The following is a 142336-nucleotide window of genomic DNA, read 5'->3' as shown; positions in this document are numbered from 1 at the left end:
TCTCTCTCTCCTCATAATCTCTCTTTCTCTCCTCATCATCATCTCTCTCTCTCCTCATAATCTCTCTCTCTCCTCATAATCTCTCTCTCTCTCCTCATCATCTCTCTCTCTCTCCTCATAATCTCTCTCTCCTCATAATCTCTCTCTTTCTCCCCTCATAATCTCTCTCTCTCCTCATAATCTCTCTCTCTTCATAATCTCTCTCTCCTCATAATCTCTCTCTCTCCTCATAATCTCTCTCTTTCTCTCCTCATAATCTCTCTCTCTCCTCATAATCTCTTTCTCTCCTCATAATCTCTCTCTCCTCATAATCTCTCTCTCCTCATAATCTCTCTCTGTCTCCTCATAATCTCTCTCCTCATAATCTCACTCTCTCCTCATAATCTCTCTCTCTCTCCTCATAATCTCTCACACTCTCCTCACAATCTCTCTGTCTCTCCTCATAATCTCTCTGTCTCTCCTCATAATCTCTCTGTCTCTCCTCATAATCTCTCTCTCTCTCCTCATAATCTCTCTCTCTCCTATAATCTCTCTCTCTCTCCTCATAATCTCTCTCTCTCCTCATAATCTCTCTTTCTCTCCTCATCATCTCTCTCTCTCTCCTCATAATCTCTCTCTCTCCTCATAATCTCTCTTTCTCTCCTCATCATCTCTCTCTCTCTCCTCATAATCTCTCTCTCTCCTCATAATCTCTCTTTCTCTCCTCATAATCTCTCTCTCTCCTCATAATCTCTCTCTCTCCTCATAATCTCTCTCTCTCTCCTCATAATCTCTCACACTCTGCTCACAATCTCTCTGTCTCTCCTCACAATCTCTCTGTCTCTCCTCATAATCTCTCTGTCTCTCCTCATAATCTCTCTCTCTCCTCATAATCTCTCTCTCTCATCATAATCTCTCTCTCTCCTCATAATCTCTCTCTCTCTCTCCTCATAATCTCTCTCTCTCCTCATAATCTCTCTCTCCTCCTAATCTCTCTCTCGCCTCATAATCTCTCTCTCTTCTCATAAACTCTATCTCTCCTCATAATCTCTCTCCTCATAATCTCTCTTACTCTCCTCACAATCTCTCTCTCCTCATAATCTCTCTCTCTCCTCATAATCTCTCTTTATCTCCTCATAATCTCTCTCTCTCTCCTCATAATCTCTCTCTCCTAATCTCTCTCTCCTCATAATCTCTCTCTCTCCTCATAATCTCTCTCACTCTCCTCACAATCTCTCTCTCTCCTCATAATCTGTCTCTCTCCTCATAATCTCTCTCTCTTCATAATCTCTCTCTCCTCATAATCTCTCTCTCTCCTCATAATCTCTCTCTCTCCTCATAATCTCTCTCTCTCCTCATAATCTGTCTCTCCTCATAATCTCTCTCTCTCCTCATAATCTCTCTCTCTCCTCATAATCTCTCTCTCTCCTCATAATCTCTCTCCCTCCTCACAATCTCTCTCTCTCCTCATAATCTCTCTCTCTCTCCTCATAATCTCTCTCTCTCCTCATAATCTCTCTCTTTCTCTCCTCATAATCTCTCTCTCTCCTCATAATCTCTCTTTCTCTCCTCATAATCTCTCTCTCCTCATAATCTCTCTCTCCTCATAATCTCTCTCTCTCCTCATAATCTCTCTCCCTCCTCATAATCTGTCTCTCCTCATAATCTCTCTCTCTCCTCATAATCTCTCTCTCTCCTCATAATCTCTCTCTCTCCTCATAATCTCTCTCTCTCTCCTCATAATCTCTCTCTCTCCTTATAATCTCTCTCTCCTCATAATCTCTATCTCTCTTCATAATCTCTCTCTCCTCATTATCTCTCTCTCTCTCCTCATAATCTCTCTCTCCTAATCTCTCTCTCCTCATAATCTCTCTCCCTCCTCACAATCTCTCTCTCTCCTCATAATCTCTCTCTCTCTCCTCATAATCTCTCTCTCTCCTCATAATCTCTCTCTTTCTCTCCTCATAATCTCTCTCTCTCCTCATAATCTCTCTTTCTCTCCTCATAATCTCTCTCTCCTCATAATCTCTCTCTCCTCATAATCTCTCTCTGTCTCCTCATAATCTCTCTCCTCATAATCTCACTCTCTCCTCATAATCTCTCTCTCTCTCCTCATAATCTCTCACACTCTCCTCACAATCTCTCTGTCTCTCCTCATAATCTCTCTGTCTCTCCTCATAATCTCTCTTTCTCTCCTCATAATCTCTCTCTCTCTCCTCATAATCTCTCTCTCCTAATCTCTCTCTCCTCATAATCTCTCTCTCTCCTCATAATCTCTCTCACTCTCCTCACAATCTCTCTCTCTCCTCATAATCTCTCTCTCTCTCCTCATAATCTCTCTCTCTCTCCTCATAATCTCTCTCTCTCCTCATAATCTCTCTCTTTCTCCCCTCATAATCTCTCTCTCTCCTCATAATCTCTCTCTCTTCATAATCTCTCTCTCCTCATAATCTCTCTCTCTCCTCATAATCTCTCTCTTTCTCTCCTCATAATCTCTCTCTCTCCTCATAATCTCTCTTTCTCTCCTCATAATCTCTCTCTCCTCATAATCTCTCTCTCCTCATAATCTCTCTCTGTCTCCTCATAATCTCTCTCCTCATAATCTCACTCTCTCCTCATAATCTCTCTCTCTCTCCTCATAATCTCTCACACTCTCCTCACAATCTCTCTGTCTCTCCTCATAATCTCTCTGTCTCTCCTCATAATCTCTCTGTCTCTCCTCATAATCTCTCTCTCTCTCCTCATAATCTCTCTCTCTCCTATAATCTCTCTCTCTCTCCTCATAATCTCTCTCTCTCTCTCTCCTCATAATCTCTCTCTCTCCTCATAATCTCTATCTCTCCTCATAATCTCTCTCTCTCCTCATAATCTCTCTCACTCTCCTCACAATCTCTCTCTCTCCTCATAATCTCTCTCTCTCTCCTCATAATCTCTCTCTCTCCTCATAATCTCTCTCTTTCTCCCCTCATAATCTCTCTCTCTCCTCATAATCTCTCTCTCTTCATAATCTCTCTCTCCTCATAATCTCTCTCTCTCCTCATAATCTCTCTCTTTCTCTCCTCATAATCTCTCTCTCTCCTCATAATCTCTTTCTCTCCTCATAATCTCTCTCTCCTCATAATCTCTCTCTCCTCATAATCTCTCTCTGTCTCCTCATAATCTCTCTCCTCATAATCTCACTCTCTCCTCATAATCTCTCTCTCTCTCCTCATAATCTCTCACACTCTCCTCACAATCTCTCTGTCTCTCCTCACAATCTCTCTGTCTCTCCTCATAATCTCTCTGTCTCTCCTCATAATCTCTCTCTCTCTCCTCATAATCTCTCTCTCTCCTATAATCTCTCTCTCTCTCCTCATAATCTCTCTCTCTCCTCATAATCTCTCTTTCTCTCCTCATCATCTCTCTCTCTCTCCTCATAATCTCTCTCTCTCCTCATAATCTCTCTTTCTCTCCTCATCATCTCTCTCTCTCTCCTCATAATCTCTCTCTCTCCTCATAATCTCTCTTTCTCTCCTCATAATCTCTCTCTCTCCTCATAATCTCTCTCTCTCCTCATAATCTCTCTCTCTCTCCTCATAATCTCTCACACTCTGCTCACAATCTCTCTGTCTCTCCTCACAATCTCTCTGTCTCTCCTCATAATCTCTCTGTCTCTCCTCATAATCTCTCTCTCTCCTCATAATCTCTCTCTCTCATCATAATCTCTCTCTCTCCTCATAATCTCTCTCTCTCTCTCCTCATAATCTCTCTCTCTCCTCATAATCTCTCTCTCCTCATAATCTCTCTCTCGCCTCATAATCTCTCTCTCTTCTCATAAACTCTATCTCTCCTCATAATCTCTCTCCTCATAATCTCTCTTACTCTCCTCACAATCTCTCTCTCCTCATAATCTCTCTCTCTCCTCATAATCTCTCTTTCTCTCCTCATAATCTCTCTCTCTCTCCTCATAATCTCTCTCTCCTAATCTCTCTCTCCTCATAATCTCTCTCTCTCCTCATAATCTCTCTCACTCTCCTCACAATCTCTCTCTCTCCTCATAATCTGTCTCTCTCCTCATAACCTCTCTCTCTTCATAATCTCTCTCTCCTCATAATCTCTCTCTCTCCTCATAATCTCTCTCTCTCCTCATAATCTCTCTCTCTCCTCATAATCTGTCTCTCCTCATAATCTCTCTCTCCTCATAATCTCTCTCTCTCCTCATAATCTCTCTCTCTCCTCATAATCTCTCTCTCTCCTCATAATCTCTCTCTGTCTCCTCATAATCTCTCTCTCTCCTCATAATCTCTCTCTCTCCTCATAATCTCTCTCTGTCTCCTCATAATCTCTCTCTCTCCTCATAATCTCTCTCTCTCCTCATAATCTCTCTTTCTCTCCTCATAATCTCTCTCTCCTCATAATCTCTCTCTGTCTCCTCATAATCTCTCTCCTCATAATCTCTCTCTCCTCATAATCTCTCTCTGTCTCCTCATAATCTCTCTCCTCATAATCTCACTCTCTCCTCATAATCTCTCTCTCTCTCCTCATAATCTCTCACACTCTCCTCACAATCTCTCTGTCTCTCCTCATAATCTCTCTGTCTCTCCTCATAATCTCTCTGTCTCTCCTCATAATCTCTCTCTCCTAATCTCTCTCTCCTCATAATCTCTCTCTCTCCTCATAATCTCTCTCACTCTCCTCACAATCTCTCTCTCTCCTCATAATCTCTTTCTCTCTCCTCATAATCTCTCTCTCTCTCCTCATAATCTCTCTCACTCTCCTCACAATCTCTCTCTCTCTCCTCATAATCTCTCTCTCTCCTCATAATCTCTATCTCTCTTCATAATCTCTCTCTCCTCATTATCTCTCTCTCTCTCCTCATAATCTCTCTCTCCTAATCTCTCCTCATAACCTCTCTCCCTCCTCACAATCTCTCTCTCCTCATAATCTCTCTCTCTCTCCTCATAATCTCTCTCTCTCCTCATAATCTCTCTCTCTCCTCATAATCTCTCTCTCTCCTCATAATCTCTCTCTCTCCTCATAATCTCTCTTTCTCTCCTCATAATCTCTCTCTCCTCATAATCTCTCTCTGTCTCCTCATAATCTCTCTCCTCATAATCTCTCTTTCTCTCCTCATCATCTCTCTCTCTCTCCTCATAATCTCTCTCTCTCCTCATAATCTCTCTTTCTCTCCTCATCATCATCTCTCTCTCTCCTCATAATCTCTCTCTCTCCTCATAATCTCTCTCTCTCTCCTCATCATCTCTCTCTCTCTCCTCATAATCTCTCTCTCTCCTCATAATCTCTCTCACTCTCCTCACAATCTCTCTCTCTCCTCATAATCTCTCTCTCTCTCCTCATAATCTCTCTCTCTCCTCATAATCTCTCTCTTTCTCCCCTCATAATCTCTCTCTCTCCTCATAATCTCTCTCTCTTCATAATCTCTCTCTCCTCATAATCTCTCTCTCTCCTCATAATCTCTCTCTTTCTCTCCTCATAATCTCTCTCTCTCCTCATAATCTCTTTCTCTCCTCATAATCTCTCTCTCCTCATAATCTCTCTCTCCTCATAATCTCTCTCTGTCTCCTCATAATCTCTCTCCTCATAATCTCACTCTCTCCTCATAATCTCTCTCTCTCTCCTCATAATCTCTCACACTCTCCTCACAATCTCTCTGTCTCTCCTCATAATCTCTCTGTCTCTCCTCATAATCTCTCTGTCTCTCCTCATAATCTCTCTCTCTCTCCTCATAATCTCTCTCTCTCCTATAATCTCTCTCTCTCTCCTCATAATCTCTCTCTCTCCTCATAATCTCTCTTTCTCTCCTCATCATCTCTCTCTCTCTCCTCATAATCTCTCTCTCTCCTCATAATCTCTCTTTCTCTCCTCATCATCTCTCTCTCTCTCCTCATAATCTCTCTCTCTCCTCATAATCTCTCTTTCTCTCCTCATAATCTCTCTCTCTCCTCATAATCTCTCTCTCTCCTCATAATCTCTCTCTCTCTCCTCATAATCTCTCACACTCTGCTCACAATCTCTCTGTCTCTCCTCACAATCTCTCTGTCTCTCCTCATAATCTCTCTGTCTCTCCTCATAATCTCTCTCTCTCCTCATAATCTCTCTCTCTCATCATAATCTCTCTCTCTCCTCATAATCTCTCTCTCTCTCTCCTCATAATCTCTCTCTCTCCTCATAATCTCTCTCTCCTCCTAATCTCTCTCTCGCCTCATAATCTCTCTCTCTTCTCATAAACTCTATCTCTCCTCATAATCTCTCTCCTCATAATCTCTCTTACTCTCCTCACAATCTCTCTCTCCTCATAATCTCTCTCTCTCCTCATAATCTCTCTTTCTCTCCTCATAATCTCTCTCTCTCTCCTCATAATCTCTCTCTCCTAATCTCTCTCTCCTCATAATCTCTCTCTCTCCTCATAATCTCTCTCACTCTCCTCACAATCTCTCTCTCTCCTCATAATCTGTCTCTCTCCTCATAATCTCTCTCTCTTCATAATCTCTCTCTCCTCATAATCTCTCTCTCTCCTCATAATCTCTCTCTCTCCTCATAATCTCTCTCTCTCCTCATAATCTGTCTCTCCTCATAATCTCTCTCTCTCCTCATAATCTCTCTCTCTCCTCATAATCTCTCTCTCTCCTCATAATCTCTCTCCCTCCTCACAATCTCTCTCTCTCCTCATAATCTCTCTCTCTCTCCTCATAATCTCTCTCTCTCCTCATAATCTCTCTCTTTCTCTCCTCATAATCTCTCTCTCTCCTCATAATCTCTCTTTCTCTCCTCATAATCTCTCTCTCCTCATAATCTCTCTCTCCTCATAATCTCTCTCTCTCCTCATAATCTCTCTCCCTCCTCATAATCTGTCTCTCCTCATAATCTCTCTCTCTCCTCATAATCTCTCTCTCTCCTCATAATCTCTCTCTCTCCTCATAATCTCTCTCTCTCTCCTCATAATCTCTCTCTCTCCTTATAATCTCTCTCTCCTCATAATCTCTATCTCTCTTCATAATCTCTCTCTCCTCATTATCTCTCTCTCTCTCCTCATAATCTCTCTCTCCTAATCTCTCTCTCCTCATAATCTCTCTCCCTCCTCACAATCTCTCTCTCTCCTCATAATCTCTCTCTCTCTCCTCATAATCTCTCTCTCTCCTCATAATCTCTCTCTTTCTCTCCTCATAATCTCTCTCTCTCCTCATAATCTCTCTTTCTCTCCTCATAATCTCTCTCTCCTCATAATCTCTCTCTCCTCATAATCTCTCTCTGTCTCCTCATAATCTCTCTCCTCATAATCTCACTCTCTCCTCATAATCTCTCTCTCTCTCCTCATAATCTCTCACACTCTCCTCACAATCTCTCTGTCTCTCCTCATAATCTCTCTGTCTCTCCTCATAATCTCTCTTTCTCTCCTCATAATCTCTCTCTCTCTCCTCATAATCTCTCTCTCCTAATCTCTCTCTCCTCATAATCTCTCTCTCTCCTCATAATCTCTCTCACTCTCCTCACAATCTCTCTCTCTCCTCATAATCTCTCTCTCTCTCCTCATAATCTCTCTCTCTCTCCTCATAATCTCTCTCTCTCCTCATAATCTCTCTCTTTCTCCCCTCATAATCTCTCTCTCTCCTCATAATCTCTCTCTCTTCATAATCTCTCTCTCCTCATAATCTCTCTCTCTCCTCATAATCTCTCTCTTTCTCTCCTCATAATCTCTCTCTCTCCTCATAATCTCTCTTTCTCTCCTCATAATCTCTCTCTCCTCATAATCTCTCTCTCCTCATAATCTCTCTCTGTCTCCTCATAATCTCTCTCCTCATAATCTCACTCTCTCCTCATAATCTCTCTCTCTCTCCTCATAATCTCTCACACTCTCCTCACAATCTCTCTGTCTCTCCTCATAATCTCTCTGTCTCTCCTCATAATCTCTCTGTCTCTCCTCATAATCTCTCTCTCTCTCCTCATAATCTCTCTCTCTCCTATAATCTCTCTCTCTCTCCTCATAATCTCTCTCTCTCCTCATAATCTCTATCTCTCCTCATAATCTCTCTCTCTCCTCATAATCTCTCTCACTCTCCTCACAATCTCTCTCTCTCCTCATAATCTCTCTCTCCTCATAATCTCTCTCTCCTCATAATCTCTCTCTCTAAAAAAAAAAAAAAAAAAAAAGATTCTCCATCCTGGGTTCTTACCATTCCACTGTGTGGTCCGGATACTCTGGTCCACCCTGACCTTTCACCCCACGCTCAGCACAGGGGACCTCCCCTGAAAAGTCCTCCACACCCGGTTACCACAGCGATTAGTACTTCATTCCTCTGTCTTATGCTTGGTCACACCCCTGTCCCCTTCAGGAATAACATAGCAAGTACATTTTTTGACTTTCCCCTGAGGCAGCATAAATAATATTATTGAGTATTTGGAATGTAGTTTAAAAATAACTTTTTGGGGCTTCCCCGGTGGCGCAGTGGTTGAGAGTCCGCCTGCCCATGCAGGGGACGCGGGTTCGTGCCCCGGTCCGGGAAGATCCCACATGCCGCAGAGTGACTAGGCCCGTGAGCCATGGCCGCTGAGCCTGCGCGTCCGGAGCCTGTGCTCCGCAACGGGAGAGGCCACGACAGTGAGAGGCCCGCGTACCGCAAAAAAAAAAAAAAATAAAATAACTTTTTATTATTACAGAAGCAGTGGTTATGTATTGGAGCAAATTAGAAAATACAGACAAGCAACAAGACAAAACAAATCAAAACGTATTAGTATTCTCACCACCCAGACATTACCGCCATTAATGCTTTTGGTGTAATCCTTCTGGATATCTTTTTTCTTAAAAATTTTTTTTTAAAAATTGAGATATAACTCAATTGTATAAAGTGCACAGATGTTAAATGTACAATTCCGTAATTTGGGGGCACATATATCTATATATGGATATCTGTGTAATCACATCCAAATCAAGGTCTATGACACCCTCACTCAGAAGTTTTCCTTATGCCCCTTCAAGGTCAGTATCCAGCCTCTTGTGGTGATGGTTGTTTAGGCTCTTATCACCATAGATTACATTTGCCTGTTCTTGAACCTCATATAAAAAGGATCGTACAGTGTGTACTCTCTTGTATCTGGCAGCTTTCCCACAATATTATATTTTTAAGATTCATCTTTGTGTCATTTATCAGCATATTGCTCTTTTTTTAAAAAAATTGCTGGGCTTCCCTGGTGGCGCAGTGGTTGAGAATCCGCCTGCCGATGCAGGGGATACGGGTTCGTGCCCCGGTCTGGGAAGATCCCACATGCCGCGGAGTGGCTGGGCCCGTGAGCCATGGTCACTGGGCCTGTGCGTCCGGAGCCTGTGCTCCGCAACAGGAGAGGCCGCAACAGTGAGAGGCCCGTGTTCCACAAAAAAAAAAAAAAAAAAATTGCTGTATGGTATTCCATTGTTAGAATACACCATAATTTATTTATCCATTCTCCTGTTGATGAACACTTAGGATGTTTCCAATTTTGGCTATAATGAATAAAATTACTATGAACATTCTTGAACATGTGTCTTTTGGTAGACATATGAACACATTTCTCTTGGATATATATACCAAGAGATGGAATTGCTGAGTTATAGGGTAGTCTGTATCTTTTTTTAATGCACACCCACACATACACACAAATGAATGCTCTTTTAAAAACAAATTAATTAATTAATTAATTTTTGGCTGCATTGGGTCCTCGTTGCTACACGCGGACTTTCTCTAGTTGCGGTGAGCGGGGTCTACTCTTCGTAGTGGTGCGCGGGCTTCTCACTGCGGTGGCTTCTCTTGTTGTGGAGCATGGGCTCTAGGTGCACGGGTTTCAGTAGTTGTGGCTCGTGGGCTCTAGAGCACAGGCTCAGTAGTTGTGGCGCATGGGCTTAGTTGCTCTGTGACATGTGGGATCTTCCCGGACCAGGGCTCAAAACCATGTCCCCTGCATTGGCAGGAAGATTCTTAACCACTGCTCCACCAGCGAAGCCCCCTCATTAATTTTCTTTTTTTCTCATCCCAGTCAATGTTCAAATCTCCCCAGCTGGACCCAAAATGTCTTCTATAGCTGATGTGCTCTAATCAGTATCCAATCAAGGATCACATATTGCATCTGCTATTTCATCCTGTAAGACCTCGCCTTAGGTCCTTGCTGGCTGGTGGCTGGATACATCAGTTCCTTGTCACGTGGACCTCTACATAGGGCTACACACAACATGGCAGATTTTGAGAGAGAGAGAGAATAGAAGCTGCATTTTCTTTTGTAACCTAATTTTGGGAGTGACTTTTCATCATTCTTGCTGCATTTTATTCCTTAAAAGCAAGTCACTAGATCCAGCCCACACTCAGAGGGTGGGGATTTCACAAGGACTTGAATACCAGAAAGTAGGGATCATTGGGAGACGTTTCAGAGCTGCCTACCAATATGTTATAGATGGGAAGATATATAGTAATTTAAAGGGCACTTTCATACATATATATATATATATATATATATATATATATATATATATATATATATATATGAAGGCAAATACTTCTACCTCCATTTTATGGATGAGAAAACAGCCTCAGACAGAGCTTCCTTTTCCATCCTATCTAAAGTAGGTCCCTCCAGTTACCTTTTATTACATGTTAATTTCCTACAACACACTTAAAAAACAGACTATTTTTAGAGCAGTTTTAAGTTCACAGCAAAACTGAATGGAAGGTAGATTTCCCATACACATGCTGGCTCTACACATGCACAGCCTCCCCCAGTAACATCCCCCACCAGAGTAGTACATTTGTTACAATCAATAGAGTCTGATTTTGACGTATCATTGTCCCCCCGAAGTCCATAGCTTACATTAGGGTTCACTCTGAGTGTTGTACATTCTATGTACAACAATCGAACTCATTCTATGTACAACAATTCTATGGGTTTTGACAAATGTATAATGGCATATACCCACCACTACAGCATCCTACTAGAATAGTTTCACTGCCCTTAAAACCCTCTGCGTATACATTCCTCTCTCCCCTGCAACCCTTGGCAACAACTGATCTTTCTACTGTCTCCATAGTTTTTTTCCCAGAATATCTTATGGTATATTCATACCATACTTCACAGCTGGATCTGTTCATTACACCGCACTGGGAAGGAAAAAAGATGATGGGACAGGGAAGGGGAAGTGCAGGAGGAGTGAAGGCAAGAAAGGAAGAGGGTAGGGGGCAAATAGCTTTTCTTCAAACACAGTTAAGGGGGCAGCTCTGGAAGGCTATCCTTTCCCCTGAGAGCCCTGCGCCAGCAAGAATCCTTGTTCCGGGTCTTCTCGACATGGTTGACAGAGGCTCACGTTTGTTTTTTGTTTGGATGTTTGTATTTTACTTTTGTTTACATTTCTAGAACTGTTTAAAATACAGAAAAACACAAAGGATCAAACAATAAATACCTATATCCCTATCATCCAGAATTAAAACTTTTTCTGAATTTTATTTCATTTTTTATACAGCAGGTTCTTATTAGTTATCTATTTTATATATATTAGTGTATACATGTCGATCCCAATCGCCCAATTCATCCCACCACCATGCCTCCCCCCCAGCCGCCACTTTCCCACCTTGGTGTCCATACGTTTGTTCTCCCCATCTGTGTCTCTATTTCTGCCCAGCAAACCTGTTCATCTGTACCATTTTTCTAGGTTCCACATATATGCATTAATATACTATATTTGTTTTTCTCTTTCTGACTTACTGCACTCTGTATGACAGTCTCTAGGTCCATCCACATCTCTACAAATGACCCAATTTCATTTCTTTTTATGGCTGAGTAATATTCCATTGTATATATGTACTACATCTTCTTTATCCATTCCTCTGTCGATGGGCATTTAAGTTGCTTCCATGACCTGGCTATTGTAAATAGTGCTGCAATGAACATTGGGGTGCATGTGTCTTTTTGAATTATGGTTTTCTCTGGGTATATGCCCAGTATTGGGATTGCTGGGTCATATGATAATTCTATTTTTAGTTTTTTAAGGAACCTCCATACTGTTCTGCATAGTGACTGTATCAATTTACATTCCCACCAACAGTGCAAGAGGGTTCCCTTTTCTCCACACCCTCTCCAGCATTTGTTGTTTGTAGATTTTCTGATGATGCCCATTCTAACTGGTGTAAGGTGATACCTCATTGTGGTTTTGATTTGCATTTCTCTAATAATTAGTGATGCTGAGCAGCTTTTCATGTGTCACGTTTGTTTTTTTGTTTGTTTGTTTGTTTTGGTACGCGGGCCTCTCACTGTTGTGGCCTCTCCCTCTGTGGAGCACAGGCTCCGGACGCGCAGGCTCAGCGGCCATGGCTCAAGGGCCCAGCCGCTCCGCGGCATGTGGGATCTTCCCGGACCAGGGCACGAACCCGTGTCCCCTGCATCGGCAGGCAGACTCTCAACCACCGCACCACCAGGGAAGCCCCGTCACGTTTGTTTTAAGGAAACAAAAAACTTTACCTAATATTAGGGAAGAACAAAAAGAAAACAAACATTGAAAATGCATGAACTGTAAAACAATCCAGGAGAGATTGAAGTAGAAAGTTTCCATTCTCACTACATCTGGCTTTTTCTTTGGACTCTCAGGCTTGGGCCCTTTGTGGATCTTGCTCCCCAGATAACTGCTACCCAATTTCAGAGGGTTTTGTTTTCTTTTTTAAATGATTTTGCCATCCCCTTGGATGCCTTCCGGGTTTCCCTGCCTCCCAGCTCCCAGCCTGCTTGCACTGGTGGGAGTGAGGACACAGTAGGATGCCCTAAGCATTAAAAAGATTATTATGATCCCTGTGCAGTGAAAAACAATTCAATCCAAAAACAATTCAACTGCAAAAAAATTTAAGAACTTTAACAAAATTCTGAACATTTCCATGACAAATTTGATGTTTAGGGGAAAAATGTCAAATATCAAATAAATAAATATTTTTCAGTGCCCTGTTTTGCTGGCACCTAGCACTCAGCATGCCTATTGAGTAAACAGTCACTGTTAACCCCCTGAGACCCCCACCTCAGGGGGGAAATGTGAAACTTAGGGGAAATCACAGTATATTGCCAACTTTCCTCATTTGGAGTATTTTCCTGAATCAGCATTTCCCCAAATGTTTATTTTGAAAAATTTTAAACCTTTCTGTAGGTTTCAAATTGCAAGAATAATACGACTGTATATACCTTTCACCTAGATTCAGTGGTTGTTACAGTTTCCCCACATTTGTTATGTAGACGTCTGTTTTTGCTGAACCATTTGAGTTAGTTTAAGACAGCAACTTCATTCTTAAATAATCCATCATGTATTTACCAAGAACAGAGACATTTCTACATAACCGCAAAACGCTGTCACACTCGGGAAATTTAACATTGTTACAATATTATCTAATATATAGTCTGTTGAAAATTTCCCTAATTGTCCCAACAATGTCCTCATGACTAAAACTAACAAATAAACAAACAGACTTCCCTGGTGGCGCAGTGGTTAAGAATCCGCCTGCCACTGCAGGGAACACAGGTTTGAGCCCTGATCCAGGAAGATCCCACATGCTGCGGAGCAACTAAGCCCGTGTGCCACAACTATTGAGCCCGTGCTCTAGAGCCAGCGAGCCACAACTACTGAGCCCGCGTGCCACAACTACTGAAGCCAGCGCGCCTAGAGCCTCTGCCTCGCAGCAAGAGAAGCCACCGCAATGGGAAGGCTGTGCACCGCAACGAAGAGTGGCTCCCTCTCGATGCAACTAGAGAAAGCCCGCATGCAGCGACAAAGACCCAACGCAGTCAAAAATAAAATAAATGAAGAAAATTTAAAAAGCAAACAAACAAGCAAACAAAACCCCCCCAAAACCCCTGGGATCCAATCAAGCATCACGCATTACATTTCGTTATGTCTCTCTAGTTTTCTTAAACCTGTAACATTTTCTCAGCTGCACTTTTTTCTTTTCTGGCATAACATTGATATTTTTGAACAGTGCAGGCCAATTGTTTTAGAAATATACCTCAATTTGTCTCCTTGGGATCAGATTCAGTTTAAAAACTTTGGTAGGAATACGACAGGTGACATAGTGTCCTTCTTAGTGCATCCCGTGAGGGACAAATGATGTCAGTTTGTCCCATTTTTGGTGGTCACCTGGTTAACGTGGCATTCATGGCATTTTTCTTAATCAGGGAGGATGTTACCTTAGAGAGGAGGAGAGGAATGAGGAGAGCTGGAGGGAATAGTGAGGAGACCAAAGAGAAGAGGCCCAGAAAGGAAGGGCCATGACTGGTCATCATTTTTCCTGGGGCCAAGACTGCACAAAGTGACTAGATGCTTCCGGCTCTCTGCTGCGGAGCCTTGGAGCCAGCCTGAGCCAAGCCAGCAGTGACTGAAGTGACTTTCTCCCCTCCCTTCTCTTCCCTTAAGCCCAAGTCCGGAACTAAGGGCTGAGATTCACCTGGGTCAAAACCAAGTTAAAAGAGAATCCTTGTCTTGAGTATCTGCTCCCCACATGTGTATGACGGTGCTGGCAATGAGCAGAGCAATAACTGATTCCTGGGAGTTAGTTCTTCGTCCTGGGCTTTCTCTAGGATCGTTTCTCTTGATCTTGATCTGATCTGAAGGATCAAGCACAATACAGAAGGGGAAATGCCATATGCTAAACACCACTTTTTTTAAAAAAATTGATGACAATATCTATAAGTCAATGACAACCACGTCTATCCCACATCCTTCTGTTCAGGGTTGATGGAAGAATTTGAATGAATTTGTATATATCTATGTACATATATTTACAGCCCTAAAATGAGAGCCCTCTGAGGCTTATGAGATGAGGAAGTTTGATATTTATTAAGCATCGTTCCTTTTAGTCCGTCTTACCTCTTATACACATATATTGGGTTGCCCAAAGAGTTCATTCGGGCTTTTCCATACGATGTTATGGAAAAACCCGAATGAGATTTTTGACCAACCTAATATAAAGCTGACTTCCTGGACCATTTTTGGCACGAGCAAAAGCAACTTTTTCCATAGTAACTACTTAGCCAGGGATTTGGGGAAAAAATGGGAAAATGGCCTATGACTCTCTCCTTACTACTCTAGATTATTTTAAAGAAAAGTTTGGGCATAATGATATTCTACCACTAAACATTTCAGTAGTATTTGTCAAAAAGAACATTTTCTTATTTTATAACACTGAAATAACATTATCCTCCCAACACAACTAAAACTATTCCATGTAATACGCAGTACATCAAGCTTCCTCATTTGTAAGGAAGGTTGATTTTGAAGAGTTTGGGTTGAGGAGGGACTTGAAAAGCCCTCAAGAAGGAAATGGGATTCTGGGACTTCCCTGGTGGTCCAGTGATTAGGACTCTGCGCTTTCACTGCCGTGGGCCTGGGTTCAATACCTGGTCGGGGAACTAAGATCCCACAAGCCGTGTGGTGTGACCCACGGCCCCCCACCCCCCAAAATAAGGAAGTGGGATTCTGAACAAGGACTGGAATTATACCTAACAGCTATCTCATTATGGCAGGCCAACTCCAAGCTGACTCCAAATGATCCCCGTCTTCTGTATTCATGCCTTTGGGTAATCCACTCCTCTGGCATATGGGCTGAACTAGTGACTTGCTTCTAGTTCATAGAACACAGCAAAAGTAATGAGATGGCACTTCTGTGATTAGGATACTGGAGCCTGTGACTTCCATCTTGCCAGCAGACTCTCTCCCTCAGGTTTTGATGAAGTAAGCTGCCATGTTGGAGAGATCCATGTGGTAAGGAGCTGAGACCTTCAGTCCAAAAGCCTGCAGGAACTGAGTTCTGTCAATAACCACCTGAACTTGGAATTAGAGTCTTCTCCATTCAAGCCTCAGATGAGACTGCAGCCCTGGCTGACACCTTGACTGCAGCTCAGAAGCACACAGCTAAGCCCACGCCCAGAGTTCTGATCTACAGAAACTATGAAATAATAAACATGTGCTGTTTAAGATGTTGAATGTATGGTAGTTTGTTTTGCAGCAATAGATAACTAATACACTTATTTAGTAAAACAGCCTTGCACATGAAATTCATTATCATCCGTTTTTACCAAGGAGGAAGCTAAGTCTGAGAGAGGCTCTATCAATTGTCCAGTGTACTTGTCATTTTCTTGGTTGCAAAAGCAGAAACAGACTCCAACTACTGTGAACAGAAGAGACATTTATTGGAAGGGTAGGGAATTACTTGCTCATAGAATTGATGGAAAAGCCAGAGTACCAGGCTTAAAAAACAGGCAGGAACAAAGGGAAATTAGGCAGCAGGAACCATGGAAGAGTCTGGTTTGGGGGGGTCCTGCCGCTGTCACTGGCTGCACTGCTGCTGACAGCAGAATGAATTCTTTTTTTTTTTTTTTTTTTAGGTACGCGGGCCTCTCACTGTTGTGGCCTCTCCCGTTACGGAGCACAGGCTCCGGACGCGCAGGCTCAGCGGCCATGGCTCACGGGCCCAGCCGCTGCGCGGAACGTGGGGTCTTCTCGGACCGGGGCACGAACCCATGTCCCCTGCATCGGCAGGCGGACTCTCAACCACTGCGCCACCAGGGAAGCCCCAGAATGAATTCTTTTTTTTTTTTTTTTTTTTTTTTTAACATCTTTATTGGAGTATAATTGTTTTACAATAGTGTGTTAGTTTTCCCTCTACAACAAACTAAATCAGTTATACATACACACATGCTCCCACATCTCCTCCCTCTTGCATCACCCTCTCTCCCACCCTCCCTATCCCACCCCCCCAGGCGGTCACACAGCACAGAGGTGATCTCCCTGTGCTATGCAGCAGCTTCCCACCAGCTATCTAATTTACATTTGATAGTGTATATATGTCCCTGCCACTCCCCCACTTCGTAACAGCCCACCCCTCCCCCTCCCCATATCCTCAAGTCCATGCTCGAGTAAGTCTGTGTTTTATTCCCATCCTACCACTAACCTCTTCATGACATTTTTTTCCTTTAGAGTCCATATATATGTGTTAGCATACGGTATTTGTTTTTCTCCTTCTGACTTACTTCACTCTGTATGACAGACTCCAGGTCCATCCACCTCATTATAAATAACTCAGTTTCATTTCTTTTTATGGCTGAGTAATATTCCATTGTATATATGTGCCACATCTTCTTTATCCATTCATCTGTTGATGGACACTTAGGTTGCTTCCATGTCCTGGCTATTGTAAATAGAGCTGCAATGAACATTTTGGTACATGAGTCTTTCTGAATTATAGTTTTCTCAGGGTATATTCCCAGTAGTGGGATTGCTGGGTCGTATGGTAGTCCCAGAATGAATTCTTGAGTGCTCTCGCTTCTTTACATCACCAGCTCCAGACTCAAAGCCCTTGGTGGGAGTGCCTGATCATCTGAGCTTGGGTCAGCTTTGCACATGTTGGTGGCTGGATAAGCTCATAGTAGATGTTCAAAAATAGTGCATTCAACTCATAAACAAAAGATGAATCTGGCAATAGATGGAAGGCTCCTCATGTCTCTGAGTCTCGGAAACTGACGTGGCCCTTTGCCTTAATGCAATGGCATTCCCAGCCCTTCCCAGAATTTTTAAATTTCCCATACTGGCCCCTGCCCCGTCCCCAGCTTGGGTTGTAGATTGTAAAGTGACAGACAAGCTGGGGAGATTAACAATGGGCTGCAGTATCAGGAACATGACACCAGAGGGCACAAGAGACTCAGAAATCTAAGGGAGACTGAGGGTATTGGGGCAGCAGAACCAGGTGGTAGAGAAGACTGAGAAGTCTGGCTTGATGGGGGGCTCTGGTAGGTTGGGCTCTGGGAATTCTGAGACTGACGAGCAGTGGTGTGTGGGCACCAACAGGTTTCTCTTGTCTTCGTGGCCCTGGCTGCACCCTCTCCCCACTGTTGGAGCTTTGGGCTCTCCTAGTCTTTGCTCTGAGATCTTGGGAGGACTTTGGACTCTTTTTTTATGGCATCAATTGTCCAACTATAAACACTTCCCCCCACCACTCCATCAACTCCAGCTCAGCATTGGAGTAGAGTGCAGGGGTGGGGTGAGGGGTGTGCCTATGGCCCTGAAAATGGGGCAGGGTTAGGGATGGGCAGTAGCTTCCCCAACCTAGAGCTGGCTATGGCAGTAGGGCAGGAGAAGGTGGGTTTGTGTTCTCCTCTGGATGATAACTTCCAGGCACAGTGCCTGGCATGCGGTAGCTGCTCAATACATGTTTGTCAGTTTGGGACTATTATTTGTTACAGATAAACCATGGAGAAGGAACCAAGGCAGGTCATTAGGGTATTCCAACTCCAAAACATCTTCTGAGTCCTTCCACTTCTCAGTAGCCCACTATGACCATCCTTGTCTAAGGCACGGACCTTTTCCACCTGAACCACTATAATAGCTTCCTAAGTGGTTTCCCTTGCATCTCTTGATCCCTTGATTTATTCTCCATCCAGCAGCCGACATGATCTTTTAAAACCATAAATCAGATCATGACGCTTCCGGGCATAACATCTTCCAAGGGTGCTCATTACACTTTGAATGAAATCCAAACTCCTCACCCTGGCTTACGAGCTTCTACAACAGCTAGGGCATACCTCCCTCTCTGACCTCATCTTTATGCTCTTCCTCCAACACACTGGGCTTCAGCCTCCCTGACTTGCTTTCTGTTTCTTGAACACAGTGAGCTTGCTTTTGCCTTAGGACTTTTGCATTAGTTGTCCCCTCTGCCTGGATGCTCTTTACTCATATATTTTGCATGGCTGATTCCTTGTCATTCAGGTCTCTATGTAAACATCACTTCCTCAGAGAGGAAGTTACTTCCTATCTGTCCCCTTTTCTAATTGTCATCATTGCACCTATCACCATCAACTATCTTCTCATCTATTCATTTGTTTTTTGTCTTCTCCCACTAGGAGGAAAGCTCCATGAGAATAGGGATCCAGTCTGCTGAGACTGTATCCCCAGCACCCACGAATAGAACAGTACCTGGCCTTAGTAGGCACTTGCTAAATATTTGTGGAAAGAAAGAAAGAATGAATGAATGATGGGGAGCTAAGGGGCTTCCCTGGTGGTGCAGTAGTTAAGAATCCACCTCCCAATGCAGGGGACACGGGTTCGAGCCCTGGTCCGGGAAGATTCCACATACCGCGGAGCAGCTAAACCCCTGTGCCACAACTACTGAGCCCGCTCTCTAGAGCCCTCGAGCCACAACTACTGAGCCCACACGCCACAACTACTGAATCCTGCTCGCCTAGAGCCCGTGCGCTGCAACAAAGAGTAGCCCCCGCTCGCTGAAACTAGAGAAAGCCTGTGCGCAGCAATGAAGACCCAATGCAGCCAAAAATAAAATAAAATAAATTAAACAGAAAATAAAATGGTTAATTAAAAAAAAAAAAGATGGGGAGCTAAGGAATGAGGAAGTTTGTATCCATCTGGAGTTTAGAGTCAATCATTTCATTCCCATGGGTGGTAGTGTTTCTGGGACCCGTGGTGGCCAAGGCCTCCTCCAGCCTGGGACCTAGAGGAAGCCAAGAGTCTCTGGGGTAGTGGTGGTGTCAGCAGCCATGTTAGGGGTGATGAAGCGGACAGGGGATATACAAATGTGGGTTGTCTTTACACATTTTTCTTACTTTCCAAAAATGAAATGCACAGAAATCTGATCTTTAAGACATAAAAGTCAGGGAATGATTATTTGCACTGTAAAAGGAATCTTTGCCTTGTAAAAGGGAGTAGGCAGAGGCTTGCTTAGCTGTTTCCCAAACTACCCAGGGAAGGCTCAGGGGACTCAAGCCCATCCATTAGTTATGTTCCAGGATGTTTCAAGCATTTTCCAGATACACTTATGGGTATATAGAACTTGCATTTACATATAATGCATTCTTCTCCTAGGACTTTCCTCTTTCTGAAAAATGAGAAGTTGATAATACCTGTGACTGTAACTGGGATCTGTATTAGAGAAACCACAGTCATTGAGATCAAGCTAGACTTGGAGCAATAGAAACAGTTTGTGCCAGCTGCCTCCCTCTCTCTCTTTTTTTCTTCTCTTTGTCAGGGTTAAAACCTTCCAGCTGGGCTTCCCTGGTGGCGCAGTGGTTGAGAATCCGCCTGCCGATGCAGGAGACACGGGTTCGTGCCCTGGTCCGGGAAGATCCCACATGCCGCGAAGCAACTAAGCCCGTGAGCCATGGCCGCTGAGCCTGTGCGTCCGGAGCCTGTGCTCCGCAACGGGAGAGGCCACAACAGTGAGAGGCCCGCATACCGCAAAAAAAAAAAAAAAAAAAAAAAAAAAAAAACCCTTCCAGCTGATCCCTGACTTGCTGTTTATTGTCCACCCCGGGACAGGAGGTCCTTTCTGAATACTTCACTTATTGTAGTGGTTCTCAAGCCAGGTTCAGCAGGGCTGGTGTTCCCCCAGCTGGCTCAAGGTGTTCTGCCATGAAAACTGAGTACTAGCTGTCTTGTTGTGGTTCAAAGAAAAATAAAAATAATACAATTTTCTCAATTTTCAAGTTTTCCCAATATTTTTTTCTAAAACGTTGGTGCCTGTGATTCTAGAGTCTGTTAGATCTGGCATAGTACAACACTATGTATTTTAATATATTAATATTTCACCATGTTCTGCTAAGAGTACCATTTCTTCTAGGGGCTCAGGGTAAGTGTGAGAACCACCGTCTCCGAGATTCCATGTTTCCTACCAAGCTGCTCACCCACAAGCTCTCTTCAACAGCCTTGGTGCATTTCAGAGGGACGTGATCTGACTGAAAAATGTACCGCACATGCAATCTTCTCTCACAAAGGTGCTGGTGGAAGGCTCAGACTCTAACCCATGGTCTAACCTGGAGTCCCTAGCCCTCTACAGTTGGTCACTAGAGGCAGGTCTCACTCTTTCTGGGTCAGAAGCTACAGATCAAGGGCCCACCGTCCCCACCCTTCAATGCACTCCCCACAGCCAAAGGGGAGAAGAATGTTGCCACGTGTCAGCAGAAGAATGTCTGCTTCTGAGGGAACATCGGGGAAGGACAGGCACAGCTCATGTCTGTGATACATACAGACAGAACCATAGTGAAGCTGAGTGGAAAGAGAAACAAATTGGGTTTCTGATCCACCTTCCATCAGCAAGCTGCTGCGTGATTGTGGGCAAGTCAATTGCCATCTCAGGGGCTTGCTTTTCCATAGTCAGTAGAGCACAGTGGTGACACACACACAGACTCTGAAGCCAGACAGCATGTGTTCAGAATCTGGACCTACCACTTTCTGACCTTGGAATTATTGACCCTCTCTGTGTCTCATTTTTCGTGGGAAAAGTGAGGTACATCCTCACTCCAAGGTGAGGACGATAATAATAGCATCATGAAGTTATGAGGATTAGATGAATTATTTTATGTCAAGGGCTTAGATGACTACTCAGCACACAGTAAATGATATACAAGTGCTTGCTTTTTAAAAATTAATTGATTAATTAATTATTTTGGGGTTGCGTTGTCTTTTTTTTTTTTTTTTTTTTTTTTTTTTTGTGGTACGCGGGCCTCTCACTGTTGTGGCCTCTCCCGTTGCGGAGCATAGGCTCCGGACGCGCAGGCGCGGCGGCCATGGCTCACGGGCCCAGCTGCTCCGTGGCATGTGGGATCTTCCCGGACCGGGGCACGAACCCGTGTCCCCTGCATCGGCAGGTGGATTCTCAACCACTGCTCCGCCAGGGAAGCCCGGTTGCGTTGTCTTTGTTGCCGTGCGCGGGCTTTTTCTAGCTGCGGCGAGTGGGGGCTACTCTTTGGTGCGGTGCATGGGTTTCTCATTGCGGTGGCTTCTCGTTGCGGAGCACGGGCTCTAGGCACGTGGGCTTCAGTAATTGTGGCCCTGGGGCTCAGTAGTTGTGGAATGCGGGCTCTAGAGCGCAGGCTCAGTGGTTGTGGCGCACGGGCTTAGTTGCTCTGCGGCATGTGGGATCTTCCTTGACCAGGGCTCGAACCCGTGTCCCCTGCATTGGCAGGCGGATTCTTAACCACTGCGCCACCAGGGAAGTCCCATTGCTTGCTATTTTAATTACTAAAAGTATAGTAGCTGAATTAGATAATCTTTATGACTTCTTCCTACTCTAATATCCTATAGATTAAAATGTTTAATAATTGAATATTTCCCATGTGCCTAGCAGTAGCTCATGTTTCCTATCTGTAAAATAAAGGGCTGGAATCCTTTTCAAGGCCCCAATAGTGCTAGAAACAGACCCTCTGTGTAAGATGCTGATGGTGGGGATCAAAGAGAGGTGCTGATGGCAGCCCTGCCCTCCAGGAACTGGAAATGGAATTCAGGAGGCCAGATGAACACACCAGCCGTACACTAGGGTAGAGGAGGCCAGTGTGACTTAAAGCACCCAGAGGTGGATCCCTAGCATATTTCTTCGGCTTACTTGGTTGGTGTCCAATTTTTTTTTTTCATTCCAAAATAAAATGAAGGACAAAGCCTTCCATTCCAAAATATAAAATTTCATAACACACCCATTTCTTTTCTTCAGTTGTATTTTCCCCTTACAGCCCATAAACATATTATTCTAAGAGATAAATGGTACATACTGGTTTCAGACTGGAAAGGAAATTTTGCCTGGCTACTTGAAGGGTGAAGTCAGGCAAAAAGGCCCCAAAGTTCAAATTACAGGCCAGGCCTGCACAACTGAGACTCATACATAGCAGAATAAACTATCCAGTTTTCATTTTCATTTCCCATTTTCAAACATTTTAACCAACATTTTTCTAGCTCATCCTGCAAATCCTGTAAGAAAGGCAAGACAGATAGTTTTATCCCTATTTTATAGATGAGGCTCCAAGAGAGTGAGTGATGATTTAGCCAAGGTGGATAGTTTGCAATCATATGTGCCTGATAAGGGATTGAAATGGATTTTCTTAATTCCTCCCTGCCTCAAGCTCTGGCCTGGGTTTAGGAATCCCAGTAGGGGCTTGGTGTGGACCAGAGTTGGGCCTTGAAGGACTAGAATACCGGGAAGGCTGGGTTTGAGGGAGCAGCTTCAGCTATCTAGGCTGTGGGACCTTGGGTGGGGAAGGGGCTGCCAAAGGAAGGAGGAGCTACAGGTCTGGATGAGGCAACAGGGAGGCAGCCTCCAAGGGAAGCCAGATAAGCTGCCCTCTTCCCACCTCTGGAGGACTGGCATCCCCTCTAAAGTCAGAATCACTTGCATCCTGGGTGAGTTTATTAACCTTCTTCTCCTTTCTGGCTACACCATCTTTCTAACCTCAAAGGGTTAAAGCAGTTTCCACGATATTTTCCCATCACCCAGGTAACTGGGGCCGCAGCTCCGTGCTTGAAAACGTAGGAAGTAAAAGCCCTAAACAATTTCTCAGTACCCTAGTAATGCACCCTCTCTCCACCCTCCACACTCCGCAGGGAAACACAACCCTTTGGGCAAAAGGTGAGGGGTGGGGGCGTGGGGGAGACAGGGAGGGACTCTACACGTGGGCAGGTGCTGGAGAAGCTCCCCAGAGAGAGAGGGGCCGGTGGGCAGCGTGGAGAGTGCCCCTTCCCTCAGGCCCCCTTCTGGGCTGAGGGTGCAGGAGGTTTGCTTGGGGCCAGGGCCCCGGAGGGTTGGGGGAGGAGGGAAAAAGCGGAGTGTGGGTAAGCGGGCTGCACACACCTGGCGCCTTGTGGAATGAAATCTTAATTAATTATTAAACTGAGTTCCCTGGGGGGCGGGGAGCTGGGCCGTGGCAGGCGGGGCAGGAATGGCAGGGTGGGGGCTGGGGGAGGGAGGAGGGGAGGGGTGGGGATGAGGAGTGGGTGCTGGGCACCGGTTCAGCTTAGGGGACCCCGCCAGGAAGGAAGCCGACCCTCGGTGTGCTGGGCGGGAGGGGGGTGGTATTCGCTGCTACAGGGTGGGTTTGCCCGGCTCCTTTGGGGACCCCTGGGGTGAGGGTGGGAAGAGAATGCTGGAGGACGCGGCCCGGGGGTGGAGGGAAGGGGAAGCGGGCTGCACGGCCCGCTCCTTCCCGGGGTCTTGATCCCAGAACAGTAGCCTCTTGTTTTCCCAAGACTGGGGGAGGGAGCGGCCGGAGGAGAGGAGGGGGCGCGAGGAGGGAGGGGTTCCATTCTTCGGTCTCCCCCACCCCTACCCCGTTCCTTCGAAGGGGAGCCGGCCACCCTGCCCGGCGTCCGGGGAGGGGGAGGGGGTGTCCAGACAAAAGGAGCTTGTGCCTTTAAGGCGGGGAGTCCGGGAGCCGGCGGGGAGGGGACTTCTGGATCCGGGGTAGAGGGCGGCTGCGCTGGACAACAAGGGAGGGGGCGAGGGCCGGGCGGACTGCGGACGGCGGGAGGGACTGCCGGGACGCGCGGGCACAGAGCAGAACCGTGGGACGGCCGGCCGGCCGGCCGGAGCCCGCGGCGGCGGCGGGGCGGAGGCCCCGGGGAGGCGCCAACCCCGGCCGGCAGGTGAGACGGCGCGGAGGAGCGTCTGGGGAGGCGGTGGCGCCCGGCGCTCGGCGCTCGTGTCTCCGTGCGGCTGGCAGACTCCCGCGCGGCTCCCGGGAGTTTTGTGGTCCGGGTGGGGAAGCCGGCGCGGGGGGAGCCCGAGGCCGTCGAGGCTGGCGGAGGGAAGTCCGGGAGGAGATGGGGGATCGAGGAGTCCTGGGTCCGGGGCTCAAGGCTCCCACCCTCACTCCCTGCCCTGTGCTTCCCTTCCTCCACCCGGGGCGAGTTCCCGGCTTGCTGGGAAGAGGGGGAGAGGCATGTACTGGGGGAGGGGCTGTTCTGAGGTTTTTGCAGCGGGGCTGTGGGTGAGACTCCGAGTTTGAGGTAGAGTGTGATTGTGCTTCGGGGAAGGGGAGGCAGCCTGGGCGGAGGGAGGGATGCCCTCTGTCTGCAGGAGTTCTCCTCCCCTCACCCCAGACCTTCCTTGGGAATGAAAGGGCTGGTGTCCAGGCCAGCTGCAGGGTGGGCAGAATTTATCCGGAACAGGCTCTGGGGCCTGACTGAAAAGCTAGAGGTGGAATCAGGCGGTGGACTCTTTTCCTATACGCTCTGCTTACCGGAGCACCCCTGTGACTGGAGGACCCTGGTGGGGTTTGTATGGTTGCGGTGGAGGTGGGACCTCAGCGCAGTCTTTAGGGAGACCAAGGGCTGGGGAAGGGAGGAGAAGGGTTGCTGGACCTCCAGATACAGGCCCTGGGGAGGTTTCTCTACATCTGGACAGGCCTGGAATTGAGGCCCACGTCCCAGCCTGGTGGGCGGTGCTGGCACTGAAGTGCCCTGCCTGCGCAGTGCCTTCTTCCATGAACTTTCTGAAGTCCTTTTAAATCTCCTGGAGCCTCCTTTTGCCACCTCCTGGGGACAGGAGGTGACCAGGAAGAGGGTTTGGGCGAAGCAGCGTGCAGAGCCATCCTTGGGGCTGGGCCCTGGCCTGCTTCAGACTCTGTTCTCAGGCTGGAGGATCCAGGTTCGGGAGGGACCTGGGGTCTGGGAGACACTGACCCTCGGTCTGCCAGGCTGAATGGACATGGCTCCATCCTTGGGAGCCGGTGGTGCCTGGAGTAGCAGATCTGTGAGAGAGAGTAAAGAAACCAGGACCCAGGGAAGGAGGGGGTCGGAGGCACAAGCTCAGGAGCCTGTCTCTGGGGAGGAAGGAGGTGGTCTGTGGTTCATGGTGATGGGTTCCTGGACAAGGAGGGTTGGGGCCCCATATAGGGAAGTCTTGTGGCTTTGAACAGTGCCCTGCCCTGTTCCCTTCCGTACCAGCCTGGCGTGGGGTGCCAGGACTAAGTTCTCCAAGATGGGCAGTGCCTGGAATGGAGCCCAGGGTGGGATGGTTGCAGTTGGTTGGACAATTACAGATCTCTGAAGCTATCCACTTGTGGGGTCAGAGTGTTCTTGGGAGGGTCATGCATTCCCTTGGACAGTGTACGCGCCTTCCTCTGTGGGTATGAGCCATATGCTAGGCTGTGCTTCCAGGGGGCTGGGAGCATGGCCAGAAATAGGTCCTTTGGGAACAGAGGTCTGGCCAGTGGGGTGGGGGTACGGTGAGGACAGGTCAGGGGACTGGCGAGGGGGAGGAGGCTGAAGCAAAATGTCATGGGGGGCGGTGGGAAACCTGCTTACTCTGGGCTCTGTCTCATGCAGCTCTCGGGACTGACAGCCGAGGACACAGGGACTGATAGAGCCAGGCGACTGACTGGCTGGGGAGGTGTGGGTTTTTGCTCACAATTTTTCTGTCTTTCCATCTCTTGGACGCTGGCAGGGTTTTGGGTTCAAAGTGTTGTAGGGTGAGGAGAAGAGCTAATGTTTATTGAGTGTGTACTATATGCCTGACGGGTGCTGTTACATTCTTTCCTCGCAACTCTTATTGTTCCCATTTTACAGATGAAGAAAGTGACATAGAGAGGTGAAGTAACTTGTCCAAGGCTGCGAGACTAGCAAAGAATCACAGTAAGATTTGAAACGTGGTCTCACTCCAAAGATCTTGTTTCTAATGAAGTGTTTTGAAGAGCCAGACTTTCTTTGGTGACCTTTGCCAAATGTCAGCCTGACCAAAAGTCTTGGATTTTTGATCTGTCCCTCCAGATGGTGCTGTTGGTGATGTTAAGGGGTTGAAGGGCCTGCTGCTCTGTGGGATATAGGAGAAGGGATGCCAAGAGAACTTGGTGGAGGGTGTACCAGAGATGGGGGTTTCGCATGTGCAGAGAGGTCCCCAGTCCACTTTCTGCTTTGTGGGCCCCTGGGTGTCTGCTTGGAGCACTGCTTCTGTGGCTTGAGCGTCTGGTCCTGTGGCCACCTGGGGCAAGCTCTGGGTATTCTCCCCCCCTGTGCCCTAGTGAGTACAAATGTCAGTGCTGCTGGCTCTGCAGGTTTAAGTACGAGGAGCCCCTCAGGGTGCCCCGTGGGCATGGAGGAGGGTGGCCCTGGTGGGGCGCAGGCATCCATGGGTGGCAGTGCTCTCACCCTCACCTTCTCCTGAGCTGGGCTCACCTGGGAGACACATTGATGGTGTTGTCATGGAGTCCTCCCCCTCCCCCAGGTCAAGACACTTCCCTCCTGGAGATGTGAGATTTGGGGCTGACTTGATTACTAGTGAGTTCTAGAACTTGGGCCAGCTGTATAAAACTACCGTGGACCTCAGTTCTTCTTCTTTTTTTTTTTTTTTGCTGTCAAATCTGTCCTGTGCCCCAGATGGCCACAGGACCAGCCTCACAGGGTTTTGGTGAAGACCAGATGGACTTAGGTATGTGAAAGGCCCTCGAAAAGTTTCAAGCAGAGGGAAAGCGCATGGGAGTGTTATCCAGCCAGCCAGCCACCTACCCGCCTATCTACTCAACGAACATTTATTTAGACCCTACCAGGTGTTGAGCAGATGTAGCAGTGAGCAAAGCAGGCCAAAATCCTTGCCCTCGTGAAGCTGACATTCCAGTTAGGAGAGACAGACAATGAACAAATAAGAAAAATATATAGAATGGCAGCTGCTGATAAGAGCTGTGGAGAAAAATAAAGCATAAAGCTCGGAAGAGAGATAGGGAGCTCCAGGAAAGGGGGTTGCTATTTTAATAGAGTGGTCAGGGAAAGCTCACTGATAAGGGGACATTTGAGCTGTGACCTGGAGGAGCTCTTATTCCAAGCAGAGGGAACAGCAGGCACCAAGGTCCCAGGCTGTCCCGTGCACGGTGTGTTGGGGAACAGCAAATAGGTTAAGAGGACTGGAGTGCAGTGAGAAAGATGAAGAATCATATCGTTATTATTATCTCACGTTAACTTCTCTGTACCAATGCTCTTGAGCTGGGTTTCTTTCTCTCTTTTCAACTTATAAATTGGTTGAGTTCCTACTATGAGCCAGGCTCAGTATTTGGGGTACCTGGGGTGGGGATAAAGCGCTGAGCAAAATAGATACCAACCCTTCCCTCCTAACATTTATAGTCAGAGGGGCAGAGTCACATATTAAACAAGGGATGGTTTAATGATAACGGTGATCAGTACCATGGAGGAAATGTATAGAGAGTGAACAGGGGACCAAACTTAGTCTGGGTCGGGGAGCTGGGACATCTTCCTGAGGAAGTTGTGTTGAAGCTGTAACCGGAGGGGGGAGTTGAGTTTAACTCGGTGAAGTGTGCACAGTGTGTGAGTGTGATGGGGACGGATGTGGAAAGAGATTCCCTGTGGTACAGAGGTCACCGATTGGCAGCTCACAGGCTGAATTCATTCCGTAGATGTGATTTATTTGGCTTGCAGTGTTGAAGAATGTGAATTACTTGCCAACGTTTAAAAGTCAGGAGATGTCATGTTAGAGCCTCCATTTAAAAAAATTCAGCTTCTGTTGAAAAATCAGAGGATCAGGTTCGACTGGGACACCAGTGGCAACAGTCTTCCGATGCGGGGTGGTGCTTGCCCCTGCTTGGGCTGTGCCCTCTCTCTCCTCAACTGGGAGGCTTTTCCCATTGACAGGCACTTGAGTGGGTCTGTAACCACCAAGAAATCAGTGCCTTTTAGGGAAGAGGTGAATGTTTAAATGAATTGCTTTGGAGTCAGACAGATCTGGGTTAGAATTTTGGTTCTCACACTTGTGTGGCTGCTTGATCTCGGCAAGTGACTTCACCTCCCTCTGCCTCAGTTTCCTCACCTGGTGGATGGGGATACCCTGGTCTTCCTCAGAGTCATTTCAGGAGGAGGATGTGTCTGAGGTGCTCAGCTTGGTAACGAGAAGCGCTCGGTTAATGAAAGCTGCTAGTAACGGTGGTATTAACACCACCTCATTCCTTTCCTTCCAGCAGGATGTCATGGTTTAGTGGCCTCCTGGTCCCCAAAGTGGATGAACGGAAAACAGCCTGGGGCGAGCGCAATGGGCAGAAGCGTCCACACCGCGGGACTCGCCCCAGCGGCTTCTGCACACCCCATTATATGAGCTGCTTTCGGGGTGCACAGCCACCCAGCCCGACCCCCGCAGCCGCGCCTCGGTGCCCCTGGCAGGAGGAGGCCTTCATCCGGAGGGGTATCCCAGGCAAGGGCCCGGAGCTGGGGCTGCGGGCCGTGGCCCTGGGCTTCGAGGACCCTGAGGCGACCGTGGCAGTCGGGGACACTGAGGGGGCCCCCGACGCGGCCGCCAGGAGCAGGAGAGCTTGCTGGCGCCGGCTGGCGCGGGTGTTCCAGTCGAAGCAGTTCCGCTCGGCCAAGCTGGAGCGCCTGTACCAGAGGTACTTTTTCCAGATGAACCAGAGCAGCCTGACACTGCTGATGGCGGTGCTCGTGCTGCTCACGGCCGTGCTGCTGGCCTTCCACGCGGCGCCTGCCCACCCTCAGCCTGCCTACGTGGCCCTGCTGGCCTGCGCCGCCATCCTCTTCGTGGCGCTCATGGTGGTGTGCAACCGACACAGCTTCCGCCAGGACTCCATGTGGCTGGTGAGCTACGTGGTGCTGGGCATCCTGGCAGCCGTGCAGGTCGGCGGCGCCCTGGCAGCCAGCCCCCGCAGCCCTTCTGTAGGCCTCTGGTGCCCCGTGTTCTTCGTGTACATCACCTACACACTCCTCCCCATCCGCATGCGAGCCGCCGTCTTCAGTGGCCTGGGCCTCTCCACCCTGCACTTGATCTTGGCCTGGCAACTCAACCGTGGTGATGCCTTCCTCTGGAAGCAGGTGGGTGGTTGGGGAGGTAGGCTTGGGGGCACCAGTCCGGGAATGAGAAGGGGTCTGCTAATCGAGGGTGGGAGAGTCATGGGTGGACATGGGAGAGGGACGTCTGGCTGTATCTGGGAGGAGGAGTGGGTCTCCATTTGGGATCTGAGGCAGAAGGCACTGCTAAGGGAAGGGAAGGCTCCAGAACCTAAAGCCTGTGCTCTGTCCCCGTGGGCCACCGTCTACAGCTCTTTAGCCTGAGGCCCTTGAAATAGCATAATCTGTAGAGACCCAATGTGAGGCTGGAGGTGGGCAGGCGACGTTCAGCCCCAGGGTTGGGGCAGGGCTGAGAGGGCTGGGTAGGCTACATCCAGACTTCGGCATCTCCGGCCCCAAGTTGACACTTGAGACTCAGGGCCTGGTGCCTTCCCTGCAGGGCAGCTCTAAGTGGCGATCTGGAGGGATCGAGTAGGTTTTGGATGGAGTTAGCAAGGGAGGAGTTGCCTCTCTCCTGGACTGAGGCCAGCTCCGGGAGGACAGGGAAGGTGATGAGTGGGTCAGTTCTGTCCTAGGCCGGGAGTAGTTTGGGGCTGGACTGTTGACAAGAGGGGCTTTAGGCTCCAGCTGCATCCCGCTGTCTTCCCACTGGGCACCAGGGCTCTGGCAGCCTGCCTTGAGGCTCTCTGCCCCTGTGGGCTTCCGCCTCTGGCTTCAGAGTGGTGTGTGAGGTGAGGCTGCCATAGAGGCTTGGCTGCAGGCAGCCCCGTTGTCCAGTGGGCTGCATTCTTCTCGGTGAGATCGTAGACAGCTAACCTTGCCTCTCCCAGCCTTCGTTTCCCAGTCTGTAAAACTGGGATGAAAATAGTATCTACCTCATGATGTTCTCAGGGCCCCACCCTCTCTGAGTGGAGGAAAACCCGACAGCATAGCATTCTCACCTGGAGACAGGGAGCTGCGGGGATGGTTCCCAGCGAAGGGACTTCCGGATGTCCCTTGCAGAGAGATGTGAGCTGGTGGATTTGGCTGTCTCGTGTCATCATCCCCCTGATCAGGGACAGGGGCTCTTGCCCAGCTGATCCTTTAGGGGCGGCTGTAGGCACAGCCCCCCAGCCAGCACACCTCGAGATCCCTCCATTGGCACCCTGATTTAGATGGTGCTGTCCTCTGTCTCGCTCAAGGTTTGAGGGAGCCAGCCTCTGCCTTGCCCAGGGCTTGTGGCCTGTAGCCCACCCTAGCCCCACCTACAAAGAGGAAGTTGCCTGGGGCTCCCAGGGTGCGAAGCTGGGTGCTCTGGCATGATGCCCTTCCCTGCCCAGCCTGTGGAACAGAATGTACCTTTTTAAGAGTAACCTTATAGGCAGTTTGTTTGTGGAGCACATACCCGCAGGGCACTGTCAGATCTCTTAAAGGGCCAGGGTCCTTCTGCCACTGCTAGCCCCCAGCTTCTCTCCAGGGTAGCTGTCACACTGGGCTTTGGCGCTGGAGTGCCCTCTTGGGGAAGGAGGAGCTTGGAGGTGGTGCCTCCCTTCCCCCATCCTCTCTGGCTGGCTGGGGTAGGTGGGTGTCTCTTCCCTGCTCTCAGCTGGCATGGTGCCCAGAGCCAAGCCCAGGGCCTGACTGGGGAGGCGCAGTCCCATGGAGGCCAGGACTATACCAGTCTCCTGCCTCTCCAGGGCACCCAGCTGCAGCCTTACCCAGTGGGCGAGTGAAGAAAGCTGCCCCTGCCCTGTGCCAGTCCTTGGGGCCAGGGTGGCCCATACCACTTCTCTGAGCTGAGAACAAGCCTAGATTCTACATCCAGTTGGCGTGGTGTACAGGTTCTCTGCACACAGCTGGCTTACAGGTTTCTGGGTAGGGTGGGGCTGTGGCCTCCTTTCTAGGCTCCTTGGTCAGCCCCTTCCCGGATCCAGCCCCTTCATCCTCCTATGACCTGCTCACTCAGACACACTGAGCAGTTTCACCCAGTGCCCCAGCCCAGCAGTTTCACCCAGTGCCCCAGCCCAGTGCCCCTGACATCCATTTTTTCTCACAGTCGGATCGGGGTCTGTGTACAGATCTATTTCGGTCTCTTGTCCCCCTTCCCCTTCCCTCCACCATGACTCACATTTTCCTCTTGGGCTCCTGGGGCCAGGAAGGGAAGTTGCCTGGTTTGCCCCCCTTTCCTTCTCCCCCACTGGGGGCTATTCTTAGAAACCCCCGGGGGAGGTAGTGTGCCCCCCTCTTCACCCCTGCTGCTGGGAGGGGGGAGCCTTGTGAGCTGGACTGAGAAGGGAAGCTGGGAGGCCAATCCTAGAGGACGGGAGCTGGAGATGGCTGGAGGTTAGCCGGACCCCTCAGTCTTATCCAAGGAAAATGAAACCAAGGTCCCAGAGATTGAGTGACATGCCCAAGTTTGCAGGACTAGTTCTGGTTCCGGGCAGAGCCCAGAACTCCTGGCTTCCAGTTGGTGCTCTTGCCCTCCCTTCTCCCCAAACCAGAGCCCTGCCCCAGCCAACTCTGGGGTGGAGCCACAAGTTCCAGGTTAACCCCTGAATTTCCAGAAACACTGAGGTCGGCTTCCCTTAGACTTGCTCTCCAGTCAGTGCTGCTGCTGATGCCTGAGGGTGGAACATCCTAGGATCAGGGTCCTAGGGCATGGGGCCTGGCTGGGCCGAGTGTTGGGGGTGGCCAGGCATGGTGGCACCCCATCCCAGTTCCGAAGGGTTCTTTGTGTCAGTAGAATCGATGATTCCCAAGCCTGGGTTCTGAGGCTGGGCCTCAAGAGCTTAGGTGAGTGGAGTGAGTAGGAATCCTGGGAACCTGGAATGTAGTTTACAGTAGGGTTAGGACACAGCTTTGGAGTCTGACTCTCCTGGACTCAAGTCCCACACTGGCCACTACCAGCTGTGTGATCTTGGGCAAGTTACATAGCTTCTCTGTGCCTGAGTCCCTCACCTTTCAAATGAGATAGTGCTACTGACTTCATAGAGTTGTAAAAAGTACTTTCGTTAACATACAGAGGACACCTATAGAATCTAGGCACATTTGTAGGCAGCCAACAAATTACCTCCAGTAATGATAATAATAGAATTATTATTATATTAACTTATGTCAGGGCAAGGAGGGACCTTGGAGATCTTCTTCTCCCTCTCCAGGTTCTAGATGAGTGAACAGGCCCCTAGAGATGAGGTGACTTGTCCTGGGCACTCACAGGAAGATGTAGAGCTCAGGTCTCTTGGGTGTCATCCTGCAAGGAGAACCACTTGCACAAGGAGCATCATTTGTCTTTTTTTTTTTTTTCCATCATTTGTCTTTTGTTTGGGGTGTTTGTGGGGCAGGGAATCATAGTGTGCTGGGCCCAGGCCCTGGGACCTACCTGGCGCTGGTCGGCGCTTCTGCTCCCAGGAGCTGTGAGAAGATCACATTTCTAGCCATGGAGTGATCCAGGCAGGGAGCTGGAGTCCTGTGGGGATGGGGAGGTATTGCAGGGGTGGGGACAGCTTGGGAAAGACAGGGCACAGGGTCCTGGCTTCCTCCCCAAAGCAGTGCATCTACAGAGAGCCTAGCTAGTTGCACCTGTGTGTGTTGGGGAGTGGTCACCATTTGCCTCTGCCACCCCTCTGCAGCTCGGTGCCAACATGCTGCTGTTCCTCTGCACCAATATCATTGGCATCTGCACACACTACCCGGCTGAGGTGTCTCAGCGCCAGGCCTTTCAGGAGACCCGTGGTTACATCCAGGCCCGGCTGCACCTGCAGCATGAGAATCGGCAGCAGGTGGGGCTGCCCCCCCACCCCGATCACGGCCTTCCCCCATCTCACCTCTAAATAGCTTGCCGATAGGATCCACCACCTCATGCAACTCCATGGAATAGTGTGAATGGTTCCCCCTGATTGTGCATCACAGAGGCCCTTTGACACTGGGGTTCCTGTCCTGTCTGAGGGTGGGAGGGAATGGATGGAGTGCATCTCAGGGGTTGAGTGGGGTGTAGTCAGAGAAGGCCGGGATGTATGTCTGCTGAGGACTCTAATGGGGGAGGGTCAGGCCACGGTCCAGAAGGGAAGCTCAGGTCTCCAGAGAGGTCTGGGAGGGTTTTGGGGATGTGGAGGGACCAGGAAGAATTAAAATTTGAGGCCAAGATGATAGTGGTCCTCTGTTGAAACCACTGGTCTAGGAGCGGCTGCTGCTGTCTGTGTTGCCCCAGCATGTTGCCATGGAAATGAAAGAAGACATCAACACAAAGAAAGAAGACATGATGTTTCACAAGATCTACATCCAGAAGCATGACAATGTTAGGTAGGGTCGGGGTGGGGAGGATGCCGGGAGCGGGATCTGGGAGTCTTTGAGGGCCACGTGGCCCTTCCATCTTCTGCCGTCCTCCTCAGCATCCTGTTTGCGGACATTGAAGGCTTCACCAGCCTGGCATCCCAGTGCACGGCGCAGGAGCTGGTCATGACCCTGAACGAGCTCTTTGCCCGGTTTGACAAGCTGGCTGCGGTGAGGGTGCTAGGGCTTGGGGGTGGGGCCGACGGGGTGAGGGCAAGCTTCATTGGCAGTGGCTTTGGGGGACGGGGGCCGATGGAATCTGCAGTGAGGGTAGTGGGCCAGGCAGGCTGGGCTGGAGTAAAGGTGACTCTCCCCCCACTCTTTCTCCTTTAGGAAAATCACTGCCTGAGGATCAAGATCTTAGGGGACTGTTACTATTGTGTGTCAGGGCTGCCGGAGGCCCGGGCAGACCATGCCCACTGCTGTGTGGAGATGGGGGTGGACATGATCGAGGCCATCTCGTGAGCACCGTCCCCTCCCACGCTTCCTGGAACTGAGGGTGCCCCAGCCTGCTCCTACCCTTTGAGGTGTCCTCGGGACTTTTTCTCCGTCTTGGCTGTCTGCCTGTCTTGGAGATCCATCACTGGGGAGGGGAAAGGATCTTTCTTCAGCCTGTGTGAAGACCCATGTGCACCTTAGACTCCAGCCAGCTGGGATGGGGTAGGGGGAGCCAGGGTGAGGGGGATTTGGGCTGGAGAAGATGCCAGCTGAGTAGGCCCAAAGGGAGGGTAGTGATTCCTCCTCTCCCAGCTCAGTCCCATAAGATGCTGCTGGGCTCCTGCTGGTGAACAGGGCTCCCAAACATTTGTCCTTGGGCCCCATGCAGCCTCTTGCCCGTGTCCTGCTGAGGGTGTGCCTTGTGCCCTGCGACTGGGTCTGTCCTTGCCCACTTGGCTCCAAGGCGAGCACAGGGCCTGGGCTCTGGGCTGGGAGTGGGGAGGACTGTGCGGGGGCTAAGCCGGGCCGCCTCCTCCCAGGCTGGTGCGCGAGGTGACAGGTGTGAACGTGAACATGCGCGTGGGCATCCACAGCGGACGCGTGCACTGCGGCGTCCTTGGCCTGCGGAAATGGCAGTTCGATGTGTGGTCCAATGACGTGACTCTGGCCAATCACATGGAGGCCGGGGGCCGGGCCGGGTGAGCGTGCGTCTAGGGCGCGAGGGACGGGAGCCCCTGGCAGAGCAGGGGTCTCACCCTCCTGTCCCGCGCAGCCGCATCCACATCACTCGGGCCACGCTGCAGTACCTGAACGGGGACTACGAGGTGGAGCCGGGCCGTGGTGGGGAGCGCAACGCCTACCTCAAGGAGCAGCACATCGAGACCTTCCTCGTCCTGGGGGCCAGCCAGAAACGGGTCAGGGCCGGGGCGGGGCACGGCCCGGCAGACGGGGAGAGGGGCAGAGGGGGGGAGCTGGCAGAGACCTTCCCTGGGCCACTCTTCCCAGCCTGTGCCCACGCTGCCCACACAGAAGGAGGAGAAGGCCATGCTGGCCAAGCTGCAGCGGGCGCGGGCCAACTCCGTGGAGGGGCTGATGCCACGCTGGGTGCCCGACCGCACCTTCTCCCGGACCAAGGACTCCAAGGCTTTCCGGCAGATGGTGAGGGGCCCACGGCGCTGGGACCTGGGGCCTCGCTTCCCTGTCTCCCTCGGCACTCTGTGTCCTCCTTGCCTCTTCTGCCTTCCTTGTCATGGCTGCCTCTCCGTAGTCTTCTGGAATTGGGGATAGGGGGGATGATTTCACCCCAGGGGTCCCAATCCCCCCAGAGTCTATGGAGAGAGCCGTCAGCACAGTGCTGAGGGTGGGGAAGGGATTGTAGAGGTGAAGGTCGCCTGCCCTGCACCTCACTCGCACACTCTGTCCCTTTCTCCAGGGCATTGATGATTCCAGCAAAGACAAGTAAGTCAGGTTGTTGAGTAGGGAAGAAGGGCTGGGCGAAGGCACTTGCACCCTGGGGCGGGGCTGCGGGGAGCCGAGATCCCCCTCTTCCCCGGACCTTAGATGTGTCTCACGGGGGCAGGTGCCACCCACCCCACTCACACTCCTTCTTTGAGTGCTTCCTGTGCCCCTCCCTTCTCACCGCCTGTCACATGGCAGTGCTCAGGCACCTGGTGAAGCCATGTCCCCTGCCCTCAGCCGGGGTGCCCAGGACGCCCTGAACCCTGAGGATGAGGTAGACGAGTTCCTGGGCCGCGCCATCGATGCCCGCAGCATCGATCAGCTGCGCAAGGACCACGTGCGCCGGTTCCTGCTCACCTTCCAGAGAGAGGATCTTGAAAAGAAGGTTTGGGGGATGCAAGGGCAGATGGAGGAGGGCTGGGGGAGGAGGGGAGGTCCCGGCAGGGAAGTCTGAGCACAGGTCAGGTTTCTGGGGAGCGGGGAGGTGACCGCAGGGCGCAGTGGGGATCCATATCAACTGGGCCAACTGGTAGTGCCCTGCCTTCCCCAGGGCGGAGCCAGCGCCCAGCTCAGTCTCCTCTCCCTCAGTACTCGCGAAAGGTGGACCCCCGCTTCGGAGCCTACGTGGCCTGTGCCCTGTTGGTCTTCTGCTTCATCTGCTTCATCCAGCTCCTCGTCTTCCCACCGTGAGAGCCCTGTCCCTCCTCGCTTGGCTTTTCTTCCCGCTACCACTTCCCACAACCTTCCTAAACATTCTCGCAAGCACGCAGTCCCTGGGGCCCACGTCCTGCCTGCCCAGGGAGTGGGACGAGGATGTCCAGATCCCCCAGAGTAACATTTTCCCTGGCCCTCTTCCGCCCCAGCTCAGCCCTGATGCTTGGGATCTATGCCAGTATCTTCCTGCTGTTGCTGGCCACCGTGCTGACCTGCGCCGTGTACTCCTGTGGCTCTGTACGTGGGGGGCCTTCCAGGGCTGGTGGGGGAGGCCAGGCCAAGGGCGGGGAGGGAGGAGAAGGCCGAGCCTCTGCCATTGGGCCCCATCCCTGGGGCACCTTACCCGTTGGCTGACGTGGCCTCCGTCTCTCTGTCTCCCGCCTCCCGGCAGCTGTTCCCTCAGGCCCTGCGACGTCTGTCTCGCAGCATCGTCTGCTCGCGGGCACATAGCACTGCGGTTGGCATCTTTTCCGTCCTGCTTGTGTTCACCTCTGCCATCGCCAACATGGTAAAGTTCCAGTGGGAATTTTTCTGCCCCTTCCTCTGTTCCAAGCACTGTTCTGGGTGCTGGGGGTACAGAGAGGAATGAGACACGTTTCCTGCCCAACGCACGGGTGAGGTTAACCCCTGTCCTCTCTCCTTGCTCCCCCTACCTTGTCATCCCTCAGTGAGAAGTTGGACCCCTGGGGTGTAGGGCCCCTGGTTTATAAGGCTATGGCCCTTGTAACCCCTCCCCTCCCCGGTTACCCTGATATACCTCCCCCGACTTTTGCAGTTCACCTGTAACCACACGCCCATACGGACTTGTGCAGCCCGGATGCTGAATTTAACACCTACTGACATCACCGCCTGTCACCTGCAGCAGCTCAATTACTCACTGGGCCTGGATGCTCCCCTGTGTGAGGGCACCGCACCCACTTGCAGCTTCCCTGAGGTGTCCAAGTGGTGCTCGGAAGGGGTGGTGGTGGGGTCCTGATCAGTTCCGGTTATCGACTCTTCTGTGCCAGGCCTGGTGCTGGGCACTGGGGACTCCAGGAGCAGCCCTGGGCCCTGGTGTGCTTTAGGGGTGTGTGGAGGGTGAAGGAGGTTTGGGCTTGAGGTTGTGGAGGGGAGCTTGGGTCAGGTGGGGGCGTGCGGTGTTCTCCCTGCACGGGAGCGCCGTGGCCTCTGCCTTCACCCAACACTGCCTGTGCCATCGCTCCCCAGTACTTCGTCGGGAACGTGTTGCTGAGTCTCTTGGCCAGCTCTGTCTTCCTGCACATCAGTAGCATCGGCAAGTTGGCCATGATCTTTGTCCTGGGGCTCATCTATTTGGTGCTGCTTCTGCTGGGTCCCCCGGCCACCATCTTTGACAACTATGACCTACTGCTTGGCGTCCATGGCTTGTGAGTTTATCCGCAGCCCCTTTAATCCCCCAGGAGCCTCTTGACCCTGCTGGGTCACCATGAGCCCCCTGTGCCCTTGGAATGCTACCACTCACCCCTCACATGTGGGGGGAAAGGAGGCAGCACGTGACCCCCAACAGTCACCTCGGGGAAACCCCAGTCCTGGGAAATCCCTTGGTCTTTAGGCTAGACATTAAAAAATTTTTTTCTCTTGCATTTGCATGTTGCTTTCATATCCACTCTTAACTACCTGTAGGTCACACAGCTGCTTGGTGGTAGAGCCCTGGCTAGGAAAGGAACCAAAACTCTGACTCCCGCTTGAGGGCTTTGCCTGGGACAACACACTGGCTTTTCCTCTGAAAAACCTCACCCCTCGGGGTATGTGGTAGAAATATATGGTGCGGTAGAAAAAGCCTCTGGAGTCTGCTGTTTGAATCCCTACTCTGCCGCTTATTAGCTGTGTGTCTTTGCATCGTTGAATTAACTTCTCTGAGCCTCAATTTCCTCATCTGTAAAACGGCAATGCCATCTACATCACAAGTAGTTGTAAAGATTATTATAAGTAACATTTATCGAAGGCTTGCTGATGCCAGGCGCTCTGCTAAGCTTTTTGCATGCATTATTTAGATCTGGTCACTCTTTGATGGGTGAGGAAGCCGAGGCTTAGAGAGTTAAGCAACTTGTTCCAGGTCACATAGCTGGTGAGTAGAGGAGCCAGGAGTGGAACCTCTGCTCTTAATGAGTTAATAGAAGCAAAAGCCTTGGCCTAGTGCCTGATTTATGGTGCTCAGTAAATGCAGTTTCTGTCTCCCCTTCCATGCCCTGACCTGGCAACCCAGGAAGAACGGATGACTTTGTCTCTTGTGTCTTCCTGCCACAGGGCTTCTTCCAATGAGACCTTCAGTGAGCTGGACTGGTGAGTGAGGGCTCTAGGGCAGCAAATGGTGGGGCTGCCAGATGCCTCCTTCAGACGCTGAGCTTGCCTCTGCTTCCCTCAGCTCAGCCGCAGGGAGGGTGGCACTCAAATATATGACCCCCGTGATTCTGCTGGTGTTTGCACTGGCGCTATATCTGCATGCCCAGCAGGTGGAATCAACTGCCCGCCTGGACTTCCTCTGGAAACTGCAGGTGACTGGGTGGGCCTCTGGGGTGGGGGAAGATCCTAGGGGCAGAGCCTGGGCCACGCCAGGCATCTCTTAGGCTGGCCAGGGCTCAGGCTGCCCCGAGCCCACCCTGGCTCCGTGCCTTCTCTGTGCCCGTCCCCTATCCCCTGCCTCATCCTGTCCCTGCCCCCTCTACTTCTTTGCCTGTTCTTCGGGCCTGTCCATGCCTTTCTTCTTCCACGTGGTTCCCTCTGATGCCCACCTCCAGGTGTTGGCCGCTGCACCCACGCCTTATGAATGTTGGGCAGTGGGTGATGGGTGTGGTGTCCACAGGCAACAGGGGAGAAGGAGGAGATGGAGGAGCTCCAGGCATATAACCGGCGGCTGCTACATAACATTCTGCCCAAGGATGTGGCCGCCCACTTCCTTGCCCGGGAGCGCCGGAACGATGAGCTCTACTATCAGTCATGTGAGTGTGTGGCCGTCATGTTTGCCTCCATTGCCAACTTCTCTGAGTTCTATGTGGAGCTCGAGGCAAACAATGAGGGTGTCGAGTGCCTGCGGCTGCTCAACGAGATCATCGCTGACTTCGATGAGGTACTTGTCCAGTCGGCTGGTGCTGGCAGAGGGTGGGGGGACTTGGGGACCCGAGGAGTGGGGAGAACTTTGGATAAGAAGGCCAGGATTGGAGGGGATGGTTGGTACTGGGAGGAGGAAGGGAGATCTGGTGGGCCCTAGAGATGTCCGGGGTAGGAGTAAAGGTAGGTGCAGTGGAGTCAGGGACAGGTGCTCACGAAGGTGTCACAGGCAGCAAGCTCAGCCTCAGTGGGGCAGGGTCATCCTTGTTGGGGAGCAGAGGAGGACGTGAGGCTCTGTGGAGGGGCCGGGACAGGTAGCAGGTGGGGGTCATGGAAGAAGAAGCCGGTAGTCTGTAGACTATGGCCCCGTGAGGCCAAGTAAGCAAGATGATCCCCTGAACAGAGAAAATGGAAGCAAAATATGAGGAAGCGACCTGAACATCCAGGTCAGGAATGGGTTGTTCCCTATTCTGGAGGAAAGGCACTTCCTCAGCCTGGGACTCAGTTTCCCCAAAGGTGAGGGTTGGAATCATTGATGCCTGATATCCCTCCTGTGGCTCTGGGTTCCGTAGCAGGCTCTCGAAGTTGACCTGGAGCTGTGTGCTCAAGTCCTGGCTTGGGTTTGGACGGCTGCCCGGTGACGGGAGGCTGTTTTCCGGGCTCCTTAGTCCTGCACTGAGAGCAGCAGCTGGAAGCGGGGCTCACTTACCGAAAGGAGGGGAGTGTTGAGCCAGGGAAGTGGAGAAGGGGGCCAGGGCAGGGCAAGGATTGGGGCTTGAGGCAGGGCTGGGTTTGGCCTGTCTGCCTTGACAGCCGGGTCCCCCTGTGCTGTCCAGATCATCAGCGAGGAGCGGTTCCGGCAGCTGGAGAAGATCAAGACGATTGGTAGCACCTACATGGCTGCCTCTGGGCTGAATGCCAGCACCTATGATCAGGTGGGCCGCTCCCACATCACTGCCCTTGCCGACTACGCCATGCAGCTCATGGAGCAGATGAAGCACATCAACGAGCACTCCTTCAACAATTTCCAGATGAAGATCGGTGAGAGGGCCCGGTAGACGGCGGGGTTTCCCAGGGCCATTTCTGGGTGAAGCTGAGGCGGCAGGCTGGGGATGGCGTCTCATATTCCCCACCAGGAGTCCTGTGGGGCGTTCCTTTTCTCCCACCTCCTATATTGTCTGATAGTAAGAACAGAGGTCATTTACTGAAGGCCTGCTCTGTGCTAAGCACTGTCCCAGGCTTTTTCTTTTTTAAAAAACACACGTCAATCCTCACATTATTATCCCCTTTTACAGATAAAAAGATGGACTCTCAGAGAGAGTAAATAACTCAGCCGAGGTCATACAACTAGTAAATGGCTGAACTGGGATTCAAGACCAGGTTCAGCTACATTCCAGTACCCGTGTCCTTTTCTGTGGCCACTCTGATAAGAGGCACTTCCTCTCAGATGAACTGGTGGATGGGAATGGTTAATAGCATGGGTTCTGGAGTCAGACTGTCTGCTTTGAATTCTGGCTGTTCCACTTAAGTTGCTTATTTAGCAAGTTGTCTAACTTCTCTAAACTTCAGTTATCTTTTCTGTGAAGTGGGAATGATGATACCTACCTTTTGGGGCTGTTGAGAGGATGAGATAGCGTAAAACGCTTACAGAGTGGTTGGCACAGAGCGCGCATGGGTAGATTAGCTGCTGTTCTAGCACAGCCGTCTTGACTCAGGGGAGCTCCTCAGCTGATATGCCCGCATCTTCCATTCTTTACGACTAGGAGGCTTGTCCCTTTTCCAGTTTCTTCTCTGGGTCCTTCTAAAGGTGCCAGGAGGTGGGTGCTGCCCTGGGCTGACTGTGGAACAGCCACTGCTCTCGATTTCTTAACTGCTGTCCCCACCTACCCCAGGGCTGAACATGGGCCCAGTTGTGGCAGGCGTCATTGGGGCTCGGAAGCCGCAGTATGACATCTGGGGGAACACAGTGAATGTCTCTAGCCGCATGGACAGCACGGGGGTCCCCGACCGAATCCAGGTGAGGGGGATGTGAGCAGAGGCTGGGAGGGGTATGGGTCCAGAGGGCTTCCGCAGGGCCCTCTCTGCAGTCAGCTAGGACAGGGGAAGGGTGGCGCTGTTCTCTGGTTGGTGGAGTCGGGGTTGGGGGAGGGGAGCTAGCATGAGCAGAGAACCCCTGGACTCCTGCAAATGCAGCAGGAAGGATCCTGGGCTAAGCAGGTTCCCCTCCCACTCCACCCCCCAGGTGACCACGGACCTGTACCAGGTTCTGGCGGCCAAGGGCTACCAGCTGGAGTGTCGAGGGGTGGTCAAGGTGAAGGGCAAGGGGGAGATGACCACCTACTTCCTCAATGGGGGCCCCAGCAGTTAGCAGGGCCCAGCTACAAATTCGGCTGAAAGGACCAAGGTGGGCATTTGAGTGGACTCTGTGCTCGCTGGGGGAGGCTGTGACAGGGGGCGCTGAGCCTCCAGACCCTGCTGACCACAAAAGGGAACACCCCAGCAGACTGTACTTGGACCATGCTCGTCTGCCCTCAGGCTGGTGAATGAGGGGATACCAAGAGGATTACCCAAGAGGCTTTCTTTCTTAACTGGGGTAGGGCTGTTATCTCTCCTTTTTTTCCAGCTTTTGGGAGCAGGGGAGGGGACAGCAGCAGAGGCAGGGGGACGTCTCCTGCCTGAGAGATTAAAATGGCAGCTTGCCACGCCCGCCCTTTCCCTGTCTGTCTGGGCACTAGGCTCAGGGCTGGGCCCTTCCTTTCCCTCTTTTTCCTGGGAATATTTTGTATAAAGACTGGGGCAGGCTTGAAGAGTGCCTATTCCATCCTTGCCTTCCTTTGCTATGCCTGCATCCCCAGCATGGGTCCTGGGCACTCCCTACCCCAGCCAGGTCTCCCTCACAGACACAGGGCACGGGAGGGAGATGTTCTGGGGACCCAGCTCTGTCCATATTTCAGGGGAATGTTTCCATTTGCCAAATCCTAGTCCCATGATCTATCCCCAAAGGGGAACAAAGGGACTTCTGCCAGCTCAGATTAGCCCCGTTTCCTGCACAGCTCCGGGGAAAGGGGCATCTGGTCTCATTGGTACTGTGAAAAATGCCCAGCCGGAGAGCAAGCGTGTGCGTGGGGATGTCAGAAGATCAGGAGCTGGATGTTCGCCTGCAGGTGCCAAAGAGAGCAGGCCGGCCAGGGGCGGGGGTGGTGCCAGACTCTCATCCGAAGGTCAGCATCGGGCCACTCTGCCCCAGCGCTCTCTTGCTGTCTGCTGTGAGGGGGCACGGAGCACCTCTACCCCTTCTGTTGCCAAATAGAAAAGGGCCAGGGCATGGAGGAAGATGACCCTGATCCCAAACCAGCCGCGCCAAGCCTCTGGCACTGGGGAGGGCCTGTGTGTCTGTGTAACCGTGCGCGCACAGTGGTGTGTGTGTGTGTGTGTGTGTGTGTGTGTGTGTGTGCGCGCACACGTGCCTGTCTGTCTGTCTTCTCGGTCTGTGTGTCTTTGCACTCCTGCTCTTGGCTCTCCACCCTGGGTTGCTTCATTCCTGTGGGCCTCTGTCTTCTGGGAATCAGGCAGGATTTCTGGTTTCAAGGGGTGGAGGCAGATGGGCCTGTTGCACAGGCGTGGGGTGGGGTGGGGTGTGGTAGCAAGAGGGTGGCCCTGGGGAGAGGAGTCCTTTTTTGTGCCAAATCCCTAAGTGCCGTTTGGGGCCACGTGTGCAGCATGACTGTCTCCCTGCCTGGGGCCGGGAGCCAGGCGCCTGCATGAGGCCCGCAGTGCTCCTTGCACTTGAACCGTCTGGGGTTTGGTGGGCGGAGGCTCGGGAGTTTCCTGGGCTCCCCAGCTGGTGTCCTGGGATGTGGTATGCTTTGGGGCTGGGGTAGCATGGGATCCCTCTGAGGACCCAGATTCTGGTACTAAGGGCTAGGGGAGGGGAACCTGGACCTCAGCCTTCCCCAGCCTTCAGCTTGAGCCTAGCGTGCTCCGGGCTCCCCAGTCCTCACGAAGCCTGCAAGAGCTGGCAGGAGGGTTAGGAGGGCTGGACCCTAGATTCCCTTCCTATCCCTGCCTGCCTTTTACCCTCTTCCCTGCAACCTCCTTGCCTCTGGACTGAATTAGTTGGTGCCTTGGTTTCTCTGTCTGTACCTATTTAAGCCAGAGGCATTAGCCAGGATTCTGCTTGAAGATCGCTTTGTCTTTGAGGCGTTAGAGAGGCAGAGGAGAGAGGGTCCCGGAGTTGCTGGGTTTGGGGATTGGAAGGGGCAGGTGGTAGTCTTGCCCTTTCTCATGTCCTTTCTGACTCTAGCTCCTCGCAGAAGCCTGGTTTCTGGCTCGTACTGCCTGCTTTGGGGGATCTTCAATGCATCAACCAAATGGGCCATCAGTCACTTCATTAGCCAGGGCAGGAGAAGGGGAAAAGACTAGCTGGTCCAGACAGAAAGTCAGCTCCCCTCCCCTCAGCCACATCCCTAGACAGGAAGGTTCTGCGTGGGGTCCTGGGGTGGGGATGAGGCTGTAAGGAGACCAGAGTGGGAAGACTGCAGTCTTGGGTGACTTGTCTCTGCTTCTTGCCAGGTGGGAGGGGCCTGTCCACACCCTGGCTCCCTGTACCGCAGTGCCAGCCGTGTGCTTCCCCCGGGCTGACGTTGCCCCCTTCCTCGCCAGTTGGGGGTGGGGGATGTCAGTGGATGGGAGGCCCGTGGACTTTGGTTTTATAATGTAACCAGTGTGTGTGTGTAGCGGGGGGGGGGGGAGGGTGTCTATACCATGTATTTCAGTGAAATATTTAATATATTTAAATATCAATAAAAATCAAACTCTTTGTAAAATTCCCTGTTCTCTGCAGCTGTTCTGGGCCCTGGGTTGGGTCAGAAGTGGCAGAGCCGGGGGTAGGAGGCAGGCCCCAGTCTGGGGGCTCTGTGGACCTCTCTCGTCTGTGGTCAGAGGGCTTCCTCTGGTTTTCTCCTTGCCAAGGTGAAACTGCAGCATCTTCACAGAGCATGACTCCTCCAAGGCCTGTCAGCATCATGAGGAGCAAGGTGTCTTCCGAGATTTGTTACTCTGACCCCTGCCATGCATGAGCTCAGGAACCCCTGTGGTGGTCTTCCCAGTGCCCTAGCCCCTCCCAAACCAAACACCAAGTTCTGGCTCCTTCAGAAATCTCTCACAATCCTGATCTCACAGGCATTTGGGTATTGGAATAATTTCCCTCCCCCTCACTTCCAGTGCACACAAGTGACTTCTAGTCCAATCTGTTTATTCCATGTTCTCAATCCCCTCCTCCCATTAGTCAGCCACTGGAACCAGGACACCTCCCTCTTTCCCTCTTTGCCCTCCATCCGGAGATTATCTTGTCCTTCTGCAAACACATCCTGCTCAATACAGACTGAAGTTTCTGTCATTGAGAATAGAGTGATCCATAAACCTGGAAAAGAGAGATAGGGTCTCAGATTCAGCCAGGTTAGGCTGGATGGGGGTGGGGGGTGCTTAAACCTAGAATGGGCAGTGGTAGTGATGAAGAAGTGGGGCTACTGCCAATGGATGGTGGTTAGAGGGGTGCGAGGTGGCAACGAAGGGAGCTGAAACACCCCAGGCCTCCCACAGGAGTGCTGTAGATACTTGTGTCCATTCAGAAGTCATATCCATAAGGCAAAACGCAAAGACACAGGCCAATCTTTAGTTCCCTTTGAATGCCACCACTGCCCAGATTCTGGGGCCAGTTGTCCCTGGTAAGACCAAAACTTCCTATTCCATTTCCCAACTCTGACCAGAAATGAAAAAGTCTCCCAGTGATTTCAGTGAGGGGAAGGAGTAATGCTTTCCTTGATCTCCCCACCCTCACCCTTCCAGCCTAACCTGGTCATTGGGCTTTTGATGAGGCAGTGGCAGGGGCTCCGGATCCATGGCATGGTTTCCTCTGGGCGCACTCCTGGATTGTGGGACCGCCAGAAGCTGAAGTTCTGAGCTTCAGTCAGGGGGACTCTGAAGACCTGATTGGGGACTGAATGGTTGGGGGAAGGGCAGGTTATCCAGTTTCTGAGAGTTGTCTGCTCCCTTTTGTGCCTCAGGGCATCACAAGCCCAGCCTAGCAACTGGGCCTGACCAGGTGCTGCTGAGAAGTCCTGGAAATGTGGTCACCACACTGAGTTCCACTTCTGGATTCCAGCATCTCGCACCCTTCATGGTCAGTGGGATCAGTCTTGGTTCTTCCTGCTTCACTATAAGCCCATCTCCAAGAGAGCTTTCGCCAAGTGCTAAGGTGGTGGAAAAACAAGTGGTCAACCCACTTGGTTTGTTTTCTTTCTTTCTTTGGCCGTTCTACATGGCTTGTGGGATCTTAGTTCCCCGACCAGGGATTGAACCCGGGCCCTCGGCAGTGAGCACAGAGTTCTAACCACCCAACCCACTTGGAAGATGTGCAAGGTGAGTCTACTGGTTCTTTTTTTTCCCTCTTTGCTCATTTCAGGTAATTCTCTGAAATTTAGCAGTGATACTACCTCATGTTTGGATATTACTAGTAAATATCATTTATCAAGGACCTGTTATGTTCGAAATGTTGTATTAGGTATTAAGTGTTTTTAAAATTTTGAAATAATACCAGACTTACCTAGATTTTCTTTTTTGGGGGATTTTCACTCTTTACCAGCATATAAAATTTGTATATATATATATATATATATTTTATTTTATTTTTTTGTGGTATGCGGGCCTCTCCAGTTGCTGGTCTCTCCCGTTGCGGAGCACAGGCTCCGGACGCACAGGCCCAGAGGCCATGGCTCACGGGCCCAGCCGCTCCGCGGCACGTGGGATCCTCCCGGACCGGGGCACGAACCCGTGTCCCCTGCATCAGCAGGCGGACTCTCAACCACTGCGCCACCAGGGAAGCCCTTCATGCGTATCTTTTTTAATTTCTGAAAGTGTTTTTTTAAATTAAACTTTAATTTTGAGATAATGATAGATTCACATACAGTTGTAAGAAGTGAAAGAGATCTTGTGTACCCTTTAGCCATGTCCTCCCAGCCCCCACCGTGGTAACATCTTGTAAAATTATAGCACTTTATTACAACCAGGGTATTAACATATTGATACAGAACGGTTCTACCACCACAGAATCCTGGAGTTGCCCTTTTATAGCCACATCAATAATGTGCTCTTCAGTTCTAGAATTTTGTCATTTTAAGAATGTTATATAAATGGCATCATACAGTATGGGATCTTTTTTGGGATTGGCTTTCTTTACATAGCAGAATTCCCTGGAGATTCCTCAGTATTTGCATGTATCAGTAGGTTGTCCTACGTACTTTTTTTGCGGTACACGGGCCTCTCACTGTTCCTCTCCCGTTGTGGAGCATAGGCTCCGGACATGCAGGCTCAGTGGCCATGGCTCACGGGCCCAGCCGCTCCACGGCATGTGGGATCCTCCTGGACTGGGGCACGAACCTGTGTCCCCTGCATCGGCAGGCGGACTCTCAACCAGTGCGCCACCAGGGAAGCCCTAGGTGCTTTTTAAAATGTACATTTTCTCTAACTTTCACAAAAAATGCTACAGTATTATTCCGATTTTCAGATGATCCAGAGAGATTAAGTGGTTGAAGGAATTTGCCCAAGGTCACACGGCTTGTTTGGAGTTTAAACTCAGTTCAAATTCCAAAGCTTTGATCCCCACAACAATTCTGTAAGATTGGTAGAGTAGGCATTTTCTGGTTTTGTTTTGTTTTGTTTTTTTAAATAAACGGGGAAGCAGGTTAAAAAAAGGATAAGTGATTGCCCAAGGTGAGACACTTAAAAGAGACAGAAATAGTACTCACACCTGGATCTTCTGCTTGCAAGTCTGATTCAGTTTTTATTTTATCTTGCTTACCCCACCATTCAAGTCTACTTTCTCCTTCTTCTCAGTCTCTTCTTGGCTCTTTTTGCCCCCATCCCCTGCTCTATAACAATGCCCCACCACATCCCAGCCATTCTTTAGGAACTCAGACACATCTTTTCTGCCCCTAGCATGTGACAAATCCAAGACACTTTACATGTCTTTAAACAACACCTTCCGTACAGCTTTCTGGTACCTTGTGTGGCTATTCTGGTGCACGGAATGATCCCGTCTTCTGAGATGGTAGGGGGAAGCCTAGTGGGCTCTGGTTCTTTCCGGTCTGAAACGAGAGCAGACTTGCTCTGAGTACTTAGCAAATGGGGTTATTTGACTTTCTGAGTCTCTGTTCTCCATGCCAACCAGGCACAGGGCAGGGATCTCTCCAAGCCACTCACATCCGATTCTCAGGATCTCAGGAGTCAAATCAAAATGCCTGTGACAGAGGGGAGGGAGGGGGAACAGTGATCAGACCTTCCTCACTACTCTCTTGCTCCTCCCTGACTCCTGGGTTTTGAGTGGCCTCCTGCTAGAATCAGGATATTGACAAATACTTAGGGTTAGTGTAGGTGAAAAAGGCCCCTCGTCTGGATGGATATTCCTTTCCTGAGACTGGCATATTTGCAGAGCTTCAGTTGGTCTAAGAGGGGAAATTATGTTTAAGCTAAGTGTTGGAGGATAAGAAGGGATTCATGGGACATAGTAGTATCAGGAAGAGCATTTCGGGCAGCAAGATATCGAGTGCGTTAGAAGCACTAGAGAGGTCTCAGCTTGCTGTTGATTTAGAGCTGGACTAATGCTGGGTAAAGTGGAGAGGGACAGGGCCGGGCTGGAAAGGCAATGTAGAGTAGGGTAGTGTAGACTTAGCATTCTTATGGGCGTTTAGGCATCTCCTCTGAGGCAAAATCTGTATCTTACAATGACTGAAAAAACCAGACCTTCCTTACCCAGTGCTATGGTCTGAATGTCCCCATCTCCCCCAAATTCACAAGATGAAAACTGAATGCCCAAGGTAATGGTATTTGGAGGGGTGGGGCCTTTGGGATGTGATTCATGAGGGCAGAGCCCTCATGAATGGAATTAGTGCCCTTGTAAAAGAGACCTGAGAGAGCTTCCTTGCCCCTTCTGCCATGTGAGGAAACAATAAGAAGTCTGCAACCTGGAATAGGGCCCTCACGTGGCATCCTGATCCTGGACTTCCAGCCTCCAGAAATGTGAGAAATAGATTTCTGTTGTTTATAAGCCACCCAGTCTATGGTATTTTGTTATAGCAGCCTGAATGGACTAAGATACCTGGCGTCTTGTGTAGCGAGGCCATGCGCAAAGAGTTTTGGTAGGCCAGTCAACACATCTTCTTCAGATTTTGAATCAAAGATTGGGGTTGCAAAGAAGCTGGGACCATGTGACGTCTTTTTCTATTGACGGAAGTTGGGGCAGTGAAGCTGCATCTTGTTTCGAGCAGCAGTACCCGGGGCCCAATGTCCTTGGTGCCAGCAGTGCCACCACAGCATTGAACGCCGTGGTGTCTGTGCCCAGCCAGGTCTGCAGCATGATTCTGAACATTGTTTCTGGTTACCCTCTGCCAAGCTTTGTTCTCTGTTCCTTCTACAATTTTTATGTGTTTCCCAATATTCCTTTTTTTATAAACGACTTCATTGTATAACAGACATAGAAAAAGTTGTATATATTTAATATATACAACTTAATGAGTTTGGAGATAAGTATACACCTGTGAAACCATCATCACAATCTATGCCACAAACATATACATCACCTCCAAAAAATCTCCCCCCACCCTCTTTGTTTATTGTTGTTGTTATTTTTTTTTTGACAAGAACATCTAACATAAGCTCTAACCTCTTAGCGAAGGTTTTAGTATATAACACAGTATTAACTGTAGGCTCTGTGCTGTACAGTAGACCTCTAGGACTTATTCATCTTGCATAACTGAAATTTTGTACCCTTTGATTACTACCTCCCTGTTTATTCCTCCCCCCAGCCTCTGGCAACCACCATTTTATTTTCTGCTTCTATGAGTTTGATTATTTTAGATTCCTCATACAAGTGGTATCATGTAGTATTTGTCCTGTGTCTGGCTTATTTATTTCACTTAGCATAATGTCTTCCAGATTCATCCATGTTGTTGCAAATGGCAGGATTTCCTTTTTTTTTTAAGGCTGAATAATATTTACTTGTATGCATATACCACATTTAAAAAATTCAGGGACTTCCCTGATGGTCCAGTGGTTAAGACTCCACCCTCCCAATGCAGGGAGCCAGGGTTCAATTACCTGGTCAGGGAACTAGATCCCTCATGCCGCAACTAAGAGCCTGCATGCCGCAACGAAGATCTCGCATACAGCAACGAAGACCCCGTGTGCCGCAACTAAGACCTGGTGCAGCCAAATAAATATTTTAAAAAATAATAAAATTTTAAAAAATAAAATAAATAAAAAACCCATTCATGAGTTGATGGACATTTATGTTGCTTCCATATCTTGGCTGTTGTGAATAATGCTGCAACGAATATGAGAGTGCAGATATCTCTTTGAGATCGTGATTTCAATTCCTTTCAGGATATATATATCAGCAGTGGGATTTCTGGATCATATGGTAGTTCTATTAATTTCTTGAGAAATCACCTTACTGTTTTCTATAGTGGCTGCACCCATTTGTATTCCCACCACAGTGCACATGGGTACCCTTTTTTCCTCACCAATGCTGGTTATCTTTTGTGGGTTTTTTTGATTATAGCCACTTTAACAGGTGTGAGGTGACATTGCGGTTTTAATTTGCATTTCCCTCATGATTAGATGTTGAGCATCTTTTCATATACCTGTTGGCCATTTGTGTGTCTTCTTTGGAGAAATGTCTGTTCAGATCCTCTGCCCATTTTTTAGTTGGATTTTCTTTTTTTTTGCTATTGAGTTATAGGAATTCCTTATATATTTTGGATATTAACCCTTTATCAAATATATGGTTTGCAAGTATTTTCCCCCATACTATAGGTTGCCTTTTCATTTTGCTGATTGTTTTCTTTGCTGTGCAGAAGCTTTTTAGTTTGATGTAATCCCACCAATATTCTTTTAATAAATTCATGTTCTGCTTGAATAGGCTAGATTTGGCTTGCATCTCAGAATCCTGGGCTTGTCAGGAACTGGGTCAAAATTTGCCATCCTCTCTTGAAATTGTTGAGATAGCTGACTCACCTCTGGTGGATGGTGGGGATGCCCTCTCTGTTTTAATTAATTAATTTTTGGCTGTGTTGGGTCTTCGTTGTGGTGCGCCGGCTTCTCATTGCGGTGGCTTCTCTTGTTGCGGAGCAGAGGCTCTAGGCGCGCAGGCTTCAGTAGTTGTGGCGCACGGGCTTAGTAGCCCTGCGGCATGTGGGATCTTCCCGGACCAGGGCTCGAACCCGTGTCCCCTGCATTGGCAGGCAGATTCTTAACTGCTGTGCCACCTCTGTCTTATAGTCCTTCCCCAGTTCCTGCTTTTCCTCTTCATCCTGCTTGGCCCCACACATACGTCATAATCTGTCCCTCCACACTCTCCTTTGCACTCCAGTGGAAATCTCCTTTCACATTCTCTGAGACAATGACATTACCAGAGTGGGACACTGTTTGAGTCCCCTCCCTTGACAGTTGAGGGCTTGGGCAGGTGGAAGCCTGGACTGAACCAGGGGCTGAATTTACTTCATCACAGGTTATAGCAATGAGGGGCCATTTCCTAGAAGCAGTGTCATTTGAGTTTGGTCGTTTGACTTTGGGCTAAGTGAGGGTGTCAGAATGTCTATGGCCAAGTAAGTGTAGACTGGGAAGAACGAGCAAGAGCACATCCCGAGTGGGCATTACTGGTCTGGGTGCCGGTGACACTGGGAGCGCTTTAGCGGGTCCCGAGGCCTCAGCCTGCCCTTTAGGGTACGGCCAGATGATGCTCTCTATTATCTCAGTTTCCAAGTAGTAGTCTTCCAGCTTCCTGTATGGGTTACTGTGTGCTTGGAGGTGTATTGGACAGTATCACCCACTTGGATGCCTTCCTCTTGACTCAAGCACCAGTTGGCATATTCCTCGGATCAGTATTTGGTGAGCTGGAAGATATTTTTGGTAACCCGTAGCTTCTGCAAGCTGCCAAGTTTTGGAAGCCACCTGAGGTGAAGGGTGGTGAGGAGTAGGTGGGAATCATGCCACAGCTACTTGTGAAAGGGCATGTCTGGGTACAGGGTTGCAACGGACTCTTTGTAACTCCACCATGGCAAGGGAGATGAATCCATCATTTTGTTGGTAGATGGTATAACAGAGGTTCTTCACCCACCCAGTTAATACTATACTCCATGTGTTTTTTTTTTTGTGATACATAGATATGAAGGGCCCTGACACTTTCTTCTAGAGCCAGGCCATAAATTAGGAGTTGCCATAAGACCAGATTTAATGCTTTGAATGGACCATGAAGGACATATGGGGTAGTGCAAAAGTACTTGGGTGGATCTTCTACTTTTCCAAATTTATGTTGCAGATTTCTCAGCTTCCCGGGGCCACTGGGATGGTCACAAAATCTTAGTTTTCCACTGCTTTGCCCATTGACTCTGTTATCTGGAACTGGGGCTGATTGGCCACAATGTTTTCAGGCTGAAGAATTTTTCGAATGGGTCTACCTCAGTGGCTCCCAGAATTCTGACTTTCAGGTTAGGGTATTTGCCTGTCTGTTCCAGATTCTGAGTACATAGTGGTGATAATATCTAACAGACATTACTTGCAGTTGTCTGAAGTTGGTGTCACTGAAAGCAGAGTAATACCACCCTGACTAGAAGTTTATACGAGATCAGTTTGAGAGAAAATGTTGTGGTACTGTACATAAAATATGACTCCTGTCTAAGAGGTCGTATCAGCTGTGGGACATTAATCCCTTAAAGTTGAGTGGTGCATTAACATGGATTGAAATTGGCTAAAGTATGTTTTGAAGGCTATCCTGCACTTATTGTCTTTCCTGAGATAAGGAAATAGTGCTTTGGGAGGAAGTGGACAAGAGCATAAACCCAGGGAACCAGACCACTTCCCAGGGCACATTTTACATATGGGGACAGTTCCTTTGCCTCCAAAAACATCTTCCTCAAAGTGGTGCACTTGTTCAGGATTCTGAACACAGGGGAGGTGGAGGGGGCACGAGATAACAAGAGAGGCTTAATGCTGGTTGCAGACTGCTGATGTAAAATGGACTTCATGGATATTCTAGAGATAACAACAATAAAAAGGGCTAATAACTAGTGAATGTGCTCAGCACAACTATAAAAGGTAGGTACTGTTACTATCTTATTTTGTAAATGGAGAAACAGAGGCCCAGAGAAGTTCAGTGATTTGCCCAAGGTCACATAACTAGCATATGGCAGAGACATGAGTTTAACCCAAGCAGTTTGGCTCCAGAGCCCATGCTCTTAACCACCGCATTAAACTGGCTCTTGAAATCATCTCATCAGGCCTTCCAGGAAAGACCAAGGACTAAGGAAAAACATGAACTGATAGAACTAGCCTCTTAATGGGCTCCCTTGTGTACAGCTCAATGGGGGCCCTGTCAAGGGTGTCTGCTCAACTTGGAGAAGCCTTGAGTTGGGAGAGAGACATGATGATATTACCTTGTTCTAGAGGCAGATCCCTGCCTCCCTGAGATTCACTGAATCGTGGAATATCATTTCCTATGGCCAGCATCAAGGGAGCAGAGAGGACTGGAACCTGGTGGGCCAGTCTTCAGTGGATTAGATCAGTCCCAGTGAGGAAAACCAGTGGGGAAATGCCAAGCCCCTGTGGAAAAAGTGGTCTATCTGCTGCAATACAGACACAGTCATCCACCTTGGAGGTGCCCACTCGCTAGGCTTTGGCAGATTGTAGCTGTGAGTAGCTTGAGTACCTTCTCCCGTCTGGTTTCAGGTGGATGGGGATGATGGTCTATAGCGGCTATGAGACATATGAGTGTTTCCAAAATACATTTGTGTAACTTCAGTATGTTTATCCATTTAGAAAGGCAGAGGGGCTCAGAGATTTTGGCCAGTTCCCTCTTGGCTGAATTGTGCCATTCATGCTCCTGTTTGAAAAGCCAGAACGACAGTGCCCTCTGCTGGAGTCTAAATGGCATCTCCAGCTGTCTCCTAATAGCGGGTCACCAAACAGGCAGCTAGGAGAGGTCAGGAGAACTAGGAGACTGAGCAGAGGACATTCCAATCAGGGTGGGGAAAACCACCTATGGGATCCCTTTGACACGATCCAGAAAATGAGAATACAAGTGATATATGCTCAGCTTTTACCAAAGATTTGAGATTTACTTTTTCTTTGAAGAGATGCATTTGGAAGTAAGAGCAACTTGGAGGACTCATCAGTGAATTCCTCTGGGAGAAGGAGTGATAAAGGCAGCAGTCGAGGAAGATGGAGTGAGGCCCTTTGGATGTGCGGAGCTTGGAGGTCATCGTGTCTGTGGCTGGAGGACAGTCACTAGAGAGTCTGGCAGGGAGAGGTCATTTGTTTCAAGCCAAGAATAAGCATAAGCACTCTTAACCACCCACCCCCATCGATTTGCCTCTGAGACACCTGTCAGTGGGCAATGCCCTGAGTGTAGATTTGTGTTAGGATGATGTCTAGCTTGACCACGGGTTTTCATATAACAAGGCAAGGGAGTTGTCTCAGCAAAGGGCCAAAAAAAGGGGATTTTTTCTGAAATTCTGACACTCCTGGACCAAGAGGAGTGTCCAGGTATGATGCTAAGAGTAGGTGGGAGAACAGGGTTCAAAGCAGGTGGTGAGATAGATTCAGCAAAGAAAAGGACAGATAGATGGCCATGCTCCCCTGGGCTGGACAGAGAAGGGAAAGCGTAGACACTCAGGGTGAATGAACACAGGAAGCTGGGCTGAACCTGCAGGGGCAACTAGTAGTATTATCAGGAAGGGTGAGTCTGGGAGGGGCAGGAATCTACTGATTAGTAGACAAGAGAGTTCTGGTCGCTGGTCAGGGATGCTCTTCTGTGGGTGGCTGCAATAGACCGGGCTCTTTCAGGGCCTGGATGAGCTATCCTTTGAAGCCAGCTAGCATGTTTTGCTTCTCAAGGAAACTTATGGTTAAAAATATTGCTTTCCATGGGAATTCCCTAGCGATCCAGTGGTTAGGATCGGCACTTTCACTGCCAAGGGCCCAGGTTCAATTCCAGGTTGGGGAACTAAGATCCCACAAGCTGTGCGGTCAAAAAAAAAAAAAAAAGTACGTATATATATGTGTGTGTATGTGTATTGCTTTTCAGGTACCCTATCCTGGCAAGTATGGGTTTTTTTTTTTGCGGTACATGGGCCTCTCACTGCTGTGGCCTCTTCCATTGCTGAGCACAGGCTCTGGACGCGCAGACTCAGCGGCCATGGCTCACGGGCCCAGCCGCTCCGCGGCATGTGGGATCTTCCCGGACCGGGGCACGAACCCGTGTCGCCTGCATCGGCGGGAGGACTCTCAACCACTGCGCCACCAGGGAAGCCCCCTGGCAAGTATTTTTTGAGTAGCAGAACAAAGATATTCCAGTCAGAGGAAAGGTATATATTCCATATGTAAATAATAACTTACTTATTATGGTTTATTACTTTTCTTCCAATCATCTGTTGTACAGTTTTATATGCTAGGTCTTAGCTGTATTACATACATTATATAATTTAATCTCCACAACAAATCTATAAGGAAGGCATTATTATCTCCATTTACAAGTGAGGAAACAGGCACTCTGAATTTGCTTAGCGAGTTAGCTCCATGAATCTGAACAACTTTGAGTACCTGATAAAAATGAGTTTCTGAAGTCAAGGATAGACCAAAGTATGTTCTCCACACCCAGTTTTCCTCTTTGGTTTTTCTATTTTGGTTCTTTATCAGGAGGAAGAGAAAGAAAGGAGGCAGAGACTGGCAGAATATTTAGTTACCTGTGTTGACTCATGACTATGAGTTTTCGTTATGACTATAATAAGGAAAGCTTGAGTGGGCCCTCACATCTACTAGAAGGGAAAAAAAACTTTCTTCAAAGAAAAATTGTGAATGACTTAAAAATATCATCATAGTATGTGTGAAGAATGAGAAGTGTTAATAAGTTCATTTTAATGGTTGCTGTTAAAGTTCTCACTGAAGGGCCAAGTAAGAGTGTGGTTGATTTGAGCATGGAGAACAGGTTGAAGTGCTAGCACAGGGGGACAGAATAAGGTCAAGCCACTTGAGTGAATGTATTAACAAGGTGAAATCAGCCAGAAAGAGAGCAGGGCCAGAGAATCATTCTGAAGACAAGTGTGAGTGACAAATTAGAGTCCTGCAAGGTCACATGGAACGAAGGGTGAGCACAGTCAGGAACTGTGTGTTCCTTGAATTAATGAATGTAGAAATTGGGATTAGAAAGACTTGGGTAAGCAAGGTGGATGGATGTTGTTTTCTAAGAGCCAAACAGAATGCTGTATTTTCTCCATACTTACTTTCCCAAACCAGTTCTGAAGTAATAGAAAGGTATGAGCCAAGTTCCCTGTTATGGTGGTCCACATTCCCAAATCTCTGCCAGCTGACGTACTGCAAGCAACCTCAGCAGCACCAGGATTCAGAAGCAGGTGAGATCTGTTGCACTTGCCTGTTGATATGTTAAATAAGATGAAAGCTAAGAGCTTACCGTTTAATTTAGCAACGTCACCATGGATATGAGCATTGGTGACTAGACACATAAGAAGTTTCAGTGGAGTGGTAGGGGCAAGAGCCTGACTGGCATGGGTTCAAGAGAGACTGGCAGGATATTTAGAGACAAAAAGACCAGACAACTCTTTTGAAGAATTTTTCTGTATGGGGGGTGGGCAGGGAAATAGGATGTAGGGCTTTAAGATGGAAGAAATTATAGCATGAATGTATGTAGATAGGAAAGGCCAGAGATAGAAAAACTGATGCAATAGAGTGTGAAGAATATTGGAGTAGTGTCCTTGAATAATCAACAATATGAGATCTGATGCACAAGTGGAGGGGTTGGTCTTAACAAGTGTGTAGACCATTCACTCATTATAATAAGACATATACAGGCACAGATGCAGGTAGATGGATAGACATGATTTTGTGAGAGGTTATAGAAATTATCTTCCAGTTGCTTCTGTTTTCACTGTGAAATAGAAGGAAAGTCATTTTGTGAGAGTGAGGATAGGAGATGAGGTGTTAGAGGTTTGAGGAAAGAGAAGGTATGAAGTGGCCTTCAGGAGAGTGAGAGAATGCATAGAACAAGGAAACATAGTCTGACTTCTGGGCAGCCATAGAGGCCCACTTGAGTTTAGTGATCAGGAATTTAAAGTGAGGCCAATCAGCATGGTTGTTTTTCTCTTGTCGATGAGTATAAACTACTTTTCCCAGGAGTTTTGGTATAATCAGGAGTGGGAAAGGGGAGAAGGTGGTGGAGAAAGAAATGGGGACAGTAGCTTGAGGGGACAATTTGGTCCCAAGAGAGGATTCTTTTTTTTTCCCAGGTGGAATGATTATAGCACATTTGTATACTAATGGAAATGATCTGGGAAGAGGGAAAAAGCTGAGGCAGAGGGGGATAATTACAGGAGCAAAATCCTTGAGGAAAGTGTAGATGAGATCCAGTACACAAATGGAGTCAGTTCATTCATTGTACCAGAGGGAAGGTATAAATGCAGTGGAATGTTAGATGTGATGATGGAAAGTCTCTTGATTGCTTCTATTTTTAGTAAAATAAGGGGCAAGGAAGTTATTAGCTCAGAGTGAGGATCGAGAGGGGATTTTAGAGATTTGAGGAGAGAGGGGGAGTTGCCTTGAGGAGTGGGAGAGTGGCTAGGGAAATATAATACGATTTTCAGGAAGTCCCAAGTGCTCATTTGAGATTTGTGGTTATGGTACTAATCATTCTAGGAAGACTAGATGTCCTAGGAGGAGGGCCAAATACACATACCTTTGTCTTCATAGGTTTCCCTGGAACTCCACACTCCAACTCCCTGGAGTTTCATAGCCTTATCCTGAGCTTCTAGAGTCAGCCTATGTGCCCCGGAGCTTGGCCATGTGGTCCCAGACTTCAGCTCCTGGGCAGCTCAAGTGGCTTCAAGGGAATACTACGAATAGAACATAATTACTATTGAGTGGAATTTTCAGGTGGAAGTCTGAATAACATGGTTGAAGCCAAACTTGGCAGAGGGTAGCCAAGTTCCCTGAATGTCTTTGTGCATAGATATTTCAGGATGTGCACAATTAAAATGACTTGTTAAGAACCTACATGTGCTGCCACTTGAGGGCAAAAGACACACATAGATTGAAAGTAATGGGATGGAAAAAGATATTTCATGAAAGTGGAAATGACAAGAAAGCAGATGTAGCAATACTCACACCAGACAAAATAGACTTTAAAACAAAGTCCATAAAGAAAGACAAAGAAGAATACTATATAATGATAAAGGAATCATTATATTATGAGAAGAGGATATTACACTTGTTAACATATATGCACCTAATATAGGAGCACCTAAATACATAAAACAAATACTAACAGACAATAAAGGGAGAAATTGACAGGAATACAACAATAGTAGGAGACTTTAATACCTCACTGACATCAATGGACAGATCTTCCAGACAGAAAATCAATAATGCAACAGAGATCCTAAATGACACAATAAAACAGTTGGACTTAATTTATATCTACAAGAAACTACATCCAAAACAAAACAAAAACAAACAAACAAACAAAACCCAGATACACATTCTTTTCAAGTCACATGGAACATTCTCTAGGATAGACCATATAAAGGACACAAAACAAGACTCAACAAATTTAAGAGGATAGAAATTATTTCAAGCATCTTTTCTGACCATAACGGTATGAAACTAGAAATCAACCACAGAAGGACAAACGAGAAAAAATGCTTGTCAGAAATGTGAGATGAATTACAGGGTTCTGGCTGGGATGCAGTGAAAGCAGTCTGTGATCAAAGTAGGAGTTGGAAGTGCTTTGTTATGGTTTTAGCCTTGAATTCCTTCTAGATTTTGAAATTTGCTCTTATGAGGATGAAGCTCTTGCCTTAGCTCTACACATGGCTGGCTCATTCTCATTCTTCACGGTGTGGCTCAAACATTACCTCCTTGGTTACTGTCTAAAGTGGGCCTCTCAGGCTTCCCTGGTGGCACAGTGGTTAAGGATCTGCCTGCCAATGCAGGGGACACGGGTTCGAGCCCTGGTCCGGGAAGATCCCACATGCCCCGGAGCAACTAACCCATGCACAACAACTGCTGAGCCTGCACTCTAGAGCCTGCGAGCCACAACTACTGAGCCTGCATGCCACAGCTACTGAAGCCTGCGTGCCTAGAGCCCATGCTCTGCAACAACAGAAGCCACCACAGTGAGAAGCCTGTGCACTGCAATGAAGAGTAGCCCCCGCTTGCCTCAACTAGAGAAAGCCCGTGCACAGCAGTGAAGACCCAATGCAGCCAAAAAATAATAATGATAATAATAAATAAGTAAATAAAGTGGGCCTCTCCAAGTTACTCTCCATCATGGGATCTGCAAACTCAGTTGCCTATAAGAGTCAGGCAGATAATGTTTACGAGTAAAGCAACTAAGAAACATGTCCCATCTAAAGGGGCAGCTGCTACTTTGCTCTGGCCATTTGTGGTCATGTGGGAATTTAGGGCCAGTGTGGCCAGTTCTAATTTTTAAGAGAAGTCAGAAATGTGGATTTTACATAAAATCTCCTGATTTTTAGATGTGGGTCCAAATGTTTTTAAGAAATCACTCTGCAGGCTGAGTCTGGCCCTCTGGACAGCAGTTTATAACTTCTGATCCATTGCATCAACTCTCCCACCCTTATATCCTTCCCAGTACTCGTTATATTCTGTGAATATCTTGTTTGTTTATTTACCTGTTTATTGTCTGTGTTAGTCACTGTTGTATTCCTAGTGCTTAACACAGTACCTGGCACAATCAGTTCCCAATAAATAATTATCTGATGTTGGATGAGAAGGGGAGTCTGGATTGGTGCCTTACTTGGGAGGTTTCTATGTATTCTGAAATTATATATATAAATTATAAATATGAATATATGTATGTATGTGTGTGTTTATATAGAGGTGTGTGTATATATGTATATACATAAATATATGTGTATATATATACACATGCACACACACACACACACACACACACAAACAAACACCTGTATATGGCAAATATTTTCTCTTAGTCTCTCTTTTATTTATTTATTTATTTTGGCCGTGATGCACAGCTTGTGGGATGTTAGTTCCCAGACCAGGGATCAAACCTGGGTCCTTGGCAATGAAAGCACAGAGTCCTAACCCCTGGACTGCCAGGGAATTCCCCTCTTAAGTTTATTTCTTGCCTTTAACTTTATGATGTCTTTCGATACAGAATTATAACTTTTATTTAGGAAAAATTGTCAATCTTTTCCCTTAGGCTTCTGGGGCTATGTCCTATGAGGAAAGTTTTCCAAATTAATTTACAAAGTGTTTTCTTTTTTTAATGTTTAATTTTATTTTTGGTTGCATTGGTCTTCATTGCTGTGTGTGGGCTTTCTCTAGTTGTGGCGAGTGGGGGGCTACTGTTTGTTGAGGTGCGTGGGCTTCTCATTGCGTTGGCTTCTCTTGTTGCGGAGCATGGGCTCTAAGGTGCACGGGCTTCAGCAGTTGTGGCATATGGGCTTAGTTGCTTCGCAGCATGTGGGATCTTCCCGGACCAGGGATTGAACCAATGTCCCCTGCATTGGCAGGCGAATTCTTAACCCCTGTGCCACTAGGGAAGTCCCTATACTTATTTATTTTAAATCTGCCTTGTAATCCAAACATTTATGAAAAAAACCTCTTTTCACTTACTTGATAGTGAACTTTGAAGCACAAAAGTTTCAAATTTTGATGAAATCCAATTTATCTGTCTTTCATTCTGTCACTTATGCTTTTGTTGTCTTTTCTTAGAAACCACTGCCTAATCCCAAGGTCATGAAGATTTTTCTTCTAGGAGTTTAAAGTTTTAGCTCTTACATTTATGTCTATGGTCCATTTTGAGTAAATTTTTGTATATGGTGTGAGGTGGGGTCCAATTTCATTCTTTTGCATGTGATTATCCAGTTTTTGCCGCATAATTTGTTGAAATGACTATTCTCTCCCATTGAATTGTCTTGGCATTCTTGTTGAAAATCAACTGACCATAAATTAAGGGTTTATTTCTGGACTCTCAATTCTATTTCACTGATCTATATGGCAATTCTTATGCCAATATAACATGGTCTTGATTATAGCAGCTTTGTAGAAGATATGAAATTGGGAAGTATGTCCTCCAATGTTGTTATTCTTCAAGATTGCTTTGGTTATTCTGGGTCCCATATATTTCCATATGAATTGTAGGATATCTTGTCAATTTCTACCAGATATCATTATCTTTGGGAGGTATTTCTTTTTTAAAAAATTGAAATATAGTTTACATAAAATATTATGTTAGCTTCATTTGGGTGATATTTCACTACAAGGAATTCTAAGCATCTAAAATGTGTCTGGAAAGGGATCTCACATTTATTCCTCCCCTGCATCCTAACTCACATACTGAATTTGGCAAATATTCAGGAATCTCCAACTTGGTCCAAGACACTTATCTGTTTTTATCAGTAATCCTTTAAGGTACCCTAGTTTCTTTTTGTTTTTTGTCTTTTTTGGCCGTACTGTGCAGCATGCGGGATCTTAGTTCTCCCACCAGGGATCGAACCCGTGCCCCCTGCATTGGGAATGTGGAGTCTTAACCACTGGACCACCAGGGAAGTCCAAGGTGCCCTAGTTTCTTGATGTATTTTAGACTATTAAGTGTGAATAGCTCAATATTATATATATAGTAGAAGCTCTTCTAAAGAAGCTCCATTGAGGGTACTTCCCTGGTGGTCCAGTGGGTAAGACTCCGGGCTTCCAATGCAGGGGGCCCAGGTTCAATCCTTGGTTGGGGAACTAGATCCCACATGCATACTGCAACTAAGAGCTCGCCTGCTGCAATGAAGATCCCTCATACCATAATGAAGATCCTGCATGTTGCAACTAAAGATCCTGCATGCCACAAATAACATCCAGTGCAGCCTAAATAAGTAAATAAATAAATAAATAATAAATATTAAAAAGGAAACTCCATTGAATAGACTTGCTAGATTAATTAATGTTCTCCATTTCCTCTGAAAAACATATTAAAAGATTCCTGCAACACTCCAGTTGCAGCCAAGAGCTACTCTCGAGTATACCTGCACACTTATGCTCCCACCAGTTGAATTGTGTGGGTACCAAGAGTCAGCTGTGGTTCTTCTCCCCAAACAATTTATGCCAGGTTTATTCTGTAATTGCAGTATTGCAATTTAATGATATATTATTTCAACTAATGGAATATCTGTTTTTTAAAAAACAGCAGTGAGTGCCTCCATGAGATTTACCAGGGGCACCCAAAGCAAACAGTCCCAACCTTTCTACATAAAATGTATCAAGCAAGCATTAAATAAATTTATGAGATATTAAAAAAAAGAGCAGTGCTTTGTATAAAAATGAAATTGAATGCTTTGGAAAAACTCAAACTTTAAAAAATTACACTTTGAATTAAAATGGATGTGATTTAGAAAATTACCATTTTGCAACTATCATAGAAATAATTGAACCATCACTATATACTAAAACTAGTAAGCGAAAGTTTGATGAAGAATAGGGTATTTACATTTTTTCAAAGTATCTTCCTGGAAATTATTACTAATTACAAAACAAAAATAGTAACTTGACAGTGGAGAAAACTGGAAAACACCACATTAATCAAATGATCAAAGTTAACATCACCAATAATGGGACAAAATGACATCACAAGCCTCCTGATGTGATGTATTGAAGACATAATATTGCTTAGTCCTGCCAAAAATATTTAAACCTAATCTAATCTTGAGAAACATCAGACAAACCCAAATTAAGAAAAATTCTATAAAATATCTTGCCTGTACTGTTAAAATTGTCAATGTCATGAAACAAAGCATCAGAGGAATTGTTCCAGATTAAAGGAGACTAAAGAGACATGCCAACTAAATGCAATCCTTATTGGATTGATTGATTAATCAATAATTAATTAACCAATTTAATTGGTTAATTAACCAATCAAATAATTGATTAACCAATTATTTCTATTTCTTTTCTTTTTTTTTTTTTTTGCAGTACGCGGGCCTCCTACTGTTGTGGTCTCTCCCGTTGCGGAGCACAGGCTCCGGACGCGCAGGCTCAGCGCGGCCATGGCTCACGGGCCCAGCCGCTCCGCGGCATGTGGGATCTTCCCAGATCAGGGCATGAACCCGTGTCCCCTGCATCGGTAGGAGGACTCTCAACCACTGCGCCACCAGGGAAGCCCCAATTATTTCTATTTTTATGATCAATCTTATCCTTAATTGTATCCTAGAAGGAAAAATTTTGTTCTAAAGGACATTAAGGGGACGATTGGCAAAATTGGAATATAGGTTATAGATAATTAAATAGAATTGTATCAGTGTTAAAATTGCTGAGTTTGATACCTATACTGTGGGTTGTTATCTAAGAAAATGTTCTTATTCTTAGGAAATACAAACTGAAATATTTGAGAGTAAAGGAGCTTATTATATGAGCAGCTTATTCTCAACTAGCTGAGAAAAAAATAGATGTTTATATATAGATATGTACATATATAAATTATATATATATGGAGAGAGAGAGAGCAAGCAAATGTGGCCAAATATTAACAATTGACTAATTTGGGTAAAGGGTATAGGGAATTTCTTTTGTACCAGTCTTACAACTGTTCTATAATTTTTAAAAAATTAATTAATTTATTTTTGGCTGCGTTGGGTCTTTCTCTAGTTGTGGTGGCTTCTCTTGTTGTAAAGCATGGGCGCTAGGAGCGTGGGCTTCAATAGTTGTGGCGGGCAGGCTCTAGAGCACAAGCTCAGTAGTTGTGGTGCACAGGCTTAGTTGCTCCATGGCGTGTGGGATCTTCCTGGACCAGGGCTCGAACCTGTGTCCCCTGCATTGGCAGGCGGATTCTCAACCACTGTACCACCAGGGAAGCCCTCTATAATTTTGAAATTATATCATGAAAATACATTATTTTTAAAAAAATTATTTATTTATTTTTGGCTGCGTTGGGTCTTCGTTGCTGCACGTGGGTTTTGTCTAGTTGCGTTGAGCGGCGGCTACTCTTCATTGGGGTGTGCAGGCTTCTCACTGCGGTGGCTTCTCTTGTTGCGGATCACGGGCTTCAGGCGTGCGGGCTTCAGTAGTTGTGGCTCGCGGACTCTAGAGGCAGGCTCAGCAGTTGTGGCGCACGGGCTTAGTTGCTCCGCAGCATGTGGGATCTTCCTGGACCAGGGCCCAAACCCGTGTTCCCCACATTGAAAGGCGGATTCTCAACCACTGCGCCATCAGGGAAGCCCTCTATAATTTTGAAATTATATCATGAAAATACACTTTAAAGATGGTTAATTAACCATAAGGTTTATTTCCTTTCCCTCCTACATTTGCTAAAATCACATCAAAATAACAACAACAACAATAATGGCATTAACCTTCAAGGTCAAAGAGAGAGCAAGGATACAATAGCAAGATGATATATTTCAGTGGAAATATCTTTTGAAAAATGGAACGTAGAGAGGGGGTCGTAACGAATTTATCAGAATAGGAAAAGTTTTAACTTAAGTTTCTGCAGTGGAGGATACACCTAGAATTGAGCTAATTCATTTGGGAGGCTCAAACCTCAGAACGTAGCAGGTGCCACATAAGGTAGGAGTAAAGACTAGGTCCGAGAACAGGAAGGTGGTCACTGAAACTGTCTATAGAGCATGTGGCACAACCAGGCAGACCACCATGCCCCAACAAGGAGATAAAAGATTTCTCTGTCCAGCAATCCCACTTCTGGCTATATATCCAAAGGAAGTGAAAACAGGATCTTGTAGAGGTATCTTCACTCTCATGTTCATTGCAGCATTGTTCACAATAGCTAAGATATGGAACCTAAATGTCTGTCAATGCATGAATGGATAAAGAAGATGTGATGTGTGTGTGTGTGTGTGTGTATATATATATATATATATATATATATATATATATATATATACACATACATATATATATATACACATACATATATATATATGCCACGGAATATTATTCAGTCATGAGAAAGAAGGAAATCCTGTCATTTGCAACAACATGGATGAAGCTTGAGGGCATGATGCTAAGTAAGATAAGTCAGACAGAAGAAGACAAACACTGTATGATCTCACTTAGACGTGCAATCTAAAAAAGCAGAACTCAGAAACAGAGTAGAATGGTGGTTGGGGGGTGAGGGGATGAGATGTTGGCCAAGGGGTATAAACTTCCAGTTTTAAGATGAATAAGTTCTGAGGATCTAATTACAGCATGGTGATTATAGGTAATTTTATTGCATTATATACTTGAAAGGTACTGAGAGAGTAGATTTTGAATGTTCTTACCACAAAAAGGAAATGGCAATTACGTGACGTGATGGAGGTATTAGAGCTAATCTTGCAATATATTTTAAGCATATCAAATCAATATATTGTACACCTTAAACTTACACAATGTTATACATCACGTATATCTCAATAAAACTGGGGAAAAAGAGAAAGATTTCTCTGGAAGAACTGAATCTTGGAGGCACTGCACTCCTGCCCAAGATTTACTGTGAGGGACGCCATATGGTGCAAGACTAAAAATACGATGATTAAGTGAAAATCGAGATCCTCAAAGGTGAGACTCAGTGCCCCCTTCTCTTGTCTTGATCCCAGTATGCTAGCAGACAAACATGTAACCAGTCCCCAGAGAAGCAATTATAGTATTCTTCCCTGGAGAAAATGTAGAGATCCAGAGGAAAGCTCCCAGTGAAGCCCACAATGGATAACTACCCCTGCCCTCCAGGCTTCTAGTCAGCTTTTTAGTTCCTCCCTCTTAACTTATAATGGAGAGCCAAGGATCACCAGTTATTTGACAATAGTTATCAACGAGGAAAATAGAGATCAAAATAAACTCATAGGAAAAAGGGCGCAGAGGAAACAGAGCTAATGCAGAGAACAGAAGAGAATTTCAAGTAAAGTCTAATAATCCTAAAGAAAAAAGAAGATATGGAAAAGGAAAACCAGAGGACCAAAAACAGCCCTTGGAAATTAAAAATATAGTAACCAAAATGAAATGTTCTGATACAAAGGTATGGTGATTTTCCTGTAGGTCCACAGCTTCTTTATTACCCCTCCCCTTGAGTGTGGGCTAGATTTAGTAATTCTCTTCTAACAAACAGAATAAGGTGGAAGTCACAGTCACTTCTGAGACTGTCATAAAAAGGCATTGCGGCTTCCTTCCTCCTTCTACACTCTCTCTCTCTCTCTCTCTCTCTCTCTCTCTGATCACCTGCTCTGAGAAAAGTTAGCTGCCAAGTGAGGACACTCAGGCAGCTTATTGGAAGGCCCACGTGGTGAGAAACTGAGGTGTCTTGTCAATAGCCAGAGAGGAAGTGAGGCCTCCAGCTATGAGATGACTGCAGCTCCTGCAGACATCCTGTCTGTAACCACAAGAGAAACCCTGAGCCAGAACCAACTAGCTAAACTGCTTCTGGATGCCTGATTCACAGAAACTATAAGGTAATAAATGTTCGTTGTTTTAAGCCTCTATGTTTTAGGGTAATTTGTTACACAGCAATAGATAATTAACACAGAAGGTTGGAAGATAAAATTGAGGAACCTCCCAAAGAGTAAATGTTTTAAAACCCAAAGGAAGCATAGAGAAAGATTAATTAAGTTACAGGATCAGTTCAGGAGGTTTTAGAGCTGACAAATGGAAGTTCCAAAAAGAGAAAAGAGAGAAAATAGAGAAATAAATTAATAAAGAAATAATAAAGGAAGATGTGTCAGAAATGAAGTGCACAAATTTCCAGATTGAAATAGCTCAGGGAATGTCTATCACAGTGAATGAAAAAAGATCTATAGCAAATTCCAACATTATGAAATTTCAGAACACTAGGGAGCAAAAAGAAAATCAAAAGCTTCTGGAGAGAAATACATCATACACAAAAAATCCAACTGGAAGTTAGAGGACAATAAAGGTGTAACTTCAAAATTCTCAGAAAATTATTTTTGACCTAGAATTCCATATCTGGAAAAACTGACAATCAAGTGTGAGGGTAGGGCTTCCCTGGTGGCACGGTGGTTAAGAATCTGCCTGGCAATGCAGGGGACACGGGTTTGAGCCCTGGTCCAGGAAGATGCCACATGCTGCGGAGCAACTAAGCCCGTGTGCCACAACTACTGATCCTGCGCTCTAGAGCCCGCGGGCCACAACTACTGAAGCCTGTGCGCCTGAAGCCCGTGATCCGCAACAAGAGAAGCCACTGCAATGAGAAGCCCGCACACCGCAACTAGGGAAAGCCCACGCACAGCAACGGAGACCCAATGCAGCCAAAAATAAATAAATAAATAAATTCATTTAAAAAATGTGTGAGGGTAGAATAAAATCATTCTTCACTCAAAAATATACCTCCAACACATTCTTAGAAAACTATTCAAGGATATATTCCAGGAAAGGGAGAGAGTAAACCAAGAAAGAAAACATGGGATCCAGGAAATAGGGAATAAAACTTTGGAGAGAGGCAAAAGCAAGTTTCAGGACAAGAGCTATGTGCCAGGAGTAGGAGAAGGCAGAGTATAGGACTAGGAGAGAGGAAGTTTGGGAAAAAAGGAATTGGTAGATTATTTGTTGTGTTTTGGTAGATTATTTGTTGTGTTTTGAGTGATTGGAAAAAATATCATTGGGCATTTAATAGAGCTGTTGAAGTAATTTGTGGAAAAAAGTAACAGTACCTGGAGAACTAAGCAAGTGAAAATAATGGTGGCAATTCTTAACTCTAGGGATAAACAAAAAATTGAACAAAAAAGGAAAAGTTATTATAGTGACATTATTTGGCTTAGCAGTGAACAATTTTTACATATTTGTAAGACTACAAGACTATAGATTTAAACTTGTATGTTCTATTGCTACATCCCAAATGATCACAAATTTAGTGGCTTAAAACAACATCCACGGGCTTCCCTGGTGGCGCAGTGGTTAAGAATCTGCCTGCCAATGCAGGGGACTTGGGTTCGAGTCCTGGTCCAGGAAGATCCCATATGCCATGGAGCAGCTAAGCCTGTGCGCCATAACTACTGAGCCACAACTACTGAGTCTGCGAGCCACAACTACTGAAGCCCGCGTGCCTAGAGCCCATGCTCTGCAACAAGAGAAGCCACTGCAATGAGAAGCCTGCACACCACAACAAAGAGTAGCCCCGGCTAGCCACAACTAGGGGAAAGCCCGCACACAGCAACGAAGTCCCAACGTAGCCAAAAATAGTAAAAAAAAAAAAAAAAAAAAAAAAACACCCCAAAACAAAAAAACGACATCCACTCACTATCTCACAGTTCTGTAAGTCTGGTAGTCTCTGCTTAGTCTCACAAGGCTGAAATCAAGGTGTTGGCTGGGCTGGGGTCTTATGTGGAGGCTCTAGGGAAGAATCCATTTTCAGGTTCATTCAGGTTATTGGCAGAATTCAGGGTTTTGTGGTTATAAGACTGATGCCTTGCTGACTGTCAGCTGGGACACTCTCAGCTCCTAACTGCCACGCACATTGGCATGGAGGCAACCTGCATCTTCAAAACTGCTCATGCTTCCAATCTCTGAATTCCTCTTTTGCTGTTAACTGGAAAAAACCACTCTGCTTTTAAAGGGCTTGTGTGATTAGATTAGTCCCACTCACATAATCTCCTTTTTTTCCATGTAAAGTAACAATCACCAGAGTGTTATCCATCATATTCTGAGGTTCTGCCCACATTCAAAGAGGAGGAGATTATATAAGGGCAAGGTTCATTAGGGTCATTCTTAGAATTTTGCTTACCACAAGCCTAAAACTGTGACATAACTATACTGGAAAGACTAGGATGAGAGAGGGGAAGCGCACGGTATAGTATAAGAAAGCTAAATTTTCAACTCTTGTACCGGGAGGGCAATATATAATAACCCAAAATGGAACAAGGGAAATTTGTGGGTTAGGCCAAGTGTGTTTCTCTGAGAGAGGGTGAAGAACTCCTAATTTGGAGACAATAGCATCCCCGTGGCATAATGCCAGGACCCCGCTGGGTGGGGGCAAGCAGGGGAGGGCTGGTGTAGGGCTATTAAGGGATTCCTAGTGTCCATTAGTGGGAATGTGTGAAACAGAGCTGAATACGTGAAACAGAGCTTCTTTGATGGAATTAGAAAGAGAACAGAGAGTGCCCAATGGAGGCCTGTACAATATCAGTCCTTCTCAATCTTAACGTTGTGCTTTATTTTTTCCCAGTTATCCCCTCCCTTTACCCCAATGCAACTTTTGCTTCAGTACCTGCCCACGCTTAGTTTCCTTCACATGGGTTCTCCATTCTGCCTGGAATACCCTTTCTCCTTCATTTCTGTGCTTTCAAGCAATTCATCTTTTAAGATCTTAATCTTGTCACATTTCCTGTAAACCCTCCCTTTAGTTTAGTTTAGTCATTCAGTATTACTTATTCATTCACTCACCCTACAAATATATTTGTTAAACCTCTATTATGTGAGGTACTGCTAGGTATTGTGGATATAATACAGGTCTGATATATACTCACTGCCTACTAAAACTCCTTCAATGGTTCCCTATAAAGTTAAGAGGTTTAGCATGGCTAACAGTATCCTCAGTTTTCTGGCCCCTGCCTAGCTTTCAAGGCCTGCTTCTCACCTCCTGTCTATGCTTTATCTGTACCCAAGGACTTGGAGTTCACTTAATAAGGTTCTCTCAGTTCTCTGTTCCTTTGTCTGTGCTGTATTCCCTTGTCATCTACTTGGTTAACTCCAATCATCCTTTAATACTCAGTCCTGGAAGCATTTCCTGTGTGAAGTCTTCTCTAAAGGATCCCCCTATTCTCATTTCAAATCCAGTAGCATCAGGTACTTCCTCTTTTGTGGTTCCATAGCATTCCATATTTAATTGAATCATACACCATATTGCAAATTTTTTTGTTTTCATGCTTATCTTCATCTGATGGTCAGCTACTTTATGGCAGAGAGAGGTCTAATCCTATATCTTTGTAACCCTAGTCACCAACATAAAGCCTGACAACATAGTTGGTGCTTAATAAATGTTGACTAAATGAGCAAATGAATAAGAATACACTTACTTGGTTGAACAAATTGTGTGTCTTAACAAGGATATTAAATGACAGGAGAGGGAATGGATATCTTCCGTATTCCATAATTTTAACTAGTATAATTGTTAATCTTGGGGGATAAAACTCTAACCCAAAGTAGGGAAAGAAATGGCTAAGAAGTGGCCCTTCTAACCCTCTATTCTATGTTCCCCTTACTTGTTTCTTCAGTTGTGTCCCTTTTCTTGTTCCGAAAGGAATGTTGATATCCTAATAGATATAAGTTGAAGGCCATCTTGGGTCCTCCCTATCCTCTTCTGGAATGTTCAGGCAGGAGCACTGGATTATGTTTGGTAACCATGGTAATGTCCTGAAGAATCACTATGACTGACACTCCCTTTGTCTAAGGACCCACAGGATTTATGAGTTCACAGTGGGGCTGGAGTGGCCTGGAGTGGCACAGGAAACAAGTGCCAGTTACCCTTTTTCTTGCCCTAGTCTTATTTGCAGAAAGCAGTGAGTAGAAAGAGCAATGACCTGGGCTTAAATCTTAGTTTTGCCATACTCTAGGTGTCTGACTTTGAATTGATTAAGCTTCAGTTTTTTAATTAAAAAAAGGGCTATGATATCTAGTTCATTGAGTTATGAGAATTAAATGAGATAATGTATGCAAATTTCCTCAGCATAGTGTTCTGCATATAATGGAAACTTATATATGTATATAATGCATATAATAAATCTGAATATGGTACTTTCAAAGTTATTTCAAGCAGTAGTGTGCTGAGCCAGTTCATACTGACTTTTGAGAGCTACTTGCTAAATTTTCAGGAATTTTGTGAGCTGGTTTTTAACCCATTATTATTATTATTATTATTACAGATAATTTGTCTAAACTTACAATTGAATAAAATATATTTATTAAAAATAAAGGTAGTGGGCTTCCCTGGTGGCGCAGTGGTTGAGAATCCGCCTGCGGAGGCAGGAGACACGGGTTCGTGCCCTGGTCCGGGAAGATCCCACATGCCGCGGAGCAACTAAGCCCGTGAGCCATGGCCGCGGAGCCTGTGCGTCCGGAGCCTGTGCTCCGCAACGGGAGAGGCCACAACAGTGAGAGGCCCGCATACCGCAAAAAAAAAAAAAATAAAAAAAAAATAAAAAAAAAAAATAAAGGTAGTGAATACTAAAAACTCATCTTTTCCTAATTATTTTATTACATTTTACTATTATCTATGTTCACAAGGTTATTTACATCTTTGTATCTAGATATTCTGTTCTGCTGTTTTCATTATTTTTCCTCTTTGCTTTTTTCAGTTTGGGAAGTTTCTATTGACATATCTTCAACCTCACTGATTCTTTCCTTCATCATGTGCAGGGTACTGATAAGCCTATCAGAGGCATTTTTCATTTCTGTTACAGTGTTTTTGATTTCTAGCCTTTCCTTTTGCTTCTTAGAGTTTTCATCTCTCTGCTTACATCACTCATTTATTCTTGCATGTTGTCCACTTTTTCCATTTGAGTCCTTAGCATATTAATCATAGTTTAATTCCTAGTTTTATAATCCCAAAGTTTTTGCCATATATGAGTCTGGTTCTAATGCTTGCTTTGTCTCGTTAGACTGTGTTTTTTGCCTTTTAGCATGCCTTGTAATTTTTTAATAGAAAGTGAGACATGATATATTGGGTAAAAGGAACTGAGGTTCTATGTTTATCTGGCTGGGAGTTAGGCTGTGTTTCCTGTTTCTTATAGCTGTAGGTGTCAGAGGCTAAAATTTCCTCTGAGGTCCTTGTCTTTGTCTTCCCCGTTGTCTTTGGGTTTCCCTAGAAACTCCTTTTTTTAAAAAAAAATAATTAATTAATTATATTTTTGGCTGCATTGGGTCTTTGTCGCTGCACGCGGGCTCTCTCTAGTTGCATCAAGTGGAGGCCACTCTTCGTTGTGGTGCGCAGGCTTCTCATTGCGGTGGCTTCTCTTGTTACGGAGCACGGGCTCTAGGTGCGTGGGCTTCAGTAGTTGTGGCATGCGGGCCCTAGAGTGCAGGCTCAGTAGTTGTGGCGCATGGGCTTAGTTGCTCCACGGCATGTGGGATCTTCCCTGACCACGGCTCAAACCCATGTCCACTGCATTGGCAGGTGGATTCTCAACCACTGCACCACCAGGGAAGCCCTAGAAACTCCTCTTTTTTTTTTTTTTTGTCTCTCACCGTTTTTATTCAACATTGTATGGGTGATTCTACTCAGGGCAATTAGGTAAGAAGGAGAAATAAAAGGATCCAGGCCAGAAGGAAAGAATCAAACCATTTAATTAGTGGTTGCCTAGGGTTGGGGAGTAGGGGTAGGAGGGTGATAGCTAAAGTAGAAACTCCTTCTTAAATAGGGTCTGAGTTTATAGTTCTTTCATATGTAGTCACCTGTTATAGGAGCCCAACTGATGTGTTGGTAAAGTGCAGGGGAGGGGAAGTGTTCTATAATTCTATTAGGTCTCAGTCTTTTAGTGAACTTGTGTCCCTGGTCTGTGACCTTCACAGGTGCTTCTTGTCTTTTTTCCCTCTTAGATGAAACAAGGCAGCTATAGGAAGCTGGAGTTGGTTATTTTCCTTCTCCCACATTGGTTAGGCTCTGTTAAATAGTTTCCCTTGAGGGAAGGTCTTTGTTAAGGAGAGCTGAATGCTCTGGTATATTTCAAAATGGCTACTTTTTCCCTCTCCCTGCTGGAAGGATAAAGGGATTTTTCTCCAATCTTCATAGTAAGACCTGTGGGGCTGCTAGAGGTAAAACTCATGAAAATGTGGGCAACCCCTTAGGCTGGGCCTCCAGGAGTTTTTAAAAAAATCTTTCAATCTATTTCAGTCTCCACCAATTAGTCAATTGCTCTTTAAGTATTCCTGTCAGTTCCTGGTTCCAGTAGTAGTTTTTGCTCCTAGTAAGCCATGATTCGGTTTTCTGCCTGTTCTGATCTTGCCTGTCTCTCTCGTTTTCGTGGTGGAGATTTTCCCTGTCACTTCAATTCTCTGATGGATCCAAGAAGGGTTATTGATTTTCAGTTCGTTCAGCTTTTTTGTTGTTGTGAGAACAGGAGTGATAATTTCCAAGCTCTTTACATGTCAGATGGGAAACCAGAAGTCCCTGTCTATTGCACTGTATGGAGGAAATACTATGTGATGGTATGTTCATCTCTTCCCAATTTCATGATCAGTGTTGTCACATTGGTAGTTTGAAATTGACCATGGTGGGAGAGTTTACACTGTAGAAATTGGCAAATACTATAAGGTCTTAATTTATTTGTTTTGTTGATTGTCAAGAAAGTGATCAAGAAAATGTTAATAATGTAGATTAAGTTTAAAAGTGTATCATATCTGTAGCCATTACATTGTGAAAAGCACAAAAAAGTGAAATATTTTTGCAGTATTCAAAAACTATTATCCAATTCAGCAAAGATTTTGCTCAAGTCACTGACAAATAAGTGAAGTTCCAACATGTCTCATTGTTTCACTTTCATCTTATTAATGCAAATGAAAATGTCAACCAGCAATCAAAGCTATACAGGCATCCCTCATTTTACTGCACTTTGCTTTACAGCACTTTGCAGATACTATGTGTTTTACAAATTGAAGGTTTGTGACAACACTGCATTGAGCAAGTCTACTGGCTCAGACTTTTTTCCAACAGCATTTGCTCACTTTGTGTTTCTGTGTCACATTTTGGTAATTCTCACAATATTTTTTTCATTATTATTGTATTTGTTATAGTGATCTGTGGTCAGTGATGCTACTATTGCAAAAAGATTACAACTCACTGAAGGCTTAGATGGTGGTTAGCATTTTTTAGCAACAAAGTATTTTTTGATTAAGGTATGTATATTGTTTTCTAGACATAATGCTATTGTACACTTAATAGACTACAGTACACATAACTTCTTATGACTGGAAAACCAGAATATACGTGTGACTCACTTTATTGCAATATTTGCTTTATTGTGATGGTCTGGAACGGAACCCACAATATCTTCAAGGTATGCCTGTATTCATTTGTCAAATACCATCATAGCGCAGGCTCAGCGGCCATGGCTCACAGGCCCAGCCACTCTGCGGCATGTGGGATCTTCCCAGACTGGGGCACGAACCCGCGTCCCCTGCATCAGCAGGTGGACTCTCAACCACTACACCACCAGGGAAGCCCCATAGGTTGGTTCTTGATTCAAGAGTTTGGCAAAAGTCAATGAAAGCATTCTGTGAGAATCAGTTGGCTATGAGAAATTTACGATAAAGAATATTGTATATTTTAATTTTTGTAAATTGCATGCTATACATCCTATCAGTAAATTTTATAATAACCTTATGTAAATATAGACATTACTGAACATGGAGTTGGGGATAGTTATGAATAGCACACCATCCTTTCATATTTTAGTTTGGAGACTATATGAATGTTGGGGAGAAATTGTTTTAAAAGTAGTAAATGGTAATGTGTGACATGACTGAAATATGACATTCACAAGCACAAAACAAAATGATCAATCCATGAAATATCATCCTGTACCCAGAATAAGTAGCCTTACAAGTGTGAGTTACAGGGAATGGAGTCCTATTTAAAATTTTTAAAAAAGGACAGGAAAATTCCTCTGGTCTAAGATTTTGTCAATTGTTCTTTAAGGGCAATGTATCTGAAAGCTAACATCTTTGACAATAAGCATGTATTGAACACCTACCATATGTCAGATGGTGTTCTGTTCAGGATGACCCTTATGATCACACAGCTAGTTAATACAGTAACTGGGAATTTTTAGGACATTATATTAAGTGAAATAATCCAGTCACAGAAAGACAAATACTGTATGATTCCACTTATATGAAATATCTAAAGTAGTCAAACTCAAAGAAACAGAAAGCAGAATGGGAGTTGTCAGGGCTGGGGGTAGGGGGAAATGGGGAGTTGTTCAATGGGTATAGAGTTTCAGTTATGCAAAAAGAAAAAGTTGTAGATACTTTGTTGCCTAACAATGTGAATATAGTTGACACCACTGAACTGCACACTTAAAAGTGGTTGAGGGCTTCCCTGGTGGCGCAGTGATTGAGAGTCCGCCTGCTGATGCAGGGGACACGGGTTCGTGCCCCGATCCGGGAGGGTCCCACGTGCCGCGGAGCGGCTGGGCCCGTGAGCCATGGCCGCTGGGCCTGCGCGTCCGGAGCCTGTGCTCCGCAATGGGAGAGGCCACAGCAGTGAGAGGCCCGCGTACCACAAAAAAAAAAAAAAAAAAAAAAAAAAAAAAAAAAAAAAAAAAAAAAAAGTGGTTGAGATAGTTTAAAAAAAAAAAAGAAAAGCTGGGCTTTGAAACCAGGCATGAATCAAAAACTCATGTTTAGCAATTATGTAATCACAGCTGCCTACTTTCAAATAATTTCATCTTCAGTCAAAGAATATTTCCTTTGTCTGATTTACACAGGTCCCCCTCTTCTGTATGGCAGGGTAGCAAGCCATTGGCTAGCAGCTATATTGCCTGAAGCCTGTCAGATACCAGAACGTTTTCTTGGAAGATTGGTACACAGGCACCATCGCAAATTCAAAATGGAGTCATCAATCCAAAAGATTTAGTGGAGAAACAAACACAGGTCAGAGAAATAGGCAAGAGGAATCTGGGAGAAATAATTTTGGCTGTTTAAAAGACAAAATTCACGATGACATAACTGAGAACGTGCTTCTCTATTAAAAGAAAAAAGTCTGTCATGGAAGAGGTTTGAAATCATAATCTTTTTAATGTTATAACTTGAAGTATTTTTTCCTGAATTCTTCGAGAGTAAAACAGAGCTAAAGCTTATTATTGGCAGTATATGGCAGAGGAGGGCCTGGAGTGGAAGAAAATACTTCTGAGAATGAATTAGAATCAAACTGAGTGGGAGCAGCCGTGTCTAGAAATGACAAATCTCAAAATATTTATTATAAAAGACAAAAGATTCTAATATTACCCAAATTTAATCAAGGTGAATTGACTGTTCCAGAAAAGCATGAGTACAGTTTGCTAGAATGGAAAGAACAATGGAATCAGACTTGATTTTAAAATCTACACTGATAAGTGGTGTAGTGTAGGACAAACTACTTAATCTTCCCAAGCCTCAGTTTCTCTATTGTAGGTTGTTGTGAGCATTTGTTTGACAAACACTTATAGACTACTAGGGCCAGGACTGACTGCGTAGGTACTAGGGATACAAAGATGAAGATGGTATTGTTCTTGCCGTCAACTTCAATATAATGTAATAAATATTATGAGAAAATCTACTGAATGTTTTCTACGTGCCCAGTACTAATATAAATGCTTTTAACTCATTAAATTTTCATTTAAACCTTTTCAGAAACTAAATCGTATGTACTACACCATTTACAAAAGGCACAGAGAAGTTAAGTATCTTGCCTAGGATCAAACAGCCCTCAAACAGCTGCGATTCATCTTGACAGGTGGCAGGAATTTACAAATCTGTGCATGTGCAGGGCGGAAGTGGAAGCTTTCCACCCGGAAGGAATTCACCCGTTTGCAAAATAGGGATTAAAATATCACTACCTCTTGGGGTTGTGTCAATTAAATGAGATAGTATATTTAAGAGTCAGCATTGTGGTAAGCACTAAATTATTACTATTAATTCCATTTTATTCCTTTAAGTTGGCTCACCGTGGCGAAGGAATGTTTTCAAGGCTTTAGCTACATATTGTAATGCGGCTTTTCAAGTGGGTAATTTATACTGCTACCAACAGTGCGAGAGCTTTCCAGTTGCTTTATGTTACGACATACGGTAGGGCTACTCTCTTTGATTACTTTTTTCAGATTTTGACAACCTCACCCGTTTTCTCTGTCAAGCTCGCCATCTACCCCGTTTTATACCGTAACCTACGTCACAAGCGAAGTTCTCCGAGGAACCGCCCAGCGGCGCGTGAGCGGACGCCTCATTCAGTTTTGCTCAGGGCGCGAAGGCTGAACCAGTTCTCGCGGGAAGAGACGTGGTTTATTTTTGAACGAGAACTCCTAACCGCACCTTGCCTCTCAAGGGTCACATGACTGGCGCCTGTGTCCTCGACGCAAGGTTTTTCCTGATCGCCTGCTGCCTGTTAACTCGGCTACAGACTGACCCGAGGTCCGTTCCGGAAGTAGATTCTTTAACTTAGCAACCCGTCGGCGGAAGCGTGTCACAATCTAGCCGTCCTCCACTAGCGGAAGTTTGTCACGTCGCAGTTGCCTACACACAGCGGATGTGTGTCGCCGCTTAGGTGACGCTGGGAAGTGCTTGCAGCCGCCGCCGCTGCCTTTTGGTTGAAGCACTATGGAGGGGGAGAGGAAGAACAACAATAAACGGTGGTATTTTACTCGAGAACAGCTGGAAAATAGCCCATCCCGTCGTTTTGGTCTGGACCCAGATAAAGAACTTTCTTATCGCCAGCAGGCGGCCAATCTGCTCCAGGACATGGGCCAACGTCTTAACGTGTATCCTTGCGGCCTAGGCCTTCGGCCTTGGAGTAGGTCCCGCCCTGTTCGGGCGTCCAGGCTTCAAGGTCTGTCAGACAGAAGGGAAGAGGGTGGGCAGGGACTGTATGTCTAGTTAGGAGAGCCTACGATGGGGCGAACTGAAGTTAAGCGTTCGCTGTAGGGAAGCGAGGCCGAGTTAATTTCCCGCTCGCTCACCCGTGCCATCAACCTTGGTGGGAACGCGTATCCTTTCCGCTTTGTGTTTTAACTCCTCTTCCTAGTAGTCTGTTTTCGGTGTGTTCTGATCTTCTACTCTGGTGACTTAGAGATTCTGCTTTTCTACTGTGCCCTAGGGATCTGGTGGAGATTTCACTGTTGATGGCTGCCTCTTGAACTTAGTGTGTAAAAAGAGTTTTGAGAAATTTCGATACCTGAAGGTCTTATAAAGAGAGTGGTCTAGAATTAATGACCCAACTTTGGCTTAAAATCCGTTCCTTCCCCTTACTAGTTGTTTAAGAAACCTGTCGAATTCTTGTTTTTTTTTGTCTGTAAAATGGGGGTGATAACTCATGAATTTGATTTCTATGCCCAACACAATGCTTGGCACTCATATGTTAAAGTAGCTACTGTTAAAAGAGTTTTATAGCATTTCAGAGAAAGGAAGGATGTCAGTGTAGATTTGTAGGGATGTAGACCTACAGATCTAATGTTCTAAAAAACCTTTTATAAAATACTGGGTTTTAAAGTTACTCAGTGCTAATGTATGTTCGTTTTCCTCATATTTCAAAGATTTAGTGCTTTTTTTTAACCCTTTAAGTGTTTTTGGTTGTCAGAAAACCTACTCATTTTGTAGCAGAGAAAGCTATATAAAGTTCTTTACACTCCGGAAGTTAAAATTTATTCTTGGGTGCAGCTTCCATTTAAATGTGTTGCTGGCTGTATATTTGTGTTTTAAGGTTGTGCTCACTTCAAAAGAGATGTCCTTTTTGGTGCCTGTATCCAGTTTGTTTCCTAAGCATCCAGTCAGTACTGAGTTAAACCTTTTTTTTTTCTTTTAAACTCTCTTTTAGTGCATCCTAGCACTTTCCTTTTTACATGTGTGTTATTAAGGTTGTTGCCATCGTGGTACTGTCTCATCTCTATATCCCACATGGTTTTCTTCAGTCTTTATAATAAGACATTCAAAAGTTTTTCTTTTCAAGGGAACCCTTGTACACTGTTGGTGGGAGTGTAGCTTGGTGCAGTCACTGTGGAAAGCAGTATGGAGGTTTCTCAAAAAGCTAAAAATAGAACTGCTATTTGACCCAGCAATTCCACACCTGGGTATATATCTGAAAAAAACAAAAACACATATTTGAAAATATACATGCACCCCAGTGTTCATAGCAGCATTATTTATAATTGCCAAGATATGGAAGCAACCTGAATGTTCATTGAATAAAGATGTGGTATATATACACAATGGAATACTACTCAGCCATAAAAAAGAATGAAATAATGCCATTTGCAGCAACATGGATGGCCCTAGAGATTATCGTACTAAGTGAAGTAATCAGAGAAAGACAAATATGTGATATCATTTATATGTGGAACCTAAGAAATACAACAAACTAGTGAAAACAAAAAGGTATACTCACAGATATAGAGAACAGACTAGTGGTTACCAGTGGGGAGAGAAGGGAGGGGCAAACTACTGGCTGTAAGTTAGGCTATAAGGATTTATTATACAACAGGGGGACTGTAGCCAATATTTTGTAATAACTGGAAATGGAGCTCTTTAAAAATTAAAATCAGGAAAAAAGTTTTTCTTTTTAGTGAGTATCAAATAATTCACTGAATGAATATCAAATCATAGTGTTTCTGGTCCCAGGGATCACGTTATGAGTGCCGGAGAGAAGTAGAACTGAGAAGGTAATTGCTGGAGCTTAGAAGGTGAGGAGATAGTGGAGACATACCTAGGGGGCAGATCAGGGAGGGTGTTGTAAATCATTTGAAGAGATATCCTGTGCAAGTATATCACTTTGGCGGGATTTTCATTCCGCAAGTAACAGGTTTAGGTCATATAGTTTTGTTCATATTCCTTCTTGATCCACATGCTGAGAAGCTTTGCTTGTTTATTAATTCAGCAACTTTATAGTGAATATCTGCTACATATAAGACAATGTGTTAAGTGTCAATTGGAGGTTAATTGATGAAAGAACAGATTTGCTGTTTAATTCCTAGAGGAAAGTATGATTTTCTTTTTTTAAGTTGAAGTATAGTTGATGTACAAAGTTGTGTTAGTTTCAGGTGTACAGCAAAGTGATTCGGTTATACATATATATATATACATAGTCTTTTTTTTTTTTTTTTTTTTTTTGCCACACCACACTGGCTTGTGTGCTTTTAGTTCCCTGACCAGTGATTGAACCCAGGCCCATGGCAGTGAAAGCGCTGAGTCCTAACCACTGGGTTGCCAGGGAATTCCCTACATATTCTTTTTCATGTTCTTTTCCGTTATGGTTTATTACAGGATATTGAATATAGTTCCCTGTGCTCTACAGTAGGACTTTGTTGTTTATTATATATACAGTCATTTGCATCTGCTAATCCCAAACTCCTAATTTATCCCTTTTCCCCCTTTGGTAACCATAAGTTTGTTTTTTATGTCTGTGAGTTTGTTTCTGTTTCATAAATGAGTTCATTTGTGTCATATTTTAGATTCCACATTTAAGTGATATCATATGGTATTTGTCATTCTCTTTCTGACTGACTTAGTATGATAATCTCTAGGTCCATCCATGTTGCTGCAAATGGCATTATTTCATTCTTTTTTATGGCTGAGTAGTATTCCATTCTGTATATATACACTACATCTTGTTTATCCATTCATCTGTTGATGGACATTTAGGTAGTTTCCATGCCTTGGCTATTGTAAATAGTGCTGCTGTGAACATGGGGGTGCATGCACCTTTTCTTTCTTTCTTTTCTTAAAATTTATTTATTTTATTTATTTATTTTTGGCTGTGTTGGGTCTTTGTTGCTGTGTGCGGGCTTTCTCTTGTTGAGGCAAGTGGCGGCTATTCTTTGTTGTGCTCAGGCTTCTCATTGCAGTGGCTTCTCTTGTTGGCGGAGCACGAGCTCTAGGTGTACAGGCTTCAGTAGTTGTAGCATGCAGGTTCAGTAGTTGTCGCTCGCGGGCTCTAGAGCACAGGATCAGTAGTTGTGGTGCATGGGCTTTGTTGCTCTGTGGCATTTGGATCTTCCCGGGCTAAAGCTCGAACCTGTGTCCCCTGCATTAGCAGGTGGATTCTTAACCACTGCGCCACCAGGGAAGCCCTGCCATGTAGCTTTTTAAATTATAGTTTTCTCTGAATATATGTCCAAGAGTGGGTTTGCTAGATCATATGGCAACTCTACGTTTAGTTTTTTTTTAAAATTAATTAATTAATTTTTGGCTGCATTGGGTCTTCGTTGCTTCTCTCAGGCTTTCTCTAGTTGCGGCAAGTGAGGGCTACTCTTTGTTGCGGTGTGTGGGCTTCTTATTGCAGTGGCTTCTTTTATTGCGGGGCATGGGCTCTAGGCACACGGGCTTCAGTAGTTGTGGTGCGTGGGCTCAGTAGCTATGTCTCGTGGACTCAAGAGCGCAGGCTCAGTAGTTGTGGCACATGGGCTTAGTTGCTCCACTGCATGTGGGAATCTTCCCGGACCAGGGCTCAAACCCGTGTACTCTGCATTGGGAGGCAGATTCTTAACCACTGCTCCACCAGGGAAGTCCCTATTTTTAGTTTTTTTTAAGGAACCTCCATACTGTTTTTCACAGCAGCTGCATCAATTTGCATATCCACTAAGAGTGTAGGAGGTGTCCCCTCCACACCCCTGAGAGGTAAGTATGATTTTCATTTAGGGGCATCCACTGTGCTTGGCTTCATGGTCCTTTTGGGAGGATATAGAGGTTGTATTTTTGGGAATTGTACTGCCCGTCTGTTTTGGGGCCTTAACTTGAACATTTTAGCTCACAATTGACCATCAACACTGCTATAGTGTACATGCATCGATTCTACATGATTCAGTCCTTTACACAGTTCCATCGAAATGTGAGTATAATTTTTTTATATGGTGTAATCCTTTTGTGATTAATCTCAACTTCATATTTCTTTTGTAGTTGATCTTTGCTGCTGAACTGGGATTTGAAGTTTAGAGTTGATGATTGATCACTTTCATTATGTGTCACACTGCTGTTCTGAATCCAGCCTTCCAGTTTTCCTGTGAAGTGTCTAGTTAGTTGTTTAGCTTTAGCTTTAGTGCATCCTTAGAATAGGTGGATTCTCTAATAAAATAGATTATTGAACATTTAAACTTAATGTTTTTGAATTGGGAGAGTAGCATTAAAGGGGGGTAGCATTACACTTAATTTAAGTGTAATTTTTGAAATGGTTAATAATAATATGGGCACAGGAAAACAAGTGAATGTTAAGTCATCTAAAAACCTTTGATAAAATTCCCATCAATGACCAGTTGGAAGGGGAAGGTACGTTATGTGATAACTGGGGGATGACTTTTAAGACAGAAAAAAGAAAATAATAGTAATAAAGGGATTTTTTTTTTTCTGGACAGAATTGTAAATAGTGCTATTTTCAGTTTTGCTACCTGAAATGGTCCTATTTAACATTATTGTAAATGACTTGGAAGCGAGTGCATAGTGATATCCCAGTTGCAGGTAAGCTTATATTTGTTTTATAAAATCACAAGGTAATAGGGCTAAACTTGAACCCTTCATATGGATTTGTGAGTTAAATATTTCATTTTTTTTTAAGAAAAGGTTAGGTTTTGAGGAAAGGTGTTTCAGACTTTTCCTTAGGATGATAGGGTTTTTTAAAAAATAAATTTATTTATTTTTGGCTGCATTGGGTCTTCATTGCTGCACTCAGGCTTTCTCTAGTTGTGGCGAGCGGGGGCTACTCTTCGTTACGGTGTGTGGGCTTTTCGTTGCGATGGCTTCTCTTGTTGTGCAGCACGGGCTCTAGGTGCCCGGGCTTCAGTAGTGGCACATGGGCTCAGTAGTTGTGGCTCGTGGCCTCTAGAGCACAGGCTCAGTACTTGTGGTGCACGGGCTTAGTTGCTCCGCGGCATGTGGGATCTTCCTGGACTAGGGCTCAAATCCATGTCCCCTGCATTGGCAGGCAGATTCTTAACCACTGTGCCACCAGGGAAGTCCCAGGATGATAGGTTTTGAATTTTTATGCCATAGGAAGAGAAACTGGAAAGTTAGATATTGCTCTTGTAAGATATTGGTGGACTCAGTATTGGGAGTAATTGCACAGGAAACCCTTTAGAGTATGGATTAACTATTCCCAATTTTTGCTGATTATTCAATCAATTGGGCTGTCTCCTACCCTTAACCTCCCTACCTCCTCTGATTGCAAGGAACACACTCTTAATAGGAGAGAGAAGCATTTAATGAGGCTGTCTGATAGCTCTAGAATAGAAAGTAGTGGATAAAGAACGGAATTTGAAGAGGAAGTCCATAATTGTCCTGCCCATTATGAAAATTTTCTACGTTTCTTTTATTCTGGTAAAGGTTTGAAATCCAGGGTGAACTACATCTCAAATCAATTTGTCCACTCTATGCATATGTATGTGTGTATGTATATTTCCCCTATTTTTACCTTTTAAATTATATCTTGTTTTATTTTCTATGCATTTATCTTAGCAAGGACAGAGACTCACTTTTCTGTGTATCCTCTAAAGCACTTTCAGTAAACTTGTTGAATGAGTGAATGATCTGGTAATTATCCAATATAAAGAGATTCTTGTGGAGTTTATGACCTTTTCCAAAATCCAGTGATTCTTTTAATTTGAGGTTATTGGTCCTCTTTAGAGATTTGATTTTAGGCACATTCTGGAATTAACAGCTGAAAAATATCACTCCTTTAGTATGTTAATTCTAAGAGTTTAGCTGTGATGAATCCAAATTCAAATTTGAGGGGTCTTAATACATTGTTGTGGCATTGAAGTGTAGTGTGAAGTGCTCATAACATTTTTCTTGTTATTTTTTCTTATTACAAAGGTAGTAAGTGCTCATGGTAAAAATTAAAACAATACAGAAATGTGTAAGGCAGAAAGAGAAAGCTCTTCTGTAATCCCATCCTCCAGAAATAACCTTTGATAAACATTTTGGTAATAGTGTCTCAGACATTTTTCTGTGCATATAGTACCAGCATTTATGTATTTCTGTAAAAATCACTTCTTACTGTACCACTCTTACACAATTGCCTTTATTGCTTAACAGTATGTATGTGCTGGACATTTTCTTATTGGTTTCTCATTTTAAGTGGCCACATAGTATTTATTTGAGTAGTTACTATAATTTATTTTACCAGCTCTCTACTGGTGGATATTTGGGTTGTTTATAGTGTTATAAATGTTACATAAGATAGTCTGGTACATATATCATGCACTTACATGACTATTTTATAAATTCCTATAGGTGGAATTGCTGTGTCCAAGGGTATGCATTTAAGTTTTTTTGTGTCTGTTTGCTCTACTGAAAGATTATATCAGCATACATTGTTTCTAGCACTGTGGGGGAGAGTTCTTTCCTCTGCATCCTCACTAACAACAAATACTCATTACTTCAAGAAATACTAAGTTCTAACTACTTGTCAAGCACTAGGGATAGAGTGGTGAGCAAGATAGTGGAAGTCCTAAGTTATTTTCTTAATTTACATTTCTTCAATTAGTGAAGTTGAACTTCTTATGCCTGTTGGTCATTGTTCTTCTTGTGAAATTGAAGAATTGACTTAACAATTGTCTGTTGTTTCTTTTTGCCCCTGTTTTATTTTTTTTGATTTTCTCATTTATATGAGCTCTTTATATATCAGAGCCGTATGTCATGTACTGTGAATACTTTTCTTGTTTTGTTGTAACTTTTTGTTTATAGTATTTTCAAGCCTAGGGTTCTTGCCTTTTAAAAAAATTTTTAAAATTTTTGTTGAGGTATAAAATAAAGTAAAGCACAAAAGTCTGAGGTGTGCAGCGTGATTACTTTTTGCATTATATACACATAACCACCACTCAGAACAAGATATTTCCAATACCTTGGAAGGTAGAGAAGTTGTCTTTTGATTGAAATAAATTTTATTTCTTTAGTGGACATGAGTAAATGACTGGTTTATTTTCACTTAAATCCTGGCATTGCATTTACTCTCTTTTTGAGAAGAAATTCAACCTCATTAATTGAATTTCTGTATGTACTGTCCTAAAAGTTTTCAAGTGGGGGAATGTAAAAGTAGTGGTGAGCAACTTGGTGTGTGTGTATTTATTCTGTATTTTATAATATTTGATATACAGGTGTTGTCTTTTAATAGCTGACAAATTTGGGTGTATATTACTCTCCTTATCTGACTCTTAAAAGGTCAAGTTTAGTGGTTAAGAGGATGGGCTCTGGAGTCAGACTTGTCTGGATGTGGATCCTTGCTGCACTGCCTACCAGCTATATGCCTTTGAGCAAGTTACCGTATGCCTCAGTTTTCTCATCTCTTTGGGGTCAATAATAGTGCCTACCTCATACAGTAGCTAGTAGGCTATAGGTGAGTTAATTCACAAAGTGTCTGCATATAGCAAACAAATAAGTATTAGCTAGCATTATTATTGTTATTTTAAAATGGAGAAAATCTCATACTCTTACCTGGAATTCCTCTGGGAAATTGCCTTTGATGGGAAAATAGTTTGATAAGCTAGCTTGGTATATGATTCCATGAGGAGCAATGAGTATTTATACGGTTGATTGGACAAAAAGGAGGTTGAAATTTATCTCTAGTGGTCTTTCACTTAACTGAGATATTATCTTGCCTTGTAAGCCATTGTTTGTATATCATATTTTAGTTAGATTCTTTCAAATATATTTTTAGCCTCTTGAAAGCAAAGTTGAATGCTTAAAATCTTAAGTGTTGTCTCTGAGTTGTCCTTTTCCTTTTCCCCTGTGTCCAATCAGTTATAAAGTCCTGTTAATTTTTATAGTGGTACTATTTTTTTCTCCCCCTATAAATATATATTGTCATCATAAAGTTAAAAGAGGACAGGGGCTTCCCTGGTGGTGCAGTGGTTAAGAATCCACCTGCCAATGCAGGGGACATGGGTTCGATCCCTGGCCTGGAAGATCCCACATTGCCACGGAGCAACTAAGCCCGTGCGCCACAACTAGTGAGCCTGTGCTCTAAAGCCCGCGAGCCACAACTACTGGCCCGTGTGCCACAACTGCTGAGCCCACGCACCACAACTACTGAAGCCCGTGTGCCTAGAGCCCATGCTCCACAACAAGAGAAGCCACCACAATGAGAAGAAGCCTGCGCACCACAACAAATAGTAGCCCCTGCTCGCCACAACTAGAAAAAAAAGCCCATGTGCAGCCACAAAGACCCAATGCAGCCAAAAAAAAAAATTGAAAGAGGACAGATTAAAGGACAAAGTGATGATTTCCCTATAACTTGGTGTTCAGAGATAATCCTGTTAATGTTTTGGCGTATATTCCATTAGAATTTTTTTCTCTGTATGCAAATACATATATGTATATTTACTGAAAACCTATTTGTTTTCCAAGGTGAAAACTGGGTTTCTTTTTTACTTTATTTCTACTGCTAGTGCCTACTCTAAACTTTATTTCCTAATGCCTGTGTTATCATTATTGTTGTTTTAATATTTATTTGTTTATTTTATTTATTTATTTGGTTGTGCTGGGTCTTAGTTGTGGCAGGCAGCCTCCTTAGTTGGGGCATCCATGTGGGATCTAGTTCCCCGACCAAGGACCGAACCTGGGCCCATTGCATTGGGAGCGCGGAGTCTTAACTACTGCGCCACCAGGGAGGTCCCTGCCTGTATTATTAAAATTTTCTCTTTAATAAAATTAACTTTTAATGTATCTATCCTTTCCTTTTAGTACCACCTACCACTGGATTAACCTTTCCAAATATTTCTTAAACTCTACATTTTTTTTTCTAAAATCTGTAGTGTCACTCTCTTCTTAAAAATCGTTTGTGTCCCACATCACTTTATTTATATCTTTTAACTAAACTACTCAGTTTAGTGTTCAAAATGTGCTTTATGCCCCAATTTCTCACAACTTTGTTCTTGCCCATTTTCCTCTGGTTTTTTTTTGTTTGTTTATCCTAAGGTCTAGTAGAATATATGTAGCAAGCTCCATATATAACTGCAACAAATATGAAGGAAGAGAATTGTTATTCTGAATTGAATTTGTGGAGAAAAATCTATTCTAGCAAGGTATAACAGATAACTGCAGGGATACAAATAAGTGTTAGAATGCATGTCAGTTCTACTCAGTAAATAGATATTTCACTTTTATAAAATAATTTATTGCTTTCTTTAACTCCTGGTGAATTGCCGTCTTTGATTCATTGAAATATTCTTGTTAAGATTCTAGAGACCTTGTGCTTCCTGAGGTTTCCCAGATCACCAGGCTATGTTTATATCCTATTGCTCTAATTTCTTGTTTAGTGTCTGAGTTTTCTGTCTGCTTGTGGATTGGCTTGACTTTTTTTTATTTTGGCTGTGCTTTGAGGCATGGTATCTTAGTTCCCCAACCAGGGATGGAACCCTGGTCTTGGCAGTGAGAGTGCCAAGTCCTAACCACTGGACCGCCAGGGAATTCCCTGGATTGACTTTTTTTTCCCCCTCTAAGTACCTTCTACTTATAACCTGTTGAATATAATACTATACTTTGAATTCTTTTTTAAAGATTTGTGCTCCTCTCCATATGTAAGTATAATTGAGATAATTCGCATATAATAAAATTCCTCCTTTGGGTGTACAATTCACTGGTTCTTAGTATATTTGGAGTTGGGCAGCCATCACCATGATCTAATTTCAGAACATTTATATCACCCCAGAAAGAAACCCCTCATGCTTTAGCAGTCACTCCCATTCCTCTCTTCTCCCAGCCCCTGGCAACCACTAATCTACTTCTGTCTCCATGGATTTGCTGATTCTGGACATTTCAGTTTACTCCTTTAAAAAAAGTATATAGAGTGCTTTAATAAAACTTAATAATCTCATTTTAAATAGAAAGCTGTCTATTTACATCTAGTGGTTTCTTGAATAGGTAGCTTTTAATGAGAGTTTGTTGAAGGATTGGTTTTCAGAAGTGGACATGGTTAATGGATAGGAGAGGAGAAGATACTTAAGTAGAGGAGAAAGCAAAAACAAGAGGTGACGAAGTTGAGGTAAGCGAAGAAGTTGGTTTAAGACTTAGTTCTTTTTTAGATCTACCTTACTCTAGAAATAAACAAATAATAAATGTGATTTATTTTCTCTTCATCCAGTCTGTGGCTCCAGCAGCCTTATTTTTAGCAGCCAAAGTAGAGGAGCAGCCCAAAAAATTGGAACACGTCATCAAGGTAGCACATGCTTGTCTCCATCCACAGGAATCACTTCCTGATACTAGGAGTGAGGTAGGGGATTAATTACACACATCTGTTTTTCTTAATTTATTTTGATCATAACTTAGTTTTTTAACTTTGACTTACTGAAGTCTGAATTGGGGCTGTTAAAGGAACTTTTAGTGTTTGTTTTTTCCTTAACAAAAACATCACAGAAATTTATGGTAAAAGTTAATTGTATTCATTCTGGTAAAATTGGAAAATGCAGAAAAAGAAGAAAATATATTACCTAGATGTAATTTGTACCACAGATATATAAATGAACCAGTATTTCCAGCTTCTTTTCTATGAGTGGCTACACATGTATATATTTTATACCTGCTTTTTTCTCTTACTGTATGCCAAATATTTTCCCATCAATTCTCCGCTTCCTTTAAATATTGATATAGTATTTTGTCATATATATACATATATTTTAACCATTTTCTCTTAAGATAATTTCCAGCTTTTAACCACTATAATATCACTATGAAGAAAATTCTTTTAGATTTTTTGTTAATGAATTTTTTTTAAGTGAATCTTGTCACTGGTGCATGTGTGCTTAACTTTTTAAGAAATTACAAGTATGCTCATTATAAAAGAAGCCAAACACTAAAGAATCATTTAAAGTCAAAGGTAAAGCTCATCTCCCCTCCTTCTCCTAGGAGGATACTGCTGATTACAGTTCAGATATATATTCTTCCACACCTTTATCCTATGTGTATACATATAGCTTTTTTTCCCTTTCCATCCTTCCTTGACCTTCTAAAGAAGGGAAACTCTCCTGGCTTTAGAAATCAGTGATTGGGGAATGATGAGTTTGGAGAAAAATTATGGATTTCTGTTACTAGATTATTTGTCTGTTAACAGTGGGTGCATGAGTCATCCATTATCAAATTAAGGGGAATTGTGTGTTCTTCTGATCATATTGGACAGAGTGGTTGTGGGGATGGTTTGTTTTGATAATAGCCCCTTATTATGTAAATTAAGTATTTTGCGTAGCACTTTGTTTTCTCTTTGGGCTGCACCAGTAGTTTTGTTGAAGAGCTGTTGGTCTGGACTTTTATTTATGTTAGAGACTACTAACTGCCATGGGTCTATAGAATTGACCAAATAAAATTTTATTTTAACAAAATAAAACAAAAAATAAAATCCCCACTTTATTTTTTTTTCTTTCAAGTATTTACATGACTTCTCACCTGAGTCTCTCTTATGAGGTGACTAGGAGAAGATACTTTCTTCACTATCTGGAAAGGGGAACTAGCATAGTTTAAGTCCTTACTGGACTTATTCAGGATCCTGAAGTTCAGTGGAAAGTTAGCAGCAACATAAGTCTCTTAATTCCTGGCTCAAATCTCATTCTCCTAGAGTTCTAGACCAGTGCTGTCCAGTAGAAATATAGGAGAAGTCACATACGTAATTAAATATTTTAAACTTTTCATTAAGCTTTATATACAAGTCTTTACTTAAAAAAATTAAGATTAATTTTAATATGTTATATTTTATATATTATTTTCTTTAACCCCCAAATATGGTCATTTCAGCATATAATCAATTTAAAAACATTATTAATGAAGTGGTTCACATTATTATTTCTTAACTAAGTCTTCACAATTCAGTGTGTATTCTATACTCATAATACATTTCAAGTGCTCGATAGCCATGTGTGGATGGTGGCTACAGTAATGGCCAGTACAAATCTGAAAGAATTTTTTGTTTGTTCCTTTTCCTTTGAACCCATTTATGAATTTTAAAAATCTAGCATTACTCCAAAAGGAAGGTTTAACAGGAGTCAAATGTTTGAGATTGCCTACAGTACTGTGAGAAGGCTCTGCAGGGTATTTTGATGATGTTGAAAAAAGATATATTTTAAATTTTCTTCTGTCTACGTCATATGAACTTTAGAACCTAAAGTGTCAGTCTGAAAATGAACTAGATCTCTGGTGCTTTTTCTGTAGCCATTTATAAATAAAGTGACATCTCTCACTATACAACTTTTTTTTTTTTTTTTTTTTTTTTTTTTAAGGAGAATCTGTTAGGGATAAGGGTTAATTTCAGTTCCTACTCTCCCTCATAACCCCACCCTTGCCTTTTGAGGCTTTGATTTCCCTTGGAGGTTGTTAGAATTTGCCTACACTTTATATATTATATATTGTATCTTTTGGGGGAATAATTTGTCTTACCTGCAGGCTTACCTGCAACAAGTTCAAGATCTGGTGATATTAGAAAGCATAATTCTGCAGACTTTAGGTAAGTTTATTTTCCTTTAAAACATTAAAGAAATATGTACATAATATAATGATTTTAAAATTTGCAAAATAGGAAATAGGAAGAGAATTTCCTGGGAAGGTTTTTGCACATTTTAGAGGTCGTTTAACCCTGGCCTATACCACAGAGAGAATGCAGGCACAGCTGACCTTTGAAATAGCAGTTAGCAGGGGTTTTTTGTTTGTTTGTTTTATATTCTAGGATTCATGATTTGCTTGTTAAGATTTGGCAGTTTTTAACTTTCTAATAAATAATGGCAGAAACTATCTAAATAACTTTTTTCCTTCCATGGATTTTTATAGTCTGCTTGTCAGTATATTTAGATAACAGCATTTGTTTTTAAAATTGATAATCAGTGTTCAGAACAATGGAGCGGAGGTGGAGGAATTTAAGCTATAGCAGTTGATGGGCTAAAGAACTGATGATGTTCTGCTATTATCTATTATTTTCATCAAAGAGACTGCCTTTAAAAGCTTAGCAAATATGGAAAATAAAGATTTTCTAGTTCTTTTGGGCTATCATTTTTCTCTTTAGGTAGGGGAGTATTTCATGAGTTATGTTGGAAAGTTACTGGTAGGGCTGTACTTTTTGCATGTACAAGCATATAATGAATTCTTCAAAGTTTGTCTCTGAAGTCAGTTTCTGCTAATTTTTACTTTAAATTAGTTTTCTTCAAGGTAACCATATTTTAGGGGACAATGTTATTTTTCTGGTGGAGTAAATTTTTATTATTATTTTAATGTGGAAACCAGTAAGATCTAATTTGTAGGAATCAATTATACTTTTAGAATAATTTGCATCAAGTAAATTTCTCAATAGATTTTTTTTTTCTTTCTTTTGTTTTTTAAAATCAGTTTGTCCCAGACTTTATTTTTTAAATTTTTTGGCTGCAGCACACAACTTGTGGGATTTTAGTTCCCCGACCAGGGATTGAACCCAGGCCCTCTGCAGTGAAAGTGCCAAGTCCTAACCACTGGACCGCCAGGGAATTCCCTAGAATTTATTTACTTGTACTGGAAAATTTTATTTACATACTCAAAAAGAGAAACTTCATTGAAAATTTTTGTAGACATACCTATCTTCCTTAAGTAATTTTGGTAAAGATCATTTAGAGTTAGATAAAATGATCAGTACTTACAGTAATTGAGATGATGAAAAGGGACAAAACTGAGATAAGAGAGGAATAGGTTTCAAAATGTTTTCTCAAGGTTAAGCTTTGGAAGATAATCATTACATGAGTAATTGCTTCTTCCAGCCATGTATTATATTCTTTTGTCCCTAAGAAAATGTTTTGTGTTTAGATATTTTTGGTAGCTCAGGGATCTTGAGACTGCATTAGCTTTATTATCTGAGTGGTGCCTTCTAGCTCAAAATATAAGCACCTTTGAAGATAATCTTAAAGAAGAGTGTGCTACATACTTTGTCTGACTTTCTTAGCCTCTGAACAGGCAGTTTTGGGACCAGAAAATGAGGGAGGCCTTCAATGATGACTCAGATAAAAGAAATATAAAATATTTTGAGTATCTTTAGCTTATTAACCAGTTACTTTTTTTTTTTTTTTTTAGGCTTTGAACTAACAATTGATCATCCACATACACATGTGGTAAAATGCACTCAACTTGTTCGAGGTAAGGAATCCCAACTTGAGATGCTGTCTTAAATTGTTTTACCATTTAGAGGCTAAGATTTGCTCTGGACAAATACAGAACATAGCTGCTTTGGCCAAAATTTAAATTAAAAAACCTACCTGGCTTAAATCAAAATGAGTAGTTGGAGTTTTTCTGTTGGGTTCTTAAAATGTTTTTAGGTGATCTCCAGATAAAGAGAGTTAGTTTCTTATGGATGTTTGTCAAAGCTGGGGGCAGATTTTGAAAAGTCACCAAATCATAAGTACCTAAGAGCAATTTTAAGGATGTCTTGGGGGTTAATATGATTCTAGTGTTGATTGTCCTAGGCACTCTTTTTTTTTCTTTTTGCGGTATGTGGGCCTCTCACTGTTGTGGCCTCTCCCTTTGCGGCGCATGGGCTCTGGACGCGCAGGCTCAGCGGCCATGGCTCACGGGCCCAGCCGCTCCGCGGCACGTGGGATCTTCCTGGACCGGAGCACGAACCCGTGTCCCCTGCATCGGCAGGCGGACTCTCATCCACTGCGCCACCAGGGAAGCCCTGTTCTAGGCACTCTTAAAGGCCACCCACAGGGTCATCTAGAATTTATTTGAACTTATTTTCATCTTTGTTAATTCCCTGGCAGGACTTGGTTTTTATTCTGATTTAACTATAGTAGCTGTAATTGCACGAAACCTAGTTCTTATTTATTTAAATAGTATCAAGGATATCTAGACACCACTGTGTGTTTAAATGCCATTTTTCGTTTTGTAGACTTAACTGATAATTGGCCTTATTTGTGTGTTTCATCTAAAAACTCAGAGTTTTCCCTGAGTTCTTATATTTTGAAAGCATTAAAAGGTTTACACTAACAGAGATGGATAAATGCTAATATTTAATCTAAGGAAGGTTAAAATTGCTTTGTTACCCAGAGCACTTTTTTTTGAAGGAGGAATTTTTATTTGTTTATTTATTTATTTGTTTATTTATTCTATTTTTTTGGCTGCATTGGGTCTTTGTTCCTGTGTGTGGTCTTTCTCTAGTTGCGGTGAGCTGGGGGCTACTCCTCATTGCGGTAGTTTCTCTTGTTGCAGAGCACGGGCTCTAGGCGCCCGGGCTTCAGGAGTTGTGGCTCGCGGGCTCTGGACCGCAGGCTCAGTAGTTGTGGCGCGTGGGATCTTCCCAGACCAGGGCTCAAACCTGTGTCCCCTGCATCGGCAGGCAGATTCTTAACCACTGCTCCACCAGGGAAGCCCAAAGGAGGAATTTTTAAAATTGTAATATATATGAATAATTTATGTTATTTGCTAATTTTTTCCAGATATAGCAAGGTTTTCTGGATTCTGATCTTGCCTCCAAATTAGTTCATCCCCTAGCTTAGAATTTCTCAGTGAACCCTTGTATCAGGATCTCTGATTTACTAACAAGTAAAAATGTTTGTTACATTCTTCTCCAAATGTGTTGAGTCAAACTCCAGGGAGGATGCCCAGGAATTGCATTTTAAACATGTACCCCTTATACCTGGTGTGCAGAATAAAGCTTAGGTCCCTAAGTCGGGAAGCAGCATAATTATTAATATTATAATTAAAAATCACTCAAACTGTTTTCTTTGACAGTAGAATGTAAACATCAGGTGGTCAGGGACCATGCCTGCCTCATTTACCACTATATTCTCTGCCTTTCAAATATTAAATGTTTACTAAATAATTGTTCAGAATGAATGGAACTAATAACCTTCCCCCCCCCACCCCCTTTCTTTTTTTTAGCAAGCAAGGACTTAGCACAGACTTCTTACTTCATGGCAACCAACAGGTTTATATTTTAATATTTTTCTCTTCTATTTTTGGATAGTACTTTACTTGTGTTAGAATTGTCACTTTTTGATGGGTGTATGGAAAGATGACAGGTCTTGTACTTAGTAAACTAGAAGCCAAAGATCTAGGCAAGGATCTCTGATACAATGTGTTATAACAATTCTATGGTAAAGGTTGATTTTTCTGCACAGTTTTCATGTGTACCTTAAAATTTCCATGCTGCTTTTTTAATTTGTTAAAGTGATATATTTATTTATTGCTGATCATTTGATAGCCTACTTAATTCTGCATTTGTTACTTTGCTTTAAAATATCCAAGAGCATAATTCTGAAAGTTTGTTTAAACTTGGGGTTCATTGACAGTGACTAAAATCCGATTTGGAGGATTCTGCTGTTACTATATTTTAACACTCCTTTTTTCTTCACCCATGCCCAGATAAATGGGCATGTATATGTGTAAAGAGTTGTGATACTTTTTCTTTCTCCTTCCTTTTTTAAAGAAAAAAATTAATAATAACTTATATTACCAAATGACTTGCTTATTCTCATCTCCAATCTACTGGTTGTTCATGGAAACCAAAGATACTCCTAATGACTGTCAGGGCTAAGAAGTTCATTTTTATAGCCTGGTGGGAGAAATTTTAAAAGTAAACTGTCAAGTATATTCACACTTGAGAGACTGATTGTCTATTCATTATTTTAAAGAGACCAGACCTATGATTGGCACGAGACAAGATAATTTTTAGAATATTTCCTTAGGTATTTGACTTAGGGATTATGCATATCAAAAATCTTATAATTTTCCTTAAGTTCTGAGCTTATTCTCAGGATAATTAATCCTTATTTTAAAAAAACGGAATACTCAGTCTTTTATTTTTGTTTTTATTTTTTCCAGTCCTTCATCAGTGTTTGGATTAAATGATGTGTAGTCAAAAAAATAGAAAAGTTGTTACCTGAGTTGGTGGGTTAATGGAAAAAATCATGTTGGGTGCTGGATCAGAGCACTGGATATTTCTTGGCCTTCTTGCTCTCCAGTGGGTTTTTTTGTTTTTAAACATTTTTTTTTTAACTTTTTTTTTAAGTAATGGAGAGTTTTAACTTTGGGTTCAGAATTGAGAGCTCATGACACTCTCTTGTTTCCTTCCCTCTGATGTCAGCCTGCATTTGACCACATTTAGCCTGCAGTACACACCTCCTGTGGTGGCCTGTGTCTGCATTCATCTGGCTTGCAAGTGGTCCAACTGGGAGATCCCAGTCTCAACCGATGGGAAGCACTGGTGGGAGTATGTTGACGCCACTGTGACCTTGGAACTTTTAGATGGTAAGTTGTAGAGTAAGGGACCTTGAATAGCACTTGCTGTTGATCTGTCACATATCTGGCCAAAGGTGACTGGATTTCAGATGAATATAGTTAGTTGAGGTTATTCTTATTTCATTACTTCTGCCTCTCTGAGTTTTTCTTAAATGTTCTAATTTCATTTGTAGAACTGACACATGAATTTCTACAGATTCTGGAGAAAACCCCCAACAGGCTCAAACGAATTCGGAATTGGAGGGTAAGAATTATTGCTGTCAGTTTGTGGAACAAACCATTTTCTTCTTTTGACCACACCAGTGAAAATACCAGATATAGATATGTACCCTCGGTTTGGAATTTCCCTTTTTGTAGTTATGCAATAGTCATAATTTCAACTTCATAGCTTGGCTTCTGGCCCAGAAATCCATTGCTGTAGGCGACAGTGAGATTTATTTGGTGTTTTGCAACTCTTGTGATTTAGTCATTTGTTCAGCAACATTGGTTTTTTTTTTTTTTTTTTTTTTTTTGTGCTAGGCGGGCCTGTCACTGTTGTGGCCTCTCCCATTGCGGAGCATAGGCTCCGCGGCCATGGCTCACGGGCCCAGCCGCTCCGTGGCATGTGGGATCTTCCCGGACCGGGGCACGAACCCGTGTCCCCTGCATTGGCAGGCGGATTCTCAACCACTGCGCCACCAGGGAAGCCCTTGGTTATTTTTTTGTGTGGAGAGTGTTAAGGGGAAAAATTTGGCTTTTCTGAGTCACAGAATGTTGGCTTCTGGTATAGGAAAGATACAGAGTTAGGAGATTAGAACTGGTATCATAATTCGTCTTTGACATTACCAGCTTTTAAATGGATTTTAGAATTTTGTTTTTATATAGATTGCAGTCTAAAGTTGTATTTCAGATATTTTTCAAAGTCTTATTTATGAATAGTGGAATTAGCACCATTTGTTGAGAAGCCTGTCCTTTCCCCATTGAATGGTCTTGGCACCCTTGTCAAAAATCATTTGACCATGTATGTGAAGGTTTATTTCTGGGCTTTCTGTTGTGTTCCATTCACCTATATGTCTATATGTCAGTACCCCACTGTTTTGATTTCTGTGGCTTTGTAGTAAGTTTTGGAATCAGGAAGTGTGAGTCTTTCTGTTTTGTTCTTCATTTTCAAGATTGTTTTGACTATTCAGGATCCTTTGAGATTCCATATGAATTCTAGGATTTTTTTTTTTTAATTTATTTTGGCTGCACTGGGTCTTAGTTGCAGCACACGGGATCTTTGTTGTGGCATGTAGGCTTCTTAGTTGCAGCATGTGGACTCTTAGTTGCAGCATGCAGACTCTTAGTCATGGCATGCATGTGGGATCTAGTTCCCTGACCAGGGATCGAACCCAGGCCCCCTGCATTGAGAGTGTGGAGTCTTAACCACTGGACCACCACGGAAGTCCCCCCACATTTTAACAGTATTAATGTTTGAATTATGTTTGGATCCAGAACATAGGTGAGTTTCCAGTTATGTTTTATTTAATTTTTTTCAGCAGTGTTTTGCAGTTTTCATTGTACAAGTCTTTTACTTCCTTGGTTAATTCCCAAGTATTTTATTCTTTTTGGTGCTGTCAGTTTTGTTGATGTTCTCAAGGAACCAATTTGTGTTTTGGTTTTTCTCTAGTTTTCTTTATTTTATCTCTGCTCTAATCTTTATTATATCTTTCCTTCTGCTAGCTTTGTGTTTAATTCTTTTTCTAGTTCCTTAAGTTATAAAGTTAGTTTGTCGTTTTGAGATGTTTCTTGGTTGTTTTTTTTGGCCACACTGCACAGCTTGTGGGATTTTTAGTTCCCTGACCAGGGATTGAACCCAGGCCCCCAAGGCAGTGAGAGCAAGGAGTCCTAACCACTGGACTGCTAGGGAATTCCCAGTTTCTTGGGTTTTTTTGTTTTTTTAAAGTACTTTTTACTTTTAAAATTTTTATTCTTTTGGCCACTGTGTGTGACATACAGGATCTTAGTTCCTCAACCAGGGACTGAACTCATAGCCCCTGCATTGGGAGTGCAGAGTCTTAACCATTGGACTGCCAGGGAAGTCCCTGGTTTTTTTAATGTAGTGTTTATAGCTATAAATTTCTCCCTTAGCACCACTTTTTTTTTTTTTTTTTTTTTTTGTGGTACGTGGGCCTCTCACTGTTGTGGCCTCTCCTGTTGTGGAGCACAGGCTCTGGACGCGCAGGCTCAGTGGCCATGGCTCACGGGCCCAGCCGCTCCGCGGCATGTGGGATCTTCCCAGACCAGGGCATGAACCCGTGTCCCCTGCATCAGCAGGCGGACTCTCAACCACTGCGCCACCAGGGAAGCCCCTTAGCACCACTTTTGCTGCATACCTTAAGTTTGATATGTTGTGTTTTGTTTTTCTTGGTCTCTAAGTATTTTCTATTTTCCCTTTTGATTTCTTTGATCCAGTGGTTTAATTTCCACAATTTTGTGATTTTTTTTCCCCCAATTTTCATTCTGATACTGATTTCTAACTTTATCTTGTTGTGGTCAGAAAAAATACATGGTGTGATATGTATCTTTTAAAATCTATTGACTAAGTTTGCAGCCTAACATATGGTCTGTCCTGGATAATGTCCCATAGGTATTTGAAGAATGTATGTGCTGCTGTTTTGGGGGAGAGTGTTCTGTGTATGTCTGTTAGATCTAGCTAGTTTATTTATAAAGTCCTACTTCCTTATCTTCTGCTGGATCTATTATTGTGAGTGGGGTATTGAAGTTTCCAACTATTACTGTAAAGCTGTCTATTTCTCTTTAATTCTGTTAGGTTTTGGCCTCATATATTTTGATAACATGTCATTAGGTGTGTAAATGTTTATAATTGCTATGTCTAATTTCTGTAGCTAGCCTTTTAAAATATATAATGCTCTTTTTTGTCTCTTGAAATCTTTTTTGATTTCAAGTCTATTTTGTCTGCTATTAGTATAGCCATGCATGCTCTCTTTTGGTTACTGTTTGCATTGTATACCTTTTTCCATCCTTTCACTTACAGCCTGTTTGGGTCTTTGGATCTCAGCCTCTTGTAGATAGCATATAGTTGGATCATATGTTTTTATTCATTCTACAAATCTCTTGTCTTTTCCTTAAGAGTTTAATCCATTTACACTTAAAGTAATTACAGATGAGAGATTTACTTCTGTCACTTAATGCTATTTGTTTTTTATACAGGCATACCTTGTTCTATTGCACTTTGCAGATATTGCATTTTTTATATTGAAGTTTTGTGTTAGCCCTGCATCAAGCAAGTTTGTTGACGCCATTTTTCCAACAGTATTTGCTTACTTCGTGTCTCTGTTACACGTTGGTAATTATGGCAGTATGTTGAACTTTTTCATTATCATTATATTTTGTTATGGTGATATGTGATCAATAATCTTTACTATTACTACTACAACTCACTGAAGGCTCAAATGATGGTTAGCATTTTTTAGCAATAAGGTATGTCCATTTTTTTTAGACATAATGCTATTGCACATTTAATAGACTGTAGTGTAAACACAATTTTTATATGCACTGGGAAACCAAAACATTTGTGTGGCTCAGTTTATTGTGATATTTGCTTTATTGAGATGGTCTGGAACTGAACCCACAGTATCTCCAAGGTATGCCTACTGTATGCCTTATGGCTTTTTTGTCCCTCATTTCCTGCATTATACTGTCTTTTGTGCTTAGTTGATTTTTCGTAGTGAAAAATTTTTAATTCCTTTTTCATCCGTTTTTTGTATTAACATACAAAATTTGTTTCCTTTACAGTTGCATCCTCATCCCTTTTGGCTGTTGATTTTACAAAATTAAATATTTATACATTGTGTGCCCCCCGAAAACTAATAATTCTTTTAGATGCATTAGGCTCTTATACTATATAAAAAATAAGATTTGGAATTATAAGACAAAGTTATAGTAATACTAGGTTTTATACACTAATTTTCTTTTCCCTGAGAATGTGTTAGTCTCCTAAATCATGTAGAAAGCAAAATGTGCAATTATAAATCATTGTTACAAATACCAGCTTTTATAATTGCCCATGTATTTACTTTTATTGAGGTCTTTATTTCTCCATATGGCTTGAAGTTACTGTTTTGGAGGACTCCCTTGAGCCTTTCTTGTATGGCTGGTTTAGTGGTCACGAATCCCCTCAGCTTTTGTTTATCAGGAGATAATTAATTTCTCCTTCACTTTTTTGAAGGACATTCTTAATGTATATAGGCTTATTGGCCAACAGTTTTTTTCTTTTAGTACTTGGGATTTATCAGCTCACTGTCTTGTGGCCTCCAAAGTTTCTGTTGAGAAATCTCATGATCTTATTAAGGATCCCTTGTATGTGACAGTTTGCTTCTTGCTGCTTTCAAAATTCTGTCTTTGGCTTTTGAAAGTTTGATATGTCTTTTTTTTTTTTAATACCATGATTTTAAGAATTGAGGTATAGTTGATGTACAATATTATATAAATTTCAGGTGTATAACAAAATGATTCACAATTTTTAAAGGTTATATTCCACTTATTGTAAAATATTGTCTATATTCCCTGTGTTGTACTATATATCCTTGTAGCTTATTTATTTTATACATAGTAGTTTGTACCTCTTAATGCCCTATCCTTATCTTGCCCATTCCCCCTTCCCTCTCCCTGCTGGTAACCACTAGTTTGTTGTCTATATCTGTGAGTCTGTATCTATTTTGTTATATTCATTAATTTTATTTTTAAAATTCCACATATAAGTGGTAACATACAGTATTTTAGCCTAATACCGTCCAAGTTCATCTATGTTGTTGCAAATGGCAAAATTTCCTTCTTTTTTATGACTGAGTTGTATTCCATCGTATATATACCACATCTTCTTTACCCATTCATCTGTTTTTTTTTAAAATTTTAATTGAGGTATAGTTGGGGAGTTACCTGGTGGTCTAGTGGTTAGGATTTGGTGCTTTCACGGCCGTGGCCTGGGTTCAATCCCTGGTCGGGGAACAGATCCTGCAAGCTGTGTGGTGTGGCAAAAAAAAAGAAGTATAGTTGATTTACAATGTTGTGTTAATTTCTGCTGTACAGCAAAGTGGTTCATTTATACATATATATAAATTCTTTTTCATATTCTTTTATATTATAGTTTATCAGAGGATATTGAATATAGTTCCCTGTGCTATACAATAGGACCTTGTTGTTTATCAATTCTATATATAATAGTTTGCATCTGCTAACCCCAAACTCCCACTCCATCCCTCCCTCATCCCCCTCCCCCTTGGCAACCCTAAGTCTGTTCTTTATGTCTGTGAGTCTATTTCTGTTTCGTAGATAAGTTCATTTGTGTCATATTTTATATTCCACATATAAATGATATCATATGATATTTGTCTTTGCCTAACTTAACGTCACTTAGTATGATAATATCTAGGTCCATCCATGTTGCTGCAAATGCCATTATTTTGTTCTTTTTTAATGGCTGAGTAGTATTCCATTGTATATATGTACCACATCTTCTTATCCATTCATCTGTCAATGGACATTTAGGTTGTTTCCACATTTTGGCTATTGTGAATAGTGCTGCTATGAACATTGGGGTACATGTATCTTTTTGAACTACAGTTTTGTCCGGATGTATGCCCAGGAGTGGGATTGCTGGATGATACGGCAACTCTAGTTTTAGCTTTTTGAGGAACCTCCATACTGTTTTCCACAGTGGCTGCACCATCTTACATTCCCACCAACAGTATAGGAGGGTTCCGTTTTCTCCATACCTTTTCTAGCATTTGTTATTTGTAGACTTTTTAATGATGGCCATTCTGACTGGTATGAGGTGGTACCTCTTTGTAGTTTTATTTGCATTTCTCTGATAAGTAGTGATGTTGAGCATCTTTTCATGTGCCTGTTGGCCATCTGTATGTCTTCTTTGGAGAAATGTGTATTTAGGTCTTCTTCCCATGTTTGGATTGGATTGTTTGTTTTTTTGTCGTTGAGTTGTATGAGCTGTTTTTATATTTTGGAAATTAAGCCCTTATCAGTCACATCATTTGCAAATATTTTCTCCTAGTCCATAGGTTATCTTTTCATTTTGTTTACTGTTTCCTTTGCTATGCAAAAGCTTGTATTTGATTAGGTCCATTTGTTTATTTTTGCTTTTATTTCTATTGCCTTGGGAGACTGACCTAAGAAAACCTTGGTACAGTTTTTGTCAGAGAATGTTTTTTTTTTTTTGCGGTACACGGGCCTCTCACTGTTGTGGCCTCTCCCGTTGTGAAGCACAGGCTCCGGACGCGCAGGCTCAGCGGCCATGGCTCACGGGTCCAGCTGCTCTGCGGCACGTGGGATCTTCCCGGACCAGGGCATGAACCCGTGTCCCCTGCATTGGCAGGCGGACTCTCAACCACTGCGCCACCAGGGAAGCCCAGAGAATGTTTTGCTTATGTTCTCTTCTAGGAGTTTTATGGTGTCATGTCTTATGTTTAAGTCTTTAAGCCTTTTTTTTTTTTTGCGGTATGTGGGCCTCTGACTGTCGTGGCTTCTCCCATTGTGGAGCACAGACTCCGGACTCACAGGCTCAGCGGCCATGGCTCATGGGCGTAGCCGCTCCGCGGCATGTGGGATCTTCCCGGACCGGGGCACGAACCCGTGTCCCCTGCATCAGCAGGCGGACTCTCAACCACTGCGCCACCAAGGAAGCCCTTTAAGCCATTTTGAGTTTATTTTTGTGTATGGTGTGAGGGTGTGTTCTAACTTCATTGAATTACATGTGGCTCTCCAACTTTCCCAACACCACTTGTTGAAGAGACTGTATATTCTTGCCTCCTTTGTCAAAGATTAATTGACTGTAGGCATGTGTGTTTATTATTTATGGGCTCTCTATTCTGTTCCATTGATCCAGATGTCTGATTTTGTGCCAGTACCACACTGATTACTGATAGCTTTGTAGTACTGTCTGAAGTCTGGGAGGGTTAAGTATGATATGTCTTGATGTGAGTCTCTTTGAGTTCATCCTGGAGTTCACTGAGCTTCTTGGATATCTATGTTCATGTTTTTTCATCAGATTTGGAGAGTTCTGAGCTGCTGTATCTTCACATATTCTCTGCCTCTTTCTCTTTCTTTTCATTTTCTGGAATTGCTACAATGCATACATTGGTCTATTTGATGGTGTCCCATAGGTCCCTTAGGCTCTGTTCACTTGCTTCAGTATTTTTTCTTTCTGTTCCTCAGACTTGATAATTTCCATTGTCCTATTTTCAAGTTTGCTGATTCTTCTGCCTGTTCAGATCTGCCTTTGAATCCCTCCAGTGCATTTTTCATTTCAGTTATCGTACTTTTCAACTCCAGGATTTCTTTCTGGTTTCTTTTAAAGTTTTTAATCTCTTTTTTGATACTTTCATTTTGTTCACATGTTTTCTTGACTTTTTGACATCTTCATTTCGTTGAGTATCTTTAAGGCAGTTAATGTCTTTGCCTAGTAGATCTGGCATTGGGTCCTTTTCAGGGACAGTTTCTTTTGATTTTTTTTTTCCTTTGAATGGGCTATACTTTTGTGTTTCTTTATGTGCCTTGTGATTTTTTTGTTGAAGACTGGACATTTGAATCTAATAACATGGTAACTCTGGAAATCAGATTCTCTCCATTTCCTGGGGTTTGCTGGAATTTTTTTTTTTTTTTTGTATATTTGGGGTGGGGGCTTGATTTTGAAGGATATTTCTGTGCTGAGGATCAGCTTGATGTATAAAATTAATGTCTTCTCAGTTCTTATCTAAGCCTTTTCCTGGACATTTCTGTAGGGACAGTGTTTTTTTAAATGTTCTACTCTAATATCTTTTTCTCCCAAAGGGAGAAAAAGCAAAAAATGAAGTGGGGGATGAAGGGGGCTGGCCCTTATATCTGGGGAAGTCACTTCAGCCAGAGGGGGAGGGGATTGCAACAATGGAGGGAGGTGCAACAACAATGGCTATCTTTTTCTTTGTACCTCTGTGATGGAAAGCAGCAGTCAGCAATCAGACCACAGATCTCCAATATTTGGAAAATAGAGCCCTTTTTGCCTAACCAGGGTCCCCCAAGCTGTGTGCAAGCAACTCCAGGAACAGGTGTACAGCTAACTGGGGCTGAGAACGGAAATTGAGGGAAATTAACCTCAGTTTATTGTCCAGGGCTTACCCTGGCAGCTGCAAGCCTTAGCAGACTGCAGAGTTCCAAAATAGTTATGTTAGACAGATTCTGCATTTGCAATTGTTGTCTAGGTGGGACAGATTCCTGGTGCTTCCTACTCTGCTGTCTTCACAGAATCTTCCTCCTTTTTTTAAAGCTAAATGGTATTTCATTGTATATGTAGACCACATTTTTTTTTAATACATTCATTTATTGATGGACACTTGGGTTGCTTTCATACCTTAGGTATTGTGAAAAGTGCTGCAACGAACATGGGAGTTCAGATACCTCTTTGAGATCTTGTGATGCTTGATTGAAGGTTTAAAAAATCTTCTCTCTCCTGATGGTAATAATTATCAATCTCATGTTAGAGTAACCTTCTGGTTATGGGCTATCCCAGACTCCCAATGTCACAGCAAACACAGTCTACTCATTTCAGTGTTTTTTTTTTCCATTTGATAAATTACCTGAAGTGAAAAGATGCTATTTGCTTCATTCTAGGCATGCCAGGCTGCCAAGAAAACAAAAGCAGATGACCGAGGAGCAGATGAAAACACTTCGGAGCAGACAATCCTTAATATGATTTCCCAGAGCTCTTCAGATACAACTATTGCAGGTTTAATGAGTATGTCAGCTTCTTCTACCACAAGTACAGTGCCTTCCCTTCCAGCCACTGAAGAGTCGACCAGTAACTTAAGCAATGTGGAGATGTTGCCAAGCGAGCGTTGGCTGTCCTCCCACCCTCCTTTTAAGGTAGAACCTGCTCAGGGTCATCGGACTAGTGAGAATTTAGCACTTATAGGAGTTGATCATTCCTTGCAACAGGATGGTTCAAATGCATTTGTTTCCCAGAAGCAGAATAGTAAGAGTGTGCCATCAGCTAAAGTATCCCTGAAAGAATACCGTGCAAAGCATGCAGAAGAGTTGGCTGCCCAGAAGAGGCAACTGGAGAACATGGAGGCCAATGTGAAGTCACAGTATGCCTATGCTGCCCAGAATCTCCTGTCTCACCATGATAGCCATTCTTCCGTCCTTCTGAAAATGCCCATAGAGGGCTCAGAAAACCCTGAGCGGCCTTTTCTGGAAAAGACTGACAAAACAGCTCTCAAAATGAGAATCCCAGTGACAAGTGGAGATAAAGCTGCCACTTCAAAACCAGAGGAGATAAAAATGCGCATCAAAGTTCACACTGCAGCTGACAAGCACAATTCTGTAGATGACGGTGTCACAAAGAGCCGTGAGCACAAAGAAAAGCACAAGACTCATCCATCTAATCATCATCATCATCATAATCACCACTCACACAAACACTCTCACTCACAGCTTCCAGCCAGTACTGGGAACAAACGTCCAGGTGATCCAAAACATAGTAGCCAGATAAGCACCTTAGCGCACAAACCCTATAGCTTGTCTAGCTCTTTCTCCTCTTCCAGTTCTTCTCGTAAAAGGCCCCTCCCTGAAGAGACTGGAGGGGCAGTGTTTGATCATTCAGCTAAGATTGCCAAGAATACTAAATCCTCTTCCATAAATTTCTCCTTCCCTCCTCTTCCTGCAATGGCCCAGTTGCCTGGGCATAGCTCAGATACAAGTGGCCTTACTTTTTCACAGCCCAGCTGTAAAACCCGAGTTCCTCACATGAAATTGGATAAAGGCTCCAGTGGGGCCAATGGTCACAATGCAACCCAGACCATAGACTATCAAGATACTGTGAATATGCTTCACTCCCTCCTCAATGCCCAAGGTGTTCAGCCCACTCAGCCGCCTGCGTTTGAATATGTTCATTCATATGGAGAATATCTGAATCCACGGGCTGGTGGAATGTCCTCCAGACCTGGCAATACAGACAAACCCCGGCTACCACCTCTACCATCAGAACCTCCTCCACCACTTCCACCCCTTCCCAAGTAAAAAAGAAAAAGACGAGGAGAAAAAAAACTTTAAAAACACATCTTTTTTTTTTTTTTTTAAAAACTACTGATTCTGGACTAAGAAAATTACTTCCCTTATGAAATATGTCACCCTTGTTGGACTAAGAATAAATTTATATTGAGACATAGGTGAGAAGGTGGTAGAGGGCCTTGGTTATTATATCTCCTGCCTCAGAAATTTAACTATTTTATTATAGTTTTTACTGAGAGGTGAGAATGTGTTAAAGCTGTGAAGGATTCAGAATACTTTCTCTATTCTTGGCCTCTCCACCTCCTAATTAGGTCGATTAGAGTTGATATCTTCCCTCTTCTTGCCAGGACTGAAGTATGGAGGGCTTGTTTTATCAAACAGTTGTGGATCCTTTTGGTGTTTAATATATCAGAAGAGAGGAAGTATTTAAACGTCAAAATCTTTTAAGAGACTTTAAAAAAATAATTTAAAGAAAGTAAGTTATCTGTTTAGTTTTTTTTATATAATTGGGGAAGGGATAGGGATTTTGCTGTGTGTAAGAGTTACACAGCAGTAAGTCCTGGGGGGTGGGATTGGAGGGTGGGGGGTGTGTGTGTAGGGGGGATGGGAGGATAGGATTTTGGCTGTGAGTTCTGAGATCGGCCCTGGCCACTTGCAGTGTTTCGACCTTTTAAGTGTGTGGGTATGTGTGTTTTTAGTGTGTCTGTTTAAAAATCATGGTTTTTCTTTCCTTCCCTGTACTTCACCATTTTTACTTCCTAACAGTCTACTAGAGAGAACACGGTGTGGCCTTTAAAACATGAAGGAAGAGGCCTGTATTTGACATTTCTCTTTCTTTATGTTGTAATTGAGGGTAGCCTTCTAAATTCTAGTTTGGGCAGGTGCAGCCAATGGTCTGACTCTGGACTCCATTATAAAAGCTTCCTTTTTACCCCCTTTTTCCTTTTGATACAGAACACAGGTGGGGTTGAGGAAGAAGGCTGGAGAGCTAGGCTGGCTTCTGCCCTACAGAATTGGGTGTGCTCTTTTTCACGTTGGGCTTTGGGAAAGTGTTCAAATAAGAGCAGTCTCAGGGTCTCTGAAGGGAAGGGGGATGTGCTATCCTTCCTGTGAAAGCCCAGACCACATGTGAGAATAGATCTGGGAGAAGCCATGGAGCTAAAGGATACTGAAAACAATGAAAACTGTGATTGGGAATTTTTAGGACATTGTAGTTTAAATTATATTATGAATGTAAGACTTGATTTTTGTCTGTATATCTGAAGGGAGGCAGCTGCATCCTCAATTTTTGCAGCCTAAATGACTTCAGATATTGGAGCTTATGAATTTAACAGTGCTGGTGCCATGAGGGTGAGCAAGACTAGCCTTCAGATACTGTTATGTTTAGATTGTGCATCTTTGGTGGTTTTAGCTTCTAGGCAGAAGTTCTTCTGTAGATTTCTAAGAGTCCTTTAGAAAAATGGATCAGGAGTCCTGTTCCTAATGGGTGCTTAATTATCCCATATTTTAGGAGTGAACATTTTTGTTGAGGAAAGAAATCTTTCAAGGGGCTGGAAAGAATTCTAACCAAGTTGTCCAGCTGAAAATGCCACCTAGCCACATATCATTTAATGTGGTATTTTTTTCAGTCTTCGTGGTGTTTTTTGCCATGGAAAAGGTGATGCAATTTGAATTTGTCTTCTTGATTTTAATGCAGCTTCTTTCACACCAAATATTCTTTGTGGATAAATTGAATTTTTTCATTGGAAGTCATAGGGAGATAGGAGTTGTACATGTGCTGCTGCTTGCCAGGAACAGGTTGGGGAGAAAACGGAGACAGTTGGAATTGATGATGCACTGGCCTAATATAGGAGGGAATTTGTTCAGTAAGCCTTAACTGAAGGTGAATTAGTGTCCTGCACTTCAGCATATTTGAACTGTCTGGAGTGCCTGCCATTGCTGTGTAAAGTGAGCTCTGTGCTGATTGATAACACCAGTAATACTTTTGACTTGGAATGTCATTTTACTTTTATGGATGACATTTTCCTCTTTCTCCTTGATATTTTCTGTATTGTGCTTGGTAATTGGTAGATGCGTGGTGTGTTTACTAAATTTAGGCTATTTGTTTAGATTTTGTTTGGCAGAGTCAGCTTTCCTTTCTGACCTTCCCAAAAGGTTATTTAGTTTGCATTTGTATCTTGTGGAATTGATGATCACTGATTTATGAAAATGTCTTTTACAGCTTTCAGTTTTTCTCATCAAATGTCACATATTTTCTAGTCACATTCACTCTCTCACCACAGAGATACATATCCACTTGGCCTCAGCAGTTCTCCATGGCAGTCTGTAGTTCCTTAGAACTTTGTCAGGAGTGACCTTGAAAAAAGTGCTTACTAGAGCCTAAGAGCTGCTTTACGTTGCATAGTCTGGCCTTTGCACTGGTAGATCATTGCTGATATAGGTCAGTTTAGAGACTTTTTAGTATTAGTGCCTCCTGATACTGTTTTAAGATACCTACAGTGTCCGCTTTTATATCTATGCATATGTCATGAAACTTCTTAGGGGCTCTGCATGAAGCTGCTTACTGCATTGTCTTTGGGTTAGCAGATGTGCCTGTCAGCTAGCATGCATGTTGTCCAAATTCCATAAGCTTACGCTTCAGAAGATTGTGTGGTTTCAAAACGCTGTGTCTTCTCCTACCCTCACCACTGCAAAGGGTGAGAAACAGGATTTATACATGCAAAGTTAGTCTAGTAAACATGGCTTTTTTTCCCCTCCTTTTAACCTTATCAAGGATAAGTGGTGGTAAGCAGGCCTGGAGCCTCAAGTTCTATAAATTTCATTCCTAAAACTTTTCTTGAATCTCATGTTGGCAAAAACAAATACCTGTGAATTGTCCTTAGGGCTTTTAATCAGATACCTGTGTTGCTGTTAGCTGAACTCTAGTGAAGCATTAATCTAAAGCTACATTGGTCTTCTTAAGTATCAATTATGCTTTTTGGGTTTAGAAAATACTAGGAATTAGTCTAGTCTTTTCTCTTGAATCAATGTGTTTCCATATCTGAGACCCTCAGCTTCCTCTTTTTTTAAAAAAAAATGATTTTAGGGTTTTGATTTAATGTATCCTTTTTCATAGTTCTGTATTATTGGCTTCACCAATATTGACAGAAAAAATTTAAATCTCCAGTTGGAAACAGCAGTGGATTAAGATATAGAAATAAAATCATGGTAACATCAGTGCTAGATTTACTTAAGCCTCTGCAACTTAATTCCCTATACTGAAAATCCATACCCCTTATGCCTTGTTTCTGGACAAAGGCAAGTAGAGGAGTCTTATCCCAGTATGGTTGGATTTTAAACATATCTGTGTTTCCCCGCAGAAACACAGGACTGTGGGAACTTGGGAACTGATTAAATTTTAAAAGGATTAGTCTTTTGTTGATGATCTATTTTGATACTAATGCCAGGAAAAGGGATTCTAGGACATCTTGGAGTTGGAATACAAATATTATTCTCTTGGGTTTGGGAGAATTTAAGCAGTCTGTGCAACCCTTCACATGGTGAGAAATAAGCCCTCTGCAGTCCCACGAAACTTTCAGTGACTTTGATGCCTCCCTAAATTTCTTGTGTTGCTGCTTGTTAACACCCAGATTTTAACTGAGTGTTTGTTCCTGGTGGTTTAAAAAATGTTCATGTTGTATCACACTGTCAAGTTTTATCTTTTTATCCCTCTGTGGGATTAAAAGCATGGTACTATAATCCTGCCTGATAGAGTGGTCTGGAGTGAGAATTATTTTTTAAGTGGGAGACCCTTCCATTTTAATGTTTCTAAAGTTTTTAGCATGAACTCGGCATTGGAAAAGGGAGGGCAAAAAAGGAATGTTTACTAAAAAGTGGTGTCTACTCTTCCCCTTCATGAGTGTGTATTCATGGTGAATGAAAAGAAGAGAAAGACTTGACAGCATGCTAATTGAAGCCAGAGCAGGTATGTCTCCATCAGGTTATCAGGAACTCTTCAGTTGAAAGCTGAGGCCTTAACTGATTAGTGGTTGATCACATTGGAGTTGGTTATAAGATGGAAGTGCTGGCTGGGTTAAGCACCCAGAGAAAAGAATGCAGCCGACTAACTTAGTGTTAACCTAGGTTTCTGGATTTGAAACTGACCTCCCCACCCTACTCCACACACCTAAAACTGTTTTCTTATCAGACCAAAGAGCAAAGAAGGAAAAAAAAAGTAAAACACTTTTCCAATCTATGTCACTCAGGTACAATTTTGTGGTGATATTTTTGTCTCTTTTCTTTGGATTGCTCTTAAGAGTCCTTTCTAGCATATTATTCTGCTCTTGCCTCTGTCCTCCTTGGGGCACCTCAATTCTGGATGCTACCCCTGGGATCTCTACTGCTGTTATATGAACGGTGAGATATAAGTGACCATTATAGTAAGGGCTCTTTGTAAAACATTAAAAAATTTAAAAAAAAAATTTAAAAAGGATATTGTATACATTTTATAGTCTGGCTATCAGTTTGATATCTTGCTGTCAAGTACGTTTCTCAGTCTGTATTTATCCATCCCATCAATAAATGTTAATGTTAAAACAATCATCTGATTATTGAAAACAATCATCTGATTATTGTTTATGTGTACTGAGTCTTCAAGTTAGTCTTTAACTGTCATTTGATTGATATGATAATAGTTTTGTTTTAGTTTTGGTAATATAGTATGTACTTTCTTACTACACAAGACCCTATGGGAATTGAGTTCATTGGAAATAGCTAACTAAGATTTGCTCATTACAGTGAACCTGATAGTGTATAAAGTATGATGTGGCAGAGGGGAAAAACCCCTCATTCTGTATTGTCGCATGGATACCTGGAAGGGTGACTGGTACACAGAAAAATATATAGCTCTAACAGATGATAGCAACATGTACTGCTTATCTAGCAAGCACTATCAGTGATTCATAATTGTATATTTGGTTCCTTGAAAACTGAAATGTTGGTATAGACAGCACTGCTTTTGGAAGAAAAAATTAATAGCCTTCTTGGTGGTGCCTGGAAAAGCTGATAGGGAATACTCACCCTTTTCTTGGGACATAATAAAACCACACACACAAGGTAAATCTTGCAAATTACCCATTTAAATGGAAAGAATTTTTATGCTATAATGCTCAAATTATATATAAAAAAAGTTAGGAGTAGCTATAGTTTAAAAACTCTAAAGGGAACAAAAGATAAATTTAACAGAATGTTCAACGCTTCTGAAAAAAAAAAAATCACTTGAGTCTTCTGTTCATTCCGTCCTTCCATTTTCCGAAATAAGGCAACTTGAGATTTTTGTTTGCTGTGCCTCTCCTGAAACTTTTGTGGAAGCTGCTGATGTTTTAGGAATTTTGGTCTGGTTTGAATGGAAGAGTAGAGAAGTAGTAAATGAACGATGTGAGAATGGATGATATTATAAATTTATTATAAAGTCATAAATAGTGATTTGCTTTTGTTAAAAGAGATATCAACTGTGTCATCCTTGGCAATAGATGAGGTATAAATCAATATAAACTTCCAAACAGCTGGATCCCCAATTATAGAGGTTTGTTAAACTAACTGTAGAAAGTTTGAAGCCCTTTCTATGATTTCTGTGGATTTCCTTAGAGGCTTGTATTTATTCTAATCTCTAGCTCTGGCACCTACTTCTGCTGAATTGATTTGGGGCGCCTACTTCTGTTAAATTGATTTGATTTGTGGATTGTCACATGTCTTACTTGTGCTACCTTTTTTGCATTGTGGAATCTTAACCCCTTTTCTTAATTTCACATAACACTCAAGACCAACAGGTAACCAAAAAATCACAGTGATGAAAACAAGTTAAAATTGAAAAGTAGATTCATCTTTTCTGAAAAGTAGTTTCAGGCACTTCCCTGCTTTTCATTTATCCCTTCATTAGAAAATAGTATTTACCAAGTACTGTATACTGTTTACAGATGATAATATGGCAGTAAACAAAGCAAGCATCCTTGCCCTCATAGAACTTACATTCTAGTTGTAGGGGAGACAAGTAAAACATAATATGCTAGATGATAAGTACTTTGGAGAATGTAAAGCAGGGAAGGAGGGACAGGGATTTTGTGTGTGCATATAGGTAAGTAGGATTGTTGAAATTGGAAATAAGATGGCTAGGAAGGAAGGCCTTATGAAATAACAGTTCAGCAAAGACCTAAAAGAGGTGAGAGAGCAAGCCACAGGAACATTTATGGGTAAGATCATTCCAGGAAACAACTGCAAAGGTTCTGAGGTGAGAAGATACTGGCATGTTTGAGAAAGAGCGGGAGGCCAGTTTAGCTAGTATAGAATTGAGTGAGGAGGCGAGAGTAAGTAGTAGAATAATGTGGTTAGAGAAGCAGCAAAAGGCCAGATACAGTAGGGCCTTGTAAGCCATTATAAAGACTGAAATGGACTACCATTGACAAGTGTTGAGTAGAGAAGTAACATGATCTAGCTTGGGTTTTAAAATGATCATTTATTTGGCGGGGAATTCCCTGGCAGTTCAGTGGTTAGGACTTGGCGCTTTCACTGCCAGGGCCCGGGTTCAATCGCAGATCGGGGAACTAAGATCCTGCACCATTGCAAGCAGCGAGGCATGGCCAAACAAAAAATGTTCATTTGGCTTCTGTGTTGAAAAATGGACTATATAGAGTCAAGGTTAAGGAGACTCTCACAATAATTAAGGGAACAGATGAGACTGGCTTGGACCAGGTTGGAAGCGCTGAATGTAATGAGAAGTTACATATCTTGAAGTTGGAGCCAGTAGGATATGCTTATAAGGTTGGAAGAGAAGTCGAGGATGACTCCCAGTGTTTGGCCCAAGAAACTAGAAGGAAAAAAGATGAGGATGACTATAGAAAGTGCAGGATTTTGGCATTTATTTTTCTCTTCTCTCTCTCTCTCACACGAACACACTTTTTCTCTGGGATTAGCCCCCAAAAGTCCGAATTAAAAATTCTCTTTCCTTTAAGAATTCATCTTTCCTAACCGCTGTTTACGAACAGCCTCAGGTGTACTTTAACCTATTCAGTAGCTAGCAAAGTGTTCATTGGATTAAAAACAGCCATCTACTTTGTTAAAAAGCACAAAGAATTTGCCAATATCTTGACCATTTAATATCTCTCCCCCACTTAGAAGGAAGTGGTTTTTTGTTTGTTTGTTTGTTTGTTTGTTTTTGGCGGCTTTGGACCTTCGTTGTTGCGCGCAGGCTTTCTCTAGTTGCAGTGAGTGGGGGCTACTCTTCGTTGCAGTGCGAGGGCTTCTCACTGCAGTGGCTTCTCTTATGGAGCACGGGCTCTAGGTGCGTGGTCTTTAGTAGTTGTGGCTTGTGGGCTCTAGAGCGCAGGCCCAGTAGTTGTGGCTCCTGGGCTTAGTTGCTCCGCGGCATATGGGATCAAACTTGTGTCCCCTTCATTGGCAGGCGGATTCTTAACCACTGCGCCACTAGGGAAGTCCAGAAATGGTTCTAAATAGCAGTTTTTGGTCTGTTTTGGGCTTACCAGAAAGATTTTTTTTTTTCCCCCAAGACCTTCAGTAGATGCTCTAATTAAAGCCTTTGTTGCATCTCTATGTAGTCCCTAATGCCTCTTTACATTGTTCCCTATAGTAGCTTTAATATTCCTTTTTTTTTTTTTTTTTCCCAGTACGCGGGCCTCTCACTGCTGTGGCCTGTCACTGCTATGGCCTCTCCCGTTGCGGAGCACAGGCTCCGGACGCGCAGGCTCAGCGGCCATGGCTCACGGGCCTAGCTGCTCCGCAGCATGTGGGATCTTCCCGGACCAGGGCACGAACCCCCGTCCCCTGCATCGGCAGGCGGACTCTCAACCACTGCGCCACCAGGGAAGCCCTAATATTCCTTTTTGATATCACTGCATTTGGTTGAAAATTCCCATATTTTCTGTAATGTGGCTTCCTCCCCTAGTTTTGAGTTACAGTGCCTTTATAACATGTCTTTGTACCTTTTCTGAGGGTTGGAATGTTTGCTTATGTATATAACTCATAGCTGCTATTTAATGGCTGTATTGCATCCACAATCCCAAACTACTCCAGAATGTTTACTCCAAAAGAGCAGGTTTATTGTTCTTGTTCTACCTGTATCCCCAGTGCCTGGCATATAGGTGCTCAGTGAATGAATGAATCTCATGAAAGGGCCTTCTAGGACTGCCCTAATCTCTGGGAAACGGCAGGTATTAAGCTCTCCTTTACCCATTTCGGTTTTAATCACTTCTTAGGCCTAAACTGCTGTTCTCCAGCTTTGTAAATTCTCTACGCTCACCACTGAACCACGCTCACCTTATTGGTAATGGAGATATAGCTTACTTAAATGAAACTGACAGCAGGTGAGAGCTTGGGAAGGATGGGATGCAAAAAAGATCCAGAAGGGTTATGGGGAGAAAATGTTGGTTCATGTCTACCAGAGGTGTGGTAGAGATGAAAGAAGGGAGAGATGCTTTTAACTAAAGATCCTTAGAGGATGATAAAATTGGGATTGTGTCGGCCATTTCTATATACCTGCATTATTTAGTATGGAATTGTAGAGAATTTTAGAGAATCAAGGCCTCAACGAGAACTCATATTTCCTAATTCTCAATCCAATGCTCTTCGCTATATGAGAGGAAATAAAAGGGATAAAGAATGAGGGCTGGGTTCAAATTCGCCTTCTTCCCCCAATTACTAGATATGGGCTCATTCTGTTCCTCCATTATCTGTAAAATGGAGATTATAGCTTCTTCCTCTTAGGATTGTTCTGAAAATTAAATGTTTATATATGTAATTTCCCAGACTTAGTAAGCACTCAAAAAATGTTTCCATCAGTGAACTGTTCACAAAACTAAACCCTTTCCTGTAAACACTGACAGTCAAATGTACAGTGATCCTTTGGCCTCTATATGTCGATTTTGTACCCACTGTTTAGGGGTGGTGAGATAGCCGCGGCCTAGGACCACAGACAGAGAGGCCAAATGCGGCCTGAACACCAGCTATGATGGGAGATGGAAAGTCATCCGTTTTCAGCGAGCGCGTTCCACAGCCCGCGCTCCCTCCGCCTCACTCTCTCGGGAGCTGAGTTACTGACAGACAGCTCTTCTAGCCACCCAGCCGCGCCTTTTCTCAGCGCCCCGCCCTCCCAGGCTTGATAGATAGCCAATGGTGACACAGAGTTGTAGGCGCAGTAGCCAATCAGCAGTTGGGAGCCCGGAAAGGAATGGTTAGAAGCGAGTGGCGCTGCCAGACCGTAAGCAGTGCGGCGCGGCTGCAAAGGTAAGATGGCGGCGGCGCTTGCTCTTCGCTTTTGAAGTTAAGCTGCTGCTTGCCCCGTCTCTCCGTTCCGAGCTGCTACTCTGCCTGAAGTCAGCTTCAGGGTCAGTCTCCTCTAGGCTCCCAGAGCCGAGATTCTCCGGTGACTGCAGCTTTAGGACAAAATGGCGCTTGCACGGGCCGCCGAGGATGGGCAGGGCCCAGCCGTGAGCTCTGAGGCGGGCCGGGACAAAGGCGGCGTGCGCGGAGGCGGGGGTGGCGGGTGGCCCTGCGGGTTTGCCGTGCCGCGTGGGGCCGGCGCTGGCGCTTCGCCCTCGTGCCGCGGCCGTGCGAGCCCTTGAGATGCTTCCAGCCTGGCGGTGGCCGGAGTAGGGGGTGGGCTTGGACTGGGAAGTTGAGGTGAGGCAAATTCTCTAACGCCTGGGGAGACCTGGGCGGAGGGGAGTTAAGGAGCGTGACTTCCGCTTGTCTATTAGAAGCCACGCGCAGTCTGCCCAGATATCGTGGAGCAGGAATTTTCGGGAAGGGTAAGGGCTTTTTGATCTTTTGTGTGACCCTGCAGGTTTTGGTATGAACAGGATTCGGATCCACGTCTTGCCGACCAGTCGGGGGAGGATCACCCCAGTGCCCAGGTCTCAGGAGCCCCTATCTTGTTCGTTTACTCATCGCCCATGCTCGCAACCTCGTCTGGAGGGGCAGGAGTTTTGCATTAAGCATATACTTGAAGACAAGAATGCCCCTTTCAAGCAGTGTAGTTATATATCTACGAAGAATGGAAAAAGATGTCCCAGTGCTGCCCCAAAGCCTGAGAAGAAAGATGGGTATATATGTGTAGATATCTGTCGTTTGTACTTTCAGTTTTTAAGTGAGAGGAGGATGTGGCATGATGTGGGTTGGGAATAGCTGCCTAGTTTTTTATGTCACGTGCTTGTAAAATTGAGGTTATGGGTATATCCTTCGAAAATTTTTAAAAATGGTGAAAACTGGAAGGAGATAACTCCCAGTTGGGTCACTTTGTTACCTCTTTGGATCTTTTCCCTTATCTGTAAAATAAGGATTATTCTTAACCCTAGGTTCCACGACTCTTTTGGCTGTCCTTGAACCTTAGGTAATAATGCAAAATTGTATTAATATATATGTATTTTTCTGGGAAAAACTTCATAGCTTTCATCATTTAAGCAAAAGTATCTACGCAGAAACATAACTTGGCTAGAAAATTCTGCATATATCATTTGGTTTTAAAATTGTATCCTACATCTTACTACTTACAGTGTATTGATACTGAAGTAAAATGTTGTCTTCCAGAACCAATTTTGAAAGATGAAAGTGAATCTCTTTGATTTGTTGTGAAATGATGTCAGCATTTTTAGAGATGGAATGTTTTGTTTGATGGATAGAGTACTACTAGGTTATGCTACTTGCATTTCCCATTAGTAATACCAAATGAGTTGACCTTGGGCCAGTTAAATTGTTTAGCTTTACTGGCATTTTAAATTTATAAATGAAGATAATAGTTGTTTTAGTTTCTGAAAATGATCTAAAGATCAGTGTCTGTGAAAATAGTTGAACTCTTTTAAGAGAGAACCAGAGTATAAAATGTTAATATTTTGTCTCCTTAGGGTGTCCTTCTGTGCTGAACATGCCCGTAGGAATGCCCTTGCACTTCATGCTCAAATGAAGAAGACCAATACAGGGCCTGTGGGTGAAACACTCTTATGCCAGCTGAGCTCATATGCCAAGACAGAGCTGGGTTCTCAGACTCCAGAAAGTAGTCGCAGTGAAGCCAGCCGAATTCTGGGTAAGGATCTTCGCTCCCAGAATGAAAAAGGAGGAAAAAAGTTAACAAAGAACTTAATTTGGTTTAGCACAGTGCCTTGAACATATGTGGCGCTTGATAGTACAATATTATTGTTAATTCATAGGCAATTTGGTGAGAATTCAGGATTGCCATGTTGTTCACCATTCTTTTTGGTTTTAAGTAGTGTGTGCTTAGGTTTACTATCCTGAGTTTGACTCTTTCCTTCAATGCTGTTTTTATACTTACCATCTTTGCTAGGTAAGGTAATTTTAGGAAACAATAATTTTGAGTTGGACTTTCTGTCCCTTTGAGGGCATGGTTAACTCATTTGTGTTATAAGTACTCATACTTGGGATGTATTTTCTTAAGCCATTTTTGTTTGTCAGTGCCTCTGTACTAAGCTTTTTTAATTTTTTTTTTTTTTTTTTTCGTTACGCGGGCCTCTCCCTGTTGTGGCCTCTCCCGTTGCGGAGCACAGGCTCCGGACGCGCAGGCCCAGCGGCCATGGCTCACGGGCCCAGCCGCTCTGTGGCATGTGGGATCTTCCCGGACCGGGGCACGAACCCGCATCCCCTGCAACGGCAGGTGGATTCTCAACCACTGCGTCACCAGGGAAGCCCTAAACTTTTTTAATTTTAAGATTTGGGTTGATGTGTTAAGTAATCTAGTTTTGTGTGGTGGAGTTACAGAGGTGGGAAGTCTTAATGGCTGCTCTCCCTTCCTTGCCTCAGATGAAGACAGCTGGAGTGATGGGGAGCAGGAACCCATTACTGTGGATCAGACATGGAGAGGTGACCCTGACAGTGAAGCTGATAGCATAGACAGTGATCAAGAAGATCCCCTAAAGTAAGTTGTAACTCCACATAGGGCTTTTAAATATTTTAGTAGTTAGTATGTGGAATGTAGTACTACTGTATGATGTTTAGTAGATTAATAACCTAGGAGGGTTGAAGATAGCTATTTGTGAGCAGTAATAAATAGCTTTTGCATATTAAAGTGTCATTGTTCGTCACCATCTTGCTTCAGGGTAGGATTTGATTCTTTTAGAAGTTTTGTAATTTGGGAAAATTTTGGGACATCAGATTCTACACATGAGAAAGTGCAGGGGAGAAAATAGATTTATTGGACATAGGAGTGGGAGGTGGGTGGAGATCAGTTAGAGAAGAGAAAATTGATGTGAATTGGTTCTTGGCTTAAACCTCAGGAATAATAAAGTGATTATATTTGAATAACTACTTTTTTTTTGCAAAGTTCTAATTTATTTGTTTAAGAAAAATTAAAAGGTGTTCAGGAGCTTCCTTTGGTTTCATGCCTAAGAAAGAGAAACTGATTTAGAAACCCAGAAGTGAGTAGTCAACCTAAGTATATCTTACTAAGGTTCTGCTCTTTACTTAACCCATGTTCGCTTTGGAGTTGTAGACATATTGCCACTCAAAAGTCTCATGTTTCTATATCTCATGGTTTGGGTTTAGTTTTTGTTTTCTTTCTGATTTCTGTCTCATGACACTTCTCACAGTTCAGGTGGAAGAACTCTGAATAGTGGGAGGGGTAGTGAATTTCTAGACTTGACTGTGTTTGACAAATTCTTAGAATAGCATTTTCTTTATACTTTGGATTCTGAAGTTTATAAGAGGTCATTTACGATTACACTTTCTGAGTAGAATAATTTCATCTATTTAAGTAGTCTCGATGTAGTAAGCTATTCAGGAAGTACTTGTTTGGAGAGTCCATCTAAATAGTTTGAGAAGGAATGTTTGTTTCTAGCAGGATTCTTTTATAGTAGAAACTTTATACCAAGCAATATATATGTTTTTTTTTTCCCCCTCCTCCATTGTGCTTCTAGAAATGCCAAACTTGCTTCTTTGAGGAGGTGTTCACACTGTAGGGTCACAGAGTGACTGTCTTTTGGTGTGGTAAATGCTCAGTTTTGAAGGTCCAGAAACTCGATTTTGTCAGTAGTAGTCTAGAGTGGATCAGTCTCTAGCGGACACATTCATTCTAATCTGACTTAACAAGAGATTGCTATATAAATCGAAATACCAGTTAATTTTATGAGAAGTATAAATGTTAAAAGGACTAGGTACTTGATGTTAGTTTCCTTTAAAAGGAACATTCAAAGGGGAAAATAAAGCTCCAGATGTGCTCAACTATTAGGTAACTAAATATAAGGCTTTCCTTAATTCTCCCAGTGATATACTATTTAAAAAAATTTTTGACTAACTAAAATCCAGTTGTCCCTCGTAATTTGAGGGGGATTGGTTCCAGGATCTGACTCGGGTACCAAAATGCAAGGATACGCGTCCCATAGTTGGTCCTCCATACCTGGAGATCCCCACCAGTGGGAGTAAATAGTACTATACGCATATGCAATTTTAGAGATGTAAATAGAGTTGTTAATTGTCTGCTTACAATATTTAATTCATTAATGTGGTTATATTATCTTATATTTCATATAAGTATTTAATGAAATTCTTTTTCTTTTTTTTTTTTTTTTTTTGCGGTATGCGGGCCTCTCGCTGTTGTGGCCTCTCCCGTTGAGGAGCACAGGCTCCGAACGCGCAGGCTCAGCGGCCATGGCTCACGGGCCCAGCCGCTTTGCGGCATGTGGGATCTTCCCGGACCGGGGCACGAATCCGCATCCCCTGCATCTGCAGGCAGACTCTCAACCACTGCGCCACCAGGGAAGCCCTGAAATTCTTTGAATTAAGAATTTTCATCTTTGGTGCTAATTTTTATTTATTTATTTATTTTTGGCTGTATTGGGTCTTTGTTACTGCATGCGGGCTTTCTCTAGTTGTGTCAAATGGGGGCTACTTTCGTTGCGGTGTGTGGGCTTCTCATTGCGGTGGCTTCTCTTGTTGCGGAGCCCGGGCTCTAGGCACATGGGTTTCAGTAGTTGTGGCTGGCGGGCTCTAGAGCGCAGGCTCAGTAGTTGTAGCTCATGGGCTTAGTTGCTCCGTGGCATGTGGGATCTTCCCAGACCAGGGATTGAACTCGTGTCTCTTGCATTGGCAGGTGGATTCTTAACCACTGCGCCACCAGGGAAGTCCCGGTGCCAATGTTTTTGTCATCATTTTTGAATCATTAACAGTTTATAGCATATATCTTCACTTGCTTGTTTCAGAAAGGGTTCTTTCTGAATTGTTTATGATGATGTCATTAGAGATTTTATCCTAACTAGAATTATTATTGGCATATTTTTTCCCCATTGTAGGTACATATATGTGATTTCTCTCAAAATAATCATTTACTTAATTGCTTTGTAAAAAGTAATCTTTAAAAGCTTGTTTCCAGCAACATCCAACACTGGTGAAGTTTTAGCTTAAGAGTAATTGTTAAATCTTTCCCTATTTAAAAAGTAAGTTTTATCATATGACCTCTACACACATCCAGAACTTGTTTTGGTAAAGGTCATTTCAGGTTATTGAGTCTTCATCATTATTATCAAAATGAAGAAATTTGAGAGAATGCACTTTTAAGAAGAGACACTATTTAATAGAATATAAGGTGATTCTCTTTTTTGAAGTTGAATACTAATAATAAATCCTAGATTTATATTTGTGTATATCAGAGCAAGATGAATTAGTACATGACTTTAATAGCTAGCTGTGAACGTCTGGGACGTCCATCTTTAAATAAATGATCCATTTGTCACATGAACTAGGCATTCATATTAGTTAGGGTGCTCATCCTCTCCCACCCCCACCCCAAATGATTTGTAGTAAATTCTAATTGTAGTGGCTTCCCATTTATAAATTATAGTCCCCAGATCATTGGTTAAATTCTCTTCTGACAGGGTATAATGAAATTAATTTCATTTTAACAAACTTGGTATTAGGTTAAAGCCTCAGGATTTTAGGGGGTACAGACATATTAATGCAGACATGTGCCATTTTCCTGAATATGGATAACCTAATCACCTGTTTTAGACATTAGATATTTTTAAAACCTTTTCACATTTTCTGATAATCTTAGATTTTGTCATTTCTGTAATTTGCTGGGGTTTTTTTTTCATGTTTTGGTTCTTAATTTCTTTTCACTCTTTTTTTTTTTTTTTTGGTGGTACACGGGCCTCTCACTGTTGTGGCCTCTCCCGTTGCGGAGCGCAGGCTCTGGATGCACAGGCTCAGCGGCCACGGCTCACGGGCCCAGCCGCTCCGCAGTATGTGGCATCTTCCCAGACCGAGGCATGAACCTGTGTCCCCTGCATCGGCAGGCGGATTGTCAACCACTGCGCCACCAGGAAAGCCCTTCACTTATTTTTATTTCAGAGTACTTTGTAGTTGTAGTTCTCTTATACATGGGTAGTTTTGTCTCCTATTTATATTTAGGAAAAGTTTTTGGCAGAGATTACTTGCTTTCAGTCCTAAAGTTAATAATTTTATTCTGGGTATTTCAGTGATTTAAGAGTTAAATTTTAAAGAGCACATATTTTTGGATTTAAAATTAGTATGTAATTTGTGTGTATTAACAAATAGTTTTTACTCAGTCAAAATATGAAATAGCAAGTCAGGGTATATATCTAGCTTGTTCTTTCTGTTTATACAATGATCACATAAGACAAATGGAACCAAAAGTCTTTTAAATTCGCAGTTAATCCCTTAAACTTTGAGTTAAATCAGAGGCAGGAACCAGTCTTTAATTAAACTGACATTTAACTGATTTGCTTATGCGACCTCATTAATCACTAGAGTAAGTTTTTTTTTTAAGTTCTGTTGATTCATAGTTGGTGGCAAAACTTAAGTTGATGTGGATCTAGATCTTTGGCAAAGGGTTACTCCAGGGTACTATATTTTGAGAATATTGTCAAAATGAGCTGAGGACATTGACTAGCCATTGTGACCAGTGTTTTGAGGGCCTATGTAAACTCCAAAATACAAGTGTATTTTTATTTATTTCTATTTCTATTTAATTTTAATTTTTATTTATTTATTTTTGGCCGTGTGGCTTGTGGGATCTTAGTTCCCAGACCAGGGGTTGAACCCGGGTCCTCAGCAGTGAGAGCATGGAGTCCTAACTACTGGACCACCAGTGTATTTCCCTACGAGTATATTTTTAAATTAGAAGTCATAATTGTTTGTTATCTTTTGTGCTTTAATTAAAATGTATTGAGATACATGCTACTAAATTAAACACTTTTAAGCTGTCCTGACTAAGTGATTTTTCTGTATTAAATTATTAAATGGAACAAGAATGTAGATTAATAAAAATTTTGAGTATTCTATATCTTTACTCCTATTTAAACATAATGCAAATAACTGGGGAAAATAATGAAACATTTCCCCTTTCCCATATTGTGATATACATTAGTATCCATTCTTGGGAATTTTCTTTTTTGTTTTGAGTAACAACTTGAATGGTAAAATGCTGTGTGAAAACACTCCTGTTTAATAAGGTGATTGTCTCAGCACTGACTGTTGAATAGCAAATCTAAGTCTCACCTTTATTCCTTTTTCCTTCTAAGCTTGGGTTTTATTGTTGTGCTTTCTTATCCTTTTTGAATTGTCTCTTTTATTTTAGGCATGCTGGTGTCTACACAGCAGAAGAAGTGGCCCTGATTATGCGTGAGAAGCTTATTCGTTTGCAGTCTTTGTACATTGACCAGTTTAAACGACTTCAGCATCTACTCAAAGAGAAGAAACGACGTTACTTACACAATCGCAAAGTGGAACATGAAGCTCTAGGCAAGTTTTATGCCAGTTCCAATAAGCTGTTGGTGGGTTCAACATGTGAATTTGGTAGTCGTTAGACTTCTGGCTTGTTACCTAGACTGGAGAAGGATTTGCTTTTGAAACTGTAGTATGGGCAGATTTCCCTGTTTTCTTCTTGTTAGTTTGGGGACGCATCCTTGGTTGCTTGGCAGATAACATCTTGACTGTTGTGACGTTCTAGGTAGTAGTCTCCTGACTGGCCCAGAGGGACTTCTTGCCAAAGAACGAGAGAACTTAAAGCGTCTAAAATGTCTTCGGCGGTATCGTCAGCGCTATGGAGTGGAAGCCTTACTACATAGGCAGCTGAAGGAGCGCAGAATGCTGGCCACAGATGGTGCCGCCCAACAGGTAATTTTTGTATATACCTCTAAGGTGTTACATTTGTTTTACTTACAGAGTTAGGGTAATTGTCAAAACACTGTTGTACAGTCTTGGTTTTGAAATCTAACTTAGGACGTGGGGTATATTGAAAAGAGCACTTATCTGGAAGTGCAGAGACATGGGTTTTAGTTCCCTTCTGATCAGTTCTGTGCCTGCACTGATAACTGAACTCTATTTTCATCTGCATATTGAAGGGTTGCCATAGATTTCTAAGTTGTTTGGTTCAGAAATTCTTCAGTTCAGAAACAGGCACAGAATGCCTAATAGATTGGGACTCTTGTTTTAGAAGGCAGAAAGATAGGTAGAATAATAGAAGCAGTGAATGTCAGGAAGTAAGGTTGACAAGCAGAGTTAAGTGATCTTTCTTAAATTTGTTCCTCAAGCCTCTGGTCTCTGCGTCAGTAAGAGTAAGTCCATTTTTGGGCTTCCCTGGTGGCACAGTGGTTGAGAATCCGCCTGCCAATGCAGGGGACACAGGTTCGAACCCTGGTCCAGGAAGATCCCACATGCTGTGGAGCAACTAAGCCCGTGTGCCTCAACTACTGAGCCTGCACTCTAGAGCCCTTGAGCCACTACTACTGAGCCCGTGCGCCACAACTACTGAAGCTCGTGAGTCTAGAGCCCGTACTCTGCAACAAGAGGAGCCACCGCAATGAGAAGCCCATGCACTGCAACAAAGAGTAGCCCACAGTCGATGCAACTAGAGAAAGCCAGAAACAAAGACCAAACACAGCCAAAAATAAAATAAAATTAATAAACAAATTTTTTAAAAAGAAAGAGTAATTCCATTTTTATCTCTTCTATTTTTGAGGCTCGACGTAAGATTACGATTTAAAGAGGGTTCTGCTAAAAGACAATAGTTTGAAAACCATTAGGCTGTGTATCACACACTTGTAATATGGAGGAATTGTATTTCAAATTATGGTTGACTCATTATTTGGACATGAGGTTTAAATTTTTTTTTCCTTTTGCATAGTATTGGTGAATAAATTTGTTAAATGTTCAAGTTTCTAGGCTTTAAGGATACACTTATATAAGTAAGTGTTTTCGTAGATAATTTGTTTTGACTGACCTGTTTTCTCCATTTTAGGCCCATACCACTCGTTCCAGTCAGAGGTGCTTGGCCTTTGTGGATGATGTTCGTTGTTCCAATCAGTCTCTTCCAATGACCAGACACTGCCTTACCCGTATCTTTTTGCTCTGTTCAGTTTGCTAGCTAGACTGAAGGCTAGTGGGGATCTGTGATAGTTTAGTTAATTGAAGGTTTTTGTTTTCCTTTGGCCCTGAATCAAGGCCAGCAGTTTGCTGAAGCTGTTGGTTTCAAGCAGGAGCCTAAAGAAGTCTCTTTCTATGGTCTGTTGGCCATTTCAGAACTTTGGAAATGTAATGGTCAATTCATTAGAAAGAAACATCTCAGTCATTGGTGATAGATATGGGCTAATACTTACTTGTAGTTGATTAATATTGGGATTCCAAAATTTAGAGATCCCTGATTTAACTCATTCATTAGAATTATAATACTGTTAAATCCAATTACTACAAACAAATTGCTGAGGATCCAAAAACAGTCGGATGATTCTGAAATGTGATCTTTCTTTGAATATTATCCTTTTGTATGGTCAGGGCCCTGACTTGGGTATTTCAGACTTCATTCAAACAGGAAACTTAGTTTACTACCGGGCTGTAAAATTTTTTGAGCTGTATATTGAATTGTGAAAGTGCATCTATATGGTGGACATTGATTGAGACAGTTACTTTCACAGTAAATGCACTATTTAAATATGGTGATCTTCATTATATGAAAGGCATAAATCTTGCTGGATTTCTTTTGCCTGGCAAGATAAACAAATATTTGGAAAGTAAAGTGTATTTTCTTTAATAGGAAGGGAAGGAAGACTCTCTTGATCTTTTGAAAGGAAAACTGATTTTTTCTCTGTTCTGCTTATTAAATATTTTACCAATTTATTAATTGTTGTAACAAATGTCTGGTAAAGGATTACTGTCCTTAATATATAAAATTCTTGTGCAGAGTAATTAAAAACTAAAGATAAATGCTCAAAACATAATTGGGCAAAGGCTATCTATGGACAGATTAAAAATAGAAGTGGCTGATAGTTGAAAAGTATTTACCTTTACTTTAAATAAGTGAAATAAATAAAACAAGGAAGTTTTTTTAATCCATACTTTTTTTTTTTTGGCTGTGCCGCACGGCTTGTGGAATCTTAGTTCCCGGACCAGGGGTTAAACTCGGGCCCTGGCCGTGAGAGCCCTGAGTCCTAACCACTGCACTGCCAGGGAGTTCCCTCATGTATAAATTTGACACTTATCTGTGTATGAGATTTAATGAGTAACTTTCAAAAGTTTGTGAGGAAATGGTGAAATGGGCCCTTCTAAACTCTGCCAGTGGGACTGTAAAGTGGCACAGGCTTTTAGAAAGCAGTTTGATGATATTCATATTCTTTGATACGATAACATCACCTCTGAGAATTTATTTTAAGATGATAATCAAATACAGATGAATATTGTTACACAGAATTCCTCCAACTGGAGAGAGCCTTAAAATTTTCAGAGATGGGGAATAGAGAGGAAAATTGTGACACAGCGTTAATATAGAATATGTTCAGGAATTAAACATCATATTTAACACAATTTATGAATGACATAGGAAAATGTTTGATAGTGACAAAAATAGAATGTGGAATTCGGTAGAGTATGTTTTAACTACATGGGACTAATACTAGGAGGGAATGTAACAGAAGTGTGACTATTTTTGGATGATGGGGTTATGAATGCCCTTTTTCCCTCTGCTTTATACTTTTCAGGTTTTCTTCAGTGACCTTGAATTACTTTATAAGGCAAAAAACCCAGTTTATAGATATTAAGGAGTATTTTAGACTTACAGCACTATACTCAAGATAGTTTATTAGAATATTAATATTTTTAAAAGCAAAGTTGAAAACAAAATGTATTTGAAAAGAGAAGGGAAGTATTATTTTTCTCTTTTATGCTCTTTTCCTTTCCACTCTGTAGTTGCCTAAGTCACTTACCCTTCCTTAAGTCCTTATCCCAGAGAAAGATGCGACTGCCATTGGTGACCTGTTAACTAAAGACTCTGGTCTAATGGAGACACCACTGGACTGAAAGTGAAGGACCCAGACTCTAGTTGTAGGTCAACCATTCCCTTCTTTGTCTGTTGTCCCTATCTGAAAGGAAAGGGGGTGGAGGAGGATGGGGGAGGGCTTTTCAAGGATACTGTGATATTAAATAAATAAGAGACTTGTGAAAATCCTTTGAATTACATGTGAAAAAGATTCCAACTGAAACAATTTAATGGATTCACATTTAAAATTTTAATAATTTAAATAAGATTGAGCTTAAGCACATAGAGATTGCAGATCTGATTGTTCCCATCAGATTCATGTTTGTTCATTTGAACGCTGATTTTCATTGAATAATTATTTGTTTACTTTGAGCTATATACTGTTCCTTGAGAGTAGTGGTTCTCAACCGGGACCACTTTGTACCCCATTTGGCAATGTGTGGAGACGTTTTTTGTCTTAACTCTGATGGGGGTGCTGCTGACATCTAGTGGCCAGAGGCCAGGAATGCTGCTAATAAACGTTCTACAGTGCACAGAGAGCCGTAATGCCAGTGGTGGCAATGCTATGAAACTCTGCTTTAGAGTTTATCAAGTTCTAAGGAATGGATTGAAGAAAATGGCTTTTCTTCAAGAGGTTTTATTTGGTTTAAAATTTATAATGTACATTAGATTTTTTAACTTCAAAAAATTACCTTAAAATTTGGGGGATAAAAATTACCCATACTTCCATAATCCTGGGTACAGTCAGTTTACAGAAAATTTTGCTTTCTGATTTAAAAAATAGGCCCACGTTTGAAATAATAGTTGTCTATTAATCTAGGGAAAATAACCATGTAGTTAGGATTTCAGGAAATGATAAAACTTGAGTAAAATGTATTTTGCAGAGTGACTAGAATCAGAATTTTGTTATCTAATCATGATTTCAATGTTGATTCATCCCACAGAACTTCTTTGCCAACTTGGAAATATAGCCCTTTTGTGCTTCTACCCTTAAGGGAAGTTGTTAGGGCTCCTGGAGCGTTCCTGGAATACTTCTTTCCATGTGCCATAAGCAGTTGTTTTCTTCTCTTCCCTTTTTAAAAAAAATTTATTTATTTTTTATTTTTAGTTTTTGGCTGCATTGGGTCTTTGTTGCTGTGCGCAAGCGGGGGCTACTCTTTGTTGTGGTGCGGTGGCTTCTCTTGTTGCGAAGCATGGGCTCTAGGCACGCGGGCTTCAGTAGTTGTGGCACGCGGGCTCAGTAGTTGTGGTGCACGGCATGTGGGATCTTCCCGGGCCAGGGCTTGAACCCGTGTCCCCTGCACTGGCAGGTGGATTCCTAACCACTGCGCCAGCAGGGAAGTGCTCTTCTTCCCTTTCTTTTTGGGATCATAACAGGACTCCAGTGATAACCACCCCTCTGAAAAAAGGGGTGTGTGTGGAAATTTTATTTCCTGTCAGGATAGGATACCTAGTTACTATTACTGGAGCTTCTGTTTTCCCCAACACCCTGCTTCTTTAAACAGATGTATCATGTAAACATTTTGGAAACAAGGTTCAAAAAGTTTTGAGGAAGTTTTTGCCCATCTGCTTAACAGCAAAAACAACATTGTATCTCTTGACTCTTGGAAGGGGTTGGTAGGGGCCTCTGCAAGCTATTTGCATTTACCATGACATGATTCTTCTGAATAGGTACAGATTTCTAGGATTGTTACTGCTGTTTGCTTAGCACTATGTTTTGGAATGTTTTGCATTTGACCTTCATAGCGAGAACAAGGTTAGTGTCTCTTCTTTAAAAGGAGGTTGGGGACTAGTTTTACATTACTGGTAGAGCTAGAATTATGCTAGTAAATGACACTTTGAGAAGTAACTTTAAAAATTGCTACCTGCATCTGGTTCTATATCAAATGTAACCAAATATCTTGTGTTGTCCAGACCTTGAATTTTATATGGCAGACACCTCCTTTTTTGTGCCTCGGATAGATCCATTTTATTTCCCTTGACCGTTTTTCTACAGATATTTGTCAGGACACGAATCAGGTTCTCTTCAAATGCTGCCAGGGGTCTGAAGAGGTACCCTGCAACAAACCAGTTCCTGTAAGCCTCTCTGAGGATCCCTGCTGCCCACTGCATTTCCAGTTGCCTCCTCAGATGTATAAGCCCGAGCAGGTACTGTCTGTGCCAGACGATCTGGAAGCCGGCCCCATGGATCTGTACTTGAGCGCTGCTGAGCTTCAGCCCACTGAGAGTTTACCTCTGGAGTTCAGTGATGTAAGTTAGAGAAGCTCTGCTCTGGTTGGCCCTTGAGGCAAGGCCTTATTTATTAATGGTGAGAATAGGTTAGTCTTTTGTGGTTTAAAAAAAAAAGAAAACTTTGATAAGTTTTTTGAATCGATATGTGTGTGATTGTATTTGTACGTTAACATATTCATTTAGAGACAGTTTAAATTTACAGAAGTTTTTTTTCTGAGGGAATGATAAGGGAAATTGTAAACTAAGGGAAATTAGAAAGTCAAGATTATGGTTGGATTTGTGTAGCTGGGAAATCTGGTGCCCATCCACAAGGTAAGTAATTTACTTGGATCTGAGTAATACAAATGAATTCTGGTATCTACTCGACAATGTAAATTTGTGTTTTGGCCCTATAAGAGTTCTCATTTTCAGATTAATGTGTCCCCCCCTAAAAATGACTCTAAACTTAGCTCTGCATACTGTTTCTCATTTTTGATATGTTATTAAAGATTCTGTTGTGAATGGACCAGAACAACAGTGATCTCCCTAAATATTTACTTTTATAGCCTTCTAAGTGTGTACACTACTCTGCCTTTTTCAGCCTGCTCCTTGATTGGACCCAGCCCATAAACCCATCTCTGATTGCATTTGTTTCCCTAATTAGCACTACCCTACTATGTCATTCACTTTAGGGATCAGTTGACAGTCCATCTCTTTTTTGGCACTTTGCTTAATCTTTAGCCTTTTGGATAAAGGTCTTCATTATTTATTCTGAAGATAATTCTTCTGAATTTCATAATAAGGGTGTCTTGTATCAATATATAACCATGACATATTTAAAGTGACAAATCTAAATGGAAAATTCAGTATACGTTGCAAGATTGTTTGCCTAGGGGTAGAAGCAGGATTTGGGTGGCCTCGAGTGTTGCTCACTAAAGATATATCAGGACAGGCTAATATCTGCAAAAGTGGCACTAAGAGTAAACTGATTCCGGGGAATTCCCTGGTGGTCCAGTGATTAGGACCTGGCACTTTCACTGCTGTGGCCTGGGTTCAGTCCCTGGTGGGGGAACTAAGATCCCACAAGCTGTGCAGAGTGGCCCCAAAAAAGTAAACTGATGCCAATTAACTATGCCCCCTCCTTTTTTGGTTGTATACTGTTTGTAGGATTAGTGAACTTGATTTTTGTCACTTCATTTATAACAAACTTATAATTTTTGTTATAATCCTGATTATAATTGCTTTTTAAAAAGTTTCAAACAGATTCATAGAATATGAGAACCTTAGAGATTATATATATACACTCCAGTGCTTCCCAGAGTTTTCCAATAGGATTATGTTGAAGAGAGTAGAATAGATAGCCCTAGATTGATACAGATTTTTGTCCATTTCCCTTCATTTTACATGTGAAGAAAACCCAAAGAGGTGCTATCTTTCTTTTTTTTTTTTAACTTAGTAACGAGCAGATTTATAGGGTCTAAAAAATAACCTAATCACTACATTGCCAAATTGCCTTCAAATATTAATGTACATATGTAGTAACTAGCACATGGGTTTTACATAGATGTACTAGGTTATTAACCTTTATTTCATCTGATTGTTAATTTCTAGAGCCATTGCTATTTTGACCTTTTGCTTTTCCCCTTTCACCTGTTTTTGCGTTAGTTTTGAATAGTGTTTTCTTAAACTTTTGATGATCTAGAGCTAAGAAAATATGACTGTTACAGTATGTTTGAAGATTATGTTCTTGTTTGCTCTTTGGAGAATATTAACACAAAATACTAGAGATTATAAGATGTGATCATAGCCTAAAAGTGATATTTAAGGAATCTTAATTCTTAAACATTTAAAAACATATTGTCAGATCTTTTAATATTTATTTTATGGTGTGAATTTTTTAAAGAGTGTATGAGAAGTAACTTTATTTTTGAGAATCTCATGGGTTTTTAAGATGGACCTTTGTTAGAGGTTTAAAAATGATAATCAGCTATTTGTACTTGATATAGGTTATGTTTTATTAGTGTACTTTAGATGAACCACATTGGTCGTTACAAAGTAGTTTTATTCTTAATCTTTGGAGGTAAAAATGCTCCAGAAAATGTTGAAACAATTCTGTTTTAGAAAAGTTTTTGTCCTCCCATAAATTCTGGATATATTTAACTAGTCTTTTGCTGGGAAAAAATAATTTCTTAATTATATGAATTCCACCCAGCAATCTTACCTATATGTTCTTTTTTAGATATTATTTCTGTTATACTTATTAATAATTTCTGGTGACTTTACTTGTGGGAGGACCAGGTATCAGATATTCATATGGGTAAAAGTTCAGCCTTTCATTCTGGATATTAACACTTGCCTGTTTTCTGTCCTTTGATCCGAGGATATTTGACAAATAAGAATTTAATACCTTAATCCTATTACTTTGAGCTTGCTCTCTTTTTGTGTTTGTTTTTTGAGCTCTGTTTTTGACATAGAACAAAATGTGGATATTCTGTCTTTGTGTCCTGATTCATTTCTCTTAGCATAGGCATTTCTGCTGATCCTTTCTTCTTTTATTTTAGGTTCCTGTTCCCAATTTTAATTCTTATAAAAGACAACACTCAATATGTGAGGAAAGCCTTTTCAGTATCTGTTTTTCTTTGAAAAATTTCTGTACCACTGTTATCTTGAGACTTGGAAACCTTTTGCCACACTGCTTAAATGGGTTCTTTTAAATTTCAAGTTAATTATTTATACAGTTGACCCTTGAATAACACGGGCTTGAACTGTGCAGGTCCACTTATACACAGCTTTTTTTCCAGTAAATTCTTAACTACAGTCTGCACGATCCACAGTTGGTTGAATATGAGGGTATAGAACCATGGCTGTGACTGAAGTTATCCCCGGATTTCTGACAGTGGGTATCGGTGCCCCTAACCACGGCGTTGTTCAAGGATCAAGTGCATGATAATTGTGCAAACTAAAAGAATCGGAGAAAACAGGTCACGGTCTTAATTAACAGTGTGAGAACATGGTGGTTTCTGTGGATAGTACAGAAGTTTCTAACACATCTGAAATAGATGTTAGGTAGCCGACTGTATCCTTTTCCTTATGTTTCTGCTGAAGTTGAGCAGCTTTAAGTCCATCACATCCTTTAATTGTATTCTTTTCTTTACCTTAATCATCTTGAGGATGTGATTCTTGTTTTTGGTGATCAGCACGGCAAAGAAGGGAAAGGATTTCAAACTCTTAGATTTATTTTAAAAGCACAGAACTTAGCTTTTCTCAAGAAGATCAATTGCTGGAAACATAGAGCCTCTATAAAGTAGCTTTTGGACACAGGAGAGTACAAACCCTTGGGTAGTTTTCACTGTTGGGAAGCAGAGTTTAGCAATAGATGCTTAGACAACAGAGGGATGAAAGTCAGTTAGACATATTGTCTGAACCTTTATAGTGCTTTAGACCCTGAATCAAGACCAGTAGTTTGCTGTAGCTATTGGTTTCACACAGGAGCCAAGAGCAGTGTCTTCCTATGGTCTGTTGGCTTCAAGCCCCTCTGTGGGAATGGCCAGTTCAGTTGGAAGAAACATAGTCTGTAGAATACAATGGTGTGTGTGTGTGTGTGTGTGTGTGTGTGTGTGTGTGTGTGTGTGTGTTTGTTTTATTAGGCTGTGCCGGGTCTTAGTTGTGGCACTCGGGATCTTCCTCACCGTGTGTGGGATCTTAGTTGCCGCGTGCGGGATCTAGTTCCCTGACCAGGGATTGAACCCGGGTCCCTGCATTGGGAGTGTGGGGTCTTAACCACTGGACCACCAAGGAAATCCCCCTGTGTGTGGTTGTTTTAAAGAGCAATCGGATATGTTAGGTTTAAGAATCAGGGACTTTTCTCTGTGGGGATAGGGAGTTAACAAATATTTCCTGGCCATTCGGAAGGACTTTGAGTTTTTCATCTTCCTTCTTTCTTCCCCCATCCCCTTTCCTCTTTTGCTCACTGGCTTGCTTTGTGGCCATTAGAATATTAATCAAGTGGTCTCATATTGTCAAATCTGTTAAGGCAATATTTCATTTTAATTTGCATGTATGCTGAGTGTCCATACTAGATTCATCACTGGTGAACTTAGATGTCGACTACAGTTAGTCTTAGAAGTATATGCCCTTTTTTTTTTTTTTTGGTCATGTGGATCCTAGTTTCCCAACCAGGGATTGAACCTGTGCCCTTGGCAGTGAAAGCGCAGAGTCCTAACCACTGGACCACCAGGGAGTTCCCAATATATGCTTTTTAAAAATATTTCTTTTTATGGTAAGATATTTGTAATATAAGATTTACCATTTTAAAATGTACAGTTCAGTGGTATTAAGTCCATTCAAAACATTGTGCAACCACCACCACTATGAATTTCCAGGGCTTTTCTGTCAGGGCAGATGGAGACTCTGTACTCATTAAAACTGTTAACTCCCACTTCCCCTCTAGCTCCAGCCCCTGGTAGCTCCTATTCTGCCTTCACCTCTGAATTTTTCTGTTTAAAAAACATACGCTTTTAAACGCTACTAGAGTGGTCTGTGCTTTATATTTGGCAGCAAGGAAAAAATTCTCAGTGCTTTTCAATCTTATCCCATTTGTTGCACACTCTGGGGAAATCGTTGTTTTAAAGGTAGGCAAGGGGTGAGGGAAGTAAGAATTCTTCGAGGTTTGCTGAAAAATGCCAACTTTAGCTTATTGGTTCCCTTGATATTGCTAATAGGCTTTTTTCTCTTTCTTTTCCTAGGACTTGGATGTTGTGGGTGACGGTATGCAGTGCCCTCCTTCACCCTTGCTTTTTGATCCTTCACTAACCCTTGAAGATCATCCTGTCAAAGAAATTGCTGAAGGCCCAGTGGATATTTTGGCAAGTGAAGAACAACTCCAGCCAGGCAGAGGGCTCCCTGCTGGCTGTGGCTAGCATGTACTCCTGGGGGTTGGGGTTGCCATCACTAGCTGTAAAGGTGCTCCAGATGGCACTTTTCCAGGTGGGCCTTAGAGAGAACACTTACTAGCTCCTGGTCCCCATGTCTGGGAGAGTAGGACTAATTTATTTAGTTAACTAGAAAAGGTTGAGACAAGGCATGTCGGAAAATTGTTGCTTTAAGGAAGAGTTCAGCCCTGGAATTGTTTTCATCGTAGAGTTAAGCACAAGCAGCATGATTTGGCTTTTTTCTTTGAGCTTTGGGTGGGACACTCATGGCCCTGACTGAAGACCTGCAGTTATACTACAGCTGTTGGTTTCAAACAGAGGCCCAGAGGACTCTCTTCCTGTGATCTGTCGGCTGTTCTGGAACCTCAGCAGAGAATGGCTATTTCATTTGGAAGAAACAACCCACAGCTCTCCTTTCCATTGGGAGGGCCTCAGGAATGCTACAAGTAATGACTTCTGACTCCGAGGGTCAGGGATGGTTAAGTATGGGGAAGAGCAACTGCATAGAGTTATATCTGCTGTCTTGTTCTTGTTGCTACTATACATGCGCATTATATAAGTCAGATTCGTGCTCCAGACCACAGTGAATGAGGTTGTAACCAAAGTGACTTTTCTTTTAACAGGGCCAGATGCAGATGGCTGGAGATGGGTGCAGATCACAGGGATCTCGAAATTCTGAGAAAGCCTCTGCACCATTGCCTCAGAGTGGAGTGGCTACTGCAAATGGAAAGCCAGAACCCACTTCTGTCAGTTGATAGTTTGTTTGGGGAACCAGTTGACTTTGGAGGATTTGTATTTCCCATTTAAACAAGTATTTCTGACCGTCTCTCACTAAAGGACAACCTGGACTACCTTGTTTTTCTCCTGGGTTACTGAGTGCTATAGTCAAACCAGATGTTGGGGGACGGGACCAATAGTGTCTAAAAATTGTGGATGTCTTCCCACTCTAGGCAAGGAAGAGAGACAGGTGATTCCCATCAGAGCTGCTGAGATTGAGAGTATTCTGGGACTGTGCCTAAGGGGAGAGAGAGTTTTGTAATGCTGTTTCCCAAGTCTAGGGATATTGATGGACCCAATGGCTGGTTATCTCTGTCTAGCACCCTGTTTTAGCCTTTCCTCACTTCTTACCTAATTGGGTAATCTGAAGCCCCTCCCCTCAGTGAACTCTGACCTATAGCCTCTGAGAAAATACCCCACAGGACTGGGCCCTCCTTAACCATCCATCTTGCTTCTAACCTATGTAAATTTCTATAGTGGCTATCTTAATGTAAGATACAATAAAAAATTATCATACATAGTTTCTATTAAATGTTAAAATGTTATGAAAATGTGAAACAGTCACTTGAATGCATGTTTTGTTTGAGAGAGAGTGAGTGTGTGTGTGTGTGTGTGTGTGTGTGTGTGTGTGTGTGTGTGTATTTTGGGTTTTCAGAGAGCTGCCTCTAACAGAAAAGGGAAAACAGGACAGATATACTTCCATCCCAAGAAGTAAATACATTTTCAGTAACTTAATTTGCTTTTGGTTTGGTTGGGAGGATAAGTTAAAAACCTTGTAAGAAGTAAATGGAAAGGGTGGGACTTCCTTATTAAAGCCTGCCTACCCAGAGTTATGTTATTTCTGCAGATATCTCCCAAATGTCTTCTTTTTACCCTCTGTGCCCCCTCCTCCCACTCCCATTTCTTTCTCACAATTAATGCCTGATTATTGTCGCAAAATTCTCTAAGGCTGGGGCTTCCCTGGTGGCGCAGTGGTTGAGAGTCCGCCTGCCGATGCAGGGGTCACGGGTTTGTGCCCTGGTCCGGGAAGATCCCACATGCCGTGGAGCGGCTGGGCCCGTGAGCCATGGCCGCTGAGCCTGCGCTCCGCAACGGGAGAGGCCACAACAGTGAGAGGCCCGTGTACCACAAAAAAAAAAAATTCTCTAAGGCTAAGAATGTGTGTGTGTGTGTGTGTGTGTGTGTGTGTGTGTGTGTGTGTGTGTGTGTGTGTGTGTGTGTGTGTGTGTGTGTGTATAAAATCTCTAGAGAAATTGGGCCTGATGCTGGTCACAGACATAAACTGTCAAGATTATTTTGATGATGAATCTAAGGGTAGGGTTAAAACACGTTCAGCTAGGGTTAATTTACCTATGCTAGAAGCTCTCTGTTACTATAATGCAATATGACAAGAGGCCAAAAGATTACCTTTCATAAGAACTGAACTGAGAGGGCTTCCCTGGTGGCGCAGTGGTTGAGAATCCGCCTGCCAATGCAGGGGACACGGGTTCGTGCCCCAATCCGGGAAGATCCCACATGCCGTGGAGCGGCTGGGTCCGTGAGCCATGGCCGCTGAGCCTGCGCTTCCGGAGCCTGTGCTGCAACGCGGAGAGGCCGCAGCAGTGAGAGGCCTGCGTACCACAAAAAAAAAAAAAAAAGAACTGAACTGAGAGAAGGGTTATACAGTTAACGTCATCACCACCATCACCTTGGCTTTAGTTTAAATATTTACTTCCAGGGAATGGTCAGGAAATGACTCAGAGAAGACCCATCAGGTGAATCCTGAGATCACCTTTAATAGGGCTTGCAGTATACTCTTTTTCAGTTTGTTGTTCCCACTGCTTTCTTGTCTGGTACTTTTTTACACTGTATCCACAAAGACAAACATTACTTAAGCAGCTTGAACATACCTGCTTCTGCAACAGGATTAGAGATTAAAATATCCTCTTCCCATTGTCTGTTTTATTTATTTGTTCATTTTTGGCCACTCTGTGTGGCATGCAGGATCTTGGTTCTCCGACCAGGAATCAAACCTGTGCCACCTGCAGTGGAAGCGTGGAGTCTGAACCGCTGGACCACCAGGAAAGTCCCATCTTCCCATTGTTTTAAAAAGTAACCTGCAAACCACTAGCATCCACATCACCCAGTGTAATTGTTTTGTAAACTCCAGTTTCTCTGGAGTTCAACTCTTATTAACTCCCCAGCATGCTCCTCAGCTGAGTCGGCTCTTATGCTGCAGGTGATAAGGTCACCCTCCCCCCCCCCCCTTTTTTTTTTTTTTTGCGGGCCTCTCACTGTTGTGGCCTCGCGTTGCGGAGCACAGGCTCTGGACGCGCAGGCTCAGCGGCCATGGCTCACCGGCCCAGCTGCTCCGCGGCTTGTGGGATCTTCCGGGACCGGGGCACGAACCCGCGTCCCCTGCATCGGCAGGCGGACTCTCAACCACTGCGCCACCAGGGAAGCCCAATAGTGGCTAAGTTACGTGATTTTGATTTTTCACAGTTCCCACCATTCCTTATTATCTTTAGAACCTGCCTGCTTCACTCATTTTTGTTACATGTCTGGCTCCTGCAGGGACTGGAATCTGTGACCCCTTGTTTTCTCTCAAGAGAAAACCTAACTGGTTTCTCAGCCTGAAGTTTTACCCTTCTTTAATCCATACTGCAGCCAGAATGATCTTGGAAAGAAACTTTATCCAGTCACTGCACAGCTTATGCCAACCTCTAGCCTTCAGTGGTATCTCACTGTTGTCAGGAACAAACAAACAGCTCTTTAGTATGATGACATTTAAGACCCTTCGTGATCTGACCTTACTTATCTAATGTCAGTCAGCTCAAGGAAATGTTCTTTCTCTTACACATTACTCTCCAGCCATATTCAACTCCTTGGATTTATTTGAAAAGAAAGCATTAAAATGTGGCCATGTGCCAGGGGTTTGGATTCAGAAGGATATGGACTTAAAAAATTTGCTGCAGGTATTTTTTGGCAGATACTATCAGGTTAGCAAGTTTCCTTTCTATTCCTGGTTTGCTAAATTGAAAAAAAAAATCACATACTGAAATTTGTCAGAAGAATTCTGCGTCTATTGAGATGACTGATTATTCTTTTTTTATGTCTAATATGTTGAAAGACATTTATTTCTAATTATAAGCATATTTTTTTATTCCTCATATAAACCCTACTGGTCATATTTTATTATTCTTTTTATTTTTTATTTATTTATTTATTATTATTATTTTTTCGGTACGCGGGCCTCTCACTGTTGTGGCCTCTCCCATTGCGGAGCACAGGCTCCGGACTCACAGGCTCAGCGGCCATGGCTCACGGGCCCAGCTGCTCCGCGGCACGTGGGATCTTCCCGGACCGGGGCATGAACCCGTGTCCCCTGCATCGGCAGGCGGACTCTCAACCACTGCGCCACCAGGGAAGCCCACATATTCTAAAATGGTTATAATCAAGAAAACTAAAAACAACAAATGTTGGTAACAATGTAGAGAAATTGGAGACATTAAAAATTACTTGTGGAAATAGGAAAATGTACAACCTATGTTTACAACATAAATGTACAATTAGCATATGGTTCAACAGCTATACTCCTATATATATAAATACCCCAAAGAATTGAAAACACGTGTACACATATATAGATAGCAGCACTGTTCACAATAGCCAAGCGGTACAAACAACGCAAATGTCCATCAGACAGTAAATGGGCAAACAAAATGGGGTAGATCCAGGGACTTCCCTGGTGGTCCAGTGGTTAAGACTCCACACTTCCAATGCAGGGGGCGCGAGTTTGATTCCTGGTTGGGGAACTAAGATCCCACATGCTGTGCAGTGCAGCCAAAAAGAAAAAAAAAAGGGGTAGATCCATAAACAGCCATATTATTCGCCATAGAAGGAATAAAATAAAATGGTTCAGCCTCTGTGGAAAACAGTATGGCAGTTCTTCAAAAACTTAAACATAGAATTAACGTATGATCCATCAATTCCACATCAGGGTATATACCCAAAAGATTGAAAGCAGGGACTGGACAGATATGGGTACACTCATATTAACAGCAGCATTAATCACAATACCAAAAGGTAGAAGCGACCCGTGTCCATTGATGAATGGATGGACTGAACTAAATGTGACATATACACAAAGGAATGTAATTCAGTCATAAAAACTAAGGAAATACCAACACTTGCTACAACGTATATGAGCCTTGAAGTCATTAGGATAAATGAAATAACCCTGTCACAAAAAGACAAAAATGATATGATTCCACTTATATGAGGTATCCAGAGAAGTCAAATTCAAAGACAGAAAGTAGAACGCAGTTGCCAGGGGCTGAGGGGAATTAGTGTTCAATGACTACAGAGTTTCACTAGTGAAAATTGAAAAGTTCTGAACATGGATGGTGAGGATATTTGTACAACAATGTGAATGTGGTTAATGTCATAGAATTTTAAGTATACTTAAAATGGTTTGAATGGTAAATGTTATGACATTTAAGCACAATGAGAAAAATGAATGAAGTACTGATACATGCTACAACATGGATGAACATTGAAAACATCCTAAAACATCCTAAGTGACAAAAGCCATACAGAAAAGGCCAGCCAGATCATACTCAACTCGTGTGCTTTAAATTCATCAAGGTTGCAAAACTGAGGGAAAGTAAGAGTAGTGGTTCCAGAAAAAGAAAACTGGATCAGAATGGAAAAAGACATTTCCCTACAGTTGGGGCAGCTGGTGAAAGTTGAAGTGGGCCTGTGGATTGGATTATAATGTGGAAACCATACTAATTTCCTCATTTGGAGGTTATGTGCTGGTTTCCTGGGAGAGTGTCCTTGTTCTGGGTAAAACACACTGGAGTATTTTGTGTGAAATGGCAAATATGGTAAAGCAATGACAGCTAGGGAATCTGAGTAGAGATAAACAGTACTTTGTACTGCTATTGCAAATTTTCTGTATGTTTGAAATTACTTTCCAAAACACCATGTCAATACCATGCCAGAACACCAGAGAAGAAAGACATCACACCTCCTTGTAAAGGCCAAGCCTTACCCAGATCCAGTTCACACAAAGTCATGAACCTAATCACCCACGTAGGTAGGAGTCCACCTGTAATTTACAGGCACTGTGGGAAGATTATATTAGGAGCCACTATGTCTTCTGTGTTGTGGATGACCTGGATGTGATAGAAACAGTGGGTTTTTTTTTTTTTTTTTTTTGTGGTATGCAGGCTTCTCATTGTTGTGGCCTCTCCCGTTGCGGAGCACAGGCTCCGGACGCGCAGGCTCAGCGGCCCGCAGTCTCACGGGCCCAGCCACTCCGCGGCATGTGGGATCCTCCCGGACCGGGGCACGAACCAGCATCCCCTGCATCGGCAGGCGGACTCCCAACCACTGCGCCACCAGGGAAGGCCAAGTGGGATTTTTGAATTCCAATTTTCTACATCATTTCACCATAAAACTATTAGAACTAATAAGTGAATTCAGTGAAGTTACAAAATCAATACACAAAAATCAACTGCATATCTAAACACTAATGAACCATCAGAAAGAGAAAGAAAAGAATCCAATTTACAATTGCGTCAAAAAGAACAAAATACCTAGAAATAAATTTAACAAAGGACTTGAAAGACCTGCACACTGAAAACTTTGACACATGAAGAAATTAAGGAATACACAAACAAATGGAAAGATATCCCATGCTCATGGAATGGAAGAATTAATATTATAAAAATGTCCATTCTACCCAAAGCAATGTACACGGTGAATGCAATCCCTACCAAAATTCCAACGGTATTTTTCACAGAAATAGAGCAAATCATTCTAATATTTGCATGGAACCACAAAGGACAGCAAACAGCCAAATTGATCCTCAGAAAGGAGAACAAGATGGAGGCATCTCGCGCCCTGACTTCAAACTATACCGTGAAACTACATAACCAAAAGTGTGAAATTGGGACAAAAACAGGTGCAAGGATAAGAAGAACAGAACAGAGAGACCAGAATTAAACCTGTATGGATGAGGTCAGTTAATTTATGACAAAGGGGCCAAGAACACACCAAGTGCAAAGGACAGTCCCCACAATAAACAGTGCTGGGAAAATTGGACACCACATGCCAAAAAACTACACAGGACACTAGTCTTCACTGCACAGAAACTTGATTAAAAACACAGTTTTCTACATCAAGCCCTTCCTCGGTCATCTGAAGGTGGATTCCCCGCCTCCCCTCCCCCCCCTCCCGCCCAGCAGTCAGTCATACATGGGAAGCTTCTCACTTTCCTCACTTCTCAATTTTTCCTCACCTTTTACTCCTGGCCGTGCCTTCTTGGGCAGATCCTGAGCAAACCCAGGTCCTGTCAGCATGGACATAGCCCCAGGTTGTCCTGAAGCCCAAATTCCAGCGGGTCCTATGGAGACTCAACTCCTGTTGCACGGACGCCGGCCCTTCGAATCCCAAAGCGGAAGCCCTGGCGGTGCTTGAGGAGACAGAACTCCTTTCAGCTGCGCTCAGAGCCGAGTCCGCGGTGGAAGGCACATGCACGGCGGGTCAGAGAAGCGGGCTCAGCGGGCTCAGCGCCCTCTGTGGTTGATGCGGGAAATGCAGGCCGCGCCTTCCTCACAGTTCCCTGGAGTTCCCCCTGCTGGCAGAACTGCTGAACTCATTGAACTTTGGAAATTCAAACTGAAATGGAGCTACATATCCCATAACTTCTCCAAAAACAGTTAAGGAGCAATTAATTGGAAACTGTATGGAATGAAGTAAATGTAGACACAAACTTTACAACTTACACCAAATTCATTCAAAATTATTCATAGACAAATTTGAAATGTAAAACTATTCAAAATTATAGAAGCAAGCATAGAAGAAAATTGACAGGAGCTTGGGTTTCGTCATGTAGATCAGGAGCTTTGGATTTTTTTTTTTTTTTTTTTGAGGTACGCGGGCCTCTCACCGTTCTGGCCTCTCCCGTTGCGGAGCACAGGCTCCGGACGCGCAGGCTCAGCGGCCGTGGCTCACGGGCCCAGCCGCTCCGCAGCATGTGGGATCTTCCCGGACCGGGGCACGAACCCGTGTTCCCTGCATCGGCAGGCGGACTCTCGACCACTGCGCCACCAGGGAAGCCCATGAGCTTTGAATTTTAACACACAACACAAAAAGGCAATCCACAAAGAAAACAAGTGATACCATGGACTTTATAAAGTTAAAGATTTCTGCTCTGTGAAAGACCTTATTCAGAAAATCAAAAGACAAGTCGCAAACCGGGAGAAAAATGTTTGCAAACACATATCTAATAAAGGATTTGTCTCAAAATACACAAAGAACTGTAACACAAACAGTCCCATTAAAAATAGGTAAGGATCTGAATGGAAACCTGGCCAAAGACACAGCACAGATAGAATACAAAAATATGCCCAGGACTGGGGGGCAGAAAAGCAATAGTCCAGCTCAACTCCCTGAGTCATGGGTGACCCTGGACTAGTTCTTTCCTTCCTGGAGGCCTCAGAGAGATGGAGAGGGAGGAAGGGAAAAAGGGCTAGTTATGCTTAAACCTAACTCTAACCCTAACCACTCTTGCCACTTTCATTCAACAGGGTCTAGGAAGTCCTAGCCATAGTAATTAGATGAAAAAAAGAAATACAAAAATCTGATTGGAGAGGAAGAAGTAAAACTGTCACTGGCTGCAGATGATATGATACTCTGTATCGAAGATCCTGGGGACTTCCCTGGAGATCCACTGGGTAAGACTCCGCGCTCCCAATGCAGGGGGCCTGGGTTCAATCCCTGGTCAGGGAACTAGATCTCACATGCATGCTGCAAATAGGAGTCCAAATGCTGAAACTAAGAATTTCTCATGCTGCAAATAAAGATTCCGCATGCTGCAACGGAGATCCCGCGTGCTGTAGCTAGGACCAGGCGCAGCCTAAATAAATAAAATAACAAATAAATAAATAAATATTAAAAGAAGAAAATCCTGAAGACAACACCAAAAAACAAATAGATCTCATAAGAAAATTCAGTTAAGGTACAGTATACAAAATTAATGTACAGAAATCTGCTGCATTTCTATACACTCACAGCAAACTATCAGAATGAGAAATTAAGAAAACAATCCCATTGACAATGACATTAAGAAAAATAAACTACCTAGAAATACATCTAACCAAGGAGGTGAAAGACCTGTACTCAGAAAAGTGGAAGACATTGATGAAAGAAATCGAAGATGACACAAACAGATTGAAAGATATACTGTGCTCATGAATTGGAAGAATTTGTATTGTTAAAATGATTCCACACCCCAAGGCAATCTAGAGATTTGATGTCATTCCTACCAAAATACCAATGTGATCTTTCAAAGAACTAGAACAAAGAATTCTAAAATGTGTATGGAAACACAAAAGAACCTGAATAGTCAATACAACCTTAAGAAAGAGGCACAAACCTGGACATAACATGCTCCCTGATTTGAAACTGTGCTACAAACCTAGAATCATCAGTCAGTATGGTATTGGCACACACACACACACACACACACACACACGCAAAACCCACAAAGATCCATGGAACAGAATAGAGAGCCCAGAAATGAACCCACGCTTTTATGGCCAATTCATCTGTGACAATGGAGGTGAGAATATACAATGGGGAAAAGATAGCCTCTTCAATAAACGGTTTTGGGAAAAGTGTATAGCTACATGCACAAAATCAAACTGGACTCCTTTCTCATACCATCTACAAAAATAACCTCAGAATGAATCAAATACTTCAATGCAACACCTGAAGCCATGAAACTCCTAGAAGAATACATGGGCAGTATGCTCTTTGACATGGGTCTTAGCAGTATTTTTTTTGATATCTCTCCTCAAGCAGGGAAAAAAAAGGAAAATAAACCAATGGGACTCCATCCAACTGAAAAGCTTTTGAACAGCAAAGGCAACCACCCACAAAATGAAAAGGCACCCTACTGAACATGAGAAAATATTTGCAAATGATATGACTAATAAAGGGTTCATATCCAAAAAAACCAAGTACTCACACAACTCAACCTCCAAAGAACAAAAACCCCATTATAAAGTTGACAGAAGACTGAACATCTTCCCAAAGAATATATACAGATTGCTAACAGACACATGAAAATATGGTCGACATCATTTATCATCATGGAAAGGCACATCAAAACCACAATGAGATTATCACCTCACACATGAAAGAATGGCTTCATTCAAAAGACAACAAGTAACAAGTATTGACGAGGATGTGGAGCAAACGAAACCCTTGTGCACTTTCATTGGAAATGTTAGTTGATACAGCCACTATGAAAAACATCATGGAAGTTCCACAAAAATTTAAAACTAGAACTACCATATGATGCAGGAATTACACTTGGGGGATATCTATCTGAAGGAAACAAAATCACGAATTCAAAAAGATAATATGCACCCCTGTGTTCATGTCAGCTTTATTGACAATAGTCAAGATATGGAAGCCATCAAAGTGTCCATCGATACACCAATGGATAAAGAAGGTTTCACACACATACACACACACACACACACACACACACACACACAAAGAGAAATATGTCACAGCCATATAAGAGAATGAAATCTTGGGACAACATGAATGGACCTAGAGAGTATTATGCTAAGTGAGATATATCAGAAAGAGAAATATCTTGTGATGTCACTTATATGT

General features: G+C 43.3%; 4 protein-coding genes and 3 non-coding genes across 21 annotated transcripts; 6 read left to right on the top strand and 1 right to left on the bottom strand.

The window, feature by feature from the left end:
- Window positions 1–24287: 24287 nt before the first annotated feature.
- Window positions 24288–44336, top strand: ADCY6 (adenylate cyclase 6). 9 transcript variants are annotated; one of them, XM_067009190.1, is made up of 23 exons: window positions 24288–24376; window positions 28693–29554; window positions 33139–33288; window positions 33687–33808; window positions 33898–34009; window positions 34172–34299; window positions 34816–34974; window positions 35049–35190; window positions 35306–35434; window positions 35709–35734; window positions 35972–36119; window positions 36323–36420; window positions 36598–36685; window positions 36840–36956; window positions 37224–37382; window positions 37655–37833; window positions 38714–38749; window positions 38832–38961; window positions 39270–39533; window positions 40351–40555; window positions 41407–41531; window positions 41757–41918; window positions 42568–44336. In XM_067009190.1, the coding sequence occupies exons 2-22, from the start codon at window positions 28697–28699 to the stop codon at window positions 41880–41882; spliced, it is 3501 nt and encodes a 1166-aa protein (XP_066865291.1). In that variant the 5' UTR covers window positions 24288–24376; window positions 28693–28696; the 3' UTR covers window positions 41883–41918; window positions 42568–44336. The 9 variants fall into 9 exon arrangements, with proteins under 9 accessions (XP_066865291.1, XP_066865293.1, XP_066865292.1 ...); XM_067009188.1 differs by lacking the exon at window positions 42568–44336 and adding an exon at window positions 26300–26365 and having other exon boundaries at window positions 24323–24376; window positions 41757–42321; XM_067009192.1 differs by lacking the exon at window positions 41757–41918.
- Window positions 44337–44887: 551 nt separating this feature from the next.
- On the bottom strand, window positions 44888–69880 carry SPMIP11 (sperm microtubule inner protein 11). The gene is given in 5 exon segments (XM_067009199.1): window positions 44888–44936; window positions 45368–45512; window positions 47531–47605; window positions 47608–47658; window positions 69805–69880. Coding segments are annotated over 5 exon segments (396 nt in total).
- CCNT1 (cyclin T1) lies at window positions 45595–109058 on the top strand. 2 transcript variants are annotated; one of them, XM_067009195.1, is made up of 11 exons: window positions 45595–45695; window positions 45853–45934; window positions 76429–77049; window positions 81026–81107; window positions 87348–87476; window positions 89633–89693; window positions 91277–91339; window positions 93083–93128; window positions 94287–94450; window positions 94615–94685; window positions 103082–109058. In XM_067009195.1, exons 3-11 carry the CDS (start codon window positions 76889–76891, stop codon window positions 104486–104488), a joined length of 2184 nt encoding a protein of 727 aa, XP_066865296.1. In that variant the 5' UTR covers window positions 45595–45695; window positions 45853–45934; window positions 76429–76888; the 3' UTR covers window positions 104489–109058. The 2 variants fall into 2 exon arrangements, with proteins under 2 accessions (XP_066865296.1, XP_066865297.1); XM_067009196.1 differs by lacking the exon at window positions 45595–45695 and having other exon boundaries at window positions 45848–45934.
- Window positions 109059–113664: 4606 nt separating this feature from the next.
- KANSL2 (KAT8 regulatory NSL complex subunit 2) lies at window positions 113665–133179 on the top strand. 6 transcript variants are annotated; one of them, XM_059080617.2, is made up of 10 exons: window positions 113665–113752; window positions 114312–114570; window positions 115369–115547; window positions 116279–116393; window positions 121068–121231; window positions 121440–121606; window positions 122730–122826; window positions 126736–126989; window positions 131696–131815; window positions 132505–133179. In XM_059080617.2, the coding sequence occupies exons 2-10, from the start codon at window positions 114320–114322 to the stop codon at window positions 132634–132636; spliced, it is 1479 nt and encodes a 492-aa protein (XP_058936600.1). In that variant the 5' UTR covers window positions 113665–113752; window positions 114312–114319; the 3' UTR covers window positions 132637–133179. The 6 variants fall into 6 exon arrangements, with proteins under 6 accessions (XP_058936600.1, XP_058936602.1, XP_058936607.1 ...); XM_059080619.2 differs by having other exon boundaries at window positions 113729–113853; XM_059080624.2 differs by having other exon boundaries at window positions 113749–113853; window positions 126736–126887.
- On the top strand, window positions 122917–123053 carry LOC131767514 (small nucleolar RNA SNORA2/SNORA34 family). Its single transcript, XR_009338723.1, has one exon. It is a non-coding gene; the product is annotated as a small nucleolar RNA SNORA2/SNORA34 family (small nucleolar RNA).
- LOC131767516 (small nucleolar RNA SNORA2/SNORA34 family) lies at window positions 130389–130521 on the top strand. Its single transcript, XR_009338725.1, has one exon. It is a non-coding gene; the product is annotated as a small nucleolar RNA SNORA2/SNORA34 family (small nucleolar RNA).
- Window positions 132148–132284, top strand: LOC131767515 (small nucleolar RNA SNORA2/SNORA34 family). Its single transcript, XR_009338724.1, has one exon. It is a non-coding gene; the product is annotated as a small nucleolar RNA SNORA2/SNORA34 family (small nucleolar RNA).
- Window positions 133180–142336: the final 9157 nt, after the last annotated feature.

Source organism: Kogia breviceps, chromosome 12 (assembly GCF_026419965.1).
Source record: "Kogia breviceps isolate mKogBre1 chromosome 12, mKogBre1 haplotype 1, whole genome shotgun sequence".
Classification (NCBI taxonomy): Eukaryota; Metazoa; Chordata; class Mammalia; order Artiodactyla; family Physeteridae; genus Kogia; species Kogia breviceps.
The sequence above is the reverse complement of the archived record's forward strand: the minus strand, read 5'-3'. Positions and strand labels throughout refer to the sequence as shown.

Excerpts from the sequence above, each read along its gene's own strand:
- KANSL2 (XM_059080617.2), top strand. The coding sequence starts at position 114,320 with ATGAACAGGATTCGGATCCACGTCTTGCCGACCAGTCGGGGGAGGATC. Across the intron at positions 114,571-115,368 it reads AAGCCTGAGAAGAAAGATGG|GGTGTCCTTCTGTGCTGAAC; the intron begins GTATATATGTGT and ends TTGTCTCCTTAG. Across the intron at positions 126,990-131,695 it reads TACCTCTGGAGTTCAGTGAT|GACTTGGATGTTGTGGGTGA; the intron begins GTAAGTTAGAGA and ends TTCTTTTCCTAG.
- CCNT1 (XM_067009195.1), top strand. The coding sequence starts at position 76,889 with ATGGAGGGGGAGAGGAAGAACAACAATAAACGGTGGTATTTTACTCGA. Across the intron at positions 77,050-81,025 it reads ATGGGCCAACGTCTTAACGT|CTCACAATTGACCATCAACA; the intron begins GTATCCTTGCGG and ends TGAACATTTTAG. Across the intron at positions 81,108-87,347 it reads TTACACAGTTCCATCGAAAT|TCTGTGGCTCCAGCAGCCTT; the intron begins GTGAGTATAATT and ends CTCTTCATCCAG.
- ADCY6 (XM_067009190.1), top strand. The coding sequence starts at position 28,697 with ATGTCATGGTTTAGTGGCCTCCTGGTCCCCAAAGTGGATGAACGGAAA. Across the intron at positions 35,435-35,708 it reads CCAAGGCTTTCCGGCAGATG|GGCATTGATGATTCCAGCAA; the intron begins GTGAGGGGCCCA and ends CCCTTTCTCCAG. Across the intron at positions 38,962-39,269 it reads ACTTCCTCTGGAAACTGCAG|GCAACAGGGGAGAAGGAGGA; the intron begins GTGACTGGGTGG and ends TGGTGTCCACAG.